This window comes from Dermacentor andersoni, chromosome 8, assembly GCF_023375885.2.
Source record: "Dermacentor andersoni chromosome 8, qqDerAnde1_hic_scaffold, whole genome shotgun sequence".
Classification (NCBI taxonomy): Eukaryota; Metazoa; Arthropoda; class Arachnida; order Ixodida; family Ixodidae; genus Dermacentor; species Dermacentor andersoni.
The window spans coordinates 71,753,187-71,897,365 of record NC_092821.1 but is presented as its reverse complement, the minus strand read 5'-3'; the positions used below and the strand labels follow the sequence as shown (position 1 = coordinate 71,897,365).

General features: G+C 46.3%; 1 protein-coding gene across 1 annotated transcript; it reads left to right on the top strand.

Annotated features, from left to right (window-relative positions):
* Positions 1 to 44,937: 44,937 nt before the first annotated feature.
* LOC129386823 (sodium-coupled monocarboxylate transporter 2-like) lies at positions 44,938 to 73,108 on the top strand. Its single transcript, XM_055075073.1, has 9 exons — positions 44,938 to 45,048; positions 49,348 to 49,436; positions 52,441 to 52,550; positions 53,010 to 53,077; positions 54,084 to 54,170; positions 56,233 to 56,414; positions 66,312 to 66,415; positions 72,773 to 72,873; positions 72,966 to 73,108. The coding sequence occupies exons 1-9, from the start codon at positions 44,974 to 44,976 to the stop codon at positions 73,050 to 73,052; spliced, it is 903 nt and encodes a 300-aa protein (XP_054931048.1). The 5' UTR covers positions 44,938 to 44,973; the 3' UTR covers positions 73,053 to 73,108.
* Positions 73,109 to 144,179: the final 71,071 nt, after the last annotated feature.

Sequence of the window (144,179 nt, the reverse complement as noted above, 5' to 3'; positions counted from 1 at the left end):
TTAGTGATTGTTTGACCCTGTGGTGCGTACCCGTGGTGTACCAGACTGCGGGAGTCAAAGAAAGCAGTCAGCAACACTTTCACGTTGCTGCGCACTTAGCGGTCATTGGTCTTGGTGACGTGGAATGCTTCCACGTTTCCGGGTCGTAAACATACATCCAAGACTTGTCACCAGTGATTATAGTGTTCATGAAGTTGGGTTCGCTGTTTGTGGAATCCAGCATGTCTGTGAGACTTCAACACGAAGTTTCTTTTGCTCCACCGTGAGCAGCTTGGGAATGAGTTTCGCCGCAACTCTCTTCATGGCCAAACCTTCGGTGATAATGGAATGAGGAGAAAATGTGCTGATGCCCACCTATTCCGAAATTTCTCGGATAGTCACACGACGGTCCCGCATCACCACAGGGTTCACTTCGGCAATGACCTGGTCATTTCGGCATGTTGATGGCCGACTGGAGCGTGGCTCGCTCTCCACCGATGTGTGGCCGTCCTTAAACTGGTTGTACCACTCCTTAATCTGTGTGCTGCTCATGGCATAGTCAACGAAAGCCGCCCGAATCTTCCAAATGGTTTCCACTTGGCTGTCGCCCAGTTTCTGTCAAAATTTGATGCAGTAGCACTGCTCCAGTCGCTCCGCCATTTTCTTGCAATAAAAAAACCGACGAGAGCATTGTGTACTACCTCATTGAAACGCTGCGTCCCAGCAACTCACGCTATCGGCAGGCGGGAAAAAGTTCGTGCATGCGCACAAAGGTTCAAGGGCGGCTGATGAAAATGCACTTGTTTCATATTCATAAGGTGTTCGCAAAAAAGGTCAAATACTTTTCTAACAGACCTCGCATATGTTAAATACGTGAGGGAATCCTGCACTGCTAAAAGATATGTTTCATGCAGTTTACAAGAAGAAATATCAGCTATTATGTAGACAGTAAATCCAGAAAGAGCGCTGATATTGTTCATACTAAGCATATTAAAGAACATGTCGCATTATAATGCAACATACAGGGAGCAGGACACTTTGTGCCCTGCTCCCTGGAGCCCAATGTTGATGCAAGTAGAAAATACCTTCATGATTAAGACTGAAAACCTACATGAGTATGAACAAATTCTTGTGGTGTTGTTTGCTACCACTGTTTCAGAGCCGAAACATGCTCATCTATAAAAGTCATATGTGCCATGTTCAGTCTGATGTGGTCAGACGCCGTTGGCGACCACTTTTTGCGTTCATGTTAAAAAAAATACGAGTTGAGACTGCAGCTGTAGCGCTTGACGTCACCTGCCTTCGTAATGATAAAAAAGGCAGTCAGTCAGTTTGTTGAGTAGATTCTGCGGGTAATTATAATAACAACCTTTCCTTGCTAGATGACATGGCTTCATATATTTATGCTATATTTATGCTGTATGTGTGATCCACAAATGAACATTATAAAAATAATTTATAGCACTTAAAGAATAATACAATTTTGTTACTTGTCACCTGCATAGCAGACGTGCAGGACTGTGTAATGATGGGTGACATATAATTTTGTGCCAGCCACCAAAGGTAATTTGTTTACCTTCAATGATAAAAGATTTCATGAAAGAGGCCCAGTTGACCACCTTTTTCTCTAATCGCTAAGTCAGGCAGTTCGAGAGAATGCCTGGTTGCTGGCACGCTTGCGTTGCGGGCGTAGTTGCGCACAATAATACGGGCACATCGATGTTGAATTGATTAAAGGGAAGAAGATAGGGTAGATCAGAGATGCCAAATATGTGAGTCATATTTGAGTTTTGACCTGACGAAAGCTTTGTAGAGAGTCAATTTGAAAGAGCTCAGAGCAAAGGAGAAATTACGGCGATTGAAAACGAGTTTACGAATAGCAATATTAATTACGTAGTCAGTGTGCATTTTCCATGAGAGGCTATTCGTAATATGGATACCAAGGTATTTGAACGAATTAACTGAATTTAGGAGCACACTGTTAAGCACTACACTGTTAAGTGCACGGTTAACTGCACTGTTCTACGCTTGGACTCAACCATGCCATCTTTTCATGCATGTGCGCACTCGAAGTAACATTTAGCAGAGCAAAGCACAGCGCTTCATTTTTTGGCGTCATTCTGCATTCCTCAGCACTTTTAGCTGCTGCTTTGCATCGTTATTAGCAATACCTAGCAGCACACGAAGCAGATCAGAATAATTAGAGTGTTGTGGAAAACATTCTGGCGAAAGTAATGGTAACAGCCTATAAACGATCGCAGATAATTGTTGGACTAACGAAGGTTTTTTTGTTCGACTATCTTGGCCGCCTCTGGCCACAATGGAGGTTCTGGCCTTTTGGCTAAAGCCGCAACTGGTGCTAGATCTCTCTTGGTTGATCGACGGGCCGCTTTATTTGGAGTAATGTCGCGCAAAGAACCGAAGCAGGTCACCGGTGTAACACACGCCATTAAGGTGCATTCCATCTGATGCCGGCGGAGTGCAGGTGTGAATCCGTTCCGGTGGATGCCATGTCATCACTGATGCCAACAATCGGTTGTCACCGTGGCTTGAATATACGCTTTCCTGTTCCCGTAACTCATCTTAAACTTCCTCTACACAGTCCTACTTCTCTCGTATTCTTTATACACACTCACTCCTCCTTATCATGGTCCAAACCCCACAGCATCAAAATTGCTCTCGTTCCGAGAAAACGCCAAAAGAAAAGGAATGGTCCGTTGAAAAAAATTCAGGTGAATTGTTTCTCGGTAACAGTCGATGCGGTGGCCTGTTCAAGGAAAGAACGGTATCTGATTGGCTTCGCAATAGTTAACTAATGGAGCTGTCGAAAGGCAATTGACGTATAGATCTTTTCGCGCAGATTTGCAGACAACGCTGACATATATCTTCTCTAGTGGTATATGTTTAAAGTGTAAGGTAACCGGATAGGTAATTGAGTGCTGATGACATAGCAAAGATGCCAGCGGTCGTTGAGGACCTTTACTGTTCTCCCATATTGGAATGGCAATATGTTGCTGTAGCGCAGTGATGGCATCGTAACTCCTGCAAATTTCGGCAGGGAGTCGCTTGCGCACACGATGACTCGTTAGAGCTCGTTTTTCTTCTGAACTATGACTGTAGCAATTTCTGCACCGCCATACGAGTGGATTCGATGTTAGCGTCCTCGCGGGAAAGTGATCAGGTAGCTACAAGTGTTGTTCAAGCTTCTTCAGCGCTGGCACGAAGGTATAGACTCCAGTAAGGTACACGGTACGTTTCTTGAGGAGGCAGGAAGGCTGAAATTTGCGAGAACATCCTCGCGAAGCTGCTCACGCCCTATTTGTCTGTCAGCTGCGGATAAGTCTTGACGGTGTTTTTTAATGTTCCGTGCGTATTCATCATCAAGGGGCAGCAGTTATTCGTGAGCTAACTACATTTTTTTTCAGTTTAAGTATGATGATGAGATTCTCGGCGGAAAACTGCAAGTTAGTGACAATATATTCTTATAATCTCTGTATAACCCATCGAAATTGTGAAACTTTGGAGACATAGAGAGAGCAAAGGTGCTATTGCGTGTCCATCCTTGGCACCTTTTTTACGCTGGATCCATGTGGCTTATGAACCCAGTGCAATCCCAATAGTTGTTTTCAAAGATATTTTGTATGCAACTTCACACTTTAACTGCGCAATGCCTCTGTGACAGCTGATATCTCTGGTGAATCGAACAAATATTCATAACCTGTGAAGTTCAATGAAGAGGCAGGTTGCATTCCGCAAAATGATTTCACGTGACTACATCCATTGCTTAAATAAGGTGTTGCACGAATTCTGTTCACAAGTGCACAAGTGATTATTTGACAGAATAGAGATGCATATATATTGAGTATGAAGGGAACACTTTGTTTTCTATTTATGTGTTCTTTGCATCAAAATTACGTTAGAAGTCACGAAGCCTTGCTTATAAAACGTGGGAGCTTTCCGGGTACACTATCCCACTCGCATCTGCAGTTAATTTACGATAGCCTGCCCTTTTTCAGTTACGCGAAGCCTAGCAAATCTTTCTCTTTGTAAGGAATGGGTTTCCCGTATTTATCGATGGCCCATAAAAATGCAACCGAAATCATGCAGCACTACGTAGCTGCAGGACCTCATCCGGCATAGCAAAGACCTGACAGGTGGGCGCGCACCCCTAGCACGGAACACGCGTCGCCTGCCATGGGCGCTCGTTCTTTCACCTGCCACTCAGAGGCGCACGACAACCCTTACCTATGCCTATGACTGCCTCGATAGCGCTGCGACTTTGCATATATCGGGAACGCGGACGTCCAATGCCATTCCTTTGTTTTCTTTTGAGATTGTGTTTCTTGAGCCTTTAACGCTGCGAATGTCTCAAATACGGAAGTTTGAAACAGTTAACATCGTCAAGTTGTACTCGTATGAGGGATATGATGGCGGTGCTGTATTTACTGCACTCTCAGCATGCTCTAGTCGGCTATTGCAGTATAATTAGGTGATACGTCTTGGCAGGTCCGGAACAGTGAAAAAGAAATGACTACCGTCATGTGCATTTGCGCAAGATCCCAAATCCATTCTAATAAATCTGCTTCAGAAATTCTGACGTTCTTTTCCGGAGTATGAAAGGTGCATTTCTGAAGGCGCAGACATGCTGAAGAGCTGTTCTCAGGGAAGCGCAGAAGTTTATCTCAGAAAGGTTGTTAATTGCTTTACTGAAGAGAAACTAGAGCAGCTTGCTACTGGTAAGGAGGGCGTCTTGGTGTTCTTGCGCAAGGGCGTTTATGACACGAATGTCTGGCGCCGTTATTTCAGCGGTTCGGATCTGCAAAGACCTATCGCTTAAGAAGATTTAGAGCTGGGCAGAAATGCTCCGCAAAAGGGTTAACTTCACAAGGATTATTTATTGGGCGAGTTGGCATTCCATTCTGGAGGCGAGCAGAGCAACAAATAAAGAATTGGAGGATGGTTAAGCTTCGTCTTCAAGAGTGGAACGTGACAGCATTCAAAGATCCCCTAGTGCTTCTCACGCTTCCCGGGAAATGCAGCGTATGCAGCCGTTATGTTTACCGGCAAACGCGGACGGCGAACGCTATGCACGAAATCGAGCTTTCTGGTTCCTTGTTTATTGTACAACACCCCCACCTCAAGGGCGGATGCGTGGAGGCGAGCGCCATCTGGATGGTGTTGAAAGGAACAGAGCGAGGCTCGCCATTCCTGCTAAGAAAAACTTCAAACGGCAGCTGGAAAAGGCGTTTATGTTTGAGTTTCCTTGGGATAGAATTATGGTTTCCGGTATATTTAAGTTTCAACGACGCTACCGTGCCTCTAAGTTGTGTGCAAGTCGTAGTTTATGAGTTTTCTGATGAATCTTCTTTTGAAAAATTCAATTATTTAAGTAACACCTATGCGCCACGCCGAAGACCTGCGTGGTTCGGGATGCCTGGCTCGGGATGACCTTTCTCTCACGGATAACGCCGCCCAAGCCGAGAACGGATTTTCGGCGATACGAGTCCCTTGACGCTCTCGCGTTAAAACTTTACACAAAAGTAAGCAAGACGAACACAACGCTTATTTTTTTTTTTTTGCTCTTATCGCTTCAAAAATGCCTTAGATTAGATAAACCACCTCGAAAGGTAGAAAATAGCAAAAAGCGCTGTTTCGGAATGTTTCTCACAGGAAAAACGGACAAGCCTGAACACACTGTATGGTGTCATCGCCTTTGCGAATTGTAGCTGGCAAAAATGTGTCACTACGTTCTTGCAGACCTAAAAGTTCTGATTAAGCGGTGACCTGTGATTCAGGTCATTGACATTGAGGTTAATGAGCAAGTCAAAATAATGTTCTTCTATGTCAGTGACTTGAATTGCTCATTTAATTTAATGAGTTACCTGAAAAGACGAGTTTTCGGCAATCTCTTGATTACGCCCGGACTCTGTCGGTGATTTCAGCTTTTCAGCTTTATTTAGCACTTGCTCACTCTCTGAAGTTGGCTAATCAATTGAAAGTGATATAATCGACATATCGACATATCGACATAGTTGGTAATCGACAGTGAATTATGATCTAGTTTAACGGGCGTGTGCTAAGGCTTGAACGATGCACTTAAAACGCGCTTAGCGTTGAAGACCAGCGTATCAACTTGTGACACATTCGGGAACACAGTATAGTGTCTGCAATTAAATGAAAACATCTTCACAGTTTGGTGCAGCATGAGGATGCCTGCTAGCTGGAGGATGCGCGAGAGCGGAATAAAAAATTACGGCAGGTCCAAAGCACGTATAAGAATCAACGTTAAGCCCAGCTTTCATGAAACGTTTCCATTGAATGCTATGCAGAGTGACACACTTGAAGAGTGGCATTTTGTCACATTCCCGAGTACGCACGAGGAAATCTTCAGGTCCTGCTCACATTGCTTTATCTTACTTTGTTATTTGTTAGTTTTGTGGTATTCGGAATCACTGTAAAACGCAGATAAAGCCCAAGCCCACCATTGTTCATGTGCTCTTCCGCGTTTTGCACTACAGCGAATAACGTGCCGGCTCGACAAGACGGCAAGACACGGATAACTATCATCGAAGCACAAGAACATTGTGCTGGCGCCCCCTTTCGCCACACCCGGTCCTGGCGCCAATAGGCAACAGACACAATTGTGATAAAAATTCGAGAAGCGGACATCCCGCAACGCAACCCACGCGAAGTATTACAGAGTATGAGTGATCGGACCAGGTTTATTCGGTAGCTGAAGATCGACAGGGTACACTGGCGCGGGGATTGACCCTCGTAGCTTTGCGGAAAACCGACCCCCGCTCCCCCCCCCCCCCCAAAAAAAATGATGAGCCGAAGCTCGGACATGAATGCTTTAAAGGGATACTAATGGAAAGTATTAATTAGTGCTATATCTATATATTATTCGTTTAGAAGTCTACCATTGCTTTTCTGTGCGCCAATATGTCACTTTGTTGCGTCTAAAATTACCGCTGCGGTCCCCGCTGCTTCACTTCAATAGGAATCGCTCGAGCGAAAACGGACGAATTGGCGTAATCTCCTCGTACACTCCCCTCTAAGGCGCTCTCTGTGAATCAGCCAGTGCTGACGTCACACTAGAGGTACCGTAGTTCGCGATTGGGGGCGCCACTGCGATTTTACATTTTTGACACGTATTCGTGCTCACAAAAGCTCTGTTTTCTCTACGCATAACTAATTAGCTATTACAGGAGCCTAATTTTTCAATCTAGCTCGAGTTATTATTTTCCTTTAGTGCTCCTTGATAAAGCAACTATGAGCTTGAGGATGTCGTCAGAAGTACTTAGGTGTACCTGTCGCTGCTTCGTCCCGTGATCTCGCAGAGACCAAAGCCGACGACCAGCGCTTCTGTAGTTGTGTATTACAGCTGGCTTTACAAGCCGATTTATTATATGTGTTCTGTGAAGCATTGGGCTATTTCGGCGACAAATCAACCAGCTTCGTTTTCAACACTTCCCTTATGTCCCTCTTCTCCGCTCCGCGATGTCCTCTTCACATTCTGTCACTTTCTCTGCCTTTTTCATGCAACGAAAACTTGCGCGTGCTGTTAGAACACGAACAAACAGGTAAGGATGAACGACCCCGTATTCCCTTGAACAAGCTTAAGAAAGATATCGCTTAAAAAAAATTCGAGGTTCTGCGTTGGTGTTTTGCATCCATCAGAGACACAGGGAAGACCTGAAACTCGCCGTGGTTGCTTGGTGTCTTTCGCGCTGCGCTGCTACGTACGAGGTCGCGAGATAAAATCCTGGCCGCGGCGGCCACATTTTGGTAGGGGAGAACTGCAGAAGCACCCGTGTACCCGGCATTGGGTACACGGGAAAGAATGCCAGGTGGTAAAAATTAGCCCGGCATCCTCCACTACGGCGTGCCTCATAATCACAGCGTTTTTCTTGCATCTAGAACTTCAGAATTTCTTTAATCAAAACCTGGAGCCTAGCGATGTATATTTCTTCGGAGTGTGGAGTTGACAGCAAATTAAATTTCACTCATTATGATGCGTTCGAAGCAGCCATGTGTTCATTCGCGCACCACTCGCCATATTTGTTTTCCCGCGATATCAGCGCGTTGCATGAGGCGTTCTGGCACATGTGTTAAGAGGAAGCTTTAACTCGGGTGCTCCTATCTAAATACATGTAAAAGGAGAATTCGTTTTCCTCGGCAACCTCTGCACCGAATTTGACGAGATTTGTTGCATTTAAAAAAAAAACTTAAAATCTAGTGAGTGTAAGTTTCGAATTCCTAAATTAGGTATATATTTTATTAAACATTGGCAAAAATCGAGAATTTTTAAGAAACAAAGCTACCAAGTTTACAACTCTGTACTTCAGCAACAAAAAATTATAATAAAATTCTGTAAGTTGCATAGAATAGTAAATCTAAAGCGGACAAAATTGATATGTTACACATGAATCCTAAACAATTGAAATGGACCATTGAAATACACCTTTTGCAGAACGTTCCTACACAACGTAATGAATTCACGGAACCTGTAATATGACATATCAAATCTGTCCCCTTTCAATGGTCTAATGGATGCCGTTTACAAAACCGCGATATCTGTTATTGATGCAGAGCTATGAATTTGTAAACTTCGCGCTTCTATATTTTTCAAACTTTTGAATATTTAAAATTTTTTTTAACAAAATTCAGGACCTAAATCGAAATTCCGCTTACAAAAGTCACTAGAATTTAACTTTCTCTCTCACATGAAACAAACTTCATTAAAATCGGTCCACGGGTTAACTCAGAAAAACGTTTTTGCGTTTTACATGTATTTGAATAGGCCGCGTCGGAGTTGGGCCCGAGCTAAAGCTTCCTCTTAAACGCGTAAATCAAGCTGCGGGCTGGGAGCGTGGACGGGGAGTAGCGGCAGCGAATATTTCTGTTGAAGTGTTCAGGTGTTTCTGTGCGCGAGCGGCGGATGTGACGGGTGGAGAACTTCCGGACAACCGAAATATGGTATTTTTACATGTGAACGCGATGAGGTTGCCTCAGCAAAAGAAACTGTGCTTGCAGAGGTTGACAGCGAGTGAAGTGCGACTGTGCATTTGTTCTAGTTGCGCAAATCATTTACGCTGAAGCTCAGAACACCTGCAGCTAAAGGCAGCTTTTTGCATGAGTTGCTGTACTTTCGTGAATGCACATACTTACGTTGGAGACACACTGTACGAACAACAGGTAGGCAAGTACTGATACAATGCACTATTTTGACGTCGCCTTGCAGTTATCTTCAGGTACATGACGAGTTCTAGAAGACAGTTAGGGGCAGCTTAATTGTACCGCACAGTGGGGCTGATTGCTGCATGTTACTTTCGCACATGACTATGAATGCTCAACGGCGAGTCACTAAGCATCTATTTTTTTGCAACCTAGATTGTTGTGTTGCTGATGTGTTCATTCAAGCAGGGTGGATGTTCTACTGCTGGTATTTGGTAATCTTTAGTGATCTGCATAAACTTTTACGCAGTTTATTGTTACAATACAAAGGGTTCCCCAAACGATGGCATCGAGTCTTCTTCAGGATGTTGAAGAAGTGCATTGTCGATACGCGGGCTCCCACCACAGGCTTCCTTTGAACGACCAGCGGTGAATATCAGTGCAGCAGATACTCTCTCATGTTTCCCTCGTTCTAGAAACGGCATACCGTTGAATAAAGCCATACAGTGGGAAAATTAGTCAAGCATGCGCAAACGATAATTAACAGCGGAAGTACGAATACGGGGTGTTATAGGCCTGTTTCTCATGTCTCGCGCAGTTTGCACAATTTATTCTGACCTCGCCATAAGGCGATGTCCGAATCCACACCTCAGCGACAGCTCCTACCGAGTAAAAAGAGGAATCTTGAAGGCTATTTTTTGGCTGACAGCAGGCGCCGCAAGCAATCGCGCAGCCGGAAACACGTCATGGACGCCATGTTTCAGACACCACCCATACGCGTCTCCTGCCTGGCCAGGAGCGATAATTTCCCGAGAGGTGCAGCCAGTTTGCGCGCATTGCTAGTGCCCTGGAACGCTGTGCGGGGTCGTTTCAACAACGTGGAAACGAGAAACAGCTGTTTCCCTTGCCAGTCGCCCTGTTACCATTACCCACGATACTCCCCTCTCTTTGAGCTTAATTCTTGTACTGGAGAAAAGGCTAGCCTGCGTATCGGTGCAGTATAAATACGAACTGCGGTCGTGATGAGGGTATGACACTACAGTGCTCCTACGATAGAGTGCTAAAAAAGAAAAAGGAAAGCCCAGTACGTACGCTGCGAACGAGTTTGAGGGGCTACAGGTACGTATGCGATTTTCTCCTTCGAATGTGTGGGACTCTTGTGTATCGAATGTGCGCGTAGTAAAAAGTAGAATTTTGTACTTACAAAAACGGGCGTTTAGCGAAAGGAGTCGGTGATCCAGTTAGCTATGTACGGTCATTTTTTTTTCAAAAGCTGACTGAACAAATCCGCCATTGTAATAAACAAGGTACCGTGACATCAAATTGTGTTTAAAGTTCTTATGTCATACGAAGTAGCATTTCGCATTGCGTTAGCGGGTAACCTGTACCTGATTCAGCAAGAGGATTATCCTTTGATAAACACTCCAGAGGCAAAGTGAAGTAAACTTTCGAGAATGCGATTTCGTGAGGTATTTGGATGTTCATACGCTTTAAAACAATCTAGCTGTGAATTCTCATTCTTCAAAGCATAGCAGTATTAGAGTGTAGAAATCAAACAGCCCAATTTAGTAAATTTACAATAACGGCACCAGAGTAATTTATTTCGCTATTGTGAAAGTAAGGTTAGAAGTTGTCCACGCTATAGTACCGACATTGTAACAGCACATATTGGAAGAACACCAATATATACTAATATTGACTGGAACTTAGCGCTGTTTTATTACGGCTACTAGCCTATACATTTTTTCAAGCGGTCGCGTATTCCTGTATATATATAATTTTGTTCAATTTTTCAATTGGTAAATCTTGCTAAACGTCTTATTATTATTATTATTATTATTATTATTATTATTATTAGTAGTAGTAGTAGTAGTAGTAGTAGTAGTAGTCTTATGCATTTGTATTAAGTCTTTTTATTACGCAAGACAATTAAATAGGCATCCTAAATACCTGCATATTACATATCTTCTTTTGAACTGTACTTTGAACTAGAATAACACAACTGAATAATTCGTATTCATTCTCGCCAAATAAAAACGAGTTTTTTTTTCTTAAACTAGTATCAGCCGTAGGACTGAGCGGAAAAAATGATAATGTGCGAAGTGCCAAGAAAAGTAGATCTGTGCGATGTGAGCATAGAGCGTTGTGAAAGTTTTGCTGGTTGCAGAGTGAATTAACATCCGAGTGTATCCTGCAGGAAGGACCCTACAGGCTTTGAGAACGGGAGGAAAGATACCTGTTCGGCGATGAACGTCCTGGAATATGTCCTGTTCGGAGTTCTGGTCCTCGCAAACCTTGCCCTGGGTCTTTGGTTCTCCTTACGGAAGAAACATGGTCGACACGCCGGTTCGAATTCCGCAGTGGTGGAAGTGTTCCTCGGAAGCCGGACACTCATGATGCTTCCTCTGGCTGCTTCAACGGTGGCATCCATCCTGTCGTCGACGGGGCTTGTCGCCTTGCCTGCCCACTACTACGCGTATGGCTGGCACGTGCTATGGGGTGCGGTGACGCCTCTGTTACTTTTCCCTTTGGCTACGCGCGTATTTGTGCCCGTAATCTACGACCTTGGCGTTACTTCAATCTTCGAGGTGAGCTGCGTCACTTTTTCTTGAATGGATCATTCTTTGCGAACAGTGCAAAATTCATAGACGGCAAATCGACCGATATGGCTGTCACACATATCACCTACGCTCCGGCACTTTCGACAAGAGCAGTGCCGGAAATCGTATTCAGTGGTTTCATCAAGCTACAAAACCAACTCGCTCAGCGGAGTCCTTTTTTTTGGAGGTTGTAGGCTTTACTTCAAAATCGAGTATGAATGCTTCTTTTGAGAAGTTTTCCCTGTCCATCCGTTGTATGTCTGGGTCTTCCTATCAAACGATAATAATAATAATAATAATAATAATAATAATAATAATAATAATAATAATAATAATAATAATAATAATAATAATATTAATAATAATAATAATAATAATAATAATAATAATAATAATAATAATAATACACAGACACGTGTATTTTTGCGAAAGCGTTGAGTTGACTTCATTTTGTGTGCGTTGTGTCATCTCAAGCGTTGTACCTATAGAAGCGATGTCACTATTACCCTATTTTTATGTCGACTGCAGGACGAAAGCAACTCCCGGCGATCTGCAACTACCCCTGTCTTGCGCTAGCTGATTCCAACTTGTGCCTAAAAATTTCTCAATTTCATCACCCCATCTAATTTTCTGCCATTCTCGATTGAGCTTCTTTTCCTTTGGCACCTAAGCTGCACCTCTAATGGTCCACTGGCTATCTGTGCTACGCATTACATGGCTTGCGCAGCGCCATCCCTTTCTCTTAATCTTTACTAGAATGTCAGCTATCTCCATTTGCTCTCTTATATACGCCAATTTTTCCTGTCTCTTAACGTTACGCCACTCATTTTCCGCTCCACTGTTTTGCGCGGTCTGCCCCAAGTTTCTACCCCATATTTTAGCACTGGTAGAATGCAATTATTCTACATTTTTCGTTTCCACGACAGTGGTAAGCATCCACTGAGGATTTGGTAATGCGTGCCGTACGCACTGCAACCCCTATATATTCCTCTGTAAATTTTGTTATGATGATCAGAGTCCCCTTTGAGAAATTGGCCTACGTAAACGCACTCCTGCACAGATTCTATACCGTGACTGGAGATCACTAATTTTTGTTCCATTACCAGGTTGCTGAACATTACCTTTGTCTTCTGAATATTAATCTTCAACTCCGCTCTACACATAATAACTTCTTGGGCGAGTTCGTTGATACGCACTGATGCCATTGTAGCGTTAAGAAACACGGACAAAACCAGAACAGGACATGACGGGCGCACGTGGTGTCCTGTTCTCTTCTTTGTCCGTGTTTCTTGACGCTAGGATGGATGGATGGAAACAACTTTATTATGAATCCGGCAAATTTGACGACCCGGGCTCAGGTCTCCCATCAGGGGACTTCGAGGCCTTGCCTCGTCGCCGCCTCTCGGGCTTGCTGGACAGCCCACTCTTGTGTCTTGAGGTTGGAGCTGCGCAGAGCGGCGGCCCACTTCGACGCAAGAGCCTCCGGGGCTACTGCCATTGTACATGATGTAACCCGACACTCCCACAACATGTGTGACAGCGTCGCTCTATTTCCAGATATAATTTGCAAAGAGCAATCGGGTATTGCGCGGGCAAAATGTGCTGCAGTCTCACCGGACTGGGGAATGTTTGTGTTTGCAATTGTCGCCAGATGACTGCCTGCGACACTACAGTGGCTTCTGCTCTTACACTTTGTGGGATAAGGTCCTTAATAATTTGATGGTATTTATACCCAGTGTTGATGGACAGGAAGATGCCATCTGAAAACTAAAGGTTTCTGAGATATTCGCCACTGATCTCCGCTCCTACGCATTCCCATTCCATTTGCTTCTACGCCTGCAGTGAATAGCACTGGGGAGATGCGGAGATTGTGTCTTCTTGCCTGATCACTTTCTTGAGAAGTAATTTCGGAATTTTCTTGTGGAGGAGCAAGGTACCTGTGGAATCTTCGTAGATATTTCCCAAGATATTCCCGTATGCCACCTGTACTTCTTGATTATGCAATGCCTCTATGGCTGCTGGTATCTCTACTGAACGAAATTACCTTTCGTAATCTATGAAAGCCACTAAGAGAGGTTGGTTGGATTCCCCCGCATTTCTTAGTCTCCTGATTGATAACGTGGACGTGTTCATTGTAGAATATACGTTCCTGAAGTCTGCGTGTTCTTATCGCTGATTGAAGTCAAATTATATGTTGGGCGTATTCTATTGAAACTTTTCGTGCTGAATATTTTATGCAATACTGAAAGGTAGCCATTGAGCCTACAATTATTGAAATTTTTAGCCTCTCCCTTCTTATCGCTTACTATATGGGTCAAAAAGCTAGCTGGCGTGACCACGGTTTGTTTAGGACTGCTCGCCATGGTGCAGCGTTATCTTAAGAGCGGCCGATACCGCGGTCACTCAGATTGAGCGAGCTAGCGTGTTATATCTCGCGCCGCCTGCACGTGAGCCGTCTTCCTATCGACCGGCTCTGAAGGCTGTAGTCCCACTGCTACAAGTACAATGTTTTAACTATTCGAACCCTTTGGTTCAGTTGAAGCCTTTATACAGTGCGTATAAAGGGCCGTAACCTATTCAAGCGTAAAATCTGCATTTTTGATAGAAGAGACTGTTACTGAATCTTCTGATGCCGTTTGTTTCATCGCCTACTTCTACCTTCATCGCTACTTACTATCTTGGTCACACACGTATTGCTCACGTTGGAATCAACTGCTTGTATTCCATTAAAGGAATACTATTAAGCTTGTAATTATTTTCCGGAACAAGAACGGCATTCAAACTTGTGAGATGCCATTAGTCAGCTAAATTCTCGATTTATATACATATTTCATATATATCTATGTTTGTGACGAATGTATGACTGAACTTAACAGGAAGCTTGAGCTTGGAAGCTTCCATCCCAATACATCAGAAGGAAGAAATTGTATGTCTCGGAAACCGGTGTACGGAATTTAATAAGATTTATTGCAAGTAAAAGATAAATTTAATATCTAGTGACTGCAGCAAGCGGCTATTTTATTTAGGCAGTTAGTGCTTACAAAATTTTTTTAATATTACAGAATAAGAAATTTTAAAGTGTCAAGTGTACAACTCTTCAGGAAAATAGAAAACTGGGCGAGTTGGTATTGTTTGACCATTGGAACTCTAAATGAGCAATGAAAAGTTATAACAGAAGTGTTTAAACAGAATTGGTACACTACACACTGTTCTTAAATATACCACGAATTCCGGAGTAGTACTTCTGCAGAACCCTCGTAAATAATTAGTAGTACTTTTGCCGAACTCTCGTAAATCATGCAGTAACTTCACGCAAGTTCTAAATTCGCATATAACTTTTTTTCCGCTACAGATATTCTAACAGAAATAGTGTACAGAAATGCGATACCTATTATTTGTGCAGGGTAAAGTTCGGGCTTCAATTTTATTAAGCAGGCTATTTCACGGGAACGTTCGCGAAATTTGAAGGTTTTTTATATGAAAAATTTTGTTTGAATTGCTCAAGCTTCTTAAGGCTGCTCTCGAGTGTTTTAACTGGTACAACGTGTAAAAATATATCCCGATGAACATAATCTCTCAGAGCAAATAACTTTTCCCTACAGAAGGCATAATTCATAATGCATTACGGCTCAATAGAACGCCAGCAGAACTGCAGAATCCAGAGGCGAATACATTACTTTGGCGTCATTTTGAGTAACAATGTCTTTATCGTATTGTGATTGCATGCATCTCGATAAAAAGCGGCATGGAAGTGAGACACTAGATCAAAATTTTCGCAGTTGGCTCTTAAGTGTACGGGAGTATAACTTCGGCATCCTTATCGCAAAAGGGGGTACAACATCTGCAGCGTGTTTCGCCTGGCACTCATTTGTAGCATACCTGCACTGTTTTTACTGATTGCTTTCAAGTGCATATGCCCTATCGCTTCTGGAAGAACATCCGTGGTTGATAGGTTAATGTTTGTTATGCCCGTACAGTCAATGCATGTGTGCGTTTTTATTCGTTGTGCTAGAACATTGGCACTTTCTCAAGCCAAACTACTAACGCAGCTATTAACTGTATATCGAACAGGTATTGACGCCATCCTTTACGATTCCTCTTTCCGCAGTACATCCGTATGCGCTTCAACAGCACTATATCATTCACTGCATGCGCTATTTACATCTTTTTAACGGTAAGTACAAGAAAGACCTTATTGAATACATTGTTGCTTTTGAGTGACCATTCCTACGATCGGCACAGAATCTTGCAGCGCGTGGATAAATCTGAATAAAAGCAATAAGCGATCTTAAAAAATCGGCTGATGATAGTGCGACCTGCATTTTTTGGTCACATGTTACTGAAGTCCTCATCCCCCCCCCCCCCTTTTCTTTTCCCGCTGTCTTCAAGCCCACGCGTAGGAATATCGTACGAGCTATACGTTGTGATTTCGCACTATTTTCGGCAGACTGGCTCTAAACATCGGAGTGTTCTAACAATATTTTCTTGTTTTAAAGAAACTCTCATTTTGTCTGGTAGAGACCAGTAATGAGGGCAGGCGTGATTGCTTAACGCTGGGGCCGATTCTGGGGCCGATCAGGCACCGATTCCGGGATACCGTCTGCAACGGCTCAAGTAAGAGAAAATATAACGGACAAAATTCAAAAGGGAAAGTGTTCACTGAGCACAATAGTTTCGAGATACAAATACAGGACCATTTGAGTCTAAGAGAGACGCTTTGCCTTGCGGCCTTTTAACATATCATAACCACAAAAAAAGAGAGATAGAGGAAAGGGGAAAGGCAGGAAGGTTAACCAGAGGGAAAGATCCGGTTTCCTACCCTACGCTGGGGAAAGAGGGGAGGGAGAAGTAAAGTTATAACAAAGTAGAGATAAAGAGAGAAAGGAGCACAGATATAGAATCAAAGTTGGTCACTGTCACCGCACACTGCCACCGCACAGCACAGTAGCACTTGCAGCACTATGAACATCTGTTCATGCTGCATCCGCTTGTCCAATTCTGTAGCCTTTAAATACTGCAAAAGTGCCCAAAGGTGTCCGCACGAAGTCTGCGGCTGCTGCTGCTGCCGCCATGGGCATATCAGAGAGGAGAAAGACCCGATGAAGGAACGGTTTCTTCGTGAACGTAGGAAAATGCGTCGAAGGTGTTGATGTACATTGTGAGAAAGCGTAGTGAGCGTGCCTATTGTATGCTCTCGACCGATTGGCAAAGACGCATAGGTCGCAGACTTCAGGCTAGAAAAAAATTTTACATTTCGGGACTTCATGGCATCGTCTGTTCATATAGCGTGCATCTTGCATAGTATCCACAATTACGCGTGAACATGATGTGGCAGCCGTGTATAAACGAGGTGTCAATGTATTCATGCAGTAAATAGAAGACAGAAAAGAATGATCACGCGAACTGCTATTACTTATTTATTTGTTGCTAAAAGTACCTGACCGGCATTAGTGTTGGAGTATTGCGTGAAAACAGTCTGGCGGACGGATAGAAAATGAAGCGTCCTTCGTATGTGAGTGCGTAGAACAATCTTTTTTCCCTTTGTGCTAGTACCTTCTCTTCGGAAACAAAGGCTGCTTTCTATTTCTACCAGAGCGTCGAACATATTGCGAAGCATCCGAGGTATAAACGGCACTTCCAAACGCAGTTCATAGAGGCTCCAAACCAATGCTGGCGAAAAATAGTGTTATATATGCAGCATTATCATTGAACATCTGCCATTTTCAGCATTGCACTCAATGTCTCCTAGCATGGGCATATAAGTAGGGCTAGAAACTATTTTGGGCACGGCGTGCGAATCCGTCCATAGACGTAGTCCTGCTTATAGTTGTTGTTTTACTGATGTCTGTAAAAATTATAACGTTTCATGCCAATTCTATCCGGCTATTTGCAGTATTTGACCGAGTACATCCCCCCGTGGCATTATACCCTTTCATGTGCTTGCTTCTACTGCGTGCAATCGACATATGCTATACTTGCGAATTGCGCATGCTCGAGGATTTCTCGTGTTTTAAATTCTTGCTACAGGTGTCAAAGAAGGTCAGGAGTATACTTTCTACAAATGCATGATAGTTGAGCCACAGTAACGGCTCTTTCCTTTCTCGTAAACATTGAAGGCTTAAAATGCGGATTGGGCGATGAAACTTACCATTAACAGCATGATTGTTTATGGATTCGTTGTACGTCTAGAACTTACCTGAAATCAGGACGCGTGGAAATTTGATGGACGGATGTTTCCAGCCATTATGGAAACGCTGAGGGGTCATCTTGCGCAAAGTGTTTGCGGGCTTCACAACTTTAACCCAGTCAACGTCACAGCAGTCACAAGTTTCTCTTCATTCGCACATTACGTGCATTCTTGGAAAATGATCAACCGCCATTTTTTTAGAGCTAGAGCACATATCGGCGATAATGTAAATAAGCAACCAGCAGTTATGAAAGTTATAGGAAACTTAGGTGATACCTTGCTTAAGATACTTACACGATCAAAATTCTGACTACATTCTGACTTTGATAAGACTACACTTTCCATTTTTTGTCCGGCTTCTTAGGAGGCATTATTAGTTGACCTGGCGCAGCGCTTTACAGGCTATATTTAGCGATAGGCCCAAGAAGTACAGTTGAAGGTGCTTTCCTGCAATGTAAGCAGCTCAGTACCGCAGACCATAAAATTTAAATAAATTGTGGAGACTCGTATGCCAAAACCACGATATGACTATGACGTACCCGGCAGAGGCAAGCTCGGGATTAATTTTGGCCAAATGGGTTTCTGTAACGTGAACTCAGTGCGTGGTGCAAAGCAGTTTTTGCATTTCGTTCCCATCAAAATGTGACTGGCACTGTCGGTGGGATTTGATCCCGCGCCCTCGGGTACAGCAACGCCACACCAAAGTCATTACGTCACCGCGATGCGTAAGGCCGTGAAATGGCACACTGTGAACGCCAACTATAGAAGTAGCCGTGCTATCCCGTAAATTGTTTTTCGCCGAAGCACGTTAACGCATGCATTTGACACCTCTGTCCTTTTGCTTCTTGCAGCAAAGTGTCGGTGCTATCTCTATTTTCGCAGCGTCCTTGGCACTTGAAACAGGTAGAGTATAATTTATTTCACATGCTTTTTTTTGTTAACCAACCCCAAAAGCCCGTTGCGGGAGTTACAGAGGGCGTTGAGAAATGATAATAAATTGTCATTACACATACCACCCCTAGTAAAGAGTTAGAAAAGATAAAGTAAATGCTGGTGCCATGGCACATCTGACGAAATGTAAACGCCTAGATATTTTACTATCGAAGTTTGTTTTTGATGTCAGCGTTATTAAAGGGAAGCTGAATTGTCTGTCGAATTCAATAAGACGCTCATATACGAATGCGGGAACTTTATAAACCATGCAAGTAAAATTTTGGAGTTGATTTTTCACTTAGGAGCGACGCAATCGTCGGTTAAAATTGCGCTGTAGCTCCGCCCCCCGTCCTGCGCCGCGCTCTGCTGCTGACGCTGACGATGCGAGCGGAGACCGGAAAACGCGCCGTAGTGACGTCAGCAATGGTGTTCCGTTCCTTCGCAGTCTCCGCGAGCGTGCCTCACCGGGATTATTTCTGCGTGCGTGCCGTCCTAATCTGCTGCGCTCGACCCTATATTCCTTTGTTTGTGTGCATATAGGAGTGGTAGTTGATGTGCGCAGCATCATTTGAACTTGTAGGCTGATCATGCCGGCGTTCTGTACAGCCTACGCTTGCACGAACACCAGCGGCCGCGACGAAGTTCCGATGTTCCATTAGTTCGGGCAAAACAAGAAGCTTTCAGCGAAATGGGAGGCTGCTGTGAAGCGAAACAACTTCAAGCGCTCAAGAACAACAGTGTTGTGCTCTAGCCACTTCCGTGACGATTACTACCGGAGTTTATCAATAATGCGTGCTTTGGGTTCTCCTTCGTGTTAGTACGCTGAACGGAAGGTGCATGTTTATCTCCCACCCTTGGCGCAGGTTTCATCGCCAAGCGCCGCGAATTTTCTATTCGCACGTGTGTTGTGGAACAGCCTGCATGCAGCTACCATAACGCAGTGCAAGCGTAAAGTTTGCATGTGTTGGAAAGCCTGCTCACGCCAGGACGCTGCGCTCCCCCTTCTCTCCCACACATAGAGAAACCGACCATCTCACATAGCCGACGGAATTGGCCGGTTACGAGTAGCGTGCGGATGGCGCGCTGATGAAGGTTCTATACTACACGTGCTACAACAGCCGGCAAACTTTTCCCGCGTTTAAACCATCTGTGTAGATTGCCGACAGCTTTGGGGCAGCGCACAAATGCCGACGATCGCATCACCGCTTACGTTCTACGAGGAGGCATGCAGGAACATAACACTACAGTTTTTTGCCCGGAAACGTACTCCCTGGAAAGCTGAATGCAGCTGAGCAAAAAACATACTCGCCAAAGAACATTTCCAACACAAGGAGATGCTAACACTTCGCTTTCGTTTGCATGGAAAGCAGTGCTTGCACAAGCATTTTTTGCTTCTTGGAGAGGCCGGCTCTTCGCAATCGGCTCGTACATGCAGGAAGTAAAGTAAAAACCCCTCACATGTGATCTTACAACGCGACAGCGCGACAAGCGAGGCGATGGCTGTCGCCTTCACTCGTCGTCTGCAAGCCGAACTCCACGTGAGCGACGACTTTGAGCGACGACTTCCCGGAATGAGGGCAGCAATATACGCGCCGAAACTAGCGTGACGCATGCTTTATCAATTTAAGTTGATGTATTTTACTGAAGAAGGAGCGTAAAATATTTCTGAAGGTCTTGCACTAGGTTCTTATTCGTGCACTTGTAAAATTCAATAGTTTGCTCGTTCCGTGCGACAAACAGCAGTATTTGAGTTATGTACATACAGTTTCGGCTTCGCACTATTGGCTAGTCGCTCATAGTACTTCCGGGCGACAAGCGACGAGTTCCAGATTTCTAGAAACGAGCGATCGAGCGACAACACCGAGCGATCTGTTCAAGCGACGGCCTGTTTTGTCGCTCGAAGCCGTCGCCCGTCACCGTCGCGCGCAAGATCGCTCTCGTGGAGTTTGGCCTTAACGCCGAACTGCTCAGAGAAACGCAAGCTCTCGAAATTTCCGATGACCGTCTCAGAAAAAGAGCACCAAACTACCTTGCACCGTGCTTCGTGTGTAGCGGCAGCAGTCTGTCCGGACGAACACCATTGTTGACGTCACGAGGCGCCCGACCAATCACAGGCGGAAACGAGGCGCGCGAGCAGGGCGTGTCTGCTCCTCCCCTTTTCGTCGAAATAAAATGTGTTCGCGCTTTCTTTCGCTCAATTTCGACGCGATATTCGAATTTAGAGGGTTGAAAACCACGATGTACTACTCTTCACTCATTTTTTCTGGAAAAGTTTTCAGCTTCTCTTTATTACTGTAAAAACAGATTTGAGATTCTTCACGCACTTTCACGAGGCCAACTATCTGTCTACCTGTCTATGTTTATATGTAACCGTTTTCCCGCTTATTTGGGTCATTGGGTACTGCGTGGTTGAATAGGTAGGGCAACGGGCTGGTGTGCTCAGAGGGTAGGGTTTGAATCCGACAGTCGGACCAACTTTGCTGGCCGAGTATGCTGAGATGTGTGCATATCTGGCTTTTACACTTTACAGAAACACAGTAACCGATTGAAATTACTCCATTCAAAAATATAGTTTATCGCAGTTACCAATTAGCATCCCAAGAATTTAACTGAGTAACTAACAATAGTCATCGAATACTTCTAAGCTACTTTCGTACGAACGAGGTTCGAACAGAACCAGCTGGCTTGGCAGTTTAAGTGCATCATCTGCGACCCTTCATAATGCTCATCTGCGCTAACAATTGCAGTATAAAATTTCGTAGGTCGTCGTCCCTAGCTTTTGTTGTGAAGGCATCTGGCAGCGACAATGAAAACTTTATCGAGGAGAAAGAAAATGAGGTAAATGCAGGGAGGCTAGCCAGTTTGCTCGACGTGCGCGCTGGAAGGTAGGGCGGTGTTGTAACTTATACAGCTATTGCGAAGAGTGTTATGGTTGCTCAGTATTAGGGTCTTCTATAAAGCACAGCGCTTGATTATTTCTTGGCATGGGAGTTGGCACAGTTGTTTCTGTCTTAGGAACGAGCTGGTGTATACCGTATCTTAATATCATTATTCCCGAAGTGTTTCGGGAATACAATACTTTCGACAAGCAGGGAAGTGAACTTTGGCAAATTCAACAACTTGAAGACTATCTTTCTTTGGACACAAATCGTACGCCATTATTGACATCAGTAAACGTAAAAATTAGTTAATTCTTTAGCTTCTTCTAAGGGTGCAGTGACCATAAACACCCAAGTCATAACGTAGCGCACTGTAGACTAAAGTATGCACAATCATTTTTCGCATGGAGATTGGCATGAGACCTCGCATATTGAATAATACACAGGAGACCACACGCAACCTGTTACATAGCTGAGACAAAAGCGAGTTCCATAAATGATCACAGTAAAAAACAGCCCAAAATACTTGACTGCAGATGCGTATTTAACAGGTTGACAGGTGCATGTATAACAATAAGATGTGTGTAAGGAATAATGGTTTCGAAAGCAGGGTTGATTTTATGGGGTTATGGAAAATACAAGTCTCGCTTTAGAAGGATGATGGAAGGAAACAGAAATTTTTACGCAGACCAAAGTTGAGTTATTCAGCGCTTGTGTGTGTCTTCCTTTCCTACCGCCAGCGTAAAATTTGTGCTGCTCATTTCCAACATAGACTTGGACAAGAACGTCCCGGTTGACCCAGCGAAAAGCTGGAAAATCATCGGATTGTGATTTCCTAGCATTAACGCCCCCAAAAGGCCTTCCCTACTGAGACCTATCAGAATCTGTTCAGTTCATTGAGCAACATCTGGTGAAGCGATGGAACGAGGGAAGGAACCCTGAGCGCCGAATCCTGCGCATTCGCAAGTCTGCTACATGACACAATCGCGGGTGTTCTGCATTTTTTTGCTAAATTCAGGTTCTCAAGATAGCGTCGCTTGTTACAGCATGCCTCTACAATGAATTAACTGGTTACTTGTAATTTATTACTGAAATACTTCCGCAGAAACCATCTAAGGATGACTGTCGATGGTAATGAGTTTAACGTTGAATCAATATAGCGACACAATCTATTGCTATCAAAACAAGTTGTGTAGGTGGCATGTATTTCCGCGAGACTCCTCTTCCGTGCTACCCCTGCGAAGGGTGCGCGTGGCCTCCGAAATGCCTGGCGCACCGGTGCATGCTGGACTCCGAGAAATACGCCAACCGAGCTTTTCTCTCGCGCCTCTTTATGGACGCGCTGCGCCATCTGTGGCGCTGCCGAGAAGTCAGCGCGTGTCCTCCGAGACGAGAATCATGGCTTGCCAATGCCAGCGAACGCTGACAATTGTTCTCTCGCTTGCCGCACACTCAGTGACACATCCTCAGTGAGTCAAGTTGGTGATACGCTCATTAAAATGCCGCACGTAGCCAGTGAATTCATGGCGTAGCTCGCTTAAGCATTGGCGTGAAAGGCGTTCATTGAAGGCGGCACATACCCAATGCATTTGTGGCGCAGCCTGGTAATGCATCGGGTTGCGGTAATCGATTAACCCTTGGGACGTAAGTTCGATTTCGCCGAGCACCAGATACGCTTAAGGGACCTTTTTCGTCATTGTGGGGTGGCCATGCAGTGGCACATACCTGGTTGCCCAAATTGGCGTCAAAGAAGTTCATTGAAGAGTGATACACACCTACCGGTGCATATCCAGTGACCCACGTAGGTATCAAGAAGGTTCATTGAAGACCGGCACCGACCGAGTGGAACATACTCAGTGCTCCAAATCAGCGTTAAAGACTATCTTCGTACCGCAGTACCTACCCAGTCTCGCATCTACAGTGACCGATGACGGCCTGAAAGAAGAGAACGGCACATATTTACACATTGCCACATACTCAGTGACCCAAGTTGGTCCGACTGTTGGTTTCAAACCCTGTTACTTCAACACAGCTACCCGGTGCGCTCGGCATTCGACCATGGGCTAAACAGTGACCTACGTATTAGGGAAAACGGTTAGGTTGAAACATACACAAATAGATACTTGGCCCTGGGAAAGTGCTTGAATACCCTAAGAAGGCTAACGCATTAAACGTAATTGAATTACAGTGAGCGTTACAAAGCAAACATTGTAATCGCTAAATTACAAGTTCGACGAAACTTGTATGATGACGATGGTGTGACGATGATGGCATGACAAGAGTCGGATGATTAAGTTGGGGTGACAATCATAGCACGAGAACGATGGCATAAGGACGATGTTCCGACAATGGAGGCATGATAGCGGTTGTCTGGCGATGACAGCATGACAAGGGTAGTATAATCATGATTAGACTAAGGTATGATTACAATACAATGGCGAAGGTTGACGTCAAAGGAAAAATGAAGGCGGTATGACATCGACTGCATGGCGACGGCGGGATGACGTTACTGAAGTGATGCCAATAATAAAACGACAACGTGACGACGACGGCATGACGACGACTGTGTAACGATGATGGCGTGATGGCGACGGCATAACGAGCCGGATGACAAAGCTGTGATGACGACGACCCAACGAGTACGGCAGCATCACGGCCCCAAATACATGCGAGTACCTAGTGGCCTAAGCTATTAGAAAACTTGGACCACTGGGTCGGAGTAGCAAGGGTGACGACGGAAGCTTAAGGAGACTAGAGACACAAAGCTGGAATCACGACTATTGAACGACCATGACGGTATAACTATGTTAGTGTAACAACAAATTTTTGCCGACTGCATGACGACGATGGCGTGACGACCACGGCATGACGAGTGTGGGATGACAAAGCTCAAACGACGGCGATGCAACGACCACGAAGGCATCACGACCACAAGCTAATACCAAGTGGTCCAGGCATTTGGATAACTTGGGGAAGCTGGAGTGATGACAATGAAACGACTACGATGCATCACGACCCGGAGAACGTACCTAGTGGCCCAAGCCGGTAGGCTACTTGGGTCACTGGGTGGGCATAACAGACTAGATGCATAGATGCATGGGCTCAAAACGGATAAGTGGACAAATAATGCTATTTACATTAATCTTCTAATAGGAAGAGAATCACAATCCTAATGCATTACATTCTTTGGGTATATCAAGCACTTTTCGGGGGGCAGCTATCTATCTATCTATCTATCTATCTATCTATCTATCTATCTATCTATCTATCTATCTATCTATCTATCTATCTATCTATCTATCTATCTATCTATCTATCTATCTATCTATCTATCTATCTATCTATCTATCTATCTGTCAGACAGTCCGTCCGTCCGTCCGTCCGTCCGTCCGTCCGTCCGTCCGTCCGTCTGTCTGTCTGTCTGTCTGTCTGTCTGTCTGTCTGTCTGTCTGTCTGTCTGTCTGTCTGTCTGTCTGTCTGTCTGTCTGTCTGTCTAATCGTTTGCCCGCCTATCGGGGTCACTGGGTAGTTGAGTAAAGAAACTTTGTTGCAGGTCTGGCGAGGACGCGAACTTGTCGCGCACCCGGCTAGTCCCACGTCGGGACCGGCAGGTCTAGCCCACCGGCCCGCCCGGTCGCGGGCACGCCGGACAGCCAGAATTTGCTTTTCTAGAGCGGGGCTACGCAGAAGCCAGTCCCACTTCTCCTTGATGAACTTGGGGTATGTCGACCCGCACTCTCAGAGCATGTGCGTGGTCAGATGGGTACAGCACATCGGGCTGCTGGACTGAGCTAACCGGGTTTGATACCAACCATCGGACGCACTTGCCTCACTGAGTTTGTCGCAATGTATGGAAACGTGCCGCTCTTCGGTGAACCTCTTGCACCCCGACCAGTGTCACTGTAAATGGGGGACTGGGTACGTACTGCTGTTCGAATAGAATCTTCGACGCCTACTTGGAACACTGGGCATGCGCTACTCGGTCTTTGTTGCTCTTCAATGAACGTCTTCAAAGATAACTAGTTTCTACGAGAGCATTGCCTTTAGGAGCTATATTGATTCCATCCTAACGTATTACCGTCCGGTCATCGTGAGATGCGTTCTGCTCCAAGTTTTTTCTTTTGCGATGGTGATTTTGTAAGTACCAGGCTGTGTGGTCATCCCACTGCACAACTATCGCTGCTCTTACTGAATTGCATTGCAACTATTTTTCAGTGTTCCATGCACCTGTCCTCTGGTGCAACATTGCAATCGGATTATCAGGAACTGTTTACACAGCACTGGTAAGACCTCCGTGGGCTGGTTCTACCAAAATAGATTTATAGTTCTGCTGAATAACAGTTCTATAGCAGTAGTGCGCTTCCTTCTTTAGCATATTAGATGCTAGCAAACAGAAGAGTTACCTGTATCAACGGACACATAAATTTTGGGCTTCCAAACTGGGCTGACGTGTTTAGCACGTAAATCTTTATGCGCCAATAAATAAAACTCCTATTTGAACGCTTACTTCTGACGCACAAACGAAGTAACTATATTGCTTATTTGATGGAAGGCAGTTACAGATAAAAACTGTTTGCCGGTATGCTTTTTTTGTGAAGAGTTCTGTGCCTTATTTGTTTACTGTGCGTGTCCCTGTCTTCCTATCTATTCGGAAAATGAGTACCGATAAAAAAGAAGAGGACCAACATGGAACAACACAAGGCGATAACCTTGAACTGCTTACTTCGACAAATGTACCCATTTTCATGCGAATCTAATTGAGATGTTAATAGATTTGATTTAGATGTTTATTTCTTTCAGTCGAAAGGCTAAGCCAAGGCAAAAGGCGGTAGGCCTGACTGGGCCTTGGCTCCCTCTTACCGACAGCAGTACACGCATCCAGTGCATATATAACAAAATACGTGTGTATATCAAATGCGCATCTTGATATAAAATAACAGAAAATACACTAGTTCTGTACATAGTAAATAACTATGACGAGGCGTCGACACATTAACTGAATATACATAGAAAAGATCATACAAAAAACTTGTCCTACAGCATCTAAAATACTACAGTACTACATGAAGGTATGATATTATGTCAAAGATTGCGTGCGTACATTGCCATTCAAGAAAACCAGTTTTGTTGCAGACAGTGATAGAAAAAGCAATGCTCACTGGCTGCTAAATGATGAATGTTTACTGCTTCAATAGGTGACATCTAAAACATGGTGGCAGGGCCGTATAGCAGGCTCCGCAATCGTTTTCAGAGATTGCAGCTGGCAAGAGCATAATTTTCGAGATCTGCTTTAGTTTGAAAGCAAGAAATGCCCCATTACGCGAAAATACGATGTCGTAGTCGACGGTGATCCCCGAATGATAGTACCGAATATGACCTACGTCGCAAACAGCAAAAAAGAAATGCTCAGATTGACGTAAGTTTTCTCAGGAAGGTTCCTGCAAATAAAGAATGGCTTTAAAAAAAGAGTTGGTGAATTGGGGTGTGCGTGGGAATCGAACCAGGGCCTCCGGGCTGCGAGACGGGCTCTATTCACCGACGCCACTTTCTAAAATTTTTACTTTCAGTTTGGCTACAAGTCTCAGAAGAGTTTGTGATTATAGATCACACTTGTTCCGTATGGGTTAAAGTATCAAGCAAGACGAATGACTGTGATGAAGCTGTGGTGTCAACGCCACAGCAGCTACGCGGTTCTCGATTTGTACAGGTGTGCCTACTACGTGCGTCATTGTACCCGTCAGGTCGCAGACATCTGCCTGACCTTTAGTCAGGCAGATGTCTGTGCGTAAAGGTCAGGTGCGTCACTGGACACCGGATGTGAGGGGGCGAGAAGTCATGCGTGTATTAAATAAGTGTATAAAATAAAAAAATGGCCGTGGCTTAGCTCGGCTATGCCAGGATATACGTAGCGGAAGCTAAGGTGATTAACCAAGGCATGGTTGGTCTTGGTTAATTTTGATTGCAAGTCCAGGTTAGTCTGGTTGTCTAGCTATGTTACGGCGTTGAGCCAGTCGTTCGGCGCGCTGTTCGTCTGTTTCCTGGGCGTTTCATTTCCTCTTCATCTCGTTCCGATGTCGATTCCAGGCCTCCTCCTGCTTATCAGAATTGTCGCCGTCCATACGGCCACCTCAACTGTGGTTGCAGCGCACGCGAGCTCTCCTTTTCAATCCTCCGACATTTTATCAGCCATGCGACGCAGCTGGCGTGGCGAGCGGAGGCGAGCGCAACGACGAGGAACGCTATGTGACGTCATATGCCTCCTCGGAGCACGGCCACTGTGAAATCGCAAGTTCGCGGCAAGTGAAGCTTTCGCTTTAAAAAGCATTATTGTCCTAATTGCACGGCGCTGAGCGGTCCTTCGGGTTATGGACTCCGCGCGGGCGAGCGAGTGCGTTGAGGCGCTTGGTGCATTTTGATTTGGTCTTACCGAGGCATACGAGAGACGAGAGCTTGCGCGGACGAGGAATGCGGGGAAGAAGACATATCACCAAAAGGACTAAATGCTTCGGATACCCACACGTAAGCAGTCTCAAGTGCTTCTGCCGAATTTTTTTTATTGCGAAGGCAATTATTGCGAAGCCGCCACCGTGACATTCCGTATGAAGTCCCAAGGCGATGACACCCTCGCTGCGCGTCGTTTGCTGTATGTGCGAGTGAAAGCACGCGAAGGAAACCGACGATCGTGACTCAGCCTGGCGCACGCGAAGGAGAAAGGCATGAGCAAACGCGCTGTCTTCCGTCGCGCGAAAGACCACGGCGGGATGGGAGGAAGGGGGGAAGGGAGGGTGTTCGGCGTTGTGCTCCGGCAGCAACTGCGCATTTCGCGGTCGGAAGGAAGGAAGGAAATCAACTTTATTCAGGTCCTGCAGGCCACTAGAGCTTTGGGCTCTCACGGAGTGGGTGTCTCCCACGACGGAACCGGGAGGTTGAGTTTCCTGGCAGCATCGCGGACCTGCTGGACGGCCCAGAGTTGGGGAGCGAGTTCTTCGCTCCGGATTGCTTTTTCAAACTTGCGCTTGTCCGGTTCGGAGTTTATGTGAGCTTGCGCGCACGGCCAGAGTAAATGATATATGTTAAGGGATTGTATTGCAATTGGTGCAATAAGTCTTGTCGTAGAGCTCAGGCATGTAATGGTGTAATCTGTTTGGCGTGGGGTATGTGTCTGTTTGTAGCATTCTGAGTGTAACCGCTTGAGCTCGAGTGAGCGTGTGGTGTGGCGTGCTATACTGTCTGCGTTGTAGGTAGTAGTGTTTAGTGATTTCATTGTATGTAGTGGGCGCGTCCTTATTCTCGGAGTGGTTGGGTGAAGCCGCGCGGTCTGTAAGCGCGCGCGCAGCCTCGTGTGCCGCTTCGTTAAGGTTGGGGACGTCGCCGATCTTTGGTCCTAAGTGTGCCGGGAACCAGTATATGAAGTGGTCCTTAATCTCTTTCTTTGAAACCATTCTGAGAGCCTGTGCGCAGACTGCGCCCTTTTGGAAAGCTCTGATAGCGGCTATGGAGTCGCTGTAGATATGGGAAAGATTGTCGTCGGTGAGCGCAATAGCGATCGCAACCTGTTCGGCCTGTTCAGGCTTCCTTGCAATTACCGTGGCTGCATATCTTGTGGATCCGCGGCCGTCCACAACCGCCGCTGCGAAAGCTTTGTTTCCCGTGTATGCCGCCGCGTCCACAAAAGCTGAGCGTTCACGGTTCGCCAAGGCTTGGTTAAGAAGGAATTGTCCTCTCGCTTGTTGTCTGCCCCTGTTGTTTTCGGTGTGTACGTTTCTGGGTATAGGGTGGACCATGATCTTGGCGCGGATGTCGCGTGGGAGGTCCGCAAAGTCTTTTTCTATGTCTCTTGAGCAAAGCCTAGCTTCTCTAGGATCGGGCACCCCGGAGGCGTCGTTGAAAGCCTAGCAAGCTGGGCGCGCTGCTGGGCTTCGGCAATTTCTTCCAGGGTGTTGTGCATGCCCAGGTGCCTCAGCTTCTCCTTGCTGGTGCTGGTTGGAATGCCGAGGGCTTGCTTGGTGACCTTTCTGATTTGGGCATTCAGTCTGTCTCTTTTGGATCGTGTCCAATTGAGCATTGCCGCAACGTATGCGAAGTGACAGGTGACGAACGCGTGTATGAGTTTGATGAGATTATGTTCCTTGAGGCCCCTGTGTCTATTCGCAATTCTTCTGATGAGCCCAATAGCGTTGTTGGTTTTGGTGATGAGCTTCTGAACCGTAGAGACATTGACGTCTTTAGTCTCTACGATCATACCCAGGACTCTGATTTTGTCGACGCACGGTATGACGTGTCCCGAAGCGGTTCGTACGGTAATTTGCTGATTATAATCGAAGTCTGAGAAGTATGGCCTGCGGCCCTTCTGCGTTGGTCTGCGTACTCGCAGCTCCGACTTGGTAGGCGAGCATCTGAGTTCTGTGGGAATTAGAAATTCTTCTATGGCGTTCACTGCTTCTTGCAAGATGTCCTGCACCATGCCCGTGGTTCCTTTGGACACCCACATGGTGATGTCATCTGCGTATATGGTGTGTTCGAGCCCGTGGATGTGTCCTAGTTTCTCAGCAAGTCCCGCCATGGCAAGGTTGAAAAGCATAGGGGAGATGACCGAGCCTTGGGGGTGCCCCTGCTCCCCAGCGAGAGTGTCTCCGTGGAGAGGTCCGCAAATCGGAGCGTAGCCGTCCTGTTATCCAAGAATGACTTGACGTACGAGTGGAAACTAGCTCCGAGGTTGAGTTCATAAATGGTGTCCACAATGTATTGGTGAGAGAGGTTATCGAACGCTTTCTCTAGATCCAACCCTTCATACCTGGGCCTTGGCGTTTCTAATGGCGTCATCAATGATTTGGCGCTTGATTAAAATCATGGTGTCTTGAGTTGATAGACCGGGTCTAAATCCGATGAGGCTGTGTGGTAACAGCCCCTTGTTTTCGAGGAATCTGGAGATTCTGTTCTGAATGCCGTCTTCCGCCGCCTTACCCACGCACGACGTGAGTGATATGGGTCTGAGGTTCTCGACGCCCGAGGGCTTGTTGGGCTTTGGGATGAGAAGGGTGGTGGCGTTCTTCCATTTCGCGGTCGGGCGCAGAAGGAACTGACGATCGCGGCTCAATCTCGCGCGCCATATATGGAAGAAAGTGCGGAGGCAGCTAGGGAAGAGGGGCGGGAAGTCTTAGACTCCGCAACAAGTGCGTGCTTTGGGTGGCCGCGCGCGGACGCGCGCGCCGTGTGTTGAAAGGGCTTTGCGCACGGCTCATACCTTTGTGCGAGCTATGTTCTCGCCGCTTTTGAGCTGAGGCGATAGACGGCACGGAGGTCGCTTTGCTCACTGGTACTGCCGCACTTGCTCATACCAGCGTCCAGCGCTTTGCAGAGAATGTCCGCGCTCATGGAGTGTGATGTGTTCATGTTTCCTTGTGGCCGCTGACACCATGCTTGTCAATTAAATTATTAGGCTAATGTTTTCAAGTTTATTCGGCCTATATAAATCTGCAATCTTTACCTCGTAAAGCTGTCTAATAATTTGCCATCGCAATCGATGCTTCGCCTTTAGGGAGGAACCGCAACCTTTTTTCGTTACGCAGAGTGGCTAAAGCGTGGATTTTGACACCACCAAATCACTCACGTGTTAGCATCCATAGAGCACAGTTTCTCCTCAAACGAATAGTTGGAAAGTAGCACGGTTTGTGGCCATTAGCGTGCCCGTCTTTGTTCTTTTTTAGTACGACAAATCAACTAGCCCGAAATAATGCATTTGTGAACTTCCTGCCTATGTCGGATTGTCCCAAGCCCGCGCGCACCGCCCGACTCGGAAGACATGCTCTTGAACGAGTTCGGAGCGTTGGTGCAATGCTTGCTAATTACATGCACATTTGATACCTGTGGCACGAAACAGTGAGAGCTGTTGACTGCGCATTGATGAACTTGCGGGCGATCTTCAAATGATCGCTTCGGGCACGAGAGAAGACCGGCCGGGGTTGCAGGACTTGAGTAGACCTCGCGGATATACCGGTGAAATGCCGACGCAATAAAATACTTTAACTGAAATTCATAATAAAATTTTCAATGAAGCTTGGAAGAGTCAGCAGGCGCCAAGCAACAAGCCGAGATATTTCTTGATGGTTGTAACGGTTTTCACGTGTTCTGGTGAGGCACGGGATCTCTTCGAAGGTTTAGCAAAAAGTGCCGATAACTACATGGGGACCAACTGCAATGCATGCTCACTGACCTGGAGAAGCAAAGCCGAAGGGTGGGTCTAAAAATTAATCTGCAGAAAACTAAAGTAATGTTTAACAGTCTCGGAAGGGAACAGCAGTTTACAATAGGTAGTGAGGCACTGGAAGTGGTAAGGGAATACATCTACTTAGGACAGGTAGTGACTGCGGATCCGGATCATGAGACTGAAATAATCAGAAGAATAAGAATGGGCTGGGGTGCGTTTGGCAGGCATTCTCAGATCATGAACAGCAGGTTGCCATTATCCCTCAAGAGGAAAGTTTATAACAGCTGTGTCTTACCAGTACTCACGTACGGGGCAGAAACCTGGAGGCTTACGAAAAGGGCTCTACTTAAATTGAGGACGACGCAACGAGCTATGGAAAGAAGAATGATAGGTGTAACATTAAGGGATAAGAAAAGAGCAGATTGGGTGAGGGAACAAACGCGAGTTAATGATATCTTAGTTGAAATCAAGAAAAAGAAATGGGCATGGGCAGGACACGTAATGAGGCGGGAAGATAACCGATGGTCATTAAGAGTTACGGAATGGATTCCAAGGGAAGGAAAGCGTAGCAGAGGGCGGCAGAAAGTTAGATGGGCGGATGAGATTAAGAAGTTTGCAGGGACAACATGGCCACAATTAGTACATGACCGGGGTTGTTGGAGAAATATGGGAGAGGCCTTTGCCCTGCAGTGGGCGTAACCAGGCTGATGATGATGATGATGATGATGAACTACATGGGCGAATCTATTTTCTGGGAGGGGGGGGGGGGGCGTACATTCGCTTTGTGCTGACGTTATATATATGTATGCCTACTTTGATTTTGCACAGATCTGTTATTCTTCGTACTTTCTTGATATCCTCATGCTTCAAAAAACGAATATTAGTAGTTCTGGATTACGAAACCGTAGATTTGGTTCAGTATCGCAAGGAATGTTTGTTCTTATTTATCCCGAATATACGCCTTATATATTTCGATAATCACTGGCTACACAAAGGGCGTTTCTTTATACCGGTTTGAATTACAGCCCTTTCATTCATAAGCGGGAATGTTTATGACCTAGTTCAAAAATTTTACGTTCCTATGAAAGTGCGATACTCTTATTTAGTAAATTTTCATAGAATGTTTTTCCGCACCCAGCACCTCCACTTTTAATATTGGCGAGTATTAAAGCAGATGTAGGCGTTACTATTTTCATGTTTGAGCTTAAGTGCCCAGAAAGTTTAGGCTATTCATCGTAAACTACTATTAAGTTACTGCGATATCATTAGGAGATCGCTATATCGCGATGATATTGGTAAAACCTTGTACGGTATTCAGCTGCTCGCCAACCTACCTTTCCGTTAATGTTTTTGTCATTCACAACTACTTTAGCTAATCAAACATACATACATAGGTCTGAATCCTTAAGCACCGTGCCACCGATGCAATTAGATTGTTTTTAAGAGTTACCGATAACGTCGCCTCCAAGAAACGAAAAACAAAATCGATACTATTTGTACACTGCACGATTGTTTTCTTTTAAGGGTGGACTTCGAGGTGTCGTTTGGACCGACTGTGCGCAGTTCCTGATGATCCTTTGTGCCCCAGCAACCATTATCGCTAAGGTAATAATTGATTCCATGTCACCAGGTGCCGCAATTCATCCACTCAAAGACCTGGACATCAGGAAATATATCGCAGGGTAAGTGGACGAAAAATTGAGACAACACCTTCTATAATAGCCCACTTCAAGTTGTACCTGGTTCTAAATCCCACCTTCTGTGTATGAAACGAATTCAGAGCACTTGCACATCTCACCATTCAAAACTTGCGTCTTCCGAAAGAGATTCCTTCTGTGCGCCTCTTCAAACCCGGTAAGGCTGCTCCGTCCAGCTTCGTAGCTAGGTCACCGAAATGTAGAAAGAAGAAACAGTTCAGTGGCACTGCGCCAGTGTTCAGAAATACTGAAGTTTTAGAAAGAGATGTCTCTCGTGACGCAATAAACTTTGAGTGAAATAAAAGAAAGAACAAGTTGGCCACGTCGTCCGAAGGGCGACGAATTTACGGCGATATCCAGGTTTCGCGTTTTCTTTAAACTCTTCGGAAGGTGTTGTATCTCTATGCGGGTGCTACAAATTTCAAAGCAGCACGCAAGGCAACTTCCGCTGGACATGAGAAACAGCGCCCTGACAAGCTACCAGACGTCTGAAAATGCTGGCGTCATGAGCGGTGTCAGTGACGTTTCATGCGGTGCAACTTGATGCTGCACGAGCGGAGACTGGACGAGACCGACAGGAAGCTGTCGAAATTGGTCAGCGCCCAGTGAAATATCAGGGGCCCGATTCACAAAGCTTTTCGTTCGTGAGTGTGCCTTACCATTGGCCGGCCAACTTCGCTAACGATATGTCAACCATCAAGATTCGTGTGAATTTCCTCTTACGAACAATTCTAGGGAAAGAGAGTTTTCTGAATAGTGGCCTCGATTCGTAAAGAGCACTGGCCAGTGCTCTTTCATTAATAGTTTAGACTAAAAGGCCTTCAATGTAAATGAAATGCATTGTGGGCTTTCCTTGCGCTCTGCTATTGCGAAAATTCTGACGAATCAATCAGTCAGGGCCATAGAATTCGATTATAAAACTTTGGTGTTTCAATAATACAGCGTCTATCTTTCATATAGAACAATTCATATGGACAACGTCCACCTCGATGATGGCGAAAATTTGCCAGGCGTGTCCGTATAGTTGCTATCACAATAAAAAAAAAGGCAGGCATTCTAAGCCATGACTTTGCAATCTGCTTGCCTTAACAGATACAGCCTGGACTTTACCAGTGAAGAAAATATATGGAGTTATTTTTTCGGTGCAGCAGCGCCAGTAATGTGCCGCTTGTGCTTTGACCAAGTTGTGGCACAGAGGTTGCTAGCATCAAGAACACTCAAAGATGCCCAAAGGTAAACTTGCGTGCACAATATGTTCCTTAGTTGAAATAACGACATAAACCAGAACCTAGGTAGAGATATCTTATTGAAGAAAGGAAGCTGAATTCGCCGCCCGTCTAATACAGTGGTCTTTAGCAGAGTGTAAGTAGATGACTGACCACCTGTTAAGTGCATGTTGGCGAGGGCATAGTGCATGCCCAAATGTGACTACTGGCTCTTTTCTTTGTTGTTGTTGTGTTTTCTTTGTGCTCTTTCGATCGAGTTCGTGTGTGATTTCTTATTGGTTTTTGTCTGGAGAGCGATGAGCAGAGGCACACGCAGAAAATTTTGAGAGGCGTTGAAGATAGCACTTTTAATTCCTACGTTTCTGTATTTGCCTAATGATTTCGAAACGAAGTTTCGACTCATGAAAACTTAATGATGCTACTATTTGCACCTGGACAGCTGGGACGTCTTCACTGCCAGTTCAACTCAATGAAAAAAGTTATGCCAAATCAAAAACTCGCTGGCAGTCATGCAAAAAAGGATTCTTTTATTACGAACCGCTATTATGGATCATGTGTTTCGAAATCAGAATCTTAAACTTGAGATACAACTAAATAGTTTTGACGTCAGCAGAGAGTTGAGGAAGGTAGGGTTTATGACTGATTAGATACTCCAGAGTATTTAATTGTACGGGAGAATTCATTATGGCAAACCTGGAATGTATCAGAAAATAGACGACGACAAATTTTTGCAGGGCTTAATCTTAAAATTCACAAACATGTACTGGAAACTTGGCTGCAGTGTTGTGGGACTATGCCATAATATTTAGCCCATATATACAGCGTTGCGCCAATGCCAATTAAACGACAAATATCAAAAAAAGAAAAGAAAAAGTAGCGTTTAAACAGAGTTATAATTAGTAATCTAATGACATACGAAGAACAGGTATTTAGTTGGAATGGCATGAGTATAATCCCCAACATACTGTAAACTAGGAAAGGTTGAAAACAAGCAAGTAATTTAAGCGCCTGTAGAGTGGCGTTACCATTTGATAAACTCTGAGACCCGCAAGCTACTATTTACTAACGCGTCCAATGGTCGTTTGGTAACTTACCTATTTTTTCAATGTTGCTAGTTCAGGCTTTCTCCTTCAGGGATAACTACCTGCAAAATTTACGTGATGACGGTAGCACGCGTGCTGGTCATTCTTTTTTTCAAGGTTTCTTTTGCTTACTCTTTTTTATGTGTATGCTATAGCTGCACCGATGCTAAAAAACTTGGAGGACGCATAAACATCGCGTTTAAGTGTGGAACGCGATAGCATTCAAGGATCCATGACTGCTTCTCACACTTCCCGGCAACTGGAGCGTATGTAGCCGTAATGTTCGCCAGGAAACGCTGGCCGTGAACGCTTTGCACGGAGGCGGGCTATCTCGTAGAAACGCGGGCTCTTGTGTGGGTCGCGATGTTACGGAGGCGAGTGCCAGCTCGAGGTATTGCAAGGAACCGGGCGCGCCGCTCCGTGGCCCCCAAGACACCCGCGCGCCGGCGCGCGCTAATGGCGCACGTCGCGGCTGGTCTGTGAATGGTAGAAACGCTGGAAAAGGGGTTTCTTTGAGTTTGTGCGTAACGGGTTTATGTTTTCTCGTATAGCGAAATTACAGTCCCAGTGCTACCATGTCTGTAGGTTGCGTGTAAGTCATAGTTTACGATTTGCTCATATATTTTCGCCTGGGTATGCGTGGTGTGAAAATCTTTCCGGAAACGGCGCCTTACGCCGACGCCGGGCGCCGGACAACAACGCTGGATCTTCTGCGACAACGGGCTCTTTAACGCTCTCGCGTTAATATGCACATATGTCACAATAACAGACGCATACATAATCATCATTTTAAGATGTTGCCACTGTGTTACTGAAGAATTCAACTTGTGATCGTGAGCGTATGGTAACATGGCGCAAGTGTACGTAACTGTGGCGAAACACAACGACGACGACAGTGACGACCCGTGCTTGAGAGCGCGGCTCTGAGCCCCGCACTCACATTTTTTTCCCCCTTGCCACGTTCGACCTGTCTTTCTCTCCTTCATCTTTTTCTTCCCATTCCCCCTTCCCCGTGCAGTGCTGTTGAGGTGTCCTGTGAGAGACAGTTACGGCGCTGCACTCATCTCTTCCGTTTCCTTTCCTAAAATCACTTCACACACACGACCCGTGCGGCGCGTCACGCGCAAAAGAAAGCACGAGGTGGGGGCGGCAGGGAAAGAAAAGAAAGAGGAGTTAACACGCTCGAGCGCAACAGACGCAGGGAAAAGAAGACTGGTTCTGCAAGGCGTTCGAGCAGCCTGGCTTCGAGAGGGCTACCCGGGTGATCCACTGGGCAGCCTCCTGCCCGTTTACACTCCTGCGGATGTCGGTGTCCAGTGCGGCTACCACCGGCCCGCGACATTTCCCGGCCAGTACTGTTCCTGGTCGACTTGATCTATTGCCGTTCCTGAAAGTGTGGTCCGCCGCCACCGCTCAACCAGCACTTCGGCAAGTCGACGCGCTACGTTCTGCTCAGCGACCAAATCGTGAGCCACGGGCGCGACCTGCTGAAGACGACGAGAACGTGAGCGCGAGCAAGGACTTGTAGCGTAGCAACAGCCAGAACGTGTAACATGCATATGAGTTAATTTGTGACGTGGGCATTGTTCTGTTTGTATAGTGTATGATATAGTACTTAGTCGCAGTATATGTTATTTACCAACCTAAACGTCCACGGCTCCATCCTTCACCGCACCGCACGTCAACAAACGAGACTGTCGGCTATCTCTACACTACAATAACATTCGGCCTTTTTTGTCAGCGGTATTAAGTCGACATTGCTTCAGAGGTTCACGTTTACCGAAGAGGGTTACCGAATCAAGTTCTGAGAGGCGAAACCCGATAATGGCGAAATAGGGTGTCAATGTGCCGGCAGACTGCTTGGTTATCTTGATCATTGGAAAGAGCTGGCCAAACTCGAAAGGAAATATGACGCCTTGAAAGACAGGGTCGTCTCGGAACAATTTTTGCGTCAATGTGACCAGAAGCTTGCGGTATTTTCGAAGGAGCGAGGTTGTAAGGATTTGCGCAGTTTAGCCGCAACAGCGGATCATTATCTCGAAGCTTAAGGCTTTACACGTGTGGCTAGAGGCACATATGGCTAGAGTGGGGCGGCACCAAAGAGCCAACAAGCGCTCAAGGAAAGCCCTATTGTTTCACAGGTAATAAACGAGGCCACAAGCCGTCTGATTGTTGGTTTGGAGCCACAGGTAGTCGATCTGTGAGCAATGGGAAAGGGAAGAAGCCGCAGAGCTTTCCCAAAAACACGAAGTACCGCCACGAGGCTTTGTGTTCCAGTTATGAACGTGGCCAAACAGCGCAAGAAAGCACTCTGCGCGAACAGTGCCGAATTGCAACAGACACCGAAGACACCATATGTGACAAGACTGCTTCGACTGTGGAAAGCCCCATCGGACCGAAGCTTCGAACAGAACGAATGCCGACAGGGCCAGGCTGTCTAGAAGGTGAACCTGTGACCGTTCTCAGAGATTTAGGTTGCGACACTGTCATCGTAAAAGGCGCTCTTGTTCCATTCGAGAAGCTTACTGGGGAATCACCGACTGTTTGTTTATTAGACAGTTCCGCTCAATACCTTCTAGAAGCAGAAGTTGATATTGACTGCCCGTTCTTCAAGGGCACAGTACTTGTCATATGCATGTAGCGGCCACTGTATGATGTTGTGTTTGGCAATATCAATGGCATCTGCCCCTCTCTCGAGTTGCCTGGAAGCGAAGCCGCGCTAAAGCCCGAAGAGCGTACAGATGGCTGTCTGCAATGCAAGGACAACACCGATCCTGTTTGCGACGATGCTGTGGCGGCCGTATCACGATTCAGTGGCAAATAATCACCAAAGCTGCCAGTAGTCACGCCAAGCCCGTTGGACGTTGGTTCCGACAGATTGGCGGCAATGCAAAAGGAGAATCGAAGCCTCAGTGGTTGCTGCGATGAAGTGGGCAAGACTAAAACGACATGATCGACCACTGCCACATTCGTGATCATCAATGGACGTCTCTATCGGCGTTACAAGCCCGCGACACAGAGAGAAGTGGAACAGATGGTTGTTACGAAGGACCTTCGAGCATCCGTCCTGAAGATCGCGCACGAAGGCATACTTCCCGGTCACCAAGGGACAAAGAGGACGGCGGATAAGGTTTCAGAATTCTACTGGCCTGGTGTTCAAGCAGAAGTCACTCGGTTTGTGAAGTCTTGCGACATTTCTCAGAGGACCGTCCCAAAACATATTGTAGGACGTGTACTTCTTAGAAACATGCCCATCATAAATACGCATTTCCAGCGTGTCGCTATCGATATCATTGGACCCCTTTCACCCACATCGGCCAGTGCTAACCGATATGTCCTAAGTATGGTGGACTTTGCGACCCGGTATCTAGACGCGGTTGCGTTGCCAAGCATCGCCACTGAAAGAATTGCCGAGGCATTGCTTGAGACATTTTCCAGGATCGGAATTCCACGAGAAATAGTGACCGACCGAGGTACACAATTCACCTCACAACTAATGAAAGAGTTAAGCCGTCTGCTCACTTTTAAACAGCTACCAACCACGCCTTACCATCCAATGGAGAATGGTCTAATGGAACGCTTCAACAGAACGTTGAAGCAAATGATGCGGAGAATGTGTCAAGAAAGCCTGAAAAACTCGGACCGATATTTAGCCCCATAGTTATTTGTATACAGGGAAGGCCCACAGACAAGCTTGTGTTTCGCGCCCTCTGATCTGCTACATGGTCGCTACGTACGTGGACTAATCCTGAAGGAGCTATGGTCGGTGAAGTCAACTACATGACGAGACAAAAAAATTGGCTGAAGGCTTAGCTTGGTTAAGCCTGGAAGATTGCGAAAGCAATACCCTTGGCTGCGCCTTGGTTCGGCTGATGGTGTGGACATGGTTGCCCTTTGTTAAACTTATGGCTATACATCATCCGACAAAGCGCAAGGCAGCGCGCCGACCACTGCGAGGAGCCGAGCTGTAGCCCCATTTATCCTTCTAGCGTGATGTCACACCAGCGAACGCCCTCGGTAGCGCCGCAGCAGCGGCGCACAAGGCTTCGCCTCAACCATCGATGCCGCGAGCTGGGGCCCCGTCTCTCGGTCTGGCGTGACGTCACACGGTCACGTGACGCGCAGCTGTGTAAGGAGGCGCCACGACCACCGATGGGCCGAAAGTGCGAGCAGTATTGCTTTTGCAATAAAAGAGCGTACAGCTACGTTGTGGAGCTGCAAGAATGGTTACACCGAACATGCGAACTTGCCCATGAGATGCTTCGAAGGTTGAAGGCTACCCACAAACATTATTATGACCGAAAGGCGAAGGTTCGACACCTTGCCGTGAGAGACAAAGTGTTACTTCTGCTTCCATCCGACAACAACAAGTTAATTTAAAATTAAATAAATTAAATTATGGGGTTTTACGTGCCAAAACCACTTTCTGATTATGAGGCACGCCGTAGTGGAGGACTCCGGAAATTTCGACCACTTGGGGTTCTTTAACGTGCACCTAAATCTAAGTACACGGGTGTTTTCGCATTTCGCCCCCATCGAAATGCGGCCGCCGTGGCCGCGATTCGATCCCGCGACCTCGTGCTCAGCAGCCCAACACCATAGCCACTGAGCAACCACGGCTGGTGACAACAAGTTAATACTGACATGGAAGGGGCCTTTTACTATTACTGACAAGAGAATCGACTTCGTCGTAGACTTAGGCACACGAGCAGGTATCTTCCACAACAATCTCCTTAAAAAGCATGAGAAACGGGAGTCATTAGCAAAGGCAGAACACCAAGCTGCTGCCGCAGTCAACACCCACGACGGTGTTGAAAATAGTGACCCTCCATTTATTGTACTCAAGCAGAAGAAAACGTACGAGAAGGTAATGATTGCCACGGACTTGCCAGTAGAGCAAGGCGATGAAGCAAAAGATACGATGCGTGCATTTGAAGACATTCTCCGATGTCCCTGGCAAGATGCATCTCGTTGAATGCTAACTAAGACTGACCACAGAATCGCCAGTGAACGTGCGCCAATATCCGGTAGGTTTTGCAGTGGAAGGGCAATCGAACACGAAATACAGGAAATGCTGAAACAAGGCATCACCGAACTTCGCACTCACCAAAGAAGTCGCCGGTGGTAGTAAAGAAGAAAGACGGCAGCATGCGTCTGTGCATTGATTTCAAGCAACTAAATCGAGTGCTCATTCCGGAGCATGAACCCATTCCACAGGTTGACGTGATGTTCTTCAAGAGCTAGAAAAGAGTCGCTACTTTTGCATGTTTAATTTCGCAAAATGACATTGGCAGGTACCAATGCAACCAGAGAGGAAGCAGACGACCGCCTTCCAGTCAGCATCGGGCCTGTGCCTGTTCCGATTCATGCCATTCGGCATCAAGACCGCGCGAGCTGTCTTCACAAGGCTGATGAGGAAGGTAGTGCACGACATCCCAAATATTTACCGCTATCTAGAGGACGTGCTAATTGCTACAGAAACACGGGAGCAACATGTTCACACTCTCGGACGTTCTTTCCAACAAGTGAAGAACGCTGGCCTGATCATCAAACCCTCTAAAAGTGAAGTTGGGTTCACTTAGGTCGAGCTTATAGGATATGTTGTAGGCCATGGTGCCTTACGTCCACAGACGGAGACACTTGAGAAAATAGAAGCCGCCATGAGGCCGACCATTAAAAAGGAGGTCCTCTCATTTCTTGGCCTTACCAGTTATTACCGAGACTTTGTGCCAAATTATCCCGAAGTGTCAGCAACCTTCCCAGAACTGACTCGTAAACTGGCATCAGAGACGCGCATCAGGAAGCCTTTGATAAACTTCGGAACTTGCTTTCTGTGCAGCCGACTCTCCGGTCCCGAGATTTAGAGCAGCCATTTGTAATACGTACAGACGCCTCATCAACAAGCCTCGGCGCAGTCCTGCTGCAACGTCACGAAGGGGTCTTACACTCGGTTACACATGCAATCCGGAAGCTACTACCCAGAGAGACACGCTACTCCACCATAGAACGGGAAGGCCTCGGCCTTGTATGGGCCATTCGAAAGTTCCACGTGTTCCTCTACGGGAAGCGTTTTGTATTGGAAACTGACCATGAACCACTTTCATACGTTAATTCCGCAAATCATGTCAACAACAGAGTGCTCCGCTGGAGTTTGCTCGTAATGGAGTATGACTTCACTGTAAAGTATATCAAAGGCAGTGATAACATTGGCGCCGACTACCTCAGTGGAGTCTCGTGGATCTCAAATACGATACCCACTATTGTTTCTCTATATGCTGATGTTAACGCTTCTGTGTATCGTGTGTGTGTGCTTCCGAAATGCGTGAACAGTGCGAAAGGCTGACCTTTCACATGTGTGCGACAAGTGCCAGTGAAACCATTGCTCTTTCTGCAAGCGCTCTCCTCAGAGGAAAGTTGTCTAAAGAGAAGCAACTTTCCTGGGTGAGGGGTAGTGTGGTTAAGCACAACGACGACGACGACGACGACAGTGACGACCAGGGCGTGGCGTCGCGGATAAAAGAGAGCACGGGGTGGCCGCGGCAGAGAAAGAAAAGAAAAAGGAGGAGGTGGCAGGCTCCAGTGCAGCGGAGGCAGGGAAAAGAAGACTGGTTCGACACGGCGTTCGAGCAGCCGGATTTCTAGAGGGCTACCCGGGTGAACCGCTGGGCAGCCTCCCGACCGTTCACGCTCCTGCGGATATCGGTGTCCAATGAGGCTACCACCTGCCCGCGACATTTCCCGGCCAGTAGTGTTCCTGTTCTACTTGATCTATTGCCATTCCTGAACGTTCGGGCCGCCACCACCGCTCACCCAGCACTTTGGCAAGTCGACGCGCTACGTCCTGCTGAGCGACCAAATCGTGCCGCCATGGGCGCGACCAGCTGAAGACGACGAGGACTTGAGCGCGAGCAAGGACTTGTAGCGTAGGTACAACCAGAATATGTAAGATGTATTTGAGTAAATTTGTGACGTGGACATCATTCTGTTCGTAGAGTGTATGATATAGTACTTAGTAATAGTATATGTTATTTACCAACCTAAACGTCCACGGCTCCATCCTTCACCGCACCACACATCAACAAACGTGACAGTCCGCTATCTCTTCACTGCAGTAACACTCGACCATTCTTTGTCAGAGGTATTAGGTTTTCAATTACTTTTGCTTTTCTGGCTGTCTTTTAGCTACAGAGATTTTGCAAAGTTATACGCGATGGCAGCAATTATGAATGCAGACGCATTTTTTTTTTTTTTGCGTAGCCTCTTACGTGAAAATGAGGCAGGGACGTTTGTGTTTCTGGCTGCTTGGTAACATGACATGTAAATCGTTCTAGCGTTCGTGCTCCTCCTAAAATAATCCGAATCGGCTGACTTTTCTGGCATTTTTTATGCGTTCATGCGTTTTTATGCGTTTTTATCCGTAAATGTTCTTTGCATGTTGTTTTTATCCTGTGTAGCTTCACCCCCTGCCTACGCATCCGACTTTCCTTGACCCAGTCATTCTGTGGCACCCCTCCCAAACAAAATTGTGAAAGAGAGGTGGCTGCAAATCTTCTAAATGCGTCTTGGTCAACGCGTACACGCTAATAGCTTCTTCGTCTAGCTGCTTTTGGAATTTCCAGCCATTTCTCGGGATTGAGACCACCCGGAATGTTTATGTAACAAATTTTACCGTCTCTAGATTATTTTTTAATCTTTTCTTTACTCTTTGTAGTAGAATTCTGTTCTTTGCAGGTGTGTCACTACATTCAATACTTAATCATCGTTCCTATTGCCTTGGCCCACCTAAAAGGCTACTGCCCGTGTCGCGAATCGACGTGCAACCGGTATTCCTACACTATTGCTAAAATGTATACCGACACGCTCAAGCGTTTACCGCCTTCGCGGCCTACTCGCTGCACTTCCCAGTTAATGTCAGTGACCCTAAAGTTCATCTCCTTAGCTAGCGTTCAAATTTCTCCGTTTACTGCGAGCACCGCCCTTTCAATTGTACACTTCTGCCTTTCAACCTCTGGCACCGTGCACACGGGAATTTCAAGCTTAGAACAATAGAAAGCTGAGCTAGATGGTCAGGATTCATAATGCAAAGAAGGGGCAAGGCGTGCAGACATGGACATAAGAGAAGTGGAAAACATTGCGTTCGTGTTGTCCACTTCTCTTGGGTCCGTGTCTGCACGCCTTACCCTTTGCTTGCATTCTGGAATTTGAACTTCCTTTGAAACATTTCGAACGTCGGTAACCCCTTTGGCTATCTGCTTCGCGATTCCTCAGTGAATTATGGAGTGAGGACGCCTCTACAAAGCTTCGCTTATGTGACAAGCATGTTTATTCTCGCCCTCTCTGTCACCGTCTTTGCAGCACGTCAGTCACTCCGCCCATCATCACCACTAGGTGTCTCTCCTCCATTTTCGCTATGGCTTCGCTAATCGGTTTCCCCGAAAGCCCGATAATCTGCACTCGCACGCCTGCACCTCCTACCCTCTCCGTAATCACCGGTTCTACTTTACGCATGTTTGAATCACCAACAAAGACAACTCGACGCTCTCCTTCCTCCTCGCTGGCTGCAGAAAGTTGCACCTGCACCTAATTTCTCGTTTATTTCTCGAATAAATTAGGGCGTTCTTGCACAATGATGTAAAAGTGCTTTAGTAGGCGCAATGAGCAACTGAATTTTTAAAAAAGTTATTTTCTCAGTATGTGACCCTGAGGGTTAAAAGTACGCTAGGCGTAAAAAAAATGAGTATGAAATATTCGAGCTTCATGTTTTACAAGGAAGGAGCGATATGCTCATCTGTCAATTACTGTAATGATGCAAATATAGGAATCAAATCGATTTTGTTAGGCACGAGACTTTTGGCACGTACTGGTGAAGAATAAAAGTTTACGCATGCCATCTTCAAAGCAAACCTCATAGAAGGTAAAACTCTGAAGCGCTTCCTATGTGTGCTTTACAGGAATGCGATTACCAGTTCAGCCCTTTTATTTTTCGTTTATGCAACACTCTGTTCAATGGGCGTGGCACTGACGATATGGTTTCGAGGTTGCGATCCAGTGTTACTGGGCGCGGTTGATCGCATTGACCAAGTGAGTATTTTACGCATTTTCTTCGAAAATATTTGTCATTCCAATGCGCGATACGGCGCCGGGCCAGTTTGTCAACTGCATAAGCGTCCGTACTAACCGTTTGTCAATGAATAATTATCCTTGTGTTGAGGCGGCAAGGCGCCTCCAGGTGTGGCAATATATCAACACAAGGCACTCACACCGGCATGCATTCACGTAAATGACAATTTGGCTTATATTCAGTAAATATCAAACAACCTTGTTTTAAACAGTTCCACATGACGCGCGCGAACAAAAATTCCATGGCCGCAACGCGTACTTGGCTTGCCTCATATCTTCGAGCCAGCATACTTTCGCGGTTCGCACCACGTTTCGTTGCGTAGCAAAGGCGCTCCTGTTCCGCGCGAAGCTTATCTTCGGCCAGGGTGTCTTCAACGCTGAGTGCACGCTTTGGAGCTATTTTGCTGGCGCGTGTATACGCGCTCATTATGCATACGTGGTCAGCATGCTGTTGTGAAGCCAGCTCGAAGCGCCCTCTTCAGTATATGACGATTGCAACGCTTACATATCACAGCCCAGCACGCGACCTCCACAGCCCAGCGCGAGCATTTCTGTCGCATAGCAAAGCAAGAACAGCACGTGCGATAGGCATAAACTGCGAACGCTGCCGCGGCGGCGCCGGCCGGCATGCGCGGAGGCGAGCGCCATCTCGAGGTGTTGCAAGAAACCCAGCGGCGCTTGCGACCAAGACCATAACAGCAGCAGCAGTGCCCCGAAACTCGGGAGAAGAAGCAAAAAATGATTCGCTTTAAAGAAATGATACCTTTTGAAGTGTCCGCGGAAATCCAAATGAACAGCATTTACACTTAGCACTTCTTTCTGTACTGAACTCGTGATCTCCGGAACTTGTTTAGCAGTCGACAAGCGAGGGCATTGAAGCGCGAAGGTAATTTTTGTTTTCCACTGGAGGGCTCGTCCGTAAGTACGCCTCCGCAGATTGATAAACGAAGTATGCCTAGGCTTGAATTAGTGCTTTGGAAAAGGTGTCACTGAAGAATGTTAGCCTTTGACCTTCTCCTGTTTTGTTAATAAACAAATAAAGAAAAAAAATGTGCAGCGTCGTGGGCGTAGATTTTCCTCGACTGTGAGCGATGGCGCGGTAGCTGCTTGCGCCATGGAAAGCAGTTTTTCCCTTTTGTGATTGACTTTGTGCTCACAACCTCCAAAGATGGGTTGCAAGAAATAATTAAATGAATAAAAGCACACGAGGAGCTTACATGTGGAGTTCGTACCTATGATTTCAACGCCGGCAGTGTTGGTGGACGGAAGACATTGCCCTTGTACAACTTAATCAGAAGCAGCGGTCACATCAGCTCCCCCAAGCCATCCCTCTAATATTGGGAACTCCAATAGCGCTAGAAAGACAGCAACAGACAATGAAATGACAGCATGCGGCGCTAATTTGTAACAGTTGAAAGTTAGTGCCGTGTGTTGCCATTTCTATGCCTGCCCCTTTCTTTTTAGCGCGATTGAGCTTCCTCGTATGACAAACCAAGTAGTACGAATAAACGCCTGCCTCTAATAACAGCGCGCATAGCGGGGGACGACCATACAAGAGCGATGTGCAGCTCCTTTGCCTATGCTCATCATTCGCTTTACATGCTGATATTGTTTGAATTTCAATACAATCCTTATTTAAGACAGCCGCTGTCAAGGATCCTGTGACTAAACACATCATACCTGCCTGACGTAAGCCCTGGCCTCTATCGACAATATTGCGATACAAATCGAGAAACTCTCAAGGTGACATACAACAGCAGTGGTAATAGTGTAGCTATGTGTCAGAAATCAACACGTTCTTACTAAGAGTACGCAGATACACAGGAAGAGACTGTGGTAACAAGTGTGAAAGTAATAAATAATAAACAAGTAAATATGTACAATAAATAAACAGATAACTATGAATGACCTACTATACCGAATGTCTTTTCTATTGGCGGCGAGGAGTTACGGAGTCGCCATCTGTCGGAAGCGCCTCCCTTGCGTAGTATGAGGGATCAGGCGGCGCGCTCCTCATAGGTTTTGCTTACGGCGCTCAATAAGAACACCACGCGTCAGTCCTCCTGGACATTTATGTAGGTACTCTCAAAAGGAGGGAAGTTTTTGACTGTCGATCTAATAACCTTGGGCAAACTGAAAGAACAGAATCGTTTGCAGACGCTATCTCTTTACCGAATACGTACAGTGAACGCCACTGAGCGCCGTCGCCGCGATGGAGTCTCCCAAAATGGCTTCTTGCTAGAAAGGTAGCCAAACACTGAGAGCAAACTATGTGATACGTATTCCTATAGTGGGGTGTCTGTATAACCAAATGTGGCATAACAGAATGAAGCCTCATTCCAGCGATCGCACGGGTTCGCAGCGACCGAGTGCGCGTCTGCATGCATGTCCGCGCACAATGTTTTGCTTTCGATGTGAGCGCGTTTTCGCACAATGCCGGGAGCTTTAGGCCGCAGCATATGGACATTTGACATTACACTCGAGCAACCATTGTTGCATGGACGCTATCAGAACTGTTCAAAAATAATTCCGTTATACAGGCTTCGACGCCTACGGTGACTGTAGGCGTCTTTTTGACTTCTAAATTCTTGGACACTTCAATATTATTTCTCAAGTTTCGTCGCACTGTATGTTTATCGGTCTTCTCATCGTGCGATTTCCCACTGCTTCTTTTTCGTAATCCAGTGCATTAATTCGTAACACAAACATGACCATATGCGGTACCTTTTTTTAATGTGCGTCCTACCGCTTCCTTTCCGTTCCAGTGAACTTGCCAGTATCTAGCATCAACAAGTTCATAGACCAAACCGTCATGGCATTAGCCGGGCAGCGGGCGCGGGCGAGCGTCTCAGTGCGCGTTTTCTGCTACTCACCCAACATCGCGCAGTGCCGGCGCCGTAGCACAAATGTTCCTTGCGTCTGTGCTTGCTGCATACCAGAGTTGTAGCCGATGGCTGTCTGCCGGTTCTAAGTTTCGCCAGCCAAGCTTCACGCAGCTCTTCGAATTGCGGCTACGTGTGAATAAGGCTGACACCAGGCTCCGTTGCGTACGTCCGGCACTGCGGCACCGAGCAGTAGCCTACCATGCTGCACGCCTACAAAGGCAGCCACTACCTACTATAGTACTTCCAAATGTTGTCAAGCAGACACCCACGGCGGTAAAGCCTCACCACTTAATCAGAACCGCGGGGCAGGTGGGACATCAAAGTTTCGTTTTCAGCTTGCTTCGGTGCTTCCGAAGCAGCCGACGCGGCCGCTGTGTCCACGTTATCCATCATGCCACGTCACGCCGACGGTGGCGCTAGCATTTCCAGTGGTGGAGCTCGCCCCCAATGCTGAAGTCCTCGCACGATGTCCCGTCCTTGGGCAGTTTTTTCACAATAATACATGTGCTAACCAGCCCAGGTGAACACAATCTTGAACCCAATATTGGGTTACCGCAGTACAAAGGCCTTGCTCTCTCAGAAATCTCCAGTTATCTCTGTCGGACGCTATTGATTCATTAGGTTTACCGCCTAAAAGCAGCGCATGGCTAGAGAGCGCGAGAGAGAGAGAGAGAGAGAGAGAGAGAGAGAGAGGCGAAGTGGTGAATCCCGGGTAAAATTTGAGCACCTGGGGTTTTTCGTCGGGCACCAACATCTGGTCGTGCAAGCTTCCTTTGAGCAGCCTCCATCCGAATGCGGTCTATTTCTAGAAATTATATCTGTGGTGGTTGACTGTAGTTCACACAGCAAAGAAAGTTAAAAATTGTGAACTTTTTTCATGCTTATTGGAAACGTTTGCCGTAGTGTTCACACGTATAGCGTAATAAACAAATGCAGTTAACCATTCAAAGCAGAGCTGTTGCTGCGTTTATTCATCAAGGTAATGCAAATGATGACGGAAACTGAAGGTAACCTTGCGGAAGCACGCATTTGCGGGCGCCATCTTGACGTTACTTCAAGTAATCAATTATAGACAAAAATATTGTTGTTTAATTTCCGTGCCTGCCTTCGAGTTCTGCAATACTGTGTTTACTAATAGACTACTATTTACCACGATACATTTATTGGTGTTAAACAATATCCATTAGACAAGTTTAAAGAAAACATATTGATATTTTTAATGTTCAAAGCAAATATCTTCATACTCGCCGTGACGACCACAAATGAAGCTAAGCTTGTTAAAACACACAGCTGCGCTCTGTTGAAGTGAATTCAAGAATTAATGTTTTGACGTCGAAAAACGCTTCGTTCTTTCATTTCTCGCGCCTGTTTTCAGATTTTGCCGTACTACATTACCACTCATCTTGTGCAAGTTCCTGGATTTGTTGGTATTTTTCTCGCGGGTGTCGTCTGTGCTGCAACCAGGTAATACTGAACATTTTTCATGCGCTGATATTGCGTTCACACTAAGGTCCGAGCTAAAAATGAGACAAAGATATGCATCGTTGCAGATAGAAATACTAGCGCACAGAAACAGCTGTGCTATGGACAATATGATTGCTAACGTTTTTCTTAGATAATCAGCGATATCACCTTCCTTACCACGATACACAGTGTGCTGCTTAGAAAGCTAATTTGTCTGCAAAATCCCAACCCACATGAGCTTCTGAAGCTTCACTCAGAGAGCTTTTCTGGGGCATGAATTTCAATGATGCCAAAATTGACAGCTCCATAAATGTCGTCCTAAGGCTTGTTTGAAACGTTCTGTGAAATCTAAGTCACAGCGAATGACTCACATCATTGCCCGTAATGCTTGAAAGTTGCTCACTCACTGACGGTACATGAGGTTTATACATTTAAAAGAAAAGAAGAAAAATTAAATATGCATATCGTTAACACTACAGAAAGTAGAATTAGACGGTGAAGTTTAGCGCTTATTGTAACACTCGACACACGATGCTGCAACTTCCAAACAGAATGTAACTTAATCTTAGGGACATTAAACAGAAAAATCTAGTGAGTAGTATTAGTAATCAAAGCTTCTACAATACCAAAAATGCCACTCTTACTGTGGAAGCAGTCTTCATAAGCCAGAAATGACGTAAAAGACGAATGGCAAGTGGCGCCGCCACCTTAAACTTCCCGCACCAGCTTGGGCCCAGTGAATATTCTATGAATAACGATGGACGACTTTGTACTCTAAAGGAGACGAATACTGAGCTTAGCAAGTTTAGAGTATTTATATTGCATCACCACTGCCTCAATACGCGAAGATACTTTGCATTCCGTGACGTGACGCTGACGTAATAGGGCTAGAGTTCGGGAGTGAAAGAGAGAAAGAGAGTGAGCAATAAATGTTATCTAAAGAGCAGTCAACGATGGTCGTTTCCAGGTGGACGAAAGTTCTGCTTTCATTTTCTTAATCATTAATCAAGATTTTCGAGCAAACTTTACAAATAATAGAGTTCCGGTAGAATGCTTTATCAGCCTGAAATGTTTTAGTACTTCTATTTATTGTCGCTTTAAAAAACGTTTTAAGAGGAAGCTTTAGCTGGGGCCCAACTCCGACGCGGCCTATTCCAATACATGTAAAACGCAAAAAACCTTTTCCTGCGAACACCTGGACCAATTTTAATGAAATTTGTTGCATTTGAGAGAAAACGTCAAGTTCTAGTCACTGTCGCAAGCGGATTTCCGATTTAGGGACTGAATTGTGCTACGAAAATTTTCAAAAAATTCGAAAGTTTGAAAGAATAGACGCACGAAGTTCAAAAATAATAGCTTTGCATCAAAAACAGATGTCGTGGTTCTGTAAACGGCAGCCTTTAGATAATTAGAAGCGGACAAATTCGACATCTCATATTATGTCTTACCTGAACTTGTTACATTGTGTACGAGGGTTCTGCAAAAGCTGCATTTCCATGTAACGAACTTTTTTTTAGATTCATCTGTAACATATCAATTTTGTCTGCTTTAGATGTGCTATTATACGCAATTCACAAAATTGTGGTATTATTTTGAATTGCTGAGTTACAGAGTTGTAAACACGATAGTTTCGCTTTCTTAAAATCTTTCCAATTTTTAATAAAAAGAAGTTGACCTAGTCACTAGAGTTTCAGTTTATGTTTTAAATGCAACAAACCCCACCAAATTTGGTGCCGTGGTTGCTGAGAAAAACGAATTCTACTTTACAGGTATTTAAATGGGAGCACACGAGCTAAAGCTTCCTCTTAAAATGCATGCGAAGTGCCGTCGCATACGGCCACATATTTTTTTTAAAAATCGACTGTTCTATGATTTACCCTTGCCCCTTCTTGCTATCACTATCGTTATAAACATTGCAGTTTTTTTGACCGCAGCAATGAACCCTCATGTTGTTAATATTTCTTCTAATCATAGCTTGGCTATTTCTTTCTGACTGTCAAGCGGCAGCAGGCGCTAGAGCCCGGAACTGTGGCAAAACTGCATTGCGGTTTAGAAGTAATGGCATAGTATCTTTATTCCCCCTTTCTATGTGCAAGTAAAATTTCATAGATTGATAGAACTTCGCAAAGGAAAGGCATTGTTGAGTTACATTTGAGTGCTTACGATTGTGGACAATTTAGCTCGATGCATTGGTCTCTGACGTTGAAACAGCTATGTTCGAGATCTCGACCATTTGCGGCCATTAATCGAACATTCCCTGTCAAAAATCAAACCACTAACGAGGCGAAAGTCCTGCTGTGTTTTTTTAAGCTAGAAGATCGTCTATGTCATAGCATAGACTACTGACATATTTCAGCATTCACATATAACATATAAATTTGTAACGCAAAGTAGCGCAATAAAACACAATCAGAATGGAGAGTGACTATATCGAAATATTTATGAAAAAATTTTTTGAAATAATTGTTGTTTCTTTGTAGTGCCTTTGCACCTTGATAGTACTAGCCAAACAACTCAATGGATCTTGAAAGTCATTCCAATTATTCACTCACGAGTGTACTTGGAGGTAAAGAACTAAGCGAACCTGTGAACTTTATGTGAGACTTGGACCACATTAAGTCGGCAGCAGGTGGAATGAAGCGCCTGGCATATATCTGCAACGGTATGGAATCACATGCTTATAAGTGCTGTGTGTTCCGATTTTCAAAGACACAAGAGAGCGTGCCTGCGTCTCTAGCCTCTCGCCATCGCGGCTAGAAAACCTCTAGCCATTCCGACTACAATGCAAAACACACTTTCTGATAAAAAAGGAATTATGAAAGTGTCTCACTTTTCGCTACTTCTTCCTGTTCGGCTTTCTGTACAAAACATCCGCAGTAGAACATCTGCAATCCTGTCCTCCTTAGTGTATTAGCGACTGACCAAACGTTCACTACTTAACCTAATGAGCACGTTAGTTACCCAAGACAGATACCAATGTTCTTTTTTCTTCCTTGTTTTTCAGTACGACATCATCCACGATTAATTCGCAAGCAGCTATTCTCTACGTGGATGTGATTGCACCTCGGTGGAAGGATTCCACAAGTCACGTACTCTTGATTACACGCTGCACGGGTGACAGTGATCTTCACATTGACGACGAAACCTTTTGTCACGCTAACAGCTTCTGTTAAAGAAATGATTTTTTTTAAAGACATGTAGGAAATCACTGCGACATCATTGTTTTATATTCTTTATTGTGAAGCCAGCAGCTAAGTCTGAAGCTGCGCGTCATTTTTAACCAGTGTGTGTATTGCGCCGGTGAGTATTTTTATGCGGAAATCAGTTTAGACTACACTTTAGCCTATATTTGGCGTAGAAATCGAGAATGCCGAAAAACTACCGTACCTTATTGTGCTACAAAATGGATGACGCTGCTTTCCCACATTTTGAACCTTTTAGCGGCACTGGCACTTCTTTAACGTCAATGAGTTGGTATACTTCTTGCACCGTATATAATATGAGAAGCTTAAATATATTATTTACAAAAATATTGGTGTAAGCATAATAAATATTTATTTTTATTTTTTTCAGCACTGGGTTTAGGCATAACCATGACAGTGTACAGTATGCTATGCGCATATATGGGATCATTGAGTAGGGTGAGTATGTCTCGTGAGAATATACGTCTTCTATGATCATTATGCACTGAGTGCCTTGCTCTGATCAGCTTAAATTTATTCTTGGAATCAAAGTGGCGTGGTAAGTTCCCGAAAAACATGTACTGCTAGGAGCCATTACACACGCCCATCATCATGTGGCATAATCATTAACAAGTGAATCGTATTATATTGAGAATAATGGTCGCCAAAATTCACAAAAAAATTTCGGGCGCTTCATTAGCCGAAACCGCGACGTGATATCTTGTGGCACGCCGTGATTTTGATCAGCTAGGGTACTTGAACGGGCACCCAATGCACCGCATGAATGCTTTTGTCATGAGGGCTACACTTTGTCAGCAAGGTGTTTGCGTCAGCGATGACTGCTTTTATGTTTGGAGCTTAGAAGTTGAGGTTTAACGCCATTGGAAGATGCGAATACTCGAACCAACGCAAAAGTTCAGTTTTGTCTGGATAGACAGATGAGTTCCAAACGAGCATCTACGTTTAATTCTGATGAAATTTTTCATTTTACGAACGACTGAGCAGCAGACAAAACTGATGAAAATTTTCGAGAAAATGATTATTTTCAATGAAAAAATAGAGACAACCTCTTTAATCCTGGAGCACACTTTCTTCAGAACAAGCGAAAACCTTATACCGCTGCCGAAGGAAAAACAAGTGACTATAGTTCAAGACTCCATTTCGAAAAGATTGCGTTTGAGTAGCACTACACCAACCTTAATGTCACAGTTAGCTAGCAGGTTGAGCCAAAGGTAATAAAAACTCGAGAAGAAACAGAAGACCAACTGAAAAACAAAGGTATCACTATTTATTAGAAGGCCACAGGCTTGTAGAATCATTATTTCCGATCCCGAACTTAACGATTGCTTCAAAACAGCGTTTTATATAAAAAGCCTTCTCAGAAAAAAATGATGCCTCACAAGCGCAATTATGATTTTGACTGTCTTGCGAGGACCATTTAAATGTGCTTGTTTCTTCTCAACAGGTATTCCTGATGATGTACACATGCCTAACTTCGCCTTATGTAGGATTATGTCTACTGGCCGTGCTATTTCCTTTTGTGCACTCCAAAGTAAGTAGCTGTTACAGGGACATAACAAGTTGAGACCCTTATCTAAGCCTAGAATTATTTACGTTATTTGCGATACTGGAAGTTTAAACCAGGAGCTGCATATGGAAGTCATTAAACGTATTGGGTAACACCTGCTATACGTAGTGTAATGTAGGCGCCTCAATAAAAAATAAAAGAAAGCGTGACATAATATTGGAGACGTACAGGCTGTCCGAGCTACGACGCGTCGCGTTTTATATAAAAAAGAAGCGGGCAATCTTACGTAAAGATGACGAAGATGAAATTGTTTACAGTCCAGTAGAGCAGTGGCCACTAACTTTTTGTCGATTCCATTCGATTTAATAAATTCTGTCAATTAGCAAATTTTTCAATTACTACTATTACTTTTGTTAAGCTGAGAAGAATATGTGACAAAGTTAAATAACTGTCGGAAAAATATAGCAGCCAGTAAAATTGCGGTATTGGGGTGATGCTCATCGGAATATTGTATATTTATATTGGTTACTGGTACTATACACCATTACCTTCAGACTAAAAGGTGAATTTCTGACGTCATTGCTATTCAACACAACCTAGATACATAGTCCAGTTGAGAAAATACATAGGCTATATAATGCTGAAATGCACATATAAAGCCTATTCAAAATCCTGAATATTGTTATCGACAACTGAGTTGGGGCCCTGTAACGTAAAACTATTCCAATATGTTTCTATTCCAACCTCCTGACGTCAAATTTGCGTAACGACCAACGTAGGCACCGGGCGGTCACCCGCAGGGTTGTCTGAACAGACCAATCAAACTCTCTCCTCATTCATAGGAGGTCACTTTTGTTTGCTTGAAAAACGAATAACATTGCCTACACTGAGCGGCTTGTCATATCTAATTGGCTGACAAGAGGCGAGGAGAACGCTCAAGTGACGAGGGATTCAATGGGGCCGAGCCACTGCACTGAAAGTTGATAGCCGGATGAATAGGGTGGTGCCGGCGTCTACGATTGGTCGGGTTTCCCTTTCTTAGCTTGCGGTGGCTGGTCGAAAATCGCGGCGGCATGCAACGGAAGCTCAAGAACGACGCTAAAACGGACCCTCAGCAAAGAAGAGTTGGCAGAATGAGGGGGTAAACGTGCCGAAAGTGCTCGAAAACGTTAGACGACCACGCAAGAAGTTTTATTATACGCAAATACACCCATGCTCTCCGGCAGGTGCGAGTAGCCAGCGTCTGAGAGATCGGCGGCAGCCATCTTTTATTCCTTTCGGAACGGGGCAGCCTGCGGCTATTCCGAAGAAAATTCAGTTTTGTTCGGCATATTAATGCATCTTTATCGCGTACACGTCACTTCGACGCGGTGAGTTCTTGCGGTTTTGTGACGTCGCGTGACAGGCAGTTCAAGTGGGTGTAGCCCGAAAACTTTTTACCAATAGCCGAGGGCTAATGGCCAAAAGGGGTAGAATCACAAATAAATGTTTTTCTTGTTTCTGTCAAATCATGCATAATCAGTGTGTACACATCATATCAGATGGGGAGGTATCGCGGCTTTCGTGACATCGCGTGACAGACAGGTGAAGTGGGGGTGGTCGAAAAAAGTTTTTGACCAATCGTGGAGGGCTGATAGCAGAATTGGAATAGAAAAGTTTGGAATAGTTTTACGTTATAGCGCCCTTGAGTTGTGCATTCCACATTTTTATTAGATTTGAAAAATTGAGTAAGGAAAGCGACTCTTATGTGCGAAATAAGATTCAGGGGTTCTACTTAACTTTTTCGCACATTTGTTCTTGCTGCATCTAGAATATACTCGTGTTTATTTTTACACCTGAGCGTTTAATTTGTTCGCTTCTGTTTGTATGAGCTGATTTACTGTGCGGTGCAATAAACTACTGTTTTGCATTTAGATGTTATGTTTACCAACATGAATTTGTCGCATTTGATCCGGCGCATGCGCCCTGACAGGTTTCGTTCGGCTTTTTTAGGGAAGGTGGCGGCATGGAATTCTCACACACCAAAGTACTTAGAGGTCTATCAATATATTCGACTCACCAATTATGCTGCCTTTTTTATTTTCAGGGTGCAGGCGTAGCCACAATTGTCACGGTTGTCTTCCAGTTATGGCACATCGCAAACTCGATACAGAGAGGCAGAACACCGCCCAGGATGCCAGTTTCCTTGGATTACTGCCCTGCAAATGTTACATTCCATACTTCAACGTCGAAGACATTCAACATAAGCAGGTCCTTCGAGGCTCCAAGGTAATGGCGTAATTATTTGATTTTGCTTCCCTGCTTCCGAGGCAAAATTTTTGGTGTAGCATCTTCGTCATTTGAAAGTGAGTGCTGACATGGAAAATTATACATGTTGTTCTTCTAGGACAAAGTATCACCGTACACGCTCATTGATAAGTGGGAACGTTTGGAAACAACTGAAAGTTCATGATAGCGTTCGTTTAGAAAAAGCCCAATTTTAAGCAAATTGGAATGCACACGAGAAAAAAAAATAATGCTTATCCCTACATTTCCAGATGACAGGAAACGTGTATGGCGTACTGCATGCTTTCGAGAACTACTATTTCTTTTACCTACCTTTCCGCGCATAGCTACGCAGGCTGTTCCTTTCATTTTGTGTTTTAAAACCAGAGCGCACACATTGTGCCACCGTAAATGCTCTGGAGAAACTTCAGCTATATATTTCAACTGATGAATGAATGAATGAATGAAGCCAGCAACAAATAATCAATCAATGAGTATTTAATACTAATATAACAGTAGTGATACGTAGGAAAATATTCATAAGGACGTCTAAAGTAAAAAACACTAGGTCGGACCTTCTGTATCATTACAGCAATATTATTAAACCAAACAAATATTACAGTCTAAAAGCCATATCTCAGTAGTTACAATTATAGCATGAAAAAATGTAGTGGCTACCTCGAAAATAACCATCAAAAGCAAAGAGGTAAAGAAGGTTATGTGCGTGGCGGAATTTAAGGAATAGATAGACTGTTTTTGCATTTCCTGTAATTCGCATTAGTCAAACGCATGACAAAAGACTGTTTTAGCTCTTGCTGGGTAATTAGCATGAAGCTATTCAAAAAAGGCTTTCGAAAAAAAATCAGCTCTGTAAAGGCAACGCGTCTACAAGAAGATCAGGGACGCGGAGTTCACAAAGGGAACTTACGGTGTGGATTGTACAGAAGGACTGAATGAACTTCACATCAAGGCCGTGGTACTTTGCAGCATGAGGCTGACAACTCAAGAATTATTTTATTTATGTGTAACTTCCATATTTACGTTCAGCGACAGCGCACGTATCCGCAGCTTTTCAGGCTTTGACTATGCCTCAGTGATAGTTCCGGCTTTACATGTTTAATTATCTGCAAGAAAAGTGGAAACACACTTATCGAGAAAGCGGTACGGCAAGGAGACACAATGTTTCCAATTATAATCATTGCATGCTAAGAAGAACTATTCCAGCTATTAGACAGGGAAGGATTAAAAGCGATAATCAATGGCGAATATCTCAACGACTTCCGGCTTGGCGATGGCATTTTCCTGCTCAGCAACGGGGGGGACACATCGCAACAATCGATTGAGGACCTTAACGAAGAAAGTGGAAGAGTAGGTTGAAGAATAATATGCAGAATAACATGCAGAAAACAACGGTAATGTTGAATGGCCTGTCCATTGAACAACAATTCATGATCGGCAGTCACCCTCTAGAGTGTGCAGAGGAGTAAGATTATCTGCGTGAATTACTCTCAGAGAATTCTGATCACGAAACGGAAATTTGCAGAAGAATAAAAATGGGTTGGAGTGCACACGGCCTGCGTTAACAAATCCTGAGGGGGAGCTCACCCCTGTCGTTAAAAAGAAGTGTACAATCATTCTATACTTCGGGTACTGTGGTATAGGGCAGAAACTTGGAGGTTAACAATGAAGCATGGGAATAAGTTGAGCGCTCGAGCAATCGATGGAACGAAATTTTTTAGGCGTAACGCTAAGAGAGAGGAAGAGAGCCGTGTGGATCAGTGAGCAAACGGGGGTAGTGGTTATTTCATATTAAGAGGAAAAATAGGAGGTGGGCAGGCTGCGTGATTCATGGGCAAGATAAGTGCTGTCAAGGACAGAAGAAAATGAGGTGGACCAATGAAATCAGGAAATTCGCAGGCATAACTTGGAGTCAGTTTGCCCGAGCCAGGGGTAATTAGAGGCCCCTAGCTGAGGCCTTCGTCCTGCAGTGAACATAAACGTACGCTGATGGCGTTTTCCAACATCCAGAAATTGTTCGGAATGTTAGCGAACTTTTATTCTTCAGCCGCAAATCGCTGCGCAGTGTGAGGCCGCATTCACATGTTTACAGAAGGGCGTCGGGCGCCAGTTGGGTAATCCCCCTCTTCTCCTTGGCATCGCACTATATGTGCAGTGGCTACTCTGAAACTTGAACCAATTTGATCCGAAACCAGCAAGAATGCTGAGTATTCTGACGTGCACTGGAGCGTGTGTTCTTACGAGGCTGTTAGATTAACGGAAGCGTTGGCGCTGAGCATCGTGGTGTTGTTGACTGGTCTATAAGCAGCCACAGGTTCTCCAGAATTTATAATGATCGCAAGAAAGTTTGGAGTGAGATAAACGAACTAATAAACAAACACAAGTGCAGGGACCACTCGGAAATCGCTGCATCTAATTCCCAAGCTCACGGAACTCAATTAGCTAACACAATAAACCATTTCTTCATTGAAGCTGGCAAGCCTGCATTAGATCAAGCTCTGTCTAATGCTCCCGTATGCAACCTTATTATCACTTTACCTAACTCTATTTCGTTGCTGCCTGTGATCCCACAAGAAGTAGCTACCTACATTGGGAAAATAAAAAACAATGTCTCAGCAGGCCATGACGACATCAAAGCAATACCGTTGAAGTATGTGTCTGCATTAATATGCGAGGTTCTAGCGTATATTATAAATTTGATGTTTACAAGTGGTACGTTCCCAGATGAATTGAAGATTGCTCGTGTTTGTCCTATATATAAAGGAGGAAATAGAAATGAAATCACAAACTATCGTCCCATCTCCGTGTTATCAGTGTTATCGAAGGTATTTGAAGGAGCTATTAATAGTAGATTAGAAAAGTTCTTTAGCCTACATAACATTATTAACCCTTCTCAGTATGGTTTTTTGAAAAATAAATCTTCTGAGCAAGCACTACTCGCCGTTAAAGAAAAAATCATTGACAACATTGAATCCAGAGCATACACTCTCGGTCTGTTCTTAGACCTCCGGAAAGCTTTTGACTGCGTACAGCATGAAATTCTTTTGAGTAAGCTGAACAGTTACGGTATACGCGGAATAGCTCTAAACTTGCTGAAAAGTTACTTAAATAACAGAATACAATACGTTAAATGGAATAATTTTGTTTCGGACCGTTTGCGCATTACCCAAGGGGTTCCGCAGGGGTCTATATTAGGTCCACTTTTGTTCTTATTGTATATAAATGACATCTGTAACATACCTGATTCCCCAGATTTGGTTATGTACGCTGACGATACAAATATTTTTTTCACATCACGCACTCTGCCGGAATTAGAAACTATCGTGAACGCTTATTTGGTAAAATTATACGCTTGGATGCAGGCGAATAAGTTCAGTTTAAACTTGTCAAAAACGAGGTACATAATTTTCAGACCCATTAATGCCTCAGTTCATTACACACTTAACCTAATATACGCCAACACAAAACTGCAACAGGTAACAACTCAGAAATTTCTTGGTGTCTGGTTTAATGAGCACTTATCATGGAACTCACATATTTCAAAACTTATTACGGACCTTAGTAAAACTGTAGGTTGTCTTTACCGGATCAGCGATCTCTTGCCAGTTTCCCTAAAGGTGTCCATATACTATGCACTATTTTTTTCCAAATTGTCCTATTGTGCACTGGTCTGGGGCACTACAACAATAAGTAACTTACAGAAGTTATTGCTTTTACAAAAGAAGGCATTGCGGGCTATTGAGGGTTACCATGGTAGGCCCGAAAACCTACCAACATTACCACTCTATCATAAGCATAATTTACTTAAAGCAAACCATGTTTACACATATCGCCTGTTACAGTACATCCATCGTAATCGTTTGTATTTCATTGCTCCAAACCGCCCTCCTTCTAAATATCCCCTTCGGCAACACAGAAACTTGGTCCCTAAAACGAGGACAAATTACGGCAAACAAAAGCTCGATTACCAAATTACAGTTGTTCTCAATAACCCATCTTTAAGCGTCATGTTTGATCTCTCTAAGAACAAATTTAAAAAAGACATAAAAAAGTTACTAATTAGCACTGACTCAATATGATGTCAGTTTTTCACTTAGCGAAGCGTCTCTTGTTTTCGTATCAAGTTGTTTATGTGTGTGTTTTCTTTATCGACCTCATGCCATGTTTATACACTGCCTTTGATTTATGGTGCACTGTCTTTGTATTAAAAGTAATATTTTTTCACGGTAATATTGTCGTTTCATGAAATGTAGTTTGTTCACTATCATACTATGATGCAATGTATTTGATGCAATGTTGTTTTGATGCAATGTATTTTTCACTATCATACTATGTTAATATTTATTTCTGTGTTGCTCACTGCTGTATTGGCTGTTTTGGGGAACTGTGACCTCGTCAGGCTTTACCGCCTTTTGTCGCAGTTCCCTCTTTCATCTTTGAAAGAAAATAAACCTCAACTTCAACTTCACTTGGGGTACGAGAGACAGCGTAGTTAGGGGCTCTAGGTCCCGACGTCACCAACCTGTAATTTATCACCGGATGCCAAAATTGACGTGCACGCAACTTTGTGCATTTCGCCTGTGGTGGAATGCCCCCCCCCCCCCCCCCGGCCGCCTGAAACTGCAAAACGAACTCTTCGCCTGGTGCAACACATTATAGTGTTTACTAAGCTGAGAAGAAGCCAGAGGTAGCGATGAGCGCCGACACGATATCACAGTGTGATAAGCAGCAAAACTTGCAGATGTGGATGTTACGCAGTGAATTTACTCTGTTATAATTTGAGAGTGTCGGTAGCAATTGCTTATCTCGGCATTTATTTGTTACTGGCTGTCATCCTAGTACTCCGTGTCCTCGGCAGTGATCCTATACGAAGAGAATGCTCGTTTAGTCTTTGATTGGCGGTCGACGACATCGAGCAGCACCTTAGAAGGCACCCGTTGCCGAGGGAGCTGATATTGAGCCTATACTATGCACGGCATTAAAACCACACCTGCAAAGGTGTGCAGCGCGATCACATAGCATACGTATGAACGTACGGGTGCTGGTCCCTTTGCCTTGAAGCCTTAAGCGTTTTCTTTCATTTCCGTAATTAGTATCGAAACAAATACATTTAGTCACATTGTAATATGGTGGTGGTGGTGATGATGATGAATACAGGCGGAGTTAGCCTGGCAGACCTGGCCGGCAATCGCTCTGGCTGAACGTCTCTTTCTGCGCCAAATTTGTCACCATGTGAACATCAGACCTGCCTCTCTCAGAAATGTGAGAAGAATGCGCGACACTTTCACTGCAGTTCTTTTGGTGGCGTTGTGGTGAACGGACGAGCGCGGTGCGCTTGTAGGTTCTGTAGCCGACGCCCGAAAAAGGAAGCTCTCAAGTTATCTCACCCCTGAATTCGTCTTTGCCCACCCTCAAATTTAATTTGGCTCACTCCAAAATTTAAGTTGGCCCACTTCCAAATTTCAAGCTTGCCGACCTCCGATTTTAAGTAGGCCTACCCTATGATTTGAAGTCGGCCGGCTGACCCCCAGCTTTCCAGTTGGCCTACCCGTAGGCCACTCCGTAGCCGGGGCCAGTGCGCTGCTCTAGCTGCGCTAAGGGGTTTTAAGCTGCGCGCGCTCCTGGCGCCATCTTTCGCGCACGGCGCGAGCCTTGTTCTCTTCGCCCCTCCTCCAATGCCAACCCTGTGCGGCGCAATCAGAGCGCCAGCTCGGTGGCGGCTGATCTTGAGGATGTGTTGCTGCACAAGCCGAAACCCATATCCGCCACCATTAGCCACTACCCCGAACCAGGCATTGGTGCCGCAAGTAGAGCATATTGTTACTTAGGAAGACGCCGACAAAAAGCTATATACAAGTATATTTACAAGGCAATACGCCGCACTTTGCCAAGAGGCAACAGCCCGCGCTAGCCTCTAATCGTCGTCGTCGTCTTCTCCCTGCTCGCCTCTTCGTCATTGTAAACACTGTTCCGTAGCAATATATCCATCTATTTCTCCGAACACAAAGCTTCCTTCATGACAATCATACGGGGTGCCACTCGATACGGGGGGCGATGAATAGGAGGGGCATCGCCGGTATTAATGCGATGTTTAACAGCTGTAGTTTGGGCCAAAGGACGATTCTTAAAGTAAAAAAATATTGTGGTAGGAAAACAGAACGCGGTAGAGCTCACGAGCGTGCTCGGACGGCATGTCGGGCGCAATCATTTTCTGTAAGTCGGCGATGGTACAAGTTGCCGACTGCGATGGTAGGGGAGGATCAGCTGAATGGCCGTCTACTGCAATAGATGCTACTGAGTGATCCTCGAATAAGCAAAGCTGGGCCAGAGACATCCCGCGTGGCAGCACTTGTGTCGTCAAGCCAAAATTGACCACTGGCAGGCAGACGCAATTCGCCGCGACAGATAAAACTGTATGAGGTACTGCGATCCCGTATGTAAGTAGGACATCTTGCATAGGAGCCACAATGTAGTGACCGTCGGGCACTGGTGGGGATGACACTATGTCAACGTAAGTCAGTGCCGAAGGTGGCAAGTGAACGAAGTCGGCGGAACTGAGGTGTCTGGGGTATGGTTCAGCGGGATCCAGAACAGGCAAGTCAAGGCGGTGAGTACTAGCGGAACAATCGATGAGAGCAGAATGTGCGGAGAGGAAGTCTAAGCCGAGGATGATGTCGTGGGGACAGTGGGCGATTACTGTAGATAGCACGATAGTGGAGCGATCGGTGAAGGAGACGCGGGTGGCACACATACCAATTACAGGGGCTGTTCTGCCATTGGCAGAACAGCCCCTGTACACGGACAACAGGCGTCGTGGCAGGCGTGATTATTTTCTTCATGCGGTTGCGAAAGTCAGCGCTCATTACCAACAAATGCCCCCTAGTGTCTATAGGAGCAGATACTGAAACACCGTCGACTTCACGTCAAGAAGGTTCAGATGAGTGGGCAACGTCAGTAGAGGATTTGGCGACGTAGGGCGCAATGCAACGTCACCTCGAGGCGCTGCATCGTCTAGTTTTCCAGCTGGGAGCGGCGTCCGAAGGGAGTCGGCGAAAAAGAGCGACTGGGCTGGGGAGAGCGAGATTGTCGTCGTTGGGGCGAAGGCGAACGAGAATAAGGGCGGTTCGGCGCAGGAGAATCAGTGGCGGCATTATCGCAGCGTGGGACATAGGGGCGAGAAGGGCCACCTGAGGGGCCAGAGTAGTCAGTATAAGCAGACCGGGTCGGGGAACTCCAGCGACTGCGACAGTGCCGACAAATGTGCCCGATTCGACGGCAGTGAAAACAAATGGGCTTGTCGTCAGCAGTGCGCCATTCAAATGGGTTGCGGAAACGTGGTGGGTAATAAGATGCGGGACGGGGCGGAATCGATGAAGCAGGGTGGTTATCAGGGCGATGGGCCGAGCAGATGGTGTGAAGACCCATGTTTGCGAATTCCTGGCGGACAACTGCCTGGATGAGGGAAACTGTGACTGCAGGTGCGTTGGAGGGGCTGGAGTCGAAGGCAGCCGGATAGGCGGCCTCAATCTCACGCCGGACGATCTTGGTAATATCGCCAGTGTTGTTGGGACGAGAAGCGTCGGCACAGGAAGATGTCGCTGGGGTGTTGGGCAAACGGGCAAACTGCTGATCGATACGTTGGCTTTTAGCGAGTTCCAGGCGGCGGCACTCTTTTATAACAGTATCCACCGTCGCCACGTTGCTAAATACGAGCAAGTTGAAGGCGTCATCGGCAATGCCTTTGAGGATGTGGGAGACCTTGTCAGACTCAGTCATGTGTGCGGCAACTTTGCGGCACAGAGCAATGACGTCGTGAATGTACGTGACGTAGGGCTCCGTTGACGTTTACACGCGGCCGGATAACGCCTTCTGCGCGGCAAGTTGGTGACCGTATGGGTTGCCGAACAAGTCTCGGAGCATTCGCTTAAGCGAACCCCAACTGGTGAGCTCATCTTCGTGCGTCCGAAACCAAACTCGAGGTGTGCCACCGAGGTAAAAGACTACGTTGGCGAGTATGATAGTAGGGTCCCACCGGTTATTACAGGCTGATCCAGTCATCGACGTCTTCCCCATCTTTGCCGGAGAATACGCAAGGATCACGGGTAGCGCTGAGAGTGATGTAGGTCGTCGAAGTGGCAGCAGGTGTCGAAGCCGGCGGAGTCGAGTTGTCGTCGCCGGGAGCCATGAAGGAAGCCTCGACGTACCGTCCACTGCGAAGCTCCGTGATGAGGTACAGGGAACGTCCACCTCCACCAGATATGTTACGTAGGAAGACGCCGACGAAAAGCTATATACAAGTATATTTACAAGTCAATACGCCGCACTTGGCCAAGAGGCAACAGCCCGTGCTAGCCTTTAATCGTCGTCCTCGTCTTCTCCCTGCTCGCCTCTTCGTCATTGTAAACACTGTTCCCTAGCAATATATCCATCTATTTCTCCGAACACAAAGCTTCCTTCATGACAATGAAGAACTGGGAGTGGAGTGATTCTTGAACAAGGAATATGTGTCAAGAATAAAAAGTTGTCTGTAACTGTATATACATGTCTTGCTCGAATGTTTTGCCTCAATGTATCAAAAAGGTGAAACAGCGGAAAGCTGCGCTCGAATTTACGTTTAGTTCCATACTTGATGTACGACATGATCTAAAGATGTGTTATATATATGCGCCTGAAAGCCACTATTATCGCTATGATTATTTACTTTAATATTGATGGCCCATTTCTGTAGAAAAGTAAGCAGCAGAATCAAAGAGCTAGATTTAATATCTGAGCGGGCACACCGCACGGTAGCACAGTGGATATGGCGGTGCAGAGCTGAGTTCTAGCTCAAGCGTTCAAGCCCGGCCTCACCGGCCCCATATTGCTGGAGGCGGAATGCAAAAACGCTAGTGTGCGATGTGTCGGGTGCACTTTAAAGGAATCCAGGGTGGTCAAAATGAAATAAATTTGACCTATATCTGGTACCGCTGCAGTGTTACAGGAGACTCAGCAACAGATCTGCATTCACGTACAGGCCTTTCTGCCAGTTTTTCACTTCTGAGCCCAAAGTATCAGTTTTGTTAAGCTTATTTTGATATCTTCAAACTCTGATTTAAGCGTCAGAACGTGAACGCAACGCCCACAGTAAGCGCTTTTGGTATCCTAGCCTTCAGTTGTGGGTAGTTCAGGCAAATTATTACTTAGTAAATAATTGCTATACTATTATTTTACTCAAACAGGATTTCACTGTTTCTTTTACGCATGTACTGTCCATAGCCTGATGCTATGACAGAGAACTCATTAAAGTTTTATTCTGTAGCGCCTCATGTTATCGTCCACTGACCATTGAAAAATATATTGTCCGCGGAGAAGCCAGCGATGTTATAGCTGCCAACATATCCCATTTCATTTAAATAAGTTTCTCGCTCCTTCTGCAGTTTCAAGACATGGAATGGTGTTTCTGCTTTGTGAGATTAAGTAGGTGCCGCCGCATGACAGAGGATTAGTGCCTCGGTGCGATCTAAAACGTATATATCGTGTCCCGTTTCCCTGTTACAGTAGGCGCGATTATTTTCGGCTTTTCGACCTTTTATTCTCTCTGTGGTGGTATTGCTACAGGCGGGGTTGGCCTGGTAGACCTTGCTCGCAATCACTACACATGAGTGTTCTTTCCCACTCAAAATTTCTCATCACGTGTTAATCAGTCCTGTCTGTCAAAAAAAAAAAGAAGAATGTGAGAAGAACGCAGGACACTTCTTTGCTCGCTATCGACGCTCCTTCCGGGATGACTAAGTGTTCGACAAGTTCATCAGGGAAGCCCCCTCTCACGCGACCTAGAAGCAACCCCTTTTTACGACAGAAGAGCTTGCAGTGTGAGATGAAATGTTCTATTTCTTCTTTCAGATCCGAAGAGTCGTTTTACTTGTTGCGGATGTCATATCATTGGAGCAGCTTCTTTGGCGTTTTCGCAACAATTGCCATTGGTGTATTGGTTAGCGCCTTGACAGGTAATGTTTATATTCGTTTGATCTCAACAAGTAAATGTGTTTTTCTTTCATACGTCTAGGAACTGGTTTATTCGCATCGTTTCACTTTTTGTTTAAGTAAACAGGGACTTAAGCAAGGCTAACCTTATCTCTACTGAACTCGTGTATACACATAGTCCCTAAGAAAGTCCACCTAAGGAGCCAACTTTTAGACTGCGTTTATTGCAGCACACTATATAAAAATAATTGCGAACGTTTTGCTGACGTCCCTTTAATGCTGAATATACTGAGGGGAAAGAAATGCCCACCGATATTAGAGCTTTAGCGCGTCCGATGTTCGGGTAAACGAAAGCGGACGGGGCGTTTCACCGGATGAGTGGAGGCGCAAACGTGAATTCCGTGGATGGTGCATCCCCCAGGTGGCGGAGAGCTCAACTATACAGATAGCTAATATTCCAGTAACCAAGTGTATTCTATTTTATTGCTGGTGTAAATTTTCGGCAGCGGCGTAATGGTGTTGCTGCCGAAAATTTACACCAGCAGCAAAGTAGAACCCATTTGGTTACTGCAGTGTTAGCTCTGTCTTTGATGACGATGATGATGATGGATTATTGACATCCCCGTTGAAACGGGGCAGGGACAAATCGCTACCAAGCATCCTTCAATTACTCAGGTATGCTATCAATGCTTTTCCTTGGAGCATTCTTGAACACATTTCTTTACTTTTCTGCATCAACAATGTACCGCTGCCTACAGCTGTAATGGTCCGCTCGTATCAGTCTCTTCGCTGTTTTTTTTCCTCCAATACTCTAACGCCTCTTGCTTACCTCGGCTGCTGACCAGTTTATACTTCTATACTTCCAGTTTATACTTCTGGAACTTGTGCGTTACGTACTGGTCCCACTGGGTGAATCCCTTCGCCTTCCATTAGAATGTGCTGTGTGGGTTTTTGGTGCAGCATACACATGCCTCATCGAATTGCGAATATTTTCTCAGGCTTGTTTGTCCTTAAGCAACCAGCTCGAGCCTCATATAACGAGGCGTTTCCTTTCGGGCTATTGTACAGCTTTTTCCCTCGAATTTCTCTTTTCTCATTCTTGTCACCATCCATGGTCTTCTTCGCCTTAATTTTTTTTCATCCTCTTCGCTGTCTCTGTTTCTCTCACTTTCTTTCTGATTACCTTCTAGTTGCCTCTCTACACTTTCAATTACCCGGTACATGATTGCCAACTTTCTTGACCTCTTCCTACATTCTGTGTTCCCAATTTTTAGATACAGATATTTGTGAATTTTAGCCGCTCATTTATTTAGGTCCATGTTACCGAGTCTTTCTGCAAAACTAATTTTGATCTGCGCTTCTCTGACTTCAAATGGGGCCCAACCCACGTCCCCTTGCACTGCCTCATTTGCGGCTTTGCCGTGGGCTCTCAAAGCCAACCGGCGCACCCATATTTGGTTAACTTCCAACCCCGGCAATGTATGCAATTTTATGGACAGAATGGCATTTGCGAACGTCAGCGCTGGCACTATGACTCCTTTTCAGATTCTATTAACTACCTCATATATATTGTGGCCCCAATGTTCCCTATGTTTCATTTTTGCTGCATTCCGCTTCCCTTTTATTTTCAGCTTATTTTGGTGGGTGCTTGCGTAAGCCTTTTTTTCGTTTATGTATACTGCGACGCATTTATGATCCTTGACTATGGGAAAGACTGACTGTTGAATCAACACCACGTAGCTACTCGACTCTTCATTAAAGACAACATTCGCGATTTCTCTGTCCTAAATATAAGGCCTATATTTGCCGTTGTGTTGCCACTCATATGACCAGTGTCTGTGAATCCCTTGCATTGTCCGTCAGTAACACTGTGTCATCCGCATACATCAGTGCAGAGACGTTCTGTTACACCATTTTCCCATCACGCGTTAATCATAAATGAAATCCTAATTGACTGTTTTCCAGCTGTCTTTCTACGCCCTTAGTACAAAGCATGCACAACGGTGGAGAGAAGGGGCATCATTGCTCCACTCTTTGGTGAATTTCCAGAACTTCATTAAAGTTTCGGCCTTCCCGTGGAATTTTGACTCAGTTGGCTCTATATATGTCCCTCAGCAGCTCCAAGAAATCATCATGTTTGCCTTCGTGCTTGAGAATATCTCATAGCAATACCTGTCTTCGGTGTCGTACGCTCCCTTAAATATCTATAAATACTATACATAAAGCTCTATTCTGGGCTACTGGAATCTCTGTACACTGAGCTAGCACCAGAATATGATCTGCCCAGGCACTACATTCCACTGTACGTTGTCGCTCGTGTCACAGCCCGTCCAGGTTGACGCGAAGCAGCGAACACCAGGAGATCGCTGGTTACAATAGGCGGCGGTTCTTGGATGGAATCGAATTCAGTTTCAATCGCAGCTGGTGCAATTAAAGCCTCTCCATCGACGCGAAAGTAAACAACACTAAAAAACATAGCGTCACTTCCACTTGGAACAGGAAGCAGCAGCTACGTAAGTTCCGCTCGACGCCGGAAGGTAAGGGGGTGAGTGTGGAGAGGAGCGTGGTTGAGGAGGGCAGGTTGGTGGTACTTAACCTGGTCGGCGGAAACGTGTATGGAGGGGCTTTACTTTCAGCGTGCCAGGCCGGCGAAGTAGGATACCTGATGCCGGAGACGCTAAGATCGCTAAAAATTTATCCTCCGCTTTAAACGTGACCGGCAGCAGCGCAGCGATCACTTGTTGCCGCAGCGCTAGTGGTCAAGTGCGCGTCGAGCGAGCGCTTATTTGTTTGTCGAAGGCGCAAGCGCAACGCGCTCGCTTCAGCGAACCCGAACACCATGCTGCTGGTCAGCCAAGCTAGCGCGCGATGCACGCTGTTTCAGTTGCTGCGGCGTGCGATAGGACATCTGCTATTCCCGCGCCAACCACACAAAACTGCAGAGCGTCCAATTTTCGCCAATTTAGCGTAACTACGCCACGCGTTAGCCTTGGCCACCCCAATATGTTCTTCTTCGAGCACAGGCAGAACGCATCGAGGGCCTACTGTCGAACGTAGAGAACCAGATATAGACAACCGGCTGGACTCGGAGAATAGTTCGCATTAAAAGAACATTGCGGGGGCGCAACAACCTTGTCACACCGCACTGCAGGACCCGATCATTGATACACCTGTACGAAATACAAGCAAGGAAACAGACAGCACAGGCGCTGGTTCTCTACATTCTTCACTGTACGTTACTTCCGCCGGGTGACGTCACTTCCGCCGCGTAGTTTTTTTTTTTTCAGTTTTGGTATCAAAAACTTCGATTTTTGCGAGCTCTTTGTGACGGATTGAGCTGCGTTTCAAGTGTAACATTTTGCACAGAGGCTACTGTATGTCTAAATTATCTGAAGCTAGGCTTTTTACGCGGTCGAGAACTTCGTTGCTGTTGGCCTTTAAAGGCTGATATGGGGTAAAACCCCTCCATCCACGCGCCACCGCCGCTTTCTTAAGTAGCGATTGATGTGCGCCGCCTTTTCCCCTCACACCAAATCTGGCTCCGCCATTTCCAGTTTCAAAATTTCCGGTTCCGGCGTTTCCACTTCCTGGAGTTGAGCTTCGGGAATTTCCGCTTTGTCTGCCGATGGTGAGACGCCCGCGCGTGCTTAGCAGCCGGCGCTAATCTGAGTAGCTCGCTCCAGCCCATGGTGTAAGATGTTACACCATGCTCTAGCCACTCCACCAAGCGTCATCCGTGTGCACCTGCGCGTTTGTTGTGCGTACGCTGCGCCCGCACGCTTTGCCTGTCGTCCGCTTTCGCTGATAAAGCGCGGAGAGCCATGGGCCGGGGCTGCATCATCGGCTGCTGCATGTGTCCGGGGTGCCGGAAATCGCTCGCCCCGGCGCCTCTCGGCGAAAACGGCCGGGAAAGTATCACCTTCCGGAGGAAATCGAGGAGATTCCCGCGACATTACATTCCACTGTTGTGTCTCGTGGCACAACCCGTCGCAGGTTGACGCGAAGTGGCGAACACGACCAGGTCGCCGATTACATTAGGCGGGGGTCTTGGATGGAATCCCATTAATAGTTCAAACCGCAGCTGGTGCAGTTAAAGCCTCTCCATTGACGCGAAAGTAAACAACGGTAAAAAACATAGCGTCACTTTCATTCGGAATAGGAAGCTGAAATACTTAAGTTCCGCTTGGCGCCGGAAGCTAAGGGTATGAGTGGGAGAGGAGCGTGGAGGAGGAGGGTAGGTTGGCGGTACTGAACCTGGTCGGCGGAAACGTCTATGAAGGGGCTTTAATATGGGGGTGAGCCAAGTACAATCTGGGCCCGGGGCCAACTTGTAGTTTTGGGGTTGGCAGACGGAAATTTGAGAAACAAAAGCAAACCCTAGCAGCCAAGCCAAAGAATACTACTCATTAGGAAAAAATCTGAATCTGTGTAGCTTTTTTGGTTATTACATGAGAGCAGGATGATGAGCAATACAAGAAAAACTACACACCACAAAATTTTAAGGTGAGTCAAAATACATTCAAAGGTAAGACAAGCACGCGCAAGTGTGCAATAAAGACATCAATAAAGTCTAGTCCAGTGCAAGAAATATCGCCAGCCTGGGCTAAACAACCACACGCGCAGGCGTGAATATATCTGAACAATACGAACGTCTCCTACCGCGTTGCCTGGGTTCACGCGCAACCTAGACAGATAAGAAGTCAATGAGTTGATGAGTAATGATGAGGGGTTACATGGGTGTGATCGCGGTTGATAATGGTTAGGCGTTAATAATGGTTAGACAATGATAAATGAGGTGCTAAATAGCGATCAGGGCTCATGATTGTCAGAGCGATTTTGATAAGGTTGATTAGGACCGATAAGCGTTGATATAGGTCGGATCAACTGTGATAAGGTTGATGAGAACCGATAAAGGTTAACCAGGATTGGATCATGTCCGATAAGTTTTATAGGATAGGTTCGTGAGGTATGTAAGGTCGCCTTATTCCGTTAAGGTTGGTAATGACCGATAAGGCTTGATAATGTTAGGGTCAAGTTCGGCAAGGTCGATAACAATCGACAGGGCTTGATATGGGTCTGATCATGTCGGATATGTTTGATAAGGGCAGATAAAAATTGATGCGGGTTTGAGCAATTGCGGTAGGGCTGATAACGACCGATAACAGCTGACAAGGGTTGAATCGAGTCGGGTAACGTTGATAACGACCAATAACCGCTGGATTGAGTCCGATATAAGCTTGGTAACGACTGATGAGGGTTCATAAGGGTTTATACGGGTAAGATCAACAGCCAAAACAGAATTCAAGGCTAATAAAGCATACGTTTATTGAACCGTCTACTGCTTCGTCAATCGCGGTAAAACGAGGAGCAAGTGGCACAATGCCTACACATACTTCGACAACTGCACCGGAGTTTCTGCATATTTTCCGCCGCGACAACCATCACCACTCGATGGCGCCATGGCAGCTCACACTGTTTTCGGCCGTCTGCTCACCTTTGATGCCCTGTATGGGCGCTTGCGAGCGATACCGTGGGAGCGATAACGGCGTACTTTCACAACATAAGCACTCACCATCGCATCAGGCATATTTATTATGCCTGGTAGCTTGAGGGTGCTGTTTACGCTGCGCAGCAGGACAGGGCTCGCGTTCTTGGTATAGACGTCGTTGTTTCACTGTTGGAGCGAAACAATAATTAATGAAAGACTGTGTGCATTGTAGTCTTGTATCTGCAAATGTGCAATAAAGCAGCAACTGCTTTAAGAATACACATTTCGCTGTCGTGTTTTGATGAATTCCATTGCAAGATGGATCCAATAGTGTTTGTTCAAGTATAAGAAGCAGATTAGTGACCTCATCAATGTTATATGTGTCGTCGTAAATTCCTCTTTTTTTTGCCAGTAATATAAGTGCTTGTGCACGGTGGTGTGCCTCACTTGCCATCTTTATTACCGGGCGTCGGACACCTTAAAGCCACCTTTGGGAACGCTTCAATGTGAAGTTTCTTTTCCTTCATTTCTTATCGGAAACAAATTTCAATGTGGAAATCTAGCTATGATGACGGCGAGGCTGGTTGGTGTACTACGTTGTCGTTGATGCTTTTGCGCCGCGAAGCACAACTGAAATTGATGATAAAAGACAGAACAACTCCTTTCCCTGCTTCATTTGCGATTCTCATTCCTGCATTGTTTAAGTAAAACATTAACATTGATGCAAACATAGGCGCTATTGTTTCAGGGTAGGGAAGAGTGAATTACTATTACACGTTTTATAAATTAAAGTTGGAATAGCCAGCGATTAGCAACGTGTTGCAGGATCCGCTTGTAGCGTTTGTAGAAACATTGGGAGAATTTACGGGGTGCGAATGCTTTATTATTCTAGGAGAAATGTGGAATAAAAAGGAGCAGCCGGAGTTATGCAGTGATTTACTCGTGAGAATATGGCGAAAACGAACGCACCTCCGTGATGGATCGCAACTCGAGGTAGCCATTCTTGCTGCATGTACTGCTCGAAGAAATGAATTATATTTAGGTCAGGCAATTCAAGTTCCCTCACAACGGTTCTGTTCTTTCAGGAAAGGAGGACATCGAAGATCAATGAGCACAATTCTAACGCAGAAGCTCTGGACCTCCTGACGGTTAAAGCAGAGAGCCATGTATAGGTAAAATTATTCATGTTAAAGAAGCTCTTTGAAAGACGAATAAAAATAAAAGTGTTAATTCGTCCATACAAAGACGTCCCATGAGAACCCGGTGCTTACTTAAATATGGGTGAATGAGTGAGTGAGTGAGTGAGTGAGTGAGTGAGTGAGTGAGTGAGTGAGTGAGTGAGTGAGTGAGTGAGTGAGTGAGTGAGTGAGTGAGTGAGTGAGTGAGTGAGTGAGTGAGTGAACTTTAATTCGCCCCAGAGGAGACGCAGGGGAGACCCCGCGCCACCCGGCTAGTCCCACGTAGGGACCGACAAGCTGAACTTGACGGCCCGATCGCGGGCACTCTGGACAGCCAGGGTTTGGTCGTTGAGTTCGGGGCTGCCCAAGAGCGCAGCCCACCTATCCTCGGTGAAGGTAGATCCGATCGCTTGACACTCCCACAGCACGCGGTCCAATGTTTCCGTTAGTCCACAGGCAAGATATTCTGAACGGGGATATTTTTCAGGGTATATAGCATGAAGAACCGCGAGGCGAGGATACTCACGGCCTTGCAAATGTCGAAGGGTGACCGCCCGGGCCCTGCATAAGGCGCGGTGCGGGAGGGTAAATGCCCGTCTTGAATGCCCGCAATGATCTCACTCAACGTGAGCAAGGGTTCCCCGCGGAGTTACGCGACTGTGGAGGCGGTATGGTCAGTGAACAATTGAGAATATTATTTTTAAGGACTGACTCCGCGACCTCTTTTGAGGATGAAAACACGGAATGAGCCCCTACATTTCACAGTGGACACCTGTTTAACGCCAAAAGACTGCAGTAGCACCGCAGCCAGAGGTCCGCTTTCAATGACCGCTGACATAAAAGGTTATTGAAATTCGCGAACACCAATTGCTTCTTTGCGCGAGCTTTCACAAAAGAGCCAATTAGCCATGCAGATTTAACAGGCCTGTGGCTTAAGTTGTCATCGAAGGCCAGAGAGTGAGTGGTATATCGGAGGAGGAGGAGGAGGAAAAATTTTATTTGCTCTAATTGGTTAGAAATAACGCGAAGTGCAAGAAGACGACGAGAGAAGATTTATGTGGAAATGCTGGTGTTCATACATATTACCAATAAATTGTACAGCATAATGGACGTGTCAAGAAATCGGTGTTTCAAGCAAGAAAACCGACGCAAAAATGTGCGAGATAATAATAAAAAGAAATATATATGCAAGCGTAGGGGAAACGATATGCAAAATAATTGCAATAGCTAAAGGCGCACGCCAGCACCGCACTTCTCGCGATAGGGACGCCGGTGACTACCAACACGAGCACACTCTTGCATAATTGAATGAAACATAATGGCATCTCAACTAACCCAATCTGGCACACTTTTAGGGTGTGCGCCATGCTCTCGTCGCGTAGAGAAATGTTAAATTTTTTTTAGCCTGGTTACATGCGCAGAACATTGAGACATATTATTCATATTTTATCACTCATGCCGACATCGGAAAGTTCCTAATCCCACTGCATGCACACCATCTCGTTCAGAATTCGCGCGGAGCCGAATTCGTTAGAATTCGTTACCTTCGTTAGAAGACAGAGACACTAACCTATATACAAGAAACGGTTGCCGCATGCCCAGAGTTGATTCAATCAAGGTCTTGGGCATGATCGTTGAGTCAGGGGGTACAAATAGCAAGACTGTACGCAAGCTATTTGCTAAAACTGAAAGTGCTGTTCGTTTAGTTCGGAGGGTATCAAATCGGCATCACGGACTCAAGGAGGATAACCTCATTAGACTAATGCATGCCTTCGTTCTGTGCCACTTTACAAACGTGGCAGCCATGCATCAATGGAAACAGACAGAGCGGGATAAATTGAATGCACTGTTTAGGAACATTGAGCGGATTCTCGGGTTACCCGCATACACTTGTACAGAGCGCCTCATGCAGCTTGGCATTCATAATACTTTCGAAGAGATTGAAGAGGCCCAGGAGCGCGCACAGCTAACTCGCCTCACTACAATGAAGGCAGGGAGATCCATATTGCTGGAACTCGGATACCACCCCGATAGAGTAGCGGAGGAGTTTTCTTACCTTCCTCCGTCGATTCGTGAGAACATTACGGTCGCGCCCATACCTAGCAACATGCACCCCGATCATAATCGCGGTAGAAGGAGGGCAAGGGCAGCCAACCTCCTTAGCCTTATACACAGTGATCAGCGACAGGTTAGCTTTGTGGGTGCCACTTCTAGTAAGGGACGTCGGGCATTCACCAACGTCACTGTCGATGGTCGGCAATTAATCACCAATGCTGCCTCGGTTCGGACGAGGGACACCGAAATAGCTGAACAAATGGCTATTGCACTAGCCCTGCTGGATAGCTCACGGGATGTGATCCATAGTGATTCAAGGTTTGCAGTCAGAGCATTTGAAAAAGGCACCATTTCCAAACAGGCCCTCAGACTTCTTGGGGGCAAGGCAATCAGTCACTACTTCATTTATTGGTTTCCCGCAGATTAGGGTCAGATAAAGGGTGCTGCTCCCAACCTCAAAGAGGCGGCTCACGGGGTTGCGCGTGAACTTGCCCACCCCTCTACCCTTGACCAATCGGAAGCCGACTCCCCAGGGGACAGGGACACGCCCTCCACTTACAACCAACGAGATTACTATACACTACTATCTCAGCCATAGAACCTACTTTGTTCCTCATCCGCGGATCAATAGAGCGCAAACATTAATGCTCCGTCTACTACAAGCGAATACGTATCCGAATCCGTCGCTCTTACATAAAATCTATCCGGATACTTACCGCAATGCTACCTGCCACGATTGTGGAGAAATAGCCATGCTAGACCACATGCTCTGGCGGTGTGCCCGCTCAGCTCTATCATCGATAACAGCTCGGCCAGATGGGAGGCGGTTCTCCGCAGCGCTCCTCTGGCTGACCAACTCTGGGCTGTCCAGCAGGCCCACGATGCCGCCGAGAGGCTCGGCCTTCCGTTTCCCACGTGGGAGCGGCCCGCTTCGTGAAGACTCACGATCTGCAGGACTTCGTCAAAGCTTTACCGTACCGCACCATACCATGCCATACCAGTTTCGAGGTATTGTTTCCCAAAGGGTGCAACAAAAGACATAGGCGTTCCACATGAGTTTTTGCTTCAATGCATAAAAGACCATTTTGTTAAATAAGTACCTGGAACAAGAGTGCATTTTTACGGCAAGTGCGGTGACGCATATCTCCATACCGGTGTCATTGTGGAAATTCATCCCAAGCGGACGCGCCCTGCAACTCCCCGGCTACAATTCATAAATTTTTCATAAATTGAAATATGTGCCGTAAGGTAATTCATCCAGAAGATAATTAGTGGGATTTTTGTATTTAGTTGAATATGTGTTTCGATTTCTCACGCAGTTAGTGTTGGCCTCTCTTGATAATACAGCTCAAAACTAGAATTATGTTTTCTACAAAAGGCTAACTTTTTAAAATTCCGGAAAGCACAAAAAAATGATCACTGTGTATGGTACTGCCCTTTGACCCACAAGTTACCGCCACAGAACGCATCTCAGCTCGGCACAACGATTCAATAAATCGCTAAAATATTACCAGTGATTTCTAGTCTGCTTGTAGTTACCCAAGAACACGGGCTGGTCAATAGAATAGCGAAGGATATTCAACTGATGCCTTACAAACCTGTAAGCGTAAGGTCTCGCAATACATGTGTTGCAACAATTTACGCAATCAACCCTTGACTCAGGACCTCGCGGCCGCGAGGTACTCACTCGAGCGCTGATTGCCGCTTTCCGCCAGAAATGGCGTGCGAGCTCGGTGGACGAATTCTCGGGCGGCGCTGCGAACGGCTTCGTTACCAGTGAGACCGGAGGGGCCCGGTGCTCAGATCAACTGTACTATGCGTTGCCGGTCGGGAAGGGTGTTTAAGGATGAGAAATGAAACCTTTCAGAAAATAGCGCACTGGTGTCTTCGAATCACTAATTATTACACTGGCTTGTGTGTAGGCATATACGAACGCTATGGCGGCCTCTTCGCTCTCCTCTGGTATAGTGGTGCGGGCCGTAGCGGCGATGACGTCATAGCGCGAAGGCAGGGTGACGGCCGTAATGTCCATAGCTGCCTGCCGAGGGTACTCAGCCACATCTGGATAGGCCACATGCGGAAGGGAAGAATATCGCTACTGTCGTTGCCGAGCCCAGGCCCGTCGCCTACCCGTGTTGTATTGAGCATGCATGTTTCGAGGTAAGGGGCAACATCTATAGTGCATGCATAATAGGAGGGGGGGGGGGCTAACTAGGTAATGTATAGGATCCCGAGGTTACCAAGGACAGAGTGACCCGAAGGCGACTATGCAAGACGCTCGTATAGTGATATGCGTGGAACTTCTATCATTTCGTCGACGGAGTTATGTAGGTCGAACGCTGTGAGGCGGGCGTTGGGTGTGGATGCACGGAGAGCCTCAAAAAGAAAAGCCTCATAGTTGAAGAAAAATTCGTCCTGATCACGGCCGAATTTCTCTTCAACAACGAGGGCTTTCTTTCAAGGAACCCGTATGGGTTTTCTTTGTATCAATTGCTACGATTGGATGGCTGTCTCACTTTCACTTTCTTAGTCATATCAAAGAAGCCAACAAACACTGACACCGAGGACAACATAGGGGAAAACTTGTGTTTATTAAATGAAAATAAAGAAACGATAAATTAATGTAAATTAAAGTGGATGAAAAAACAACTTGCCGCACGCGGGAACCGAATCCACTACCCTCGCATTTCGCGTGCGATGCTCTACCAATTGAGCTACCACGGTGCTGTTTCCCCATTCACTTTCTTGGGTATTTGTGTGTCCTATATAGAACCCTGGGAGTGTTAGCCAGCGCCACCACTCAAGGACCTTGGCGGCGGACGCGGAACGTCCATTTTGCCGCAGGCGTCACGAGAACGTGGTCTTTTTGGGTGAAGGCAACTAGGTCAATAAACCCACACTGCTACCTGAAGGCATCAATGTAGCCGGATTCGAGACTCTCGTTATGTAATAAATGAGAAGAAAGCACGCGAAATGCGAAGGTTGTGGGTTCGGTTCCTACCTGCGGCAAGTTGTTTTTTCATCCACTTTAATTTCCATTAATTTATCGTTTGTTTATTTTGATTTAATAAACACAAGTAATTTCCCCTATGTTGTCCATGGTGTCAGTATTTGTTGGCTTCTTTTGATATCACTAATAAAAATCGGGCCCTTCGGTTAACCCCCTTTCTTCTCGTTTCACTTTCTTAATTACTTCTGTCCATCGTGCGAGCTTGCGCCAAACTATTACGTCAAAAGCATGTAGTAATCTGACGGATGAAGTAGTCGTGAAGGTTTCAGAAAGTCTTGTTAGTAATGTTGTCCAGGCCCGGAGCCGAGTCCACGCAAAGAAAAAGGAAGGCCATTTTGACCTTATCCTGTTGGATGAGGACGTCTAGATGTCGTTTCGCCTACCGTGGTAGGGAGGGTGCTGGCTGCGCTGTTGTGGGTCGAGATAGCGTGTTTAGAGATGCTCTAGTAGTTCCTAACTGATGCCGGCGTATGTGTGCAGGAGCCGTGCCAAATCCTGTCGTTGGGCTGTCCTGCTAGTTTGCGGGCTTAGCAGGCTGTATAGTATATTCCAGGTTCTTGGAATGTTGCGCTGGTGTTCCATGCGGTTGCAGATTACATGCCAGTTTTCTTGTCTGAGATAGGTCGCAAGACCATCGACAGTGCTGCGGAGTTGCGCGATCCGTTTCTACAAGCTTTAGTTGAGCTTATTCCGAGCATATGTTTATTGAAATTTATGCAAGCCTTCCGATAAGTGTAGTTCCCAGGAGTCGGCACCAAAAGCAGGCGTCTCCTCTACGACAGTTTTCGTGCAACGGAATTGGTCGTCAAGGAGGGTAGCTGTTCTAGTAGACAGGGAAGGAGGTGGTTCGATGTCGCAGTGGCAAGAGCGCACGTCCCGGATGAGGGCCCATTCCATAAGGGTTTTTGGTGTCTCTGGCGCGGGCTTACTCAGACCGGCCTCCACTGTGATGTGTAGAACCTAGTGATCGCTATTTAAGGTTTCTGTGGTATTAAGCCGTTACGCTGAAGGAATATTATTGGTGGAAGCAAGGTGGGGGGTTGTGTCACAAGTAACGACATTGCCTACTCTGGTGGGGCCTGACAGATCGATAAGCCGGGACCGCCAGAGAGTTTGTGCATCCATCCAGAGCAGCCTGCCCTTGCGGCAATCGATGGGATAGCCCCCTACCGTGACTGGGGCATTGATGCCTTCCACGACGAGTGGGGGCTGTCCACTGCTACAAGCTAAGACCATGGCGAAGAGCTGATGTCGCTGATGTTGTAGTTTCGGATTGCTGTAGACATTAAGTATGAACAGACTGGCCTAAGGTACCAGTCCTTGGCGGGGGGAATGAGTTCGATGAGGACTTGCGGGGCTGACGTTATATCTAAGTCATCTACAATGACCGCGACGTTGCTTCACGCCAAAGTAGTGATAGGGTCGTATGACGGAGTTCGGTAGGCGGTGAAATCAGTCAGTTTAGTGGTCCTGCACTTTTCTTGGAGGGCAATAGCATATGGTGGTGGTTGTGGGGTAAGGGCATCCAGGTATTGCTGCAGGAGCCCCCGATTTTTGCGGTAGTCCCTGCAGTTGCACTGCCAGACGATATAGGGAGGGGGCTTATCGCTACCTCTGTTAGCCTTCACGATGGTGGACGGGAGGTCGAAGCACTAGGGAAGACTCTTCAGAATTCAGAAGAACAGCTTCATTTTTAGGTTGTTAAAGTGCAGCAAGGCCACCGGCAGCAACATATACGTGATATAGAAATCTGAATTAAAGTGCAATAGTCTGCATAGGCGGGTCAGTTGGCAATATCGCGCAAGAAAGACACTGGGCGTACAAAAAGAAGCCGCACCACAAGAACTTGCGGTGTTTTGGTCTTCTACATCCAGTGTCTTGAAATTCTCACTAAATTTTCTGTTAATGAATGAAAGTGAAAGTGAAAATCGAGTTGTCGATGTAGTCGAGTCATCGATCAATTCGCCCTCTCGCCGTGATCTGCTAGCCTCCTAGTTAGCTCTGATGGTAGAGCGACCACCCCGCAAAGGCGTTCGTCAAGGGTTTGAATCCCGGCCCAGGACGAATTTTTCCTCAATTTCGAAGCGTTCTTGCTGAAAAACTCGTATGAGTTTCCTTTGTAGCGTCCTGCTATATTCTGGCGGATGACAATTTTTCCCTACATGACATTTCCTTCACCTTCGGGATTTACGGAGAACTGATTTGCCAATGAATTAAAGTGTTATATTTTGCAGAAAGTTTTTTTTATACGGGGGTGGTTACTCAGGTTGGCGCTGTAAACAATGAACAGTACACGTAGTATTCAAGGGGCAGATTGTACTTACCAGCACTCCCAACCCCCCGAAAAAAAAGTCGTGACAAACTTAAAACTGGGCTCACCTGACTGATAATCAGTGTAAATCACAGCGGGAAAATTTCAGGGACAATATCTCAGTTCATAGATTAGTTGGAAGGAAACACTCTCGAGCCACACAATGAGGTTCAAAATATTTATTGCGCCGAGCTCAGTAGTCGCAGAATATCAATGTTTATTATTCTTGTATGTGTTAGAAGTTTGTAGTACTAATAAATATGACAATATACAGAGCACATGGCTCTCAGTCACAATAAATTCAAATTACAGAACGTCACGCAGATGGGCAACTACGCATGTTTGGATAGAATACATATATTTTGTGCCGTCGTGGTTTACTCAAATGTGGTAAAATAAGTTCGTTATGCTGCCGTACTAGAGCTGAAATAGAAGATTTTGCTCAGAGTTTTGAGTTTATCGGTTCTGTACTCACGCAAACGTTTTCACATTACATTTGCCCGTAATAACGGACATTAGCCAATTGTGACGTCACATGTATCATTACCGAAGGCGGCTGGCAAAGGAAGTTCCAGCCCTTATGGACTAAAACGTGTTTGAAATTGGCTCTTTTGGTAGTGTATCCGCGAAGCTGTTCGCTCATAAAGGCTTCTTTTCACTGGTTCCAAGCTCTCGCTAATAATAACGTGAGCATGAAGATTGAGAGGAATTCGTTCTTACAAACGATTCTAACGTAAACACTCTGTGTATATATGGGCTTTGGGACTGAATGCAAATTTTTAGTTCATAAGTATTCTTTGGCGTTGGCCGAATACCTTTGCTAGTAAAATTTCCAGTATCAGGATTGGCTTGAATTTTTCACTTACAAAGAGTTCTAACGTGTGAGCGTTTTGTGGTTACGGTTGTGGTTAAGAAATCGGAAGATTGCCGATCCCAACTATGTATCTCATTGTTGTTTGGACGATACATTTGCCGCATGCAGTGCAATTTAAGATATGACCTGTGCGCACTAATGTGACAACTGGAGTAGATATCAATGTCGCGAACAGTATTAGTGTTACCAGAGAAACAACACGTTTAATTCCTTTTTACCAAAGCAATACTAGAGAAAGCCCAAAAAATTTCGAGCTACATTGCAACTCTCGCAAGCTGCCGTAGCTCTGCTGTCTTTTGCGGCACAGTATCAATCGGAGCTATTATAGGACATCCACCTGTTCTTTCTAGGATTCCCCCTCTGCGCAGAACGATACGCCGACCTATGCGACCTGTCCTATGAGAAATTCTAACTGGAACACGTCCGCATGAATCCCTCTTCGGAGCCAACCACAGGCTCGATTTTATTGTTTTTGTCGTGCCAAGGAGTCGTTTGTGAACACATTCTAGAAGCAGGGCAAGAAAGCTGGCCGTGAAGATACAGAAAGAAAACGCGCCGTGAAGATACAGCTAATGTGTAGCACCAAAGCCTACTTCGTCTTTCTCGATAATTCCAGAACAATTCCAATTGAGTGATCTGCTCATTCTGATATCCCAACCGGTTTCAAAGATTCGGTGAGTCAGCGAAATGAGCTCAGCCCGTAGCGAATAACCCCTCCTGATCGGGAAGCCGTCAATAAGGCTACGAATGGGCTTTTCTCCCCGTACAATTGTTTCCTTGAATATGGAAAAGCTGCAAAAATCAATACCTTCGGAAAAGAGCACGTGCGTTCCCCTTCTGGTCCTTTTGAGACAGGACTCAAAGTTTCCAGTAAAGTCCTGCCGGGTGCGGCCCCATCGTCTGGCGGATAATGCCATCACATCGACAACATCGCTACTGTTACCAGTGGCCATGGTGAGCAGGACGTAGAAGAAGGAGTTTTTTTCTGCACAAGGAAGCCAGCGCCCCTGTCGTACCTTGGGCAACATTTCTTCGAAGGTGTCGTCGGCCTCCCACGTGGGCTTTGCCGTGAGACTAGCGGTGAGAAGACTCCTAGTGTAAGTTGCCAGGCAGAAGCACGCCAGCATTCAGAAAGCCATGACCGCTCGGCCACTGGAGCTGCGCGCGTGGTCACCGGGTAGAGGAGAGGTGAAGTAGAGGATGGTGGCGATTATGGCGAGCACTACGCCACCCAAGTCACTCGTGAGACGTTTACCTTGACGCAGGTTGAGTAAGGCGAATGAGGCCAGAGAAAGGAGAGTGGACAGGACCAGCAAGAATGTCCAGGGGAGAATGCCGAGAAAGAAATCCGCGTGGTGCCTCCACTTTTCCGATGTAGTCTGTGAAAGCCTTGCGCGAAATATAGACTTTGGGCTTTTGTAATTACAAGCAGTATTGTCGTTTTCACTCTTTACACCTATTCATACTTTACCAATTTACAAAGGGCCCGCAATAAAATTATAAGTAGTATAGTCTGCGCATCGCCTAAGCTCATATTCTATTGTGTTGAATATAAATCACCACGATAAAGTGCGTGTTAGAAAATTACATGCTATATTCAAGCGACAAGAAAAGGTGAAATTCAATATTTATTGCTAAGGCAAAATCGCCGCCGCGCACAAAGAATTCACACGGAAGGCTTAAAAAGGATCCCTTCATTATGTGTTTGTGCGTGTGTGGTATATTCTCTTGGGATAAGAAGTTCGCCTAGTACAGTAATATGACTGATGGTCCCACCTTTACACTAGAATGTGAAAACTTGATTCATATGTATCATTAGGAGCAATACCGTATTTTGAAACAAAATGTATAAACATAGCTTTGTTGTAAGAGGCAAGTGAAGATATTCGTTAAGATCACACTCTGCAAACTAAGCATACATTAGAAAAACAAGCAAGAACGGTCCTTTGGAAAGGAAAGTTCTTTGAGTTTCTGTACACAGCATCAGTTCCCTTACCTCGGCTTTCTATGCTTCTGAGAATTAGTACAGTTGCTTTGTGGCTTAGAGTTGAGAACTTGAGGCTTTTATTCTTGAACATGAACATGATATCACAACTATTAGTGAAACTTGGCGGTCATTGCGTATCTTGACCCACAACACACTCCCCCAATCTATGCACTTCTTTTTTAAGATGGATGTACACGTGGCGGTGGCATTGCAATTTTAGTGAAGGACGACATTCAGACGACATCCCTACCAACAATTACCGGCGCAGAAGCGTTGTTTTGGAGCATCACGATCGGCGTTTTCCTTTCCACGATTCCTTTTATGTTGGCAGAAATAGAGAGCACCGAATTTTCGCCCAAATCTATCGTATCTTATCTGATTTCATGAACCGCCACCTTCAAGAGGACAAAAAGGTTGTCCTTACCGGAGATTACAATCTACCAGGTATAAAATGGGAGTCGTACGATGCTGGTTTTGTCAATAAAGAAAGCGCTCAGGCGATACTCGATATGGCCTTAAATAGTGGCCTAAAGCAAATCATTCAGTAACCAGCGGATGTCACATCGACGAGCAGCGCAATTCTAGATCGAACGTTTGTCAGTGAAAACATTTCTGTAGAGAGCATATCATGGGAAGTTATTGACGGAATTTCGGACTACAAGGCAACCAAATGTTGTCTGTCACTGTCGTCGTCAGCGCGCGTAGAAAAATTAATCACACGAATATATATGATTGGAAAAACGCGGATGATGTCAGTACTGTTGACCTTTTTGATTATCCGAACCCCGATTTTTTTTGCCTTTTTCATGATAGGGCTGTGGCAGTAGATAAATTACGGGCGAAATTTAAGACCTATGTACAGCATTGTTTATCAAAATTTGTATCTATGAAAAAAGAAAGTGCGTAAAAACATCCTTGGATGACATGCGATATACTACATATGAAACTGCCAACTGAGGAAACTTAAGGAAACTGCCAAGGCTGAGGAAACCTAAGAACAATACATCAATTCTCTGCCACACTGAGAAAAGTAGCAAATTGCCAGGTGTGTTGAGAGCAGTTATAAAAAGGGCGAAAAATACGTACAATAACGTCAAAGTTAACAACTTGATTAAGACGGCCCCTCAAAAATTTCGGAAATACTTTAACGCCAACACACATAAGCAATGCAATTTCTCCCCGAAGGAAGCTTTCTAAAGAGCAAATGAATTTAATAAGTATTTTAAATCCATTTTACTCAGGGCAGTTGAACTACACTACATTTGTGCCATCAGCTAAGGAGATCCGGCAACACACTCGGTGATCTAGAGGTAATGGAATCGGGCAAACGCTCACTGCTGCTTGACATCGACATTAAAAAATCTTGCGGCCCAGATGCCAGGTGGAAGACCCAAAAACCTCGTCGTAGACTAAGATCCGAAATCGCGCTTCTTAACAAGAAGATTGAAATCTATTCAGCCCAGCTCGCCCGGCAGCAATGGGATGAGACGTGTACCGAAACGGACAAGCGTATGCGAAGAGGTAGCAGATGGAGCTTATTGAAAAGTCTCCTCAGAGGTAAACAGTCTAAGGACACCCTTAGCCTTGCAACGGATAGGCTCATTAAGAAGTAAATTGCAATCGGTCTCACCGACATGGAATTGGGCAACAACTTAGCACATGCTTATCTACCCCTCGCTAAAGACGCGGATCGCCCCGTAGAGCGAGTGAACTACATGGGATTCTCCGCACCTAATCTAGACGAACCTTTCACCGTGTCAGAGATCAGATACGTTCTTTTCAGTCTAAATGGCAGGTCAGCCCCGGGACCTGATGGAATCACGAATAAACTCCTCAGCGTATCCAGCTTTTCTGGACATGAGGGTTTAGTTCGCGTGAGTGCCACCACGTGGCGTACTAACCTTAAACTTTTCAATCTTCCCGCGGTGACGCGTGATGACGTCAACCAAACAAAATAAAATAAAAAAATAAAAGCTATCCCTGCGCATTGAACTTCGCCACAATGCTTGTCCCGCCGGCGTTATCAGTGTTCTTGATCAAGCGTATTCCCTCGTCGCCTATAAATTGCTCGTCATTCTAAGAGCGTTTAGTCGCGACGAGCAATGGTTGATTCTGGGCTTTTGATGCGGTTCTTCTTTTTTCTTGGGTTTTTTTTCTTTTCCTTTTTTTTTTTTCATTCTACGGAGTAAAGAAGCTAGCCTAATCGTCAGAAGCACTTCGGGGCAGCCTTTCTTCAGTCGGCACACATTGTTAACGCCCGAACATCGCACAGCGTCTACTAGAGACGCCGTCGTGGACGGATTTTGATTTTCCCCTATCGAATTCGTTAAGGTGCACACAATTATTTCACTAGCGACTTTGCAATGCGCACTCATGGGCTACCACCGCAGCTGCAAATCTAGATGTGCCTAAGTATTAAGACATATACATGGATAAGTTGGTTTTTCACCTTGACACAAAAGCCACGATACAAGAGTTGAGCAAACTGTCCCTGTGTGGTCGCAGGGTGTGAGACCGGGTTGGTTGGTATTCCATGCTAAAGTTACTAGCGCAAGAGAGGACACGGGACACTGAAGAGGCGACAAGGATAAGCGCAAACATCCAACTGGGCGCTTGTCCTTGTAGCGTCTTTAGTGTTCCCTGTCCACTCTTGCGCTAGTCACTTCAGTTTGTGTCGTCGTTCGTTAGCATGCTATGGCCGAAGCTGCTCGCAATATTACGTCACATTTACGGGCCACCAGGCCAGGTACACCCTTGGGTACGACATATACAGTACTTGCAGTTAGTTTCCAAAGTAGTCTCCTATAGCGGTTATCCACGTGCGTGAAGAAAGAACGATATTTAAAATTATTGTGCAGTAATATATGCGGGATGTGTATGTTCTCCGCAATCTCTACCATGTTGCCGTTCCGCCTTTATTATATAGCCGCAATGCAGACTAGCAGCTATTGAACGCCATAAAGGCTATCCACATACTCCAAGACCTCGCGCACAGCTCCTGACACTTAATTGTATTCAAGAGTTGTGCGACTGCCCAGGACATCCTTAACGAATGTTACATAACTCATTATGAGGTTTTACTTGCCAAAACCGCGATTTCATTATGAGGCACGTCGTAGTGGAGGATTCGGGGATAATTTAGACCACTTGGGATTTTTTAACGTGCGCCTAACCCTAAGTACGCGGGTTTTCGCATTTCACACCCATTGAAATACGGCTGCCGTGGTTGGGATTCGATCCCGAGACCTCGTGATTAGCAGCCGAACCCAATAAAAGCTAAGCGACTACGGAGGGGAAGGAATGTTGGCAGTAGGAGGAAGGTGACAGCCGGCACGTGAGACAATTTGCTCCCATCCTCATTGCGCGAGAATCGGTACCATCTGTCGAAGAATGACACAATAGAATGCACTGTATCCAATGTGATGGAGTCCGCGTCCAATATTTCAGACCCGAATCATACTGTAACTACTGACGACCAGGCATCTCGCTAATACGTGCAGTCGCTTGACAGCTGCCGAGCGCTGGCGTCGGCCACAGGACCTACTTGACCTTTGTTCAACACTTGCCGACATTCTCGCCTTATTTCGCACCATTGCGTTTCAACTGAACTGCTTCAACAGCCAATTTATTTGTGCCGAAATTTGGCCACACTGTCAACGTTATGGCTTCTTATCTTTAGGTCATCTTTTATATTTAGACTAATGCTGTCCTGAAATTTCCAGCTGTTTCACCTTTCCCAAAATGCCTGCATTTTTGTCGGCTTCTGTTCATATTTTGGAGGATTTTTAATAGACGTAGAAACCATTGCGTGGCCCCCTGACCAAGCTGCTCAAAAAGTAATCTTATATCCCTGAGGTCTTGTGCAAGCTTCTGCCTTCTTGCCGTTCATCAACCTCCTGGTTTCCCTGTCAACTGTATCCCATTTTGACGACTCCAATCCCACGGAAGTTGGCAACGATATAATGTCCACGGGATTAAAGCCATTTAAATAAACTCTACTGTGGATACGACGGCCGCTTTTGCTCACTGTGAATGGAAATATTGCTTTAATGAGTGCCATTCTTAAACATTTAAATTGACAGTCAAAAAATTATGCGAATGTCATGTAAGTGCGAATCGATGCAAGCAAAGCTTTCTGTGTTTGTTGTCATTGTCATACGTAATCTCCACAGAGTAGACAGGCACTCTCTAATGAAATGCTGTCAATGTTTTCTTGATAACGCTTGCCATTGTCATGCAAATAAACGGGCCTTCAACTCATTTTCTCAGAAATAAACGCTGAATGAAATGCTGACGTGATCCTAAACAAGATGAACAAGCGCCGTAGTGCTTGTTCTTATGACGTCCCTATTCGTAAGCTTATATTCGTGATATTTTTTTATTTCGCTGAATAAAGAAACTGAATGAAGAAAACAGGAAACGACTGTTTTTCAGCTCTCGCAACATATTGTACACAGAACACAAGGCACCCACCACCATGACATTTTATTTTTGACAACTGCGACACACAGTGGCGGACTGATATACTTCCTAAAGGGGTTTCATTTTATTTTTTCATCACAGAACCGCAAGCACAGGTTGCATCGCGCGTATACCGCAGCCACGTACTGTGACCGCACTCCTTTTCCTCTAACAATGTGGCCCCCGGCGGCTTCACGCGCTCCCGTAGGTGGCGGATTGGACTGTCACTCCAGAAGTTTAAATACATAACCTTTTTGCATAGAAACGACGGCATGATTGATAACATATTGTTGGCTTGGATATGTTTGGCACGAGGCCCAAGACCCTGTCTTCTAAAACGTTCTTGTGTTTGCGTTCGCGTCTCTGTCTTGAAGGGACGCGCACCGTAACATGCTACAATGGTGCTTGCGTTGAGCGTATGTAAGGCGAAAAACGCGGTTCTAAAATGTCTGTTCACTAACTTGTGCAGTAAAGCCATGTTTATAGTATTCGCGCAGTATAGTAGTAGTACAGTAAGAGTCACGAGTATGGCATCTGTAACCGCAAGCGTCACGTTATGGTCGTAACTTGTCGGGACAGCGTAGTTGTAATCTACAGACCCTGCCACTAAGGAATACGTGGCTAGCCATGGCTGATGAATAAGTAATTCCGAAGAGTGGTTTTCAGTAAAGGTTTGTTACCAAGAACGGCGGGAGCTTATACTGCCGCAAAGGACGGATGCTGGGCGGTGACTCCAATCATTTACTCGGCACATCACACATCTACACTGGAATTCAACTGGTTTCGCCAACTCTTGCTTATATTATCTCGCCCCTAAGCTGCGACTTCGCCTGCCACCCAGGCCCCAGCTTTTCCTCTTTGTCCCCCGCTTCTTTCCCAATCTGCTGAGATGTGCTTCCACTGATGCTTGCTCCTCCTTTTTCTCAATAAATAAAGGCATTCATCCATGCATTCCTAAGTTACTGCAGAAAATAGCGTGTCTTTATCTCCATAACCACACTGTCTCTCACCTGGACCCTCCCATCGCAAAACAAAGTTGCTGTGTTCCAAATGGCTGGGCGTCACATATACATTTTCGGTGGGTGACGAGACAGTATATAGAACGCCTTCTCTGCCATATCCACACTGAGTGTTCTGCTTCGTGAGCTACTATTAGCAGCTACGACGAAGTACGAAATGAAAGAAACCTAGCTGGGCTGGTCGCGGGCAGCTCTTTTTGGATTCGTGATACGTCGATTTAAAATAATAATATTTCTTATCTAAGCCTAAATGACAGCGATATAGGCGAGGTGAGTTACGGTAGCCAGTTGGCTTGGACTAACGACGCTCTTCACACAGCACTTTCGTCTTACGCGTGTTTGCGAACGCGAATGAAAGACAGGAGGGTAACACGCCTTCCTAAAATGAAACATTCGGAATAAGCCTTTGTTTGGCGATTAGACATATGTCGAGGGTCCCCGATACGAACAATCTGCAAGTCTGTATCACCTTGCAAAGGGGAACTCAGATGAAACGTTGTCAAACGGATAGGCTTTTAATTATCGTAAGTATATCTTTATTGAAATTCCTTACCATGAGGTGAAAGCCGACTAATAAGTATTTAAATTTTCTGTGTTATTAAAACATCCTGTTAATAAAAGGTTGCTGTGCTATAATTTATAGCCCCCTAAATTAAAACGTAAGTTATGGAAAATAAATTGGTGCGGTAAATGTGTAAACGCAGACGCAAGAAAAGGCCTAGTCCATTTCCCAGTATTCACTCAATGAAGATGGAGCACCTCTATACTATCACGTTGTAGTAATGTCAAGAACAAAACCCTTCCAAAAGAGTCAGTCACGAATGTTACTCATTATAAGATGAGCTTGCGCTGGAAAGAAAATAACACTCAAAGATAACGATGGCTGCGCGCAAAGTGCTTCCTCTGATTCCGATCTATGGACGAAGGCGTCGGTTCCTCAGATTGGAATGCTCGTACATCGCAGCACAATGTCGGGTCGGCAAATGTGATGGAGAATGTAGGCCAGTATTCGCTTCACGCGCGCAATCTGATAAGATAACGCTCTTTCGCTATTGCATCCGTGACAACACACCGGATATTAGAAACGCATGCAGGCACATCCTGAGCTAACTGATAACTTAGGAACTGTAGTTAGACGCTAAAAGAAGCCCCCCCCCCCCCCCCCGGCCCCTAAAAGAAAGAATACAGTTGCATTCAATATTAGCTGAAACATAGTGCTTGCGGTTTAAAAAAGGCCCCTAACACTGCACAGCGGCGCCGACATACCGGAAATTCAAGAGCGAACCACTTTCCAATTACTGGTATTTATCAATCCAGCATATCGTGGTTCAATGTAGCCCTGTAGTCCAGGGTCCAGTTCTACCACGGGTACTGTGTCGGAGCTCATATTTCATGTCATAATTATTTATCACAAAATCAAAGCATTTTTTCTTTAGATCTTAACATTAGACAGCCAAAATACATGCAGCGAAACCCTCACCTTAATATTTCAGTACTTTTCGTTCTAACGTACATATACGTGCTGATCCATATGTACAAAGTGTTGAAAATGTACCCAATGCTTTCCTCCAGGAAGCTGTTTTTATTCCTTATGATGCCAGGAAACCGAGCCTGATACCACCAACGCTCAGAAACCTAATCGGGAGCGCGCGCAATGTTCTCGCACACCTTGTGGGATGTACCGTAGCGCTGAGGTGCTTCTTGTGTAATGTATGAGAATCGGTTGTAAAGACAGACGCGCAAGGTTGGGCCATGTGCTTAAGCTCATGAAGTTGACTTGTGCCAAGATAACCTGTCCAAGCTTTCACACTTACTTTAAGAAGTCTATAAGACTTCTTAAAACTTACTATAAGTCTACAGTACCATCAATATGCCGGCTGCTTTTAACTGCACGAAACAAAACTATTCGAACGATACAAACAATGTTAACATCATTTTATCATTCAAGTGTTCAGATTGGTAACCTCTAGATGCGGAGTAAGTTGAGAAGTTGTTTGCGTAATTAACAAAGCTACGTTAATTAAATTTTCAGTAATGGCTCGTACGTGGTTAACGAAAATGAGCAGTTTCGAGCCCGTCCTCAAGATTATGCAGCCAAGCGAACAAATTTCGACTAAACATGCTTCTGTAAGAGCCATTCGAACAAAAATTTTCCAAGTAAACACTCTTGGAAGACGACGCAGGAAAAGAACATCTGTAAAGTCGCAAAAAGAACAGCACTTCACGACGGGACAGAAAGGAGGAACCACACAGAAACTGCGCTAACTTTAAGCGCTGTTCTTTATGTGATAATGAAGCGACTAGCCCGTCAGTCATTCCTTCCAAACATGTAAAGTCAACCTCACCTGATCAACAGTGTGGCTCCGTGAACATGTTCCCCATGGCCACATAGTCGCGTTGCATTTTTATTCATGCTGCTTTCTCGAAGGCAAGCATTTTAAAGTTTGTTTCAATACGGCCGTGAACGTGTGCCGCCGAAAGCTTCCTTGGTCGCAGAAGCGATACATGACGGAATGATGGTACAGATTTAGCGCGTCGCTGGCATCAAGACAATGGGCTGCCGCCGAGGGTAGGAAGATAACGAAAGTGAACAGCTTGGTAGCTGCTCACGGAGCCGTGCCGATGGTGGCGGTGCCATCATGACAAAATCTGAGGCGGCGATATTGACGGCTGAGGCATTTTCTTTTCTTTTATTCCTTTTTTTTACAACGAAGTCGTTAAGAGTATTCTTTAACTCGGGCCCAACTCCGACGCGCCCTATACACATAGATGTAAAACGCCGAAACGATTTTCTGAGATAACCCCTGGGCCGATTTTAATAAATTTTGCTGGATTCGTGAGAGAAAGGTAAATTCTAGTGACTATTGGAAGCGGAATTTCTATTTAGGGCTTGAATTCTGGTAAAAGAATTTCAAAAATTCGAAAGTTCGAAAAATACAGAAGCACGAAGTTTACAAATTATTAACTCCGCATCAAGAACTGATATCGCGGTTCTGTAAACAGCATCCTTTAGAGAATTCAAAGCGGACAAATCTAATATGCCGATTTATATCTTACGTGAAGTCGTTACGTTGTGAACAAGGGTTGTGGAAAAGCTGTATTTCCACATTGCTAAATTTTTTAGATTCATGCGTAATGTATCAATTTTATCCGCTTTAGATGTGCTGTTAGATGCAATGTACAGAATTGTGATATCAGTTTTCATTGCCGAAAGACAGAGTTGTAAACTTGGTATCGTTTTCAGAAAATTTACGATTTTTGCCAATTTTGAATAAACAAATGATGACCTAAATCAAAAATTCTAAACCAACAGTCACTACATTTTATGTATTTCTTTTAAGTGCAACAAACCTTGTAAAATTTGATGCAGTGGTTGTGGAGAAAAACGAATTCTTCTTTTACATGTATTTAGATAGGACCACCAGAGCTAAAGGTTCCTCTTAACGGCTACTTTCCCCACTATCGCGTCCGCGTATAGAGCAAATTCCCGAAGATAGCGTAATACCGGCCTGTCCCGCAGCAGAGTTGAAACAAGCGTTCAGCTCTCCCCATACGTGGGCTGATACCGAATGTAACGCCATGCCAGGCGGACCAGCGGCAGAGGTGAAGCAGGCATTAAGCACTTCCCATACGTGGGCCGATCCCGAAGACAGTGCAATGCGGTGCCGACATACGGCGGAGGTGCAGTTCGGCATTAAGGGGCCCACATACACAGCATCGCTGGTCATCTTTCTTCACAGAGTGGGAGGGCACTGAGATTTTTTACTTATCAAACATCAGGTCATCGACGGCGAAACCAGGGACACCAAAGCCGTCCTCGGGCTCGACCTAGAAAGCGCCTTCGACAAAGTGACGCACTCTGCCATCCTCGCGCAGCGATCCCATCTGAACCTAAGCGAGAGGTCGTACGAATATTTCAAAGGCTTCCTCACCGGCAGAACGGCGGAGCTCAGAGCCGGCGACCTGAAGACGGACGAGAAGACATTAGGGAGCCAGGGCACTCCACAAGGCTCCGTCATCTCAACCATGCTATTTAACCTTGTTATGATTGAAGTTGCCAAAAGACTATGCCAGCTTGAAGGACTGAAGCATACGATATACGCGGACGACATTACGCTGTGGGTGGACGGGGGCAGTGATGCCCGCATAAAATCCACGCTACAGAGGGCAGTCGACACAATCGAAGAAACCTGGAAGGTACGGGACTGCGTTGCTCCGCAAGTAAGTTGGAGCTCCTGCTTTACCAACCGATCAAAACGCACAGAATCAAGAAGCAAAGGAAACAGGAAAAGATAAAGATCCGCACCAGGGATGGTAACACAATACCGACGGTCAGCAAGATCCGAGTCCTGGGCATGACGATCGAAGCGCTCGGCAGGAACGGAGGCACCGTCACCCGCATCATGGGTAAGGCGTCCAACGCCACCAGACTGCTCAAGCGCGTTACCACCAAGAAGGGAGTCATGAAGGAGGAAAACTTCATCAAGCTTATACACTCCTTCGTACTCTGCCAGTGTACGTGGCAGCCTTCCACAAGTGGGTGAAAAGCGAAAAGAACAAGCTAGACATCCTAGTCCGGAGGGCTTACAAGACAGCCCTCGGTCAACCTGAAACTACCAACACGAAACGTCTCCTCCTGCTGGCATACACAAGACGCTCGACGAGATCGGCGAAGCGCAAAGAGCCGCTCAGTTGGAAAGATTGTCATCAACAAAGGCCGGCAGAAAGATCCTGTGCAGTCTAGACATCGGTTATCACGAACAGCAGGGACCAAAATGCCCCGTCCCCGACCGCGTACGATGGAACGTGCGGGTTGACCCCTTGCCGAGGAACATGCACCCGGAATTCAACGAAGGCAGAAGACGCGCTATAGCCAAGGCACTGACGGACCTGCACGCGGAAGACACCGGTGCCAGACACGTGGATGCAGCCGAATATGCCGGCCGCACTGCTTCGCGATCGCTGTGGTCGACTCCGGAGGCAACGTGCGGGCGACCGCCAGCACATCGAGCAAGCAAGTGGAGGAAGCAGAAGAAATAGCCATCGCCCTGGCCATCGTAGACCGAGAATGCCACATGAACTTTAGCGACTCCAGACAGGCGGTGAGGAACTACGCCAAAGGAAGAATTGCCCCAATGGCGGCACGCATCCTGCTCCGACAGGCATACCGCGACAAGAGGACTCGAATCAAGTGGTTCCCGGCGCACGCAGGACAAGCGTCGGAGAAGCATGTCAATCGCAACAAAACGGCACATGCCCGAGCGCGAGGATTAACCGACCGCGCCCAAGGCAACGGCTGCCCGCTGTGGTTCAGCGCCAAAGTCCGGATGACCACCTTTAACGAACTGACCAAGGCTTTCGGCTGGCCCGCAGACTTCTCCCGCCGCCCTGCAAAGGCAACTTCAGGCAACTACAAACGAGAACGCTTCCAAGCCCGGCGCTATTGCATAGGATGTACCAAGAATCGCACCCCCGTGACAAGTGCAGAGCTTGCTGCAGGGAGAAGGCCACATTCGAGCACATGCTATGGGATTGCTCCAAATATCTAAGCCAAGCTAACTCAGGACGTATACCGCCGCAGCTTGAGGAAGCAACGTGGAGCGAAGACCAATAAAACAACTACAGGCCGTCCAGCAGGTCATCGAGGCGCTGGCTAGGCAGGAGCCTGGTGAGCCCGCAACGGCGAGCGGGGATCCTCGCAGAGCACCCGCCACGATGACGACGTAGGCCACGTCCGAAGCGCGCCTTCGCGCTTTACTGCAGGCTCAATAAACGTTTTCCCAATCCAATCCAATTACTTATCCGCGTTTGTTCTGCATGCGTGTGCTATGAAAACAAGAAGCAGGTATGCATAGAAAATCTGAGGTGGCGGCGGCAGGTCGTAGCGCAGAAGTTAGCATGCCCAGCCCCTGCACGTACTTACATCTGCATTGACATGGGTTCGGGGTAGTGATAGCGACCACAGCTCTACTTTTTCTGCGCACGCTAGCCATTGTGAATCTAAGGATGTAGTTAGCATGTCCAGCCACTTAATGCAAATTGCAGCAGTTACGAGTGGTGGAACCCCGCTGGGGCTGATTGTGAAGAAAGCTTCCTTTCTCTGTCCACTCTCGCGATGGTGAAGCTAAAATGAGGAGGAGACCTGACGGACACAACGTTGATGGCCACCATAACAGAATGGATGGACGACCTGCGGAAAGGACGAAGCACACCAAGTTTTTAGCACTTGGCCTAGAGTAAAGCGCTACAATGGCTAGTATGGCCTCATGGGGATGATAGACCGAACCGCTTCTCACTGCTAACACTGGACTGATACTAAGAAAATACTCCGTTCGCAGACACCACGCTAAACTGAAATTAGCAAAACAATATCAGTTTATAAACTGATAGTGTCACTTATCTGGTGTCCTTCTTGTGTGTGTGAAGGGCATAAAGGCCCTCGCAATGAAATGGTAGTACCTTTGTTTTTGCTGCAGTTGCACACAAACAAAATTCATTAAAGTGATCGGACAGCGATCTACCAGCAGAGAAGACCAACCCACAAATTAAATATAATTGCTGGCTTCAGATCTTCCAATGTACTTTGCGCTCAGCTACTATCTGTAATATTTTTTTCTTTTTGTGCTCTTATGAAGAGGAAAACTCCACATTACTACAATATCAACAACAGTACACAAAATAGACTGGCTTTGAAGCTGTGACCATGCACCGCACTTTTGTACATTCAGCACATATAGTATTGGGGCAACACGTTTGAGCAAAATGATTAGGTTTTCGGTCAAAGCACTGGGACAGGCGGGAAGAAATCGTTGTCACGCCCGGTCGAAACAATACCATCTGAAATCTTATTCACCTATACATATTTTTTGAAAAATCACTATAACCCTTTATACATTTGCTTCGTATGAGTTATATACTAGCTTGCCTCGTCAATCTCAAAAAATGTATTCTCTTTGCGGGAGAAGGCTTTGGTGAAAAACGACGCAACATAACAGTAAAACATCCAGCATGGTTCCTATCCAGATGATTGACGAAATTGTGCACTGAGAACGTGTCGACTAGCGTGCGATTGAAAGTTGAATTATCATCGTTGTAAGCTTGTGTTGCGTCTAGCACGAGCGAGTAGTGTTAGCGATGACACTGGTGTGAAAATGGTCAGCTCGGTCTGCGATTTGTTTTTGTGGATCTCCACATTGAACGTCGCAGTCGTCACGATGACAGCACTTCGGTGACATTATTAGCTCAGTGGGCTAGGAAGGCTCGAGTCGTAGCTCACCTTGAGGGGTATTGGTAACAATTATTAATATACGTACTTTGCGATGATGTAAAATATGCAGAAACACCACTGGTGTTGTCTAACTATTCGTAAACAGGCCCCCAAATTTCAATTGGCCCACCCCAAACATTAAGTAGGCCCACCCCCAAATTTCAAGTTGGGACACCCTCAAATTTAAATTGGCCCACCCTTAAATTTAAAGTCGGCCACACGCGATTTTCTTTTCGCCCAGCCTTAAACTTCAAGTTGGCTCAACCCCGAATTTCAATTCGGCCACCCCTAATTTTCATATTGGTCCACGCACGAATTTCCATAAATCGTCCTCCAAATTTCGAGTCGACGCACCCCAAAATTTAGGTTGGCCCACCCCCATATCGCCCTCAAATTCAGATTGGCCGACTCCGAGATTGCCCCCACATTTAGGTAGGACCAATCCCATATCACCCCAAATACAGATTGGCCCGCCTCCACAACACCACCAAATTTAGGTTGGCCCACTCCAATACCACCTGCAACTCGAGGTTGGCGCACCCCCATATCCGCCCCAAACTAACGCTGGCCCACCCCTCGATCACCTCAAATTTAGGATGGCCCACCGCAAATCACCCACCAATTAAGGTTAGTCCACCCATATATCACCCTCCAATTCAGCTTGGCCCAGCCGCGCATCACCCCCATGGTTAGGTTAGCCCGTCCCCATGTCACCCCCAAATTTAGGTTGGCCCACCCCCATATCATCCCCAAATCCAGGTTGGCCCACCCCCATATCAGCCCCAAACTTAGCCTAGCCCATCCCTCTATCACCTCAAATTTAGCATGGCCCACCGCAAATCACTCCCACATTTAGGTTAGCCCATCCCCATATGACCCCTGATTCAGCTTCGCCCAGCCCCATATCAGCCCCATGGTTAGAGTGGCCCACCCCCCATATCCCTCCCAAATTTAGGTTTTCCCACCCCCGTATCCTCCCCAAATCCAGGCTGGCCCACCCCCCATATTCCCCCAAACTTAGGCTTACCCACCCCTATATCAACTCAAATTTAGGTTGAGCCACCCCCATATCAGCCTCAAATTCAGCTCGGCTCACTACCATTTCACCCCAAATTTAGGTTGGGCCACTCCCATATCACTACCAAATTCAACTTGACCAATCCGTGTATCACGCCCAAATTTATGCTGATGCCACTTCCAATTTCAAGTTGGCCACCCCAACCCTTTTTATAAAGACCTATGTATTCATATGGGAAATGCGTCAAGTTTTTTTGCGTTACTGACAATTTCGCACGATTTTGCTACCAGATCGCTGGGGCACTCACCAAAGAATGCTTTGCATCAAAAGCAACTGCACCGAACGAGCGACGCCATATGTTGATCCTAAATACTGACGGCTAGCCAAGCTAACCTCTCTGTAGAGCGACCTGGCAGACCCAGCACGGGACATTTATTCAAATGGTTTATTTACGGCCACACCTACGGATTCATACCACTTGGCTGTAGGGAACACATTACCAGTATCTATTTATCCACACGCTGCACATCTTCTCCTAGTTGGTGCATTTGTTAATTGGATGAATCTTTAGAAATAATTAACGTTCGGGCAGCGACTCAGCTTAGCAGACACTTTGTTCCGCACGAATGCTGCATAGCAATGGCACTGGCCACCGGTTGGCATTGTGGCCCAGGTGGACCTCATTCGCTCGGAGTATGTGCCATTGAGGACAGGCGAAAGTCGAAGAAAACGGACCTTCCAGAAGAACGCAATAAGAATGGCCATTTTGTTCTCACAGGTTCCACGCTACAAAGCACAAAAGTTTTTTTCTGCATAGCACAAAGCTATGCGCAAGCTTCTCGTTATGATGTCCAATGAATAAAACCTTCATAAATGCGATGACTTAACAAATGAACACGACACTGCTATGTTTTAGGAAGGAAAAATAGAAAACGTAATATTTCAAGAGAACGACTTGAAAACCAGAACCGAAAGCAAATCATGAGTTTTGTGTTTCTGCCATCTGGTGAGAGACTACAAAACTAGGTCCTATGCGGCTAAAAAAAAAAAGCCCGAAGCGGGAATCGAACCGCGGCCACCGCGACGCGTCACTGAAGGTGCGCGCGATTCTACCGCTCGGCCATGAATTCCGAGAGTTCGTCCAATGGTACGCTCATCTTTTTATAGATACCACGTGAATTTTTCACGACAGTGTTACAAAAAACGCTTTTGGGAACAGTGTTACGCCATGTGTGGAGAGTCGAGCTAGGCATCAATCGAAAGCCGAGTCTCCGGACTACATACGCTGCACTGGGTATTACGATAGAAGCCGTGTTCTAATCACTGCCACGGTTCTTGCCTCGAAAGTCAAGTACAAATTTTCGTCGTTTCCATAGGCTTCCATTGCTAAATCTTTAACCGCTGTGGGAACAAAATTCTTACGTCCCATAGAGTGATCACTGCATTTGGCTCGTGTGGATTGTCTTCCAGAACACGTCTGTCACCTGCCTTTTTCGATAATCGACCTGCAGCTTTTGTTATTCGCGAAAAACCCGCTCGTTCCATTGAAAACGCGCTAGCTTCGTGCCGGGGCCGCTTGGGGCGCTAGTTGGTACGTGTCCAGGAAAGCTGGATATGCAACCTAGACGATAGGGCAATCGAGATAGTCACGGCCAAAATAAATGAGGTATGGAAAAGTGGACAGGTCCCGATAGATTGGCGTACCGCAAAAGTGGTACTCGTTACACTTGTTACACAGCGCGTTGGAGGCTACTGAAGACTTTGTTTCAAACATGGGCCTTGAACTTTCCCCCGCTAAATCAGAGCTACTGTTATACGGCCAGTCCAGGCAGGGGGTCAGACACCTTGCGCCTCTGGAAACTCTGCCGATAGAAATTCGAGCTAAAATGGGCATCCCATACCGAGGATGGACTCAGTCAAGATTCTAGGTCTCCTCATTGATGCCAAGGGCTGTAACTCGATGGCCCTCAACAAGCTCACTGGACAGGCTAGTAATTTCCTAAGACTTGTAGCCCGCGTCTCAAATCGGAGAGGCGGTCTCAAAGAGGACAATTTGCTCAGAGCTTATCAAGCATTCTTCCTGAGTCATGTTATCTACATCGCGCTTACCTTAATAGGGGTAAAGCGGAAAAGGCCAAGCTCGACTCCCTAATCAGAACTGGCTTTAAGCGCGTGCTCGGCCTTCCGCAGTCCACAAGCACTGAGAAGCTGCAGGAGCTAGGACTCCATAACACCTTCGATGAGCTAATAGAGACTCACACAGCGGGTCAAATAATGAGACTTTCATCCACTAAGCAATGGATCAAGATTTTATAAGAAGCGGGAATCCAACCCAGACATGAACCGGCGACAAAAGTTAGCTTGACCCGGGAAACCAGAACTCGCATCATGGTTGACCCCGTTCCACGAAACATCCACCCGTGCATAACGAGGGTAGGAGATTCGCGAGAACCAAGTCCATCCTTAAAAAGATAAATCAGCAAAAACTAGATGCCCTCTTTGTCGATGCTGCCAGATATGGCAGTGGGGATAAGTTCACTGTCTCGGTGGTAGACGCGGCAGGCGACTTGGTCAATGCAGCCTCTGTTTATGCGAAGTTTGCCCATGTGGCGGAGGAAGCGGCGATCGCTCTGGCTTTTCACAGCTCAAAAGTTCCCGCTATCGTCTTCTCGGACTCGCGCACGGCGGTTAGATCCTTCTCGTCCGCTCTGTTATCTGAACAGGCAAACATTATTTTGATTAAAGCACTTCAAAGGACTAGGGAAAGCAGCGAAGGAGGATACCACATCTCGTGGTTCCCAGCCCATCTAGATAGCTCAATTAAGCCCCTTGGATGTAATCCTAACGAGCAGGCCCACCGGAGAGCCCGTGATTTCACGTACCGCGCTGTCGCGGGTAGCCGGGCTTGTAACCAGGTCAACATCCACAAAGATCCATTGTGTACTTTCTACGAAATTGTTTCCCATTATCGACTGGGCAGGGGGACATTTCCACCCCCTCATCCTAAATTGAACAAACCTCAGGCTAGCACACTCAGACTTCTGCAAACCCGTTTGTATCCCACTCCTCGGTCTTTCAACCCTGCCCACTCACAGTCGTGCCCCAAATGTGGTCACGACTCATGCTCTTTTGAACACAAGCTCTGGCTCTGCCCAGCCCTTAACGCCTCTCCACCCATAACGAAAGAACAACGGCAGGGATCTCTTAAGAGCAGAAATCTCTACATTAAACTCTAGGCTGTCCAGAGGGCCCGCCACATTGCGGCGGAACTTCATCTCCCGGTCCCATCGTGGGCGGCGCCGCCGACTTGACCTTCGGGAGCCTTGACCTTCGGTTTTAGCTCCCCAAGATCACAGTACCTCAGAGCTCAAATAAAGTTCTTGTCATGTCATGTCCAGATGACATCCCGAATAACTTTCTCAAGAGATATGAAGAATGAGTCTAGAAATACCTGTTACTGATTTTAAACAAAAGTCTCCACAATCGTCTGACGTGCCTAAAGACTGAAAAATAGCAAAGATTGTTCCAATTCTCAAACCGGGTGGAGCAACAAGCCCATCAAAATACAGACTGATTTCGCTAATTTGCGAATCTTGCGAAATTCTCGCACATAAACTAAAAACACATCGTAACCTTTATGGAAGATAATAACTTGCTTAACAAGCACCAACATGGTTTCAGAAAAGGATTGTGGGCCGTTACGCAACTGATACAAATTGTGCGCGCTCTCGCCCTAACGATTCATAACCGCAGGCAGAGTGATATAATATTTTTAGATCCATCAAAGGCCTTCGACCGGGTATCGCATCCATAAGTGCTGGATTAAATACAACACATTCTAGGATTTAGCAGCATAATAAACTGTATAAAAGCTTATCTTTCAGGTCGACAACAATTCGTTGAAATAAGACTTCAGTAATCGCATTGGGAAGAGGCGGCATCCGGCGTACCGCAAGGAACAGTCTCAGCGCCCATTCTCTTTTTACTGTATCTATCAATGACATGACAGATAACATGAAAGCAACGGCGCGCATGTTTGCAGACGATTGCATTATCTATAGGGAAATTAGGAACCATAGAGTTTAAGTAACACTAGATTACGAACTAGCGCATGTAGCAAATTGGTGTCAGGCATGAAAATTGAAGACTAATTTAGACAAGACTGTGTTCGTGAGAGTAAACACACATAAAGACCCACTAGAATTCACCTACACGGTCGAACAGCAGAAATTAAAAATTGTCGATGATTATAAATACTTGGTCATTGTTGTATAATCTGATATGAAATTGGACAAGCATGTGGGACACATATCTTTCTATTAAGGACGAAACACCAGAAATAAGCACCCTAAACATTTAACTGAATACAGGTTCAACACTGACACTTTGAGGTGTTCATTCTTTCCTGAGACAATCAGAGATAGGAATTCATTACCCAGAGACATTATAATTTGCTCAACTGACAAAGATCGCCTACAGACACCACATATTGTTTTGAATTGGTTTAGATGTACCTTTTGTTGGTTAATTTCTGCTTCTTAATAGTTGTTCTTTCTAATGTCTGGCCAAAGAAGGTCACAGCCTCTTACTGTACCGCTTAACTACATGTTTTGCTGACTGCAGTATTAAAAAGTGTATGCATGCAGTGTATTTTCGCATGTCCTGCAACTGCCTCGATATGGAGGTTAGCAGTGTGTATGAATTAAACAACAATAAATAATTAAAATGCCATGTCCCCTTGATACATTATTAAATGGAGACGCAAATATTTGAATTACTATGCACTTCTGATTTATAGATAATAAGTATGACCACACAAACGATGCTACGCTACAAATGCGGTGTTTTGGTATCGCGAGTTTTAACAATGCTACAAAGAATAAGATAACTACAAAATTTCCAGGCTAACTCGTCTTGTGGACAACCCTCGGAGTATTCGGAACTGGCCACGCATGTGAGTGACCTAGCTCAAAGGCACATGAAGGTACGCCCTATTAGCACCCAAACCCATTGTGAAAACGTACTTTATTTGCTACGTAGCACATTAGCAAATGCATAGAAATGAGAGCACAGGTTCGGAAGAACGCATTATTCCAGTGTAGGTGCTGATCGAAGTCCAGAATTACCTCTAGAGGCGCGGTTTTATAGATTTGTAGAAGTAGAGACGACATTTCGGGTACCTGCTACTACCAAACAAAACTAGGAAAATAGCGCTCAGGGCCATTTCGATGGATCTTCTTTCCCCCTTTTCTTTTTTTCTTTTTGGTGTCGGTGAACAAAAATTTCACGAAGTGATTACGATTGCGTAACGCAAATGTTGAACCATTGGCTGCGTGTGAGCCAGCCCTCCTCGCTCCCGTTCTCGAACTCGCCTAACCGCTGGAGGGTCCTGCCTCTTTGATGACATTTAATTGTAATGGATACTTTCTAGCATTCGCGTTTAAAGTACAATGCTAGTCTCCTATGCTCGAGCGCTCGCCACCATTATAAGCATTCACTGGCGCAGCGGAACGTGGTATGACGATGACGGCAATAGTGTAACGATGAGGACAGTATAACAGCGACAACATGACAACGACTGCTTGAGGACAATGGGGTGGGGAGCACTGCATCACGCGACTGTATAATGACGATGGTGTGATGACGGTGGTATGAAGAGAACCGAATGATGACGCTGGCATGACGACGCTAGAACGACCACGATGGCATCGCGACGATGGTATGAAGACGCATGCACGACGAGGACTGAAGGCGATCACATGACAATGGCGTCATAACAGCAATTGAATGACAGCATGATTGCAAGGGAATGACGAAGAAAGGGCGTCGATGGAACAACAACTGCGGTATGACGACGATAGCAAAACAACAATGCGATAACGACGATGGCATGAAAATGACTGTATGACAATAACTTTACAATGACGTCTGTATGACCAGGATGGCGGCACAAAAACACCATGACGACGACTGTATGACGATGGCGCTGTAACAGCGACCATATGACGACGATGGAGTTAGACGGCTTGACGATGTCTATATGACGACGACAGCGTGACGGTGACTGTGTGATGAGGACAGCGGGGCGACGATAGAGCATGCCTAGCGGCATACAGCATACCCAGTGTCAGACACCCAGCCGCGCATCCCTATCAAAAGTGTAGACTGCACTATTCCAGGGGTCGGCCCTCCAGGAGCTCTAGAATATTTGTTTACCGTTCATCGAACGTCGCTAAATATAGCACTTATACGTAATCTTTTCCCTGAACCTATGTATGGAAAGCCCTATCTGTCTATATTTGGTCTAGATGTTCTTTGCCGTGTCCGTAGTGTGTGTACTACGCCAGCAGGGGAAACATTTTTCTTTAAGCCGCACACTTCCACCGTGCCAGTTAAAACGTGGCTTCAGGAAAAAGGAGCATACGTTCCCTGGAATACGAATTATAGACTTTGGAATCAACACGAGACAATAGAACGTTGCTTTATTCTTTGTTGTGACGCATTTCATTTTTAGAACATTTTACAAAGAAACATTAAAAAGAGAATCTCCTGTGACATCTTATGGTATCCGGTTCCTTCCTTTCAAAAAGGCAGCTAGTAGCACACCATATAATCTATTTATGTTATTAGGACTTTATTCATTATGGAGAAGCCGAATCATCGACAGACATGTCGAGCCACCTCGCTCGACGACGTCTGTCTTTTGAGAAGAGGCTGCTCAAGTGCGTAGTGTGGTTGCTATCTGTGATCCCATTCCTGAATGGATTTCGCCTCTGGACGCCTGTGTTTGCCCTACTTTTGAACTTCCATTGGACTGCGTAGTATGTGTGCATTTGTTGCTCATGTTTGTCCCAATGTAATGTAACAATTTTGGAATGGCACTACTCGTAATTCCAAGCAATAAAAAAAAAACTGACAGTTGCTGAGTTGGTTAGCGTGGTGGTCTCGCAGCCCGGAGTTAGGTGGTCTCAATCCGTAGCCCAACAAGCAATTTTTATTCTCGTGCGGCTTGAGTTTTTTGTACGGCAATGCCAACACCGACGCCGACACGAGTGAGGCAATACAAGCTCGCTTGAATAGAGCATTTGGCATGTATGCTAACAAATTTTTACAGCGATGCCGTATATGGGTAGGATCTCGAAATTATTTTGCGTTCTTCGACAGAAAACTATTATCAATGACTCATACACTTATGAAGCACTTATGTCTGCAGTGCTTACCTTTTGTTCACGCTTCCATCTAAAGCGTGTGACGCTCTCCGACACTTGCTTTTATGTTTGCACAAATGTGATTGGTCGGGAAACGCAGAACGAATGCGTTTCCCACAAAGAAACGGGATTTGCCTTCTGGACCTCGGTGCTGGTCATCCGTTCCTCTACTACCGGCGGTCGTTCTATTGCCGAAAGCGTAGCAGCTGGAGGTAGCGGTAACAACGGACACAGCGGTGGCGGTGGCATGGAGCGCATGTTGGCAGTGGCCTCGTCTTCCGGTTTGGTGAGAGCACGGCTTGTTTGACATTACTCGGAGCACTAGCGGTGCAGTTATAGCATTTGTTGCATCTTGCAACGATAACAGCTGCACCGATATTGTGGTCTTCTGGAACGGCAGCAAAGCAATCATGCTTGTGATGTTGCTAAACTAACCCACTCTAGTTGTGCTGGCTGAAGAGCTGGACATAACAGTACAAAAGTCGATGCGAAAAGGCGAAATTACTGAAGCTATAACCAAATGCAGGGCGAAAGATGACGAAGTCGAGGAAAGTCGGGAGACGGTGTCCGCTCAAATCAAAGGTCACTCTTATTAGGTATTTGTTGCTGTCCTATTCTTGGCCTGTCCCCTTAGTGCTTAGTCCCCTTAGTGGGTCCCCTTAGTGGGTGCTAGAGGTTCTCCATCATCAAATCAAATCAAAGAACGAGAGATAAAAATGCAGCTTAAAGAATTGCAGCTTCGCAATTTGGAAGCAAAGGAGACAGCGTCAGAAGCACCCACACGTCGCGAAAGCTTTGACATACGCGGATTCACGCAACGCTTTAAAACTGGCACTGTTATCAGTTTGTACTTCAACATTCAGAGTACGTGCAACAGCGCAAAATGCAAGAAAGAAACTTGGTCATAGTGGCTGTTGATATTGCTTCCTAATGAGGCTGCCGACGTTGTCGTACGAATTACCACTGAGGACGCTGGTGACTAAGGTGAAGCTTCAACTTAGGCACATGTACAGTTCGTCTACAGAGGCCTACAGAGGCCAGAGACTGAGGTTTCGAAATACAAGGCGTAGTGAAGGCGAATTGTACTGAGTTTACGTACCAATTGAAGGCTTTTTGCAAGAATGGCTTAAGCGCGCTGAAAAGGAAAGCGTCGTCGAGCTGATTGCTTTGGAGCATTTCTACGAGACGATTCCGAATCAAATGCGTCTGTGGATTCAGGACAAATCAAATGTACAAATGTTGGAAATTTAGCTGACGAGTAGTGCTCCCGAACGCAAGACGGTTCGGAAGGACCACGAGGGGAAACCTTGCTGGTACTTCAGAAAGTTTCGAAAAAAGACAAGAAAGGCTCGTGAGGTGGAAATAGAAAGTGTTGCGGCACTGGCAACAACATCCAGAAAGAATAATCCAGCTTATCGAAGTTTGAAGAGAAGATGCCAATAATTTGGTACATATGCCAACAGCCGGGGCATATAGCCGCAGGATGCAGGCAACCAACCGTGTCTGCTAACCTGCTAACAGACGATAGCGATTTGCTGCAGCCTTATAGCTACGATATTTCTCCGACGTTTATTTTGAGACCCCGGGTAAAGAACCTCGACCAGTAATTGACTCTCGTAAGCTTAATGCCATAACAAAACCTTTTCAAATCTCTAATGTAGAAGCATTCCTTGAAGAAGTTTCAGGAGCTTAATATGTATCGACGCTCGACCTAGTACGCGGTTTCTGGCAAGTGCCTCTATGGGAAAACGAAAACAAGTTGGCCTCTTTTATTACTCGGGCCGGCACATTTCGCCAGCTAGTACGAAGGTTCGGGCTTCAGAAGGCTCTGTTCGTGTTTTCTAAGCTAATGAACCAACTTCTATCTGGCACCAAGTCTTTTTCTCCCTCTTATCTCGATGACATTGCCGTGTTTTCTACCAATGATGACATTGCCGTGTTTTCTACCAACTGGGTGCAGCACATGACGCACTTGAATAAGGTGTTTCTAAGACTGCGCAATGCAGGTTTCACCCTGAAAATAAGCAAATGTCTCGCTAGCACAGAGGTTCAATACTTAGTACACGTTGTTGGCCTAGGGAAGCGGCGTCCATTAGAAATGAAATTGAAGCTATCACTAACTTTCCTTTGCCGAAAACAGACTGACTTGCGTTCCTTTTTAGGTCTAGCCTATTACTACAGAAACAATATTTTGAACTTCGCAAATATCGCCAGTCCTCTAACCGAAGCCCTTCGCAAAACCGAGCCAAACCTGGTACGTTGGAGGCCGAGCGGGAAAATGCTTTTCAGAAACTAAAATGCCTTCTGGCAAGCGAACCGGTTCTTACAACGCCAAACTACGCGCTTTCTTTCATAATTCAATGTGATGCGAGTGACTGCGGCATGGGTGTAGCACTTAGTCAGGTGAACGGAAATGGCGAGGAGCATCCTGTCATATACTCCAGTGGAAAACTCAAGTCACGCGGGGAGGCCTACATGAGAATGTGCTTGTATGGTATATGGACTGTGGAAAAGCTTTCCTGTTATCTCAAAGAGCCGCATTCATTTTTGAAACGGATCATTGCCCCCTAGTGTCGTTCAGTCAAATGTCGAACAAAAATGGGCGCTTGATGAGGTGGAGTTTAGCACTCCAGCAGTTCACTTTCACAGTATGGCACAAGAAAGGCAAAAATCACACAAGTGCTGACTGCTTGAGGCGCATTCCATAGTGTTTCTCTGCTTATAGCGTGCAAGTCGCCGTAGCAGGACCTTTTTTTTCTCTCTCTACGAATTCTGATTCTCGTTACTGTGCGTCTGTAGAGAATCATGACAGTCTGCAGTTTAAAAAGATTGTTAATTGCAGTTTTGGCAGGTAATTGCTCTCAATCGGGTCAACGGCTTGGCTGTCCTAAGCCGCGACGTCTAGTCGCTTCTCGCATTGTTGCTCCGGCTTGTTCACCCAGGTTTCCCTGGCCCAGTTCCCCCTTGCTGACCTGGCCAATCTTCGCAGACGTGCAGCCGGAGTGCGGCCACCCTCGTTGTCCGAACGGAGCATAGACGTTGGCTTGGCGCAAATGCTGCGTGACACAGCGCCCACTCTTCGTGTAAAAGGCTGCAGCCACATGGCTGGTGAAAACTCAAAGTGCGCTCCTTGGCCGCCCTTGTCAAGCACCCCCATGTGCCCAATGAAGCACCTCACGTGCCTTGTCGCTAATGCCGCGCCACCCTGCGACCCATCCGTAGAGCCTGCACCTCAACGACAGGGCTTCGCCAAGGCTGTTTGCGACAAGCGTTTCTACTGCGACACTCTTGCAGCCTCCGAGTTTGCCTCGCCACTTCGGAACGCTCATGGAATGGAGTCGCCCAAAACTAACGACAGTCATTGAAAAAAAAAATGCTGCAATTGTACAATGCTACGGAACTTTCTCACGGCTGCTCGATCTTTCCAGTTGATCAAGAAGCGTCAGTCTCATGGACGTCTTCCGATAAGGCAGCTGTGGCCGAGCTTTTATGTCTGCGGTGCTTCCCTTTTGTTCATACTTCCATCTACAGATAAGATTGCCACGCTCGCCGACACTCACTTTCCTTTCTACAGAGGAGCTGTTTACCTGACGGACCTGTATGAAGAAGCCGTTTGCGTGGCCTCGTAGAGGGGGGGGGGGGGTGTATTTTGGCTGGCTAAAGTCCGTAAAATGAATAGAAAAAAATAACGAACGCTAGTACGATGCAGATGAAAGAAAGGGCACCTGATTTCACCGCGCGCCGCGCCTGCGGAATATGGGCGTGCACCCGCGCTGTGGAACACAGGGATGTGTGTTGCGGTAGCCGCGGCAGTGTGTAAGAACCTGATTGTGCATTGCAGAGGGAGCCAAATGCGACAGTTCCAACTACAGCAAAAATTGGGGGAAATCGGAAGATCACTCATAGTGCGCCCGGATGAAGAACGAGCCGAGTACGAGGTGCCCCGTTGACAACAGAGGCGCAACTATAACCAACGACAACGTTCCCGTGCGAAAGCAAAGAATGCGGCCAGTGACTGTGCCTCCAAAGAACGTCAGCAAGCGCAGCTGCGAGAGTCTAATCGTCGGCGTCGAGCGCAAGCTACCGATTAAGATCGCGCACTGGAGGCCGATCTTAAGCGTCAAGCAAGGTTGTTCTAGTCTGCGTACAAGTGGCAGAAGCGTGAGCTGCCACCTCTTTCAAGTTTCATCGTGGCTAATTCCACATTCGAAAGAAAGTTTCTGGACGCAGAGTTTAGCCATAGTTGCTTGATCTATGATCGACAGCTTCGCACGCTAATCCGACACCATATGAATGGTTCGGGCCGAAATTTTTATTTTTCGCGCCAGAATGGTTGGTCGGGAAACACACAAAAAGCGCGTTTAACAAAAATTTACGGGATTTGTTTTCCTGACCTCGGTGCTGGTCGTCCGTTCTTCGACTACCAGCGGTCGTTCTGCCGCAGAATACGTAAGAGCACTCAAACCCCCTTAAAGGAGAGGCCACCAGCATTCAGCAAAGTGAAGCGAACAGCGCATAGATTCTTTGGAATCATGCATACAACAAAAAGAACAGCATACGTTTTAATAAATACTAATCTCAAAGCAAGTATCTGCACCACATAACTGAAAGGCGCTCATAATATATATGCAAGGCGCGTAACGCTCTTAGCATACGTTTCCCGCTAAAGATTACTGTTGCTCAAACTGCCGCCAGATTGCGACGTGGGGTGTAACGTCTCTAGCCTTTCGTATAGACAATAACCATCCTAGCGACTGATTTCAATGTTGTTGAAGCAGCGCGAAGGGCGGTGGCGTGCTGTAAAAATTACCATTACTCCCATGCCTATTAGTACTTTAAGATAGCACTATTACCATTACGCTAAAGCCTTATAGCATATTGCATACCCCCCTCATCAGCAGTTGTAGCGGTGGTTTCCGACGGCTTCGTAGACATCCACTTTCGCAAGGCTGGCATGGCGAGTTTTTTTTTTTTTTTTTATTGTCAACCTAAAAGTGCCAGCCAGCCTAGATTACTTGAACGCTGCAAAAACGCCAAACTTCTATCATTAGGCAGAAAAGTGCCAGCAAAAATTTGTTTAGTTGCACTAACAGTACAGAACATAATTCTGATAGCAAGTTGAATATGCTATGAAAGAATGTAATTAACTATGGAATGATATAAAACCATTGAGCGCCCTTGTACTTTTTGAAGAAGGATGACCAGTTAAGCTGTGAATGTGGGCCCATTAATGGCGAACTGCACTTCCGCCGCGGGTCGGTCCAGTTTTGCACTATCTTCGGTATGGGCCCACGTATAGGGAGTGCTTAAAGCCTTCTTCCCTTCCGCCGCGGGTTGGCCCGGCAATGCAGTACATTCGGGATCCGCCACGTATGGGGAGCGCTTCAAGCCTGCTTCACCTCCACGGTGGGTAGGCCCGGTAGTGCACTGTTGTCACGTGATAGTGAGGGTCAAGAAAACAGTGGGAATAGCCAATGAGCGTTGGTGTAAGCAGCTACTCGGACCGTCCTCAGCCAGTCCGTCACGACGAATCGACGAGCAGCCACCGTGAATTTCATTTGGAGGAAATGCGTGGTGACGGACGTGAACGTGTAAGGTAGTGGTAGCGGTAGGTTGCGACGTCCGCAAGCAGCTGTGTCGATGAGGCAGCAGCAGCCGCCGCTTTGTTGCGTAAGCAGCGGCGGCGGGCGACGCGGCCGTCGGCGCCGCTGCCGATTCATTGACCGCATTCTCGCGCAAGCTCCAGCTGGCGCTCGGGACGAGTGGATTCCATTTTGCGAAGCGGCGCACCGCACAGAAACACCTGCCCATCGCCTCTCTTCGCGCCCTGTGCGGCCTCTCGTTGGTCGCCTCCGCCATCGCTTCTCTTTTTTCTTCGGGAGAGAGCCCCTTCCTAGGTCTGCCCATTTTATCGGTGGATTGGGCACTGATCCCGCCAGCGTGCGCCGTGTCTCTCAACTAGGAGTGCACGTGCACGTCAGAGCATAGGCCATCGCTAGGCGCAGCCAAGCCTCCACTGCGCACCTCCTCACCTAAACACCTGCGCCACGACCCGCGCTCCTAGCTGGCGCCCCTCTATGTCTCGCTTAGCCTTCCCTCCTCTCCACTTCCCTTTGCCTAGGTGCACCGAGTTTTGAGCGGTCGCCAGGCACTGCTGGAACTCGAGCTTAAACAGCTCCGCTGTTAAAAGAAAATGGTATTTCTGCAATATTAAAAAGCAGAACCAGGCACATTATACGCAATTGATGTCCAAGGTCCCAAAGCGGCACTGAAGTTATGAAATACGCTATAGTGAAGGCCTCATGAAAAAATTCAGCCCGAGGTTCCTTAATTTGCACTCATACATGCAGGTACCCGAGTGTTCTCTTATTTCACCTGAAGAAAAATGCAGCTCGTACAGCTAAACAGGATGAAGTATTGCCTTTGCTGCATGCACTTGACAGACACCAGTGCGAAAAATGGTACAACAAATCGCCAGAAAAGTCTAAAAGTCCGAACAAGCATCAAACATTCATTGTTTAGTTCAAGCAGCAGTGCGTCATGGGAAGCAGTCTATAAGTGATTGTTTAACCTCATGGAATGATTGGCTGATTTAGAAATGTACCCCTGCATTTTTTGTTATTTCTGGCATTCGTTGCGCTCAAAACCGACCAATAGGTGCACTCGATGCACAGCCTTGGAAGTTTTGTGAGAACATAATTTCAATGTGTGACATATTGAGGAGTCACAAAACTGCATTTTTGTAAGGTGAATGTAAATATGTGGTGTGGTAGCGTGCTACATTAGTGTTAATGTAGTACTACATTATTGTAATGTAGCAGCTCTCTAAGCTCTGGCACAGGTGCCAGAGCTTAGAGAGCTGCTTGAAGGCTGACAAGTGATTGGATCTTGTGAGGACAGTTTAACTTTCGAAGCAGATGGTGACGTGGCAGCCTCTGAACCAGCAGCTACTCCTACTGCAAGTAGAGATGCCATCCCTGACGAAGTATCCTCGCCTTTCTGCAGCATAGATGGCTCAGCAGCGGACATGGACACTAGGAAAATCATTGATGGCAGTACGGGGATGCTAGTGGCGGCACAAGCAATGTTGCAACAGGTCGCAAGGAGCCATTCACTATTGTGCAGACGTTCCGGGCCAGCCACAAAGAAGAAATGTTGCATGCCAGGAATTCGGAGAAGAAAAGGCACAAGATAATGCGAATGCTTGTGCACCTCCGAGAGGAATGCAGTGACATGAATGCCAGCATGATGCTGTTTCACACGCTGGTCAATCTTACTCAACTAGCAGGAAGTACCCCACACAGCGAATTATATACACTCTCGCGCCTCTACAACACACTGACCTGTGTAAGGAAGGAATAAACCTGCCCCACTTCTATTGTAAGCAGCGCGTGACTTTCACAGCGAAGTGACCTGTACAAAGAATAATTTCAGAGGGCCTAAGCACTGCCTTGTAAACATCTTCTACTGTATTAGCTGAAGAAGGGTTTCTAGTTGGGTTTGTTGGTGCATATTAAAAGATGTGTTAGCTCGACTATCGCGAAGTGCGAAGTGTGTGCCAAATGACAATTGATAAAAACGGGAAGGGTAACAATACAATAAACAATATAACGCCAAAATTGCGATGTATACCAGCACTAACTTGCAACTGAACACGCTGAAAAAAAAACCCGCTTCGAGGTAGTCACGCATGCGTACATCAAGGCTGGTTTCCAATTTTGTTCTTTATTTTCGCATAGCAAGGGTCACTAATGCAGCGATATAATCAGATTTTCATTTGCACGCTTACACTTACGAGTTAACGACAGGAAACGCATGAGAGCTGCAAATAAATGAAGAACATGAAGTGAATGACAAATAAGTGCTGAAGTGTCATTCCTTGTGAGCGCAAGTCTCATAATATGACACTTTGAATGTCTTGTGCCCTCGCGACTGAAGGAGCTTGTATATGCAGAAAACCTACATCAGCATGATGATGAACTTATTGGTCAAGTTCAACGCTTTTCACATTAATACACTACCATTACAATGAATCGAGACCGAGGCATCTGAAGCAATTATCTTCTGCACAAGCTAAGCTACCAAGAAGTTTAAACTCTTCTAATGAACCAGAAATTAATTTCAGAGCTGTATGTTGCAATCATATGTTGCAATGCAGGTGTTTAGTGAGGGCTTTCCTTAATACAATAGCAGGTGGTTCCACTCACTCTGTTGTACAAGCTAGCTGAAGTCGTCTTCTGTCCTCATTTCTGATTGTATTGACCCATGTTGCGTCGAAATGGTCATTAAGCGGCTCGGATAATTTATGCAGCACACAACACGCACTGATGATGCTGTTAAAGATGTCCATATCGTACTCAAGGTGACGCAAGATACCGAAACGTGCCTTAGGCCGGCCGAGTGTATTTGCAAATAAGCGCCTGACACCCGAGTGCTGGTTCCTAAAAATCTGTGTAGGTGACCCGACCGGGCCAGGCTGTCCATATGGCTTCATTATTGTCGGCTGCATAGGGAAGGCCTGGTCAGCAAGCATCACAGGACCAATTCAAAACCCTGCACTACTATTGTGTTGTTTATGAACAAGCTCCCAGCCAACACTTTGGGAAGTCTTGACCGGTGGAAGATCCTTGCATCGTGATTTCTTGCAGGTGACCCTACATTAGTGTGCACAAACTCATATGTGTGGTGGACAATGGCCGACGGTAGAACGCTGTACCACCCTTTATATTTAATGTGATTAGTGTCATGATCCTTTGGAGGGGACACTTCAATGTGGCATCCGTTCAGGGCAACCATGCCTAGGGGGAATCCAGATACAGCTGCGAAACGGCGCAAGTGCTCGTCTACTTACTGTCCTCTGGGGAAACATATGTAACGCGACTCCAGTCTGCGTAATATAGTAGCACAGACCTCGGAGAACGCAACATTTACCGTAGAACGTCCAACAACAAAGATATTGGCAACACTTCTGTCCGCAGCAGCGGGAGCGAGACGACACAACCCTATCGCTACACCTGTTATTTAATGTAATCGCCTGTCGCTAGTACGTGTCTAGCTGTCTCGTAGGCTTACAAAACCTCACATTCTAATCGAAAGTCGAGCGGTTCGTTCTAAAGTTCTATATGAATGTGCTGTCAGGGAAGTGCGGAAGTGATGCGTCGTGCCACGACACCTCCCTGGGGTATGACCAAAGAGAACAATCGCCGGAAGAGAGTGCTGCAGCTATCAAAAGCTATCGGCTCCGGCGCCGAGCACGTTCGTTGTCGGGGGGGGTTCGTCTTCCAGTTTAGCAACGATGGACAGTTGCTGTCTAAACCGTGGCTCTACAGATGCCCGAGAAATGCCAAATACTGCCCAAAATTCCAGGTCTGCGTCTTCAGAGTTAGTGCTCGGCGCAGCCACAACGAGGGCCATCGAACAAGCCTGACCGGTCCTCCATCGAATCACACACACATGCGCGCAAAATAATTGAGCACAGCAAAAACACACGACGTGAACTATTCTCAGCCAAGTCTACGGGGCGTACAACAGTTCTAACTTCAAGCAGATAGAATACTGCGCACAAACTGCTAACACGTCGCTACGACAACGCATAACGAAAGGAAACACACTGAAATGTTATGGCTCTCGTATATGCTACAAAAGCTACCGTAACCAGTGTAGAAAGACTTAATATGAAAATCAGGAAGCTCCTCAATATTCAAATTATTAAAGGCTTTCAATATTAAGACTCTTGGGGCCCCGGGATGCAAGTCACACCAATGGCGAGGACAATAACGCAGCTAAGTGAACACATTCGGTACCTATACATAGAAAATAACTCTTGCGGGCATGTAAAACCGCCGAATTTCTTATTCTTTATATTGCAGTGGTTGAAGGGAACCCACCTGCATGATAAAGTGGGAATGCATTTGAGGCAGCTACATCGTTGCGGTACTTATATGCCCCCTCGACGCAGCGGTGTTTGCCAGCCGCTAAATGGCCCTAACTCGCTCGATCCGCCCATCCGTTCCGCGCGCGTCTGGCTGCGTGCGGACCGGTGCAGACGCCCAAGGCGGATCGTGCAGGATCGTAATAGAGGAACATAACGCGAAACAGCGGACATTTTCGTAGGGCCCTGCGGCCGAGCTACTGCTCTGCTGCCGGTACCCTGAGCGGCTTATCAGACCGCTAATTTTCTCCTCCAAGATCTTAGACGCGTGGTTTTGCTCTGTTTTGGTTTCGGTTTCGAGAACAATGCTTTCGATTTTGATATACCTCCGGCTGCAAAATTGTTCAATACGTTGTGTCTAGTGGAGCGCGAGAGCTTTACGATTTCATTTTTAGGCATGCAGTATGAATGGACGTAATAACCTCGAGGATCGCAAATAGTATACTAGGAAATTATACTGGGCAAGGTACTTTAAAATGAATAAATAAATAGCCGCCAAGCTTCTCGAAGAACCAGCCAGGCTGAATCCGCTCGCGCAGACTGGAAAAATAATTCGATCAGGCCTCTCTTTATTGCAATTTTTTCACCGTTTCTGAGCCACTTCTCTCAGTTGCAAACAATAGGAAGCCGTGGTTCCATAAAAAAAAAAACTATTCTTTTTTTTCTTCCTTACATAGGAAACTACACAGAAAGAGTACTGGAGCACACACTTTATAAATACACAAACTACAAGAAGAATGTTTTTGCAATAGAAAGCAAGGCGACAAGTAAAAGTCGCACTTGCGAACCGGGCCAGGCGCATGCAGCGTGCCGTGAGTGCATTTGAGATCCTTCACAAGATGATCCTAAATGCGCATTACAGTGCTCGAGCCGCGCCAAAATGAGACGTTTGTGCGATGGTACACGTGAGCCACATATAACGAGTTCTGCACTTTAATGTGAAGGTCTTGCTAGTGACTTTTGGAAAATTATGCGTTGGAAGTAATGCAAATGCTTTTCCGGAAAACCTCAGCCATCGGTTTGTTTTTCCGGTGCAAAAACAAACCGATGGCTGCGCAGTAAACGGGTGCCACGGCTCAAATTTCAGGCAACACGTCGAAAATGCGCTCACCCAGCAAAGGAAACGCCTTGCTAACAATGTTCTTAACGCAAGTAACGACAAAATTATCTCTGCAAAGAAAAGTGAACACCTTAACGCACGAGCGAGGCGGCGCGTGGAAAAGCGCGGTGGGGTGGGCGCAACCAGCGGCACATGACCGGCGCAGCATGAACGTCTCTATGGAAACGGGATACGTCGGCGTAACGCCGTAGACATATGACAAGCTGTATAACTGTGAGGTAAAGTGGAAGCGCAAATTGCTACACCGCCTGGCGGGTTGTCAGACCGTTACTTGCTCGGCCGCGAAATGGCTCGAGTGTCCGCTCCCTGCGTGAGTGTGTTTCTCTAAGGGATCGTGTTCCAAGTTTTGGTGTACGCTGAATCCGTACGAGCAGATCGCACGGGCACTCCGATTGGACGATGCAGTCTGTTGACTGCTGGCTACCATTCCGCGGAACAAAGGTGTTCGAGGCAAGTTGGCAACTATCATTTACAGCAAACGACACTGGCATATTTTTTCTAGATGCGAGTTCAGGTTTCCGCGTCACAGTTAAGAGGCCAGCTGTCCTATTGTGCAACAAGATGCGTCTAATTGGTGCGGTCATCCTTTTTCCAAACACTGCCCATTCATCTCATCTGCGCTACCTTTTAAAAATGTATTGCAATAGCATCATGTCGTAACATGAGACGTATTCTCGGACAATCCCTTTGAGTGCGCGCTTTATTGGCTGGTTGAGCAAAACCTCTCGAATCATCTAACTTGCCGCCTTCTGCGTCACGCGAAAGTGCTAGTATCGCCGACAGTGAGAGCGCCATTATCCACGGGCATGGCGGCTGCACGGCCGCCATTATCCGCCATGTTGCCTCGCTGGTTGGCTGTGCAGAGCTCACGTACCTTGAAATTTGCGCCAGGTAACGCAATTTTCGCGAAATGGAATTTGGCGTTTCCATCAAGATGATGAAACGCTACGTTGAGCTGCAATTTTATCGACTAACACATTCTTTTGGTCCTTCGCAGCTTTACTGCGTCGATAGCGCTTCAAAAAAAAAAAAAAAAAAAATGATGGTAGCGTACAGAAGCCAGTGCAATGCATCTGCAGTTTCGCGAATATGTGGTGCCGATCCAAGATACGCGCCATGCCAGCTTGCTGACTGGCTGAAGAAATATACTACAAGCTGCGGGGAGCGTCACAGAAAGGGCCGTTTCGTAAACGTCTATTTAACATTGCGTGACGTTGCACTAGGCCACCATTGCACAGACTTTCCGCCATAATTTGTGGTGCGACGTGCCGAGCGAATTATGCTAATGAGCAGCCATATGCAATGGTGGCCGAGAGGAATGCGTATCGCCACATTTTCCCCGTCGTGTCGCGCCAAGAAAATCTTTTGTTTATAACGCGTGCTCATAGTATTTGCATCGCTCTCGGGTGGTGCTGGCATTTGTGTTTTAGGGCATTATTGTTTAAAAGAACGCGTTTATACGAAATAATATTGGTTGAACATAGTGTCACGTGGTAGTGGCGTTAAAGAACACAGTAGCAATACTGTGAAAGACAAAACTAGCTTTTACAAGGGCGAAGCTGTGCCCACAATGTCAGGCTACACTTAAAGCACAACGACAGCGGCGAATAGAGTCGGCGATCGTCGAAAATCTGATCAGCGTGTCAAGCGCATCGGCTTTGATACATCAGTCGGGGAATGTTCCAGAGTAATCGCTGGGTCTCGCGTGCATTCCATACAGTTCTACATTATTCGCGTCGCGCACACCTGCGATCAGATTACACAAGGTTCGGTCACAGACAGCGGATGGAAGCTTCGATAACATTCCAGAAACTTCCGATACATGCAGGCGCATCCTGCGCTGTGCGATAACATGTGTTAGGCGGTGAAACGTGTCGCCCGATAAAGACAAACAAGTACACGTGTCAATACCCCCCTCTTAAAAAGCATCGACCCGATGCTGCAAACGAAAGTAATAAAGAAAGACACCCGCAGCAAAGAGAACAATAAAATAAGGAAGTTCGTCAGCGGCCGTAATATGGTTTAAGACGCACCACGTGGACCACTTCAGTTCGTGCGCGGCGCCGCTGTGAATGCGAAATGCCGTCTAGCACGACCTCATAGTCCAGTGCGCCAGTACGTCGAATGACCTTGTAGGGTCCGAAATAGCGTCGCAATAGTTTCTCACTCAGTCCTCGTCGGCGTATCGGGGTGCCAACTCAAACACGGTCGCCGGCATGGTACTCGACGAAGCGTCGTCGGATGTTGTAGCGTCGGCTGTCGGTCCTCTGTTGATTCTTGATCCGCAGGCGGGTGAGCTGTCACACTTCTTCGGCGCGCTGGAGAAAGGTGGCGACGTCGAGATTCTCTTCGTAGCAGATGTGTGGCAGCATGGCGTCGAGAGTAGATGTCGGATTCCTGCCGTAACCCAGCTTGAACGGCGTGACCTGTGTTGTTTCTTGCACCGCTGTGTTTAAGCAAAGGTTACGTAGGGCAGGACAGCGTCTCACGTGTTGTTCTCGACGTCGACGTACATTACTCGCATGTCGGCGAGGGTTTTATTCAGGCGCTCCGTGAAACCATTCGTCTGCGAGTGGTAAGCAGTTGTCCTCCTGTGGCTTGTCTGGCTGTATTACAGAATGGCTTGGGCTTGGGTGAGCTCTGCTGTAATGGCCGTTCCTCTGTCGGTGATGAGGACTTCTGGGGCACCATGTCGCAGCAGGATGTTTTCGACGAAATATTTTGCCACTTCGGCTGCGCTTCCTCTTTCTGCCATGACAGGAAACAAGGATGATTAACTTCAGACTGATTGATGCTGCGTGTTCTAATTTGGATTCTTCTTCCATATATAAAAGATAAGCTCGCACAGGATGCACATGGTCGGTGAACTATTGTAAGCTCGCGGGTTATTTGAGTGAGTCGGGCATGAGCTGCGTGCTTTCCTGTAGTAACAGCCTCGCTTGCGAAAGCGAAACCACATTTAAAGAAAATGAAAGAAAAAGCGTGTGCAGCTTGCACTAGTGGTGCAAGGCTGGAGCGAACAGCGGAGCTTGCGATCAGCTAGCTTTTGCGTGACTTGCCGAAGTTGTTTATAGGTTTTCCTATGTTATGCTAGGTTCTGCTAAGCTTTTGGTACGCTTGGCTAAGTTGTTTCTAGGTTTTGCGAGGTCATGCCATGTCTTGCTAAGTTGTTTCGACGGGCTTGACGCTGGAAGTTTTTGAGTAGCCGCAGGCCGGGATCGCTTTCACGGCGACGTCGAGCGTTCAGATGCCGACTCTCGCGTTCCCTGGACTGAAACTCGGGATCCTCGACTCGGCGTCGCCTCTTCTCAGCCGCAGCTTCGACGCGGTGTTCCGCATCAACTCGGTGGGGACGCATCGCTTTTCGCTTGGCAGTACGGCGCTCTTCCTGGTAAGCCGCTTCTTCTTCGGGCGTTCCCACTTTCTTCGGTATATCCGCCGTGGTTGCATAATGGCTATTGCTAAGTGGCTAAGGTGTTGGGCTGCTAAGCACGAGGTCGCGGGATCGAATCCCGGCCAAAGCGGCCACATTTCGGTGGGGGCTAAATGCGAAAACACCCGCATACTTAAATTTAGGTGCATGTTAAAGAACCCCAGGTGGTCAAAATTTCTGGAGTCCCCCACTGCGGCGTGGCTCATATTCAGATCGTTTTTGGCACGTAAATGCCCATAATTTAATTTTTCTTCGGTCTTCCCATGGCAGCACCACGTACGCACGGAGTAGAGGAGGCAAGAAGTGTATCGCCGCGCCGGCTGTTCTGAGCTTTTACTCGCCTCTGGCGTCACTACTCCGCCCTGCGCGTGCGGGGTGCGAGGAGGTTACGCGGATCGGTGCTCTCGCAGGTGATTGCTAGGCAACGAGAGGTGGCGCACTGCTGGCCTGAGTTTTCTGGTAACGCTCCACCGCGGAAGTAAAAGCTTAAACAGCTCAGCTATTAAAACATGTATAGCTTAAGATAAACAGCTGGCCAGTGCCCGATTTTCTTCTGAAAGCAAACCAAGATTATGAGGCGACTAATCTTCACAGTGAGTTCACTGGTCTCTCGTTTTGTGAAAATGTTCATGCAGTAGGTGGTTTCGTGTTTGTATTTCTTAATTAGGAGCTGCTTTAAATGCACATGGCAATGAAATGAAGTCAAGGCTCATATACCGCGAGACAGAGGAGCAGAACAAAGAGAAGAAGCATTTCTTGACATACTTTAGTTTCATGCACCAACGGATAGGTCTTTGGGTTCAGCTTGTGACTAATGCGCAATGTGTTCTCTGTAAAACCGCAAAGTATGTGTGCTCTTTTATCCAGTCACCACTCTAGTAGCCAAATAAATGGCGACCCTATGAGCTCTGTGAACGAAAGCACAGGAATTTGTAGTGAAGAGGCCATAGTGGCCTCTGTGTCAAAGGTAAAATTGTTCCACAAGAAAACACGCATAGTGGCAAATCGGGTGTGCATTTACATGTATTATTGAAATCCGCACATCAGAAATAACATTTCATTCCTTCTCGCATTCGTCATCATTGTAAAGGCTTTATTGCATCGCTGTGTGTGTGGAGTAAGATAACTTGACAAATCAAAGCTGTCGTAATTCTGTACATTTAAAGCAACTTTGCATGTGACTTAGACAATATAATTTCCCTACATATGGGTCCCCTTAATATCAGCCGCTTTCTTTGCTAATTGCCCACTGTTACACCTGAACTATCCAGTGCCACAAGCCACTGCTGTATTCCTGCAGGCACGCAGGAATGCAGGCACGCAGGCACGCAGAAGAGTTTGGCTATGCAGAAGCGTTACTTTCCATCCCTCTGAAATGAAGGTGGTGCAGATTTGCTGTAAGAATATGCTTATCAGAATAACTGACCAGCATTCATAAAAGCTTTTGAAATGTAACGCTTGATGCTCAACTTTGTCGGTTTGACATTTGACACATTCAACGCGATGGCGTTAAGGCTCCCATGTCGCAGAAAATCTGCAGTCGGCGCCCGACGTGTAGCGTTGGACTTCGTTTTGGCTGAAAGAGGTTCACACCACCCATACGCAGGCCCTCCATGTGGCGCAAGGAAATTACTGAACTAATTGAATTTCTCAAACTAATATACGTGGAAAAATCGTAAAGTACCACTTACGTACAACCTACTGACATGATAGCGTCGAATCATAACTTGAATGTACGAGAAAACATAATTATGTTACGCGATATCGTATACAATCCCCCTTTCTAGCGTTTCTACCATACATAGACCAGCCACGGCGTCCGCCATTTGCGCGCGGAATCACGCGATTATCTTGGAGGCCACGGAGCGACGCGCCCGCTTCCTTGCAACACCTCCAGATGGCGATCGCCTCCCCCGCATCGCGGAGTTGCTTAAAATTTTGTGGCGAATGGACGTGCTATTCGGGGCTTCGTGGCGGCGACCAAATCATAAGTTTTCGTGCATGTTTCGAGCTTGCTTCGGTTTTGATTTGCCGGTTTTTCGCCTTTAAATAGTGATTGGGTGGTTTTCTTTTTTTTTTCCTTGTTTGTCTCTCGTATTTCGTGTGCGCGGGCGCCGTTTTGCGCCACGTGCTTCAACACGTGCAACCGGGTGGGACGTTGAGTTATTAGACATACTAATAGCTATTAGTAATAGTCGATACTACTATTAGTTGAGTTGACTACTAATAGACTACTAATAGTTGACTAATAGTTGATACTAATAACTATTAGTGGTTTTACTCTGCGTGTTTTGGTAGGAAATAGAGCATGGTTGCGTGGTTGAGCGGGTGCGAGAGCGTGTCATATCTTGGGTCTCGGCAGCATTGATTGCTTTTGAAACAGTGGGGAGAGTTGCTTTGCGACATTTTGAGGATTTGGATCTTGTGCGTATCGGTTTTTGCTAAAAGGCATGCGCTCTGCATTATTATATTATAGTATTTGCATCAGAAAAACCGGTGCACTACATGGCAAGAAAACCGGGAAAGCAGGCAGTGCGCGGGGGATCACTCAAGGCAGATGAGGGCACGGATGAGGAAGGAGAGGGAATCGAGTCAACCGGCACATACTGTGATGTCGATACTAGGCTGCAGAAAATGGAGGCATTCCAGGAAAAGCTTGTAAAACAGGTGCAACAGATAAAAAATGAGCTAAACAGGGAGCGTGATGCACCGAAGGTAGTTGAAAAAAGACGAAGCAGCCGAGGAAAAGCTGAGCAGGGCCGCCATTGTGAACGAGAATGTGCGTGACGATGGAACGCAGTCCCCCGACGTGACAGGAGAGGGAGTGCTAGTAAAGTACGTGGAATGCAGGCAACGTAGCGAAGGGTTAGCTGGCAAGAGTGGCACCTACATTGAGGCTGCCACGGGGAAGCACGGGCACAGGGGACAATGCCCCGTGTCGAGTCCGAATCACGCGGAACAGGACAAAGGGAAAAAGGGAGAGGTAGGAGAGAGTGAAAGGGTGATTATCGCCGGCGACTCAAATCTGGCAGGGTGCTCACAAGCAATTGTGGAGAGGGTGAAAGGCGATAAAAGAGTGGCGGTAGGGACATTTCCAGGGCGGACACTGGGGTCTGTCGTGGAGCGAGCAAAAGAAAAGCTCGCGGAAAATGCCCACGCGCGCACCCTTGTCATAGGAGCAGGCGGGCTAAATGACGTCCTAAGCAGGAAAGGGACAGGACTAACCCAGCACTTGGTGAAAGGGGTGGACGACTTGCGCGAGCTATCCCCTCTGGTGCAGATCGTGGTGCGCACGGTGCCGGAGGTGCCTGTACGGGACAGTCACGCACAAAGAGCAATAGTGGTTGCTAATCAGGCGATATGGGAAATGAGCCGAGACAAAGGCTTCGAGGTTGTCGAAGTAAAGAGGGAAGTGAGAAGGTGTGGAGGTTTTAAACGAGACTGTATCCACTTCAATTACAGGCTGGCACGAGAAGTGGGCTGGCGACATAGTGGTCGCGCTGTTGCTTTTTTAGGGGTGCCCACGGGCGCTCAGGAGGCCGGAGTAGGTAGTAATGAAGAAGGTCCCCTAGGGGAACCTCTGAAGAGCATCGCCATCGATAACAGAAAAAGGAGGAAAGCGAGAAAGAGAGCTCGCCATGCAATAGCCTACATAAACAGGGCTGCAGGGCTGCAGACGAAAGGAAAAGTCGGCAGAGATTGAGGAGCAGTTAAATAGCGAACAAATATGAGGAGGAGGAGGATCAGGAAGTAAACTTTATTGCTCTGGAAAGAGTACTTCAGCGGTCAGGCCGGATGTCTTCATCTTCTATTGGTTGATGATCCCTGGCCTGCATGGTTGGCTCCCCCATTCCAGGGCACCACTGAGCGTGGCTGCTCGTCGGGCATGATCCACCAGCCTCCGTTGGAGGCTAGGGTTGCCGCTGTAGAGCACGCTTTCCCACTGCTCCGCACTCGGATTTTCTATAGTGTGGAATGCGTTATTCGTATTGCACACCCATGTGATGTGACAAAGTGTGGGTCGTGCGCCACACCACGGGCATGTGTCCCTGTATTGACTTCAGCACATTTTACTTAGTATAACAAATAGGAGTGTATGCGGTGACAGAAACGCACCTTAGAGACTCCGAACAGCCGCCAGTGATTGAGAATTATGTTTGGGAACGGTGCAACAGAACTAAGTCGGAAAAAAAGGGAAGGGGAGTCGGATTGCTCATCCATGAGGGAGCCAAATAGAAAAGAGTAAATTCAAAATGTCAAGAGCATCTTTGGTTAACAGGTACAATGAATGGGAAGAAAGCGTGGCTGGGCATTACGTATTTTTCGACCGCAAATAATTGCACTGAGAAAAATAAAGAGTTAGCGAAATGCATAAGCGCTGATATTAAGGGTTTCGGGAGCGGTCCTGAAATTATCCTATTAGTTGACATGAATGCCGACATACAGGATTTAGATGGCTATACTGACAACAACGGGAAGTCTATGCTAGACCTTTGTGAGCAACATAACCTCGTTATCGTGAATACAGGGCCTAAGTGTGAAGGGCAGATCACGTGGGAAGTGGGAAACCGGCAATCAAGCATTGATTACTGTCTGATGACAGAAGGAATTATAGATAAGTTGTGAGAAATGGTCATTGATGAGGAAGGGTATAACAGCATAGGGAGTGACCATGAACGCATCATTTTGAAAATGGTATATGTAGTTGGGAAAGAAAGCAAGGAGTGCAAAATGACCAGTCCAAATTTGAAGGCTGAACAAATGACAAATGAAGTCATTATAGTCGAGGAAGAACTTGGCAAATGGCCATACAAAGAGTGGGAATATAGTGAGCTTCTAAGTCTAATAACGATCAAAACACGGAAAAAGAAACATGTTCGTTGGAAAATAAAAAAGAAACAGAAAAGCTGGTGGAATGGGGATATACGAGAAGCAATCGCCGAACGACAGAAAGCATCCCAAGAGCACAGGTAGGCAAAGAAGGCGCAGTTACCGCAGGATGAAGCAGCCAGTAAATGGGAAATATATCAGGAGAAAAAGTACATGGATCAAATTCTGGTGCAAGCAAAATTAAAAGGTGAAGTGAACGTTGGTTGTCAGACATACGTCAGAAAAAGAAGGCCGCACCTAGAATATTGGGGTACCACTTAAAATTGTTAGGCAGGAAGCCAAGAATACAACATGTCCTAGACGAAGATGAAAACAGACTGGAAGGAGAAGTGGCAATAAATTACATCCGAAAAATAACAGCCGAATTTTTCCAAGGCAATGCCGAGGTTATATCTGAAGGAAAAAAGAGCATGAAAGAGACCCAGGTGAAAAAGAAGCTGGTGCTGATAAATTTCAACTCGAAGAAATCGGAAGAGAAAATTCCTAAGCGCACAGCCACAGGGTTAGACAAGGTTCCCGGTAGGCTGATTAATGAACTAGGACCAAAAAGTAAGGAAGCTCTGGAGAAAGCAGTGGGAAAAACTTTATAAGATAGACGAATACCAGACAGTTGGCGACAAAGTAGAATGAATTTAATTCATAAAGGCAAGGGGGCAAAAGATAGAATTCACTTGTATAGACCATTGACCATTACATCGGTAATATACAGGCTAGCAATGCGGGCAATAAAATTATAGCTTCAAGCATGGACAGAGAATAATGGCATTTTGGGAGAACTTCAGAATGGCTTCGGGATAGGTAGGCGTTTAGACAATAACTTATTTCTTCTTACTCAGTGTTTTGAGACATCAAAATTAGAAAGGAGACCGTTATACGTGGCCTTTTTAGACATTACAGGAGCCTATGACAACATAGACCGCAACATTTTGTGGGATATTCTTGATGGGGAAGGCTTAGGCGACGATTGTCTACAGATTGAGAGATATTTACCTAAAATACCGTTTGCGTTGAATGGGAAGGGATAAGGAGCGATGACAAACTTCATATCAACAAGGGACTGAGGCAGGGGTGCCCTTTATCCCCACTGCTGTTTATGATGTACATGGTGAGGATGGAGAGGGCGCTAGAAGGAAGTAATATCGGTTGTAATCTCTCATAGAAACAGGCGGGTACCGTAGTAGAGCAGCAGCTTCCAGGTTTAATATATGTGGACGATATTGTGTTACTAGCTAATACGCAAAGTTATTTGCAACATCTGGCTAATATCTGTGGACAGGAAGGCAACAATTTAGGTTTGAAGTTTAGTGTTAGAAAATCATGTGTTATGGTATTCAATGAGAACAGTGAACAGACAGTGGCGATACATGGCCAGGAAATACCTCGGGTAACAGAATATAAATACCTTGGTATATGGATAAACGAAGGCAATATATATATGGAAACATAGGAAAAACAATAATAGTGAAGGGGAAGAGAAATGCAGCCATAATGAAGCACAGAGCGTTATGGGGATACAATGGGTACGAGGTGCTCCGAGGTATGTGAAAAGGTGTATTGGTTCCAGGACTTACTTTTGCAAATGCGGTTGTTTGCTTTAAATCAGGGGTACAATTAGGACTCGATGTAAACCAAAGGTCAGGCGGTCGCCTCGCATTGGGCGCTCACGGGAAGACTACAAATGAAGCTGTGCAGGGTGATATGGGCTGGACTAGTTTTGAGGTGAGGGAAGCTCACAGTAAAATTGAGTATGAAGAACGACTGAGGAATATGGAAGAAAGTGAATGAACTGGGAGAATGTTGATGTATCTGTACAGGAAAAACATTGATTCCCAGTGGAGGAAAAGGACTAGGAAGCTTACCAGCAAGTATGTGGCCTATAGGGTAGGCAACACAGCAGCAAAGAAAGTAATGCGGAAAGTCAGAGAGGCCGAAATAATCTCATAGGTTGCGGCAATGGAAAAGAAACCCGCCATGAGTAGCTTCTTAAGAGGAGCAAAAGAAGTCAGGAAACAAACAATTTATGATGATTCAAAGGGAAGCTCATTACTTTTCGAAGCGAGATCGGGATGCCTTAGAACACGCACCTATAAAGCGACATATAAGAAGGAAGAAGAAGTATGTGCTTGCTGCGGTAAAGCTAGGGAAACGATAGAGCACGTTTTATTAGAATGTGAAGACGTCTACCCAGCTGTCGATTTAGGCTCTACTGGCCTCCTTGAAGCCATTGGGTTCAGCGAGAGCAGTGCAACAGTAAACGCATCCTCAGTAGGGATTAGTAAGAGGCGACTGGAGGATTGGTGGAATTAAAGTAGGGAAACGACAAAAAACGGAGACGTACAAAAGCACTGTTCGCAATAGGGGATCAGAAAACTTGTTTGCGGGAGTTCATAATGTTTTTTTTTTCTTTTTTTATTGTTTAACCTAGGTAGGCCATTAAGCAGTATAATAGCAAGAGCTTGGTGGCGCAACCCACCGCCCCGTTCCAAAGGGGACGCTCATAACATCCATCCGTCCATCCATCTATCGCGGCCCACGCAAGAGGCCGCCTTCCTACTAGAAAGCCAGCGTTCGTGCATAGCGTTCGCTGCCAGCGTTTGCCAGTAAACGTTGTGGTTACGCGCGCTGCAGTTACTGGGAAGCATGAGAAGCAGTCAGGGTTCTTTGAATGCCATCGCGTTCCATTCTTAAATGCGAAGCTTAAGCGTCCTCCATATTTTTAGCGCAAGACTACATCGGTGGATAGGCAAGACACAACACAAATAGTTGCGTTTTGAACTAGTCATAATAGAGACAGTTTCCTGTGGTTTACTGTAGAAGGATCGACATTTGGGCGTGTTAGTACTGGTTGAACACCTTGAAGGGGCAGCACAAGATGACGAAGACAGAAGGCGGGAACACCCATGACAGCGCTAAACTCACAACTTTATTCGAAGGCATGTACAAACTTGTGCATTAAAATCCATAGCCACGTGCTCTCCCATCAATGGCGTCATCATCAGTGCGCAGGCATAAACGCGAAATCCTGTAATCTAATGCTACACAATGAGGTGGTTAAAAATTCAAATTCAATATCATACAAATTTAATGATGGCATGCTTACACAGCGCGATCCTTTTTTCCTGATATATTGGACCTCAGTAGTCTCACTCGTAGGCTGATTTCTATGCCGGGAAAGTATAGTGGTGTCTTCATAGATTGGATTGCACCCATGTGCAGAGCAATGCAACGCGGCATGTGAGTAGCGAGCGCTTATGCTCAGATAATCTAATGTTCAGGCATCGACCTGTTTGGCCGATATTGACGTGACAGCACTGGGAAAGGCTTCCCTGTTAAGCACACGTCCCCGCCTGTGCACTATCGAATGGGAGTTTTCTACGAGCTTCCATTTTCCTGCGGTCCAATGCTTTGCACACTGATAGTTATATTTGGTGCAACTTGAGTAGTGCATGCATAATTACCTAATACAACATCCGATTTGAACCTCTCCTTTGATATTATGCCTTCCAACATATAAAACAATAGTCCAGAGTGGCTTATTTCTTTACGTCAGCATTAAAAAGCAAGAACGTTTCGTAACGACAGGTCTCCTAAGTACCAAACATGGTACTTATTGGAAGTTGTGAATGTACTTGTGTTGTCAATGCTATAACGTCGAATGCAAAAACGCTTTGTTCAACGTATTTCTAGGTGTCTGTTTTTTAACTTACGCACAAGTTATGTCTGCTCTACACGTAAAGATAACTCCTTCATTAGTTCTATGCGAGCTGTACCTTCCTTAGTGATGTAAATGTTATGAAAGCTGCGAATTTATAAAATAGAAAGCCTGTTTTCACGCACGAGATTGTGCCGTTGTGGACACAAGGACATCATCATTTATCATCAGCCTGGTTACGCCCACTGCAGGGCAAAGGCCTCTCCCATACTTCTCCAACAACCCCGGTCATGTACTAATTGTGGCCATGTCGTTCCTGCAAACTTCTTAATCTCGTCCGCCCACCTCACTTCCTGCCGTCCCCTGCTACGCTTCCCTTCCCTAGGAATCCAGTCCGTAAGCCTTAGTCACCATCGGTTATCTTCCCTCCTTATTACATGTCCTGCCCATGCCCACTTCTTTTTCTTGATTTCAACTAAGATGCCATTAACTCGTGTAGGTTCCCTCACCCAATCTCCTCTTTTCTTATCCCTTAACGTTACACCCATCATTCTTCTTTCCATAGCCCGTTGCGTCGTCCTCAATTTAAGTAGACCCCTTTTCGTAAGCCTCCAGGTTTCTGCCCCGTACGTGAGTACCGGTAAGACACAGCTGTTATAGACTTTTCTTTTGAGGGATAATGGCAACCTGCTGTTCATGATCTGAGAATGCCTGCCAAACGCACCCCAGCCCATTCTTATTCTTCTGGTTATTTCAGTCTCATGATCCGGATCAGTGGTCACTACCTGCCCTAAGTAGATGTATTCCCTTACCACTTCCAGTGCCTCGCTACCTATCGTAAACTGCTGTTCTCTTCCGAGACTGTTAAACATTACTTTAGTTTTCTGTAGATTAATTTTCAGACCCACCCGTCTGCTTTGCCTCTCCAGGTCAGTGAGCATGCATTGCAATTGGTCTCCTTAGTCACTAAGCAAGGCAATATCATCAGCGAATCGCAAGTTGCTAAGGTATTCTCCATCAACTTTTATCCCCAATTCCTCCCACTCCAGGTCTCTGAATACCTCCTGTACACACGCTGTGAATAGCATTGCAGAGATCGTACCTCCCTGCCTGACGCCTTTCTTTATGGGGATTTTGTTTCTTTCGTTATGGAGGACTACGGTGGCTGTGAAGCCGCTATAGCGATCTTTCAGTATTGTTACATACGGCTCGTCTACACCCTGATTCCGTAATGCCTCCATGACTGCTGAGGTTTCGACAGAATCAAACGCTTTCTGGTAATCAATGAAAGCTATGTATAAAGGTTGGTTATATTCCGCACATTTCTCTATCACCAGATTGGTAGTGTGGATATGGTCTATTGTTGAGTAGCCTTTACGGAATCCTGCCTAGTCCTTTGCTTGACAGAAGTCTAAGATGTTCCTGATTTTATTTGCGATTACCTTAGTAAATAGTTTGTAGGCAACTGACAGTAAGCGGATCGGTCTATAATTTTTCATGTTTTTGGCGTCCCCTTTCTTATGGATTAGGATTATGTTAGCGTCCTTCCAAGATGCCGCTACACTCGAGGTCATGAGGCATTGCTTATGCAGGGTGGCCAGTTACTCTAGAACAATCTGCCCCCCATCCTTCAACAAATCTGCTGTTGCCTGATCCTCCGCAGCTGCCTTCCCCCTTTGTATAGCTCCCAAGGCTTTCTTTACTTCTTCCGGCGTTACCTGTGGGATTTCGAATTCCTCTAGGCTATCTTCTCTTACATTATTGTCGGGGGTGCCACTGGTACTGCATAAATCTCTATAGAACTCCTCAGCCACTTGAACTATCTGATCCATATTAGTAATGATATTGACTGCTTTGTCTCTTAACGCATATATGTGATTCTTGCCAATTGCTATTTTCTTCTTCACTGATTTTAGGCTTCCTCCATTCCTGAGAGCATGTTCAATTCTATCCATATTATACTTCTTTATGTCAGCTGTCTTACGCTTGCTGATTACCTTCGAAAGTTCTGCCAGTTCTATTCTAGCTGTAGGGTTAGAGGCTTTCATACATTGGCGTTTCTTGATCAGATCTTTCGTCTCCTGCGATAGCTTACTGGTATCCTGTCTAACGGAGTTACCACCGACTTCTGTTGCACACTCCTTAATGATGTCCACAAGATTCTCGTTCATTGCTTCAACACAATGGTCCTCTTCCTGAGTTAAAGCCGAATGCCTATTCTGTAGCTTGATCTGGAATTCATCTATTTTCCCTCTTACCGATAACTCATTGATCGGCTTCTTATGTACCAGTTTCTTCCGTTCCCTCCTCAGGTCTAGGCTAATTCAAGTTCTTACCATCCTATGGTCACTGCAGCGCACCTTGCTGAGCACGTCCACATCTTGTATGATGCCAGGGTTAGCGCAGAGTATGAAGTCTATTTCATTTCTAGTCTCGCCGTTCGGGCTCTTCCACGTCCACTTTCGGCTATCCCGCTTGCGGAAGAAGGTATTCATTATCCACATATTATTCTGTTCCGCAAACTCCCCTGCTATTCCTAGTGCCTATGCCGTATTCTCCCACTGCCTTGCCTCCAGCCTGCTTCCTGCCTACCTTGGCATTGAAGTCGCCCATCAGTATAGTGTATTTTATTTTCACTCTACCCATCGTGAAAACATATTCCTTTAGCTTCGTTCAGTGGTAGAATACTCGCCTGCCTGCCAGACACAAGGACGTTGGGAGGTAAAGAGGACTTTGAAGTGTCTCGAAGATCGGTAGATGGTGTTACCCTGGCCACTGAGCTACAACCTTGTAACTGTATATATTGTAAATACATATACTTTGTCCCCGTAACATTTTGGCGGATGTTCTGGGTAATCTCGCCACAAGCGGGCCCTAGATCTTCGTAGCGGGCGTCCCATAGGTTCCGCTGTTATGGCTACTGACGCTGCCTCCGCCGCTCAGACACCAACGGAAGTAGTGCTAACCCATCTACGCCACCCGGGAATCTTCATCGGCACTGGCAAGGTCGACGTCGAAGACAAGCTAACGTCGTATGAGCGCGTCGGTAAGCACAAGTGGCATGCCACACTTTTGCTGGCCAACGTGATCTTTTACTTGGGAGGAACCGCGAAAGTATGATTCGGGACGCATGAAGCCGACATTCAAAGCTGGGACCTCTGCAAGGAAAAGCTACGCGATGTTTTCGGAATACCTGTGGGACGTCAAATTGAGGCCAAGCAACAGCTAGCGTCTCGTGCCCAGACACCAACCGAACCATGTGTCGCGTATATTTAAGATATTCTAGCTCTCTACCGTAAAGCGGACGCGGACATGCAGGAGGCCGATAAGGTTGGACACATCTTGAAGGGCATCGCGGACGATGCGTTCAACCTCCTGCTTTGCAAGAACTGGTCAACGGTTGAGTCCATCATTAAAGAACGCCGGAATTTCGAGCAGGCGAAGAGCAAACGCATCGTACAAAGCTTCGACCGACTTCCGAATACGGCTGCCACTTCCTCCTGCAACGACCCTCCTACGTCACATAACGACCGTCCGGCGTCACATCCGCCTACAACGCCAAGCTTGACACAGGTCATCAGTCGCGAACTTGAGGTTACGGTTCCAAGCTTTCACTGTCCCCATACTCATGACAACATGACCAACTCGCTCATTCAAGCGGTGAAGAAATTGCTAACATGGCCATCCATTCTGCCGTCCGCCCACGTCCCACCCCTACCGCACCTGTCATTGCCTCTGCTGTCCCTTGACAGTAGTTCCCGAATAGATATCGGAACCCCTCTAAATGTCGAACATCGGATGACAGGCGAATCTGGTTTGCTTGCTCCTGGTCGGTCACATCTCCCGCCACTGCCATAGTAGCCACTGGTACTCCTCGCATCGACCATATGCTGGTCACCGCTTCAACCGAGACCCTCGGCCTCCGTCGCCCCTCTCTGAACCATAACATGCCGGCTTTCCCTCTCGGGGAAACACCACTAGCCGTTCGTCGTCACCGTAACGCCGTCAGTCCCGTTCGCCTACACCTCGACGTCCCTCGTCCCTCGTCCCCCGTTCTGCGCGGGCCGCTTCTCGGGAAACTAAGCAACGCAGCCCCCAGAGGCAAGGCTGCATTGACGACTCGGACTACAAAACTGCTGACCCCCACTTCTCGACCGAACCTTGATGAAGTTTTCGTTGATGGTGCACCTGTTCAAGCCCTCATTGATACTGGCGCTCAGGTATCTGTTATGCGATCAGATTTTCATAGCCGTCTCCGTAAAGTCCTGACACCTGCCGAGTCGCCACCAGTCCGAGTAGCTAATGGTAGTGCAGCAGTCGTGATGGGAATGTGCGCCGCCCCTGTTACCATAGCCGGCAGTGCAGTGTTAGTCCTGTGCACTATACTGGCCGAGTGGTCCCACGAAGTGATTCTGGGAATCGACTTTCTGACTGCTTATTCAACACTTATCGACTGTGAAACCGGCACCCTTCGCCTTGCACTGCCCCATTACTCTGCTGACCCGACGTACGACGAAAAGTCCCGACTTCATTCTCCTGAATTTGTTCGGCTGCAACCTGATGCTCCGACTTCCGCCCTCATGTCGCCTTCTCCACCACTTCGACATGGTCCTTACGTGGCGTCCCCACTTTGCAACGTGCTCCTAGCACGTCAAATAGCACTACCAAACTCAGTTGTATCTGTTGTCAACAATTGAGCGTGCCTTCCTCTTCTGAAATTTGGTTCGTGCCTGGACGTGCTTCCTGACGGTGTATCTCTCGCTGTGGTGTCCCTTTTGGAAAACTGAAGAAACTGCTCATACACTCGAACCACGATTCGACACTGCTGCAGCTTCTGCCTCAGCTACTTCGCGCAACGACAAGTTTACGCGAATAATAGCTACTGATCTCCTACCTGCTTACGCCGACGCCCTTCGCCGCACCTGATGTCCTGTGAAGACATATTCAATTTTGTCAATCGCCCGCTCGGCTATGTCGTCACTCATAAGAAATACGGAATTTGCAGGCAAGAAGAACATGAAAAACAGCTGAGATGGTTCGATATTCTAAAGCTTAGTTCCCACATCGGCTGCCGCATGGTCGTGAACGGTATGTTTATGAAGGTTTGGGTAAATCGCATTTCAAGTGATGAGTGACGTTTGCATATGTCCAACAGTTTCCTTTGCTATTGTGTTGTAGCTGAAGTGTTGCATCGCACGGAGCTGCTGCACATGCTCTGATTGGCCATCAGCCCGCAGGAATTGGTCTTGGAGCTGTTGTTTCATTGGTGGCTTTCCACTAAATTCACTATTGAAGAGAGAGATTTCATTTGATCAAAAGGCCTAAGTGAAAACGAGCCTAAGAACTCTTGACACCAAATGCAGTAAAAATGCGTGATTGAAGAACAAAACGTGAGAGAATGATGAGCAGCGGAATTCATCTCATTAGTCCACAAAGTGGTGTAGCTGTGGTCAGTGTTTCAATGCTTGTATACTAAAGAAAGCATCGAGTTGTTTAGGTAGCATAATCACCAAGATCACTCTAATACGCGATGGTAAAGGCCAAGTAAATAGCTGCCGCTTCACGAACTGTCATTGCTCTAAAAAAGGCATTCTCACATGCAGCGAATACACTCCATAAATTGGCTTACATACAGGTATGAAATGTTGTAACTACTCCACATGATCAAATTTTAATAAGACCAGCTGAATACTGTGTAGAAAAGCTTTGACAGGGTTTGCTTTGTGGAACAAGTCTTTATAGAATTTCCGGTGTTTTATTTAGCCACACATGCACGTAAGCGCAAGGTATGCATGTATTTTGTGTTTACACGTCACTGTGCGCGTCAAATGAACAGCACAAGTTGTAAATCTGGTACAGGACATTTGATACAGGACTAAGTACTGTTGTTACGCAGCGATTTCTTTTTGTCACAGGCCACAAGTAAACTGCGTGCATAAGATGATGTGGTTAATTTAAGTTTGACTTGGGTATCATTTCGAGAGTATGACGAAATAAAGACGTGTCCGTGGGCATGACCCTAAAATTGATGGTTTGTCAATATCTTATTTGATTGGGTAGTAAATTTGTGTCAAAAGAAAAATGCCGTACAATGATCAAACCAGTGTTGCTAATATAATATAGTCAGCAGCTATTCTGCCGGCAGAGTCACTTGAAATTTCGCCAGCAATTCGCCCTCGTCGGCTGGCTTCGACCACATAACTAATGCTGACATATTTGTGAGAATTTCATTCAGGATAATCTCGTTACAACCAATAGGCAACCTTTATATTGCGATAGCAGCTGGATTCTCAGGCGCAATGCACCGTGGCCATGAACATGCTAAAGAATGACGAGAGGAGAGGCGCATATTCCCATAATCTGGCAGCGCAGTTGAAAATGGTTCAGTTAATGAGTGGAACCGTGGCCTGTGCAAAGTAAACAACAATGAGATGGCTGCTTAAAGCCTCCAATGTCTTGCACCGACGATTAATTGGTAGTAATATGCTTACAGCTAGACGAAAGAGCCCTGGAAAACATTTAATGGGCATACTTTGCAGGCACAAGTCAATTTATTGCACATTATTAGGCACTGAGCGCCGGCAGAATCAACAAGAGGATAGAACCTAAAGCACTTGCCAAGTGGATTATGCTAGTACTAGTAATCAATTTTGTTCGCATTAAACTGAAGGCTCGTGCAAAAACGAGTCACACGAACCACAGAATGAACTAGGGGGGATCTATCATGTCACGGCAAGCTTTCCTTTAGCTTAGCCTGCCTGCATTAGTAACGTGAGTATAATATTACAGTTAACTCTTGGCAACATGTCTTTCAAGTAATTCTGCTGTGGGCTAATAGAATATCATATATCGATGTACCCTTGTCAATTATTAATTCTTTATTTTTACATGCGTATTGTTTTTGTCAGAGAAACCAAATGTGTACAGCATCAGAAGGAAGCAGGCAGTCCTGACCTATAATATATTATTCTACCATGCCACGGGTGTCTTCACAAACAGACTGTGCTTAGTCACCATCGAAAAGCAAGTAGTTAGCATTCTTCGGTATGTCTTGAGCAGCTCGTGCAATTTAGGAGTGCCAGATATTCACACCAATCTCCAGATGATGCAAGTCAAGGCTTCCCTAAATTTCAATCATGCCAAACGTCCTCTCAGGCGCGTCCAGATTTGACGACAGCACTGGGCCTATCAAATTGTCACTTGTAATATCTTCCTTAAGTTCCCCTCACGGATAGGAGCATCTTCAAAAGTGCAGTGACAACTTTTGAAAGAAACGATACATGGACGATGCAGAAAAGGCCGGGGTGATGGGGCTTTTCTATCGGAGTATTACATAAGAAAAGGCGATTGGCAACATATACGCACAGTTCACTTCTGAGCACAGGCACATCGCATAAAGCAAGCACTTTTACGCCTAGTACCGCTGCGACACATCGCACATATATATAACGATTTGTATCCTGCTAATACACTTTGCAACAGCAGTGATGTTGGGCTGGTAAGCATGAGGTCGCGGTATCGAATCTCGGCCAAGGCGGCTGGGTTTCGATGGGGGCGAAATGCAAAAACACCCGCGTACATAGATTTAGGTGGACGTTAAAGAATCCCAGGTGGTTGAAATTTCCGGAGTACCCCCTACGGCGTGCCTTAAAACCAGAAAGTGTTTTGAAAACCCTATAACTTTTTTGTAACAGCAAGAACACAGCTTGAACGTCGCTGCCACCACGGCACATCGCAGCCGACAGAACGGCTCGCACGCAGTATAGCACGCGAGGAATGACAGCGATAACGAGGCAATAACTTTTATTGCTACAGATCGTGTCATCACTCCGGAAAGTTGCAAAGGGCTGGCGTTCACCACTTCGCGGAAGCGAACTACATACACAGAAACGGAGATATATATATCGCCGATCGGAGATATTTCATATTGTCACGCCCTGAACATGCGTCGTGCTGAGCCCGCCCGTGTATGTGACGGACTTCTCGTTTGCAACGCACATGCGAAGCACGGTACAAAAAACAAACAAACAAAAGATGCAGATCCAGCCAACTGTGGCAACTGATGTAAGTGAAGCTTTGCTGTTTGCGTTCATTGACATTATTTTGCGGTCATATACTGAAGACGTACGTCAGTCATGACCGGATGTGAAATGTTAACTTGCCCGCTCCGCTTGTATTTGTTGTTCTTGCTCCACTCGTCGCTTTATGCGAACATTCGTCTCGTCGGCACTACGTGCATGCTTCGGCGCCATTCTGGGCTGTAGCGTTGCAGCTCACAAAACTGCCTCTCTATGCCCTCGCTAACGCTCTCCCCACATCCTCCATCTACTGTCGGCGCTGTTGCGGGTGAGCACGGAGACGAGCGCGGCAGCTCCTGCACAGCATTTCAGAGGGGTCACGCCTATCAGGCATCTAGAGGGCATTGTGCAGATGCGACGCGGCGTAAACATTCACACGGGTTTCTCTGTTCACCTTTCCTTTGTGCCACACTCCTGCCATGTACTAACGCGATAGCGTTAAGGCAAGCTAAGGGCCCCGGTTCGCAGAAAATTCGGTGTCGACCCCGAGGGGGTTGCTTGGGAAACAAGAAATCGTTCTGAACCACAACCGCGCAAGCCGTCCACGTGGCGCATACCTTGTCTTACGTTCTTTCGAAAGTTACTCTTTGGCATATTGGGAACAACAACTCATAAAAAGGTGTCATGAAACAAAACACCCCCAACGCATGCCTTTTATCTTTTTGTGACATGGCCACGTGTCGACCACGTCCCGACGCGGCCGACGTTAGTGGCGTGCATCTCAACTACGTCCTGACGGGACCGCCGTTAGCGGCATGGCGGACAACACCAGCCGCAGCAGCAGCGGGAAAGTCGAAGGAAAAGGCAAAGAAAGCTGCGCTTTAAGATCGCGAATTCGACGGCTTCAAATACTGTATTTCTTCCGACGTTCGCTTAAACGCAACACGCTTCCTCCGCTCTGCCTGTTCCTGATGTCGAGCGCACGCACTGATGAGGCCTGGAAGGGTACACAGGCTTGCTGCCTTCGACGACTATCACCGTAGGTGCTGGATAACTGTAGTAAAAATCCACAAGATCAAGAAAAAAAGAAGCGTGGCTGTAGCTTAGACCTCGTGTCCCTGCTTCGCTTCACTTCAAGCAAGCGCCAAGTTTGCCGTGAAGACGTCACACGCCCTCTGCCTCCGACCAGCCAATGAGAGGCAAGCGGGCATGTGGATGGCAAAGTGGAGAACGTTCACCCAGATGACCGAACAGCCAGCCATCCGCCAGGTAAGGCGGAGCACTAACTCGGAGCCAGGAACGACAGGTGGATTTAATTTTTTATTTGTGAGATCCTCAAGGTACATGGGTGTGCATTGCAGAGGGGAGGGGCGAGAATATATTGTAAGGGTAAAAAATACAGAATCATTTCGAGGAATTCACAACGCAGGAACAAAAGAAGATATTGAAAAAAAAACAATAGTAATATATGCACAATTACAAGGAAGGCGCCGAAAAAAACAACCGACTAAGGAAGGCGAAACCGGACAACCACGTCCGTGCCGCCTTTCTTGGTCCGTTGTTTTATTCAGCCTCTTCGTTGTAATCATGTATAACCAACTCGCCCACCAGCACGTGCTCAATATATGCACAACACCTGAAAAAAGACACTTACATAATATGAAGTAATATGATTTTAGCGAGTACTGGCCCTATCAGGAAAGTGATCGTTACAACAGGGTGCGGAAACTCACACTCGCCTCCATGCCGATACGCGGCGGCAGCACCGCTTCCACCACTGGCAGTTGCCGGATATCCAAGTGTAAATAATTCACAAAGACAGAAATACCTCCATGAAGTCACGGATGAGGTCAGAAGGTAAGGGAAGAGGGCGCGTAAGAGGGAGGAGGAGACTTGAAAAATCAAATTATGGGGTTTTACGTGCCAAAACCACTTTCTGATTATGAGGCACGCCGTAGTGGGGGACTCCGGAAATCTCGACCACCTGGGGTTCTTTAACGTGCACCTAAATCTAAGCACACGGGTGTTTTCGCATTTCGTCCCCATCGAAATGCGGCCGCCGTGGCCGGGATTCTATCCCGCGACCTCGTGCTCAGCAGCCTAACACCATAGTCACTGAGCAACCTCGGCGGGTTAGGAGGAGACTTGCCGCGGGGCCCTGCTTTCCCACTTCGCATGTAAGCGGGCTGTCTTCGAGCCCTCTTGCAGGTCTGCTGGCCGCGCGGCGACATTGGCCAAATCACGGAGCACAACGCGCTGAAGTGTGTCGTGTTTACAAAGCGCTTTTTTGCTACTCCGTTCACCTTGGAAGCTTGTATTAATCTTTTAAGCACTGGGAAAGCGCTCGTACACAGCAGAGCCAAGGAATTATGATGAAAAATATTTATATGGCAAACCGTCGTTAACTACCAATATATGCAGGTGATACATGATATGTCGTGAAAATAGCCGCTTTGAAATTCGTAACACGCGTTCAAGTTTAGTGCTACAGTTCAGCTAGTCCACAGATACAGTTCTGGGTAGTATAAAGCAAATAACTTACCGGCACCATCAATCGCTCATTTTCTTCGTTTGTTGTGAAGTGGATCAACTAAAGCTGGCCGATTTCTGTCTGCCAAAATTCAACAGAAGTAAAAGTTGAACGGTTTTTGTTCTTGCTCACACATTCCGTGCTGCAAAAAGCCTGACCTCATCGCAGTGCGAAATTGTCAGTCTGCAGAAGCAATTTTATTTCACAACTGAAATTTGTGTATAATGAGCGAACGTAGATTCCAGAAGATCTAAACCAAGGCGAAAATTAACCATCACTAACTGGTCACACGGAACTTGACTATCACGAATGTTATGATGGCGACACATTTTGTGGCTTACAGAAAGAAGGTAGGTTACAATACATGTATTTCATTGACAGTATCAGAAGTAATTGCCAACAGAATTTTGAACTGGCTACATGCATCTGTGAAGCAGCCTATAATTGGTCTCATTATTTGAACTACATGCCAAATGAGGGAGCATATTTCTATATCCCTTACAAGCGCATATAATCTGCCAGTCGTCATGCAGGTGCTTTGCCTCATATCTATATATACAGAAAAGCACGGCGAGTATTAGTACACTATTTTCACACAACAGCAAGGCAAGGAAGCAGCCATTCATAAAGAAAAAGAACTAATAGCACTCTTCATCGCAAATGGGTATACCAGTTCGTATTTAATTAGCAATAAATAGTCTATGGAGGCGTTAATGGTATTACTAAATACATTTTGCGGGCGAAACAAATAACATTGCGCCTCGTCTATTACACAGGTGCTCAACAACTTGCACACACCGAAGCTGAGCTTAAAGCAAGGTAACTAAGCGTATGGTATCATCTACGCTCTAAAATTCAAATACAATAGAAAGCTTAAGCCTTCTTCAGTTCGATATCTTAGTTGTGGTGCATCAAAAAGCAACAAGAAGTTACGTGCGTGCATCCTTTAGCCGTCATTGCTCTTGAAATTTGTTAAAACATCATTGCTGTATCATTTTTTCTTTAGTTTAGCATTGGCTGTATGTGTCGATAATATAAAGAGTGCACAAAATTTATAGCCTAACAAACACGCACTCAAGCCCTTCAGTACAAGTGTTTTGCCGAAAGAAAATAGGCTTCCGCCATGATGATTCGGTCGATCGACACTGCTCCTATATCAGTCCATTCAGGCTTGCACAGACCTGATTTACTTATGGAAAATGAATACCCGCTTAGAAAATAAAATACTTGCCCTTACCTTCTGTCATTAGGAAACGTGAAAGCTTAGCAGAGCTGGAATTCCCTGTGTTCGAACACCACAGAGCGGTGCAGCATATCTGATGCCGCGATTTAGCCACCTTCGTCCAACGCTTTATTGACCTGTTTTTCTGCGTTTTGCGTTCGTTACACGTCGGATCGAGCTTCTCGGTGTTGTCTTTCCCATATTCATACTTGGGACCACAACCGAAGCAGATGACCAAGCGCGATCCGGCTTGTGATATCGCTGAGCGAGTGGCAAGGTTGAGCGGCGGTAAGCTCGAGGGACGCACGAAGACAATCCCTTCCCGCGTTTCGACCACTTTAATAGCACCAAAAACAGCAATAAATAAAGCAAGTTAGGATGTCCTGCAACCGCTTGGAGCGCGCATGTGCCTTGAAACCAAACTAGCATTCGTCTTCCGGTGCACTATCGGCGTTGACGTTACGTCAATAACGGAAACTGTATTGGTATATACCTGTGATATTGACACGTGTACTTGTTTAACTTTTTCGGATGACCACTCTTCACCGTCTAAAAAATGTTATTGTTCAGCGCGGGGTGCGCGCCCGCATGTGTCAGAAATTTATCGAATACTATCGATGGTTCTATGTGCTGTCTGTTGTCACCGAAGTCTGTGTAATCCGATTGTATGTGCAACGCGAATTGTGTAGAACTTTCTGGAAGACGCGCGGGCACCAGCGATTACTCTGGAACCTTGGACAACTCACGTATAAAAGCCGACGCGCTTGACCGTCAGATCAAGTTTTCGACTACCGCAGACAGTGTTCGCCTCTATCGATGTGCTTTGAGTGTAGCCTGTCTTTCTAGGCGCAGGTTCGCCCAATGAAGGTTTAGTATGGCTATTGACAGTGTTGCTACTGTTTGCGACCTTCACTACCACGTGACAATATGTTATATTGGTCCATGCTAGCCATAAAATACACATAATTGGTTTTAACATGCCTGGTATTTCCTGGCAATTGGTGAAATTTCAGCTAATTCTTTTTAATAATCTGCCAAGTGCCAGCTCTTTATTGATTTCATATCTTTTACATCTCTCTGCCAATTTCACAATATCCTGAACTCTCCTGGCAATGCACTAGACTTGTGCCTTAGTAACGCAGAAGCTGTGAATGTGTCCTGTGGTGATTTTCCCCTTGTCATGCAAGATAAATATCATCCCTCGCTTCATATTTCGTTACAATTCGCGATACATAGTAGCAGGAGATTAAAGGATACAGCAACTCCTCTGTATATTAATTTCTCAAGGAGAGATTACGTGGGTCTTTACCACTTTCTTAATAATGCGGACTGGTCTTCAGTAGCAGGACAAAGACATGCTAATGACCAAGTCACGGCATTCCCAAATATTCTTCACGATAGAATAAAGAACTTTATACCACTGAAAGGTGATAAACGCTTTAAATTTCGGCACTGGTTTTCTGTTCAACTGAAACTTCTTTAATGCTTAAAGACCGTGCTCACAGGAAGACACACCATAAACATCAGGAACACGGGGAACAGAGATTTTAAAATTTATAGGGCACTCTTTAAGCGTTTTTACAAGCCTGGCCATTCCGTCTATACAGCACACACGGAGGCGACTACTTCTAAAAATTCAGTACCTTTCCGGAGACACGATAGCAAAGAATACTAAACAAGATATTGCCCCACTTAGCGGTGACAGCCAACCTGTTCGAGATGTCGTAGGCGCCTTCTCCCTACATTTCTGGTCTGTGTACGGTGAAGTGTACAGTGACGCAGTTAGTAAGCTTTCCAATTACCCGTTCCTTGAATGAAGTCTATCGGTCTCAGAGGAACTTGGTTTTAATTCGCATCAAAAGCTTAAAACCATCTTATTCGTGTGGTCCTGATCACATTCCACCTTCTTTGATTAAGGCGTACGGGGCCTTACTTGTTCCAGTTGATATATTTACGTATATGTTTCCGTATATGTTTACCGACATATGTGTGCACCCGATGGCAGTAGTAGCGTTGGCGGAGCCGCTGATATGTTTTAAGCCCCCCAGCATGGGCATGTTGCGGATCAGCATGGAAGTAGGTCCACACACTGGCCGGCAAATGCTTGGGCATGACTCGCACCCATTGACGTCCATCGTCCTGGTAGTTGCGGCGGTATAAAAGTACACCACGTATGGCGAGATGCATGGCTTGGTGACGAAGGGCACGGGGTTCGCTAGCGGGTGAATAGGTGCCGAGAACTTGCAAGACGTATGCAATCCACGGGTATTGGCGCTGTTTTGAAGGCACGTCTATGACAGGAAGAGAGCATTCAGGGGAAAGTCGACCGCTGAAGGTGGGCCTTCGTTGTATTTCCCGGGCGATCGAGGGAGCGCATCCACACCAGAATATATACTGGCGCCTGGATCGGTAAACAACGCGAACGTCCAATTATTTTATACGAAGAGCCCCACGACCCAGAGTGATCTTTTAGGGAAGCCAACCAGCAGAGCGCGTGATGGTCTGTTGCAACGTCGAAAGGCCTGCCGTACAAATAGGGGCGACTATTTTCCTAGCGCCCATAGAATTGCGAGGCACTGTTTTTCGGTGGCCGAATAATTTGGTTCCGCCTTCGTGAAGGCGCGGCTTGCATATGCCGAAACTTACTCAGGAAAGTCAGGCTTGCGTTGCATATGAACTGCACCAAGGCAGATACCGCTGGCGTCTGTATTTATTTCGGTTGGCACAGCAGGGTCATAATGGCGTAGCACGGGCGGCGAGGTGTGGCAAAGACGTGTTCGCAGGCCGGTGTCCAATGAGAACGGTCGCTGGGGCCGGGAGGAGCTTCGTAAGTGGAGCTATGATTGAGGCGAAATTTCGGACGAAGCGACGAAAATAGGAGGCCAAGCCGACAAAGCTTCTAAACTATTTGATGGTAGAAGGCATCGGAAATTCGGCAACAGCACGCAGTTTGTGCGCGTCAGAGAAAGTTCCATCTTTGGAGACGACGCGGCCGAGAATGGTGAGACGGCGAGCCCCGAAGTTCAGGTTGAGTTGAAGGCGTTCGTTCGTAAGGCAGCGGAGAATTGTGCGTAAGCGAGCGATATGCGAGGCGAAATCGGGGGAGAACACGACGACGCCATCGAGATAGCAAAGATATATCTTCCGTTTCAGACCACGTAAAATGCCGTCCATCATCCGCGCGAATGTTGCGGGCGCATTGGAGAGCCAGAAAGGCATCCTTGTAAGTTCATGCAGGCCATGTGGCGTAAGAAATGCCGTCTTCGGACGATCACACTCCGCCATAGGGACCTGCGAATATCCCGATCGCAAGTCGACGGACGAAAAAAATTCCAGTATCTTGTAGGCAATCGAGGGCGTCGTATATTCGAGGAAGAGGATAAACGTCTTTGTGGGTAATCCTGTTCAGGCGCCGGTAGTCCACGCAGGGCCTAATAGAGCCACCTTTCTTTTTGACCAGTACAACACGAGAGGACCAGGGGCTGCAAGAAGGCGGGACTACTCCGCGCTGAATCATGTCAACTTGTTCCCTAATTACACGATGCTCCGCAGGTGACACACGATAGGGGCGCTGTCGTAAAGGAGCGCGAGTCCCAGTGTCATTTGTGTGAACACCCGCATTAGCTCGGCCGAGTGACTCTTGCGGTAAGTCAAACGAAGTACGGAACTTGTGTTAAAGGGAAGAAGCTGGGTCCGTTCAGCCGGAGCGAGGCCGCTCTCGATGAAACGGTGAAAATATTCCGAGGGCACTGCATCAGACGCAAGGTGAGGTGTCAGGGAGTTCAGCTGATGTTTTGTCTCAGGCTCAGAGGGATGAAGGGGCGCGATAACATCAACGTCTATAGGCTGCACGCGGCGAAGCTTTTCACATGGAACAAAGTCAGTAGCCCTGAGTTGAGGTTGCAAACCAGTTGCCCGGGATTATCCTAATGAAGCGTGAGGATGGAAAATTGCAGTGACGTATTGTTGCGACGACAAAATATGTCACATAGCGTGAGCAGAACGGTGACATCGGGAAGGGCGGCACCGGAAACGGCAACAATGACGGTACTGTGAGGTGGCAGGTCAGTACCGACGGCGACGACAAGCTTACTATCACCAGGAGCGGCCACATAGGCGGAAGGCGTGTCGCAAAATACAGAGAGCTCTACCTGAGCACGAGCGCATTCCATACCGGCGTAATTACGGGACAAAAAATCCCACCCAAGGATCAGATCATAAGAACACGAAGTCAGCACAAGAAACTCAACGCTGTAGATCATGCCTTGTATGAGCACCCTGCCGTACGTGCTTCAACGGGTTGAATATGTTGTGCGCTCTCAGTACGGAGAGAAAACCCTGAAGTTTGCGTCGTCACTTTAAGGATGGAGCGGCCAAACGCATGGCTCATTCCTGAAATAGCGGCACCAGCGTGAACGAACGCGACAGTTCATACACTTTCAACGAACACTTCAATAACATTGGCGGGGAACACGCGGGAACTTAGACGGGTGGACGACTTGCGCAGCTCGTACCTCAAAAGCTGTGGCAGTCAGTTTTCGGCCTCGAGAGTGCTTGACCGGCGACGCATAGGCGAACGAGAAGTGCAGCGCGGTGAAAGTGGCCGACGAGAAGCGAAAGGCTGGGTATCAAAAGTCGGCTGTTGATCGCGGAAGTATTCTTCAGGTGCTTGTTCGCGCTGCGTGCTATAAAGAGGTTGGAGGGGGTAACCCGGATATCTCGGTGCACTGGTGGTCGCCGCGAAGCGCCGGCGACAGGAGCGGGCAGCATGACCCGGAATTCCGCAAGCGTAGCAGATCAGCCGTTTGTCTGCAGTGCGCCCGGGATTTGCGTACTGCGGCTGTGCACCGTCACGCGGCGTCAGTGGTGGTCGAATTGGTGGTTGAGGGGTCAACACCGGCATAGGACGTAGCTTCATGAAATCATTCGCATATATGAGTGGTGCAGCGACAGGAGTCGGCTAGCAAACAGACGGCAAAGCCTCGGTGACCTGCTCCTGCATCGCCTGTGGGATGGCCGGAGATATATATAGTGCGTAGGCGCTTACGAAAGCTGTCGAATAACTTCCTCAGGCACAATCTCCTCAGGAAATCCTCAGGATCTGTGTCAGGAGCA

What these genes read in the sequence shown, in the direction of transcription:
- LOC129386823 (XM_055075073.1), top strand. Translation starts at nt 44,974, where the DNA reads ATGGGCGTGGCACTGACGATATGGTTTCGAGGTTGCGATCCAGTGTTA. An exon ending in GTCGTCTGTGCTGCAACCAG is followed by an intron (nt 49,437 to 52,440) that starts GTAATACTGAAC and finishes CTTGTTTTTCAG; the next exon opens with TACGACATCATCCACGATTA. An exon ending in CTTGATTACACGCTGCACGG is followed by an intron (nt 52,551 to 53,009) that starts GTGACAGTGATC and finishes TATTTTTTTCAG; the next exon opens with CACTGGGTTTAGGCATAACC.